Genomic DNA, 144,179 nt, shown 5'->3' with positions numbered 1-144,179 from the left:
GATAGAGGGACAGATAGGTAGATTGATAGATAGATAGATAAATAGATGATAGGTACAGAGAGAGAGAGATAGACTGAGAGATAGGTAGGTATAGATTTACATAGATAGATGATAGATCGATAGATAGAATATAAATTGAGAGTTAGATTATCTAGACACATATATATTTATATACATATATCTATCTCGATGTCTATAGTGTATTATCATGTGTATGTATAAGTATACACTGGCACAATGCATTCCCCCACCCACACAGACACATCCACACAGACACACCCACACAGACACAGCCACACACACACACACACACACACACACACACACTCTCACCGTTTCCATTTTTCATTTTAATTATTCACTTTTAAAACTTTATTTATTGCTTGAATGTTTGTTTGCTTGTTTCTCTAGTTTGCTGTTTGGTTGTTTTCCCAGCATGTTTTCTGGAGTGTTCTGAAGCCCTGATGGGACAATGCTGGAACAAAGCTTGCTTAAAGACCAAAGGAGCCCAAGGAAAATTTTGTGAGTTGATAAGAGAAGGGAACTCTGCACTTCGGACTGTTTCAGGACTAGAGGATTTAAAGCCTTCCTGGCCATGCAAGACCCCACCCTCCACACAGGGCCACGATGCTCATGGTTTGAGCGCTAGCAGGGCAAGGGCCAGGTAGGCTTGTTTCCCCTCCTAAGGCTTCTCTGCTGACTCCTTGCCACCCACGTTCAGAGATGAATCTGTCTCCAGGAACCCTTCTGGGAAAATGCCTTTGGAAAGCCAGGGACTCACCTTGAGTCAGAGCCTGAGGCTCGTGCATTGGATGCGATTGCCCGTCTGGTAAGATGTTCTCCGATGGCGGACGGCTCTGCCTTAGGCTTCTTCTTCGTTGGTTTTGGAACCAAACCTAAGTAGAAGGAGAAAAACCCTTGTCACTCAAATGCTTAGGGATAGATCTCAAGAGCTATCACAGTGATTCACAACAGAACAAACAGACAAGCCAAGGAATGGACAAACTGTAGACTCCATGTGCCCCCAGGGGAAGGATTTATCCCCCAAAGGGACTGAACTCGCCACAGATTATGGCTTTCACCTCGGAAGAACTGCACAGGATTCCAGAAAACACAATCCGCACGGAAGAAAATCAGCATTTCCCCTGCCATCCTCCCTCTGGAATCCAAAGACTAAAACCCGTGAGGCAGGAGACTGTGTTTCCTTTCCCAAAGTCAGTCTGAAGGAGCTTGCTAATATTCTCTCTCTCTCTCCTCCTCTCACTTTCCCTCATTTCCTCCCCCGACCCACTCTCTCTGATCATCTCTCTCTCTCTCTCTCCGTTTCTTTCTCCCTCTGGTTAGCTCTCTGACTCTCTTGACATTTTCCATTCTTGTCAAACCTGCCACGGTCCCTGTTGGCCTGGTAGTCTCACTCTCCGATTCTGTCCGTCTACCTGTTTCTGCCTGTTGCTCTTTTCCTTTCTCTCAGTCCCTGTCTCTGTCCCTGTGTCCATTTCTCTCTCTTGTTTCTCTCACTTGCTCCCTCTGAGTCTTTGTGCCTCCTTTTTGGCCATGCTCAGTGCCCGAGGAATGTTCCTCTGTTCTCCCTTGTAGCCCCATGGACAGCACCCTTTCCTAACACACCACACATAGGTGAGTGCTCTTGTCCAAAATTCACTGAACGCGGGCGACCTCCTGAAAACCCCATGCTGCCTGGAAGTGACTCCTTGCCAGGGAGCTCTTAGGAGCACAAGGTCCTGCCACTTCCAGGTCTGGAGGCCCTTAGGTACCCGATCCCCACCTTTGAAATCGGTGTCACTGTCTTCAACTGTGAAGCCACATGTTGCCTTGCTCGTTCCCCAAGAAACAAGTGCAGAGTTAGGTGTGGATGGAGTGGAGTGGAGTGGAGTGACGTGGAGAAGGGTAGGGTGCAGTGGAGTGAGGTCGGGTGAGGTCGGGTGAGGCTTGGGGATGACCGGGTGGCGGGGGGATGGGGTTTGGGGTAGTGAAGATGTGGCCATCGGGGTAGTTATGGTGTCGGTGAGAGTGTTGGCGTCTGTGTTTGCATTTTTAGGCATCTCTGATGGGGCTGGGTGGGCACTTTGTTGAACCTGCCAGTCAGTTCAGTAAGGGAAGCCTACGCGTCTTAGTGCCCCTTGAAAGGAGGCAGGCACTGTGCTCCTGCTCCTGCAGTTCTCCCCTTTCAGGACTCCTCTCCCGGCTGACCAGACAGGACGCCTTGAGCAACTTTAGTGTCTCGGAGGTGAGCCACAAAGGACCGGACTCCCTGGCACAAGCAGCCTCATGCACCCTCGTTCTCTGGGCTTGGATTCCTGATCACCCGTTGGCATAGGACCCAGGGCCACTCAGCACCCCCTGGCCCTATTCTCCCAAGGGACAGCCATTCCTTCTCGGGAGTGGAGTCCAGGCTTGCCTCAAGCACCCAGACCAGGAGCACAAAGGGGAGGAGACTGGGCCTCTCCCTAGCGTGCCCTCCACCATCAAGTGTCTGTAGCCAATGCATATTTGCTCGGAAGCCACGTACAAACCCTTCAGCACAGACGCTCATTAGAAGACCCCCCTTTTCCTTGATGCTGGCTGGCTTATCTTTGGGTCCCTCCCAACCCACGAGAGAAAAAGCCAGACTAAGCCTCGGCAGACAGCTTCCCGATCTGGAAGTGGGACTTCACACGGCTCGGCCCGGGGTGGGGGGCGTCCGGACACGGACCCCGAGAGAGGAGGAATTCAGAGACTGAGACTTACCTGAATTCTGCTTTCGGGAATGCCCAGGTCTCGGGCCAGGCTTTCTCGGGCCTTGATGCCAGGGTAGGGGTTCTGTTGAAAGAGGGCTTGCAGAGCGTCCTTCTGACTGAGCTTCAAAACCAGCCTCCTTCTCCGCTGTCCACTTGGGCGTGGGCCTGCCAAAGACAAGAGGGGGAAACGTCTGATATGGAATCCGTTCAGCTGCACCAACGGTGGTGCGGGGTGGTGACGGGTGGGGCCATGCCAGCCTGCCTTTTGTGTCCGGGAAGCCGGGGGGAGTAGACCCAAGTGCACAGATGAACGTCCCTTTCTATCTAACAGAAGCACACGCAAAGCCCTTCTGAAGGGGAGACCCTGGGCCTTCCATCTAGGCCAAGCAGCAGAGATGAGATGATTCATGCTCTTGGGATCTACCCCCCACTCAGCGGCAGCCCACAGAGCTACGAAGCAACCACCTGGGAAGGCCTAGGACAACAGGCTCACGTTCCAAATGGGTGGAAGATGTTCCCACCCAGGGGACGCGGCCGCCGGCTGCCAGCCGTGGAATGTCTGGATGGCCCCTGGCAGGATGGACCTCGAACTTTAGGCCAGCTAGAAGAGCCCGCCTTGCGGCTCCCCACACATCCATGGCACACCTGCTTGAACTTCCTGAAAATCAAGCCAAGCACGGCCACATGTGGGTAGGTGGTGTCGGATACCCACACTGCGGCCCTCGTGCCCCGACCCTGATTCTGACGGTGCCCGGGCTGGGACACCACAGAGGAGGAGCACCCCATCCTGGACGTCAACGTGTCATGTGGACTGGCTGCGTACATGCAATTCTTTCCCTGTGGAAAGCTTGGAGTGATGGAGCCCTGTCCTAGTGGACACTTGTTCTTTGTGATGCAGAGGAATAGGACTGTACTTGTTTCACACATTCTGTGGAAAGCCCGACGTGGTATCGGGCACGTCCCGGGCTTCGGGATGACTTGGACTTCCTGAAGTGGATTCAAACACTAGAACATCAGCCCTCCTGAGAAAGGAATTCCCCGCTAGCCACTGTCAGGTGCCAAACTAGGGTGTCAAGGTGTCTGCCTGGAAGGATGCAAGGCATGGCTTGTGCACCCCAAGTGACGCTTCCTTCACAAGCACCCTTTCTGCTTGCCAGCTCCAGTGAGATTTCTTCGGACAGAAGTCATGGAGCACACGGTAGCCTGGCCTTGGGGGTTTTCCCTTCAGAAAGCCCCACCCCCACATGTGCCCCCAGGCGCCCCTGCCCCCAGGCCCCACTCCCTACTTTGGAGTCGAGTGGGAGGCAATTCAAGGGCTTCTGGGATCAGTGCCTCCCAAGCCCTAGTGTTGAGTTTGCTGGCAAGGGAACCTATGCCCCTGCCGTGCTTCTTGGGAATTCTGCGTGTGGACTGTTTCCTGGGACAGCAGAGAAACGGACCCTTTCCCATGGAAGTCAAGCCGAGAGAGAGCTGCTAAACCACCATGAGAAAGAACCAACGACACCAACTCAAATGTCCAAACGTGGTCCACTAGAAATGCGCTGCTTGCAGTCGGAAGCCTTGGACAACGGATGCAGCTTTCTGTGCAGCTGCACATCAGGATTTGGGAGAGAGGAGCTGTGGGTGGGCCACAGGGCTACCGCTCCCATGTCCATTTCAACGGGGCCAAAGAGATCAATGAAAGGAAAAACAAACCTACCCAAGCCACACTCAATCATTTGGTCCAATGGCTTCCTTAAACAGAGCCCAGCCAAAGCCTTCCCTGCAGTCTCAGGGGGCCATTTCTCCCCTCGTCCACACCCCTGAGAGGGCAGGAAAAAATTTCAGATGAGCCAGCAGGAGAGCCCAGGTGCTGATGTCCACTTACCGTAGGACGTGCGTGAGTCATCCATGGCCGGAGAGACACCCGTCCGGCACAGAGGCTGCTGGCCAAATGCTGAGTTCCCGGGAGCACGGGCCTTATCAAGGGATCGGGCACGCCCCGCCCCTATTTATGGAAATCGCTGCCTCGGGATCCCAGCCCCCCCTTCCACCTTGAGAACGTTGAAGTCTTCCCATTTCCCATGTTTCCACGTTAGGGGACTTGGACTAAAAGGCCAATCCAGAGGCCAGCAAGGACCTTTATTTGGAAGCCTGGCATCCTCCGTTCCCCGGGCTGAATGGACTCCAGGGCTCTCTGGTTTTCCCACGTTTTCCCGTTCCACACAGTGTTTGCTCTCCCTGGCGTTCCCCGGCCCTGGGTTCGTGGTGACAAGGCTTGGCCCCTCTGTTCTTTCCAGTGTGGAGGGCCTAGCTTCCCGGTGTCTACTTCCCACTTCCCTCGGCATCTCCTGGACCTCATTGCATTCCAGGCCTGAGGCATTTCCTTGACTGGAGGCTGAGGTCCCGCTCATTCCAATAGGAAGGCTGAATGCGCCGACGGACACAGGATTCGACACACGGGTCATGCTCTTTGGTCACAAACTTTGGAAGCTTTTCCAGCTGTCATGTGAAGCCCGCCCCCTTCCTCACGGGCCAGGGAGTGCCAGAAGAAAGGGGCAGACCCCACTACCACACTAGGTGGGCCACATGAGGCGGCTTCGACGTGCGAGGCTTGTCCTGGGCGAATCCAACATGGCTAGTTGCCCCTCCTGTCTGCCAGCATCTTCAAAGCCTTTCCAGGGAGGCCTGATTAGGGTCCGGTCCCCTAAAGTCCATCGAGGCCAAAACGTGGCAGCTACACCTGGCTACGTCCAAGCAATTCTCTTGGCAAGCCTGTCTCCCTGGGAAGCCAGGCCGAGTGCACCTTGCAACAGTGGGTGGGGGAGGGGAGAAGAGGGAGAGTGGTTGGGGAAGAGCGGGAGGGGGAGGGGAGCGGGGAGCGGGGAGCAGCCCTCACTCGCCTGGGGCCATCTCCCAGGTCAACCCAGGTCAGAAGCTCTCCAGCAGCCCCAAGGACGCATGCCCAACGGCATCGGGTGCTCCGCCGTCGGGAATCCGGCCCACGCAAACGGACGGAATGCATTCCTAAGTGAACTTCCCAGCCGAAGCCGCCCAAGGGGAAGCAAGGCCAAATCGTTTGATGGTGAAAAGACATGGAACCAGGCTATCTGTAGACGATCATTCCTTCTCTGGACGGCGCGAGTCCGGGAAAGTCAGGCAAGAAACCAGAGCTGAAAAGGAGGGCCCGGCACCAGCACTTGGGAGAAGAGACAGACAACTCAAATCACGTTGGGGAGTGCAACGGTAGCCCCGCCTCAGCCAAGATGGACCCAGTAGGACAGAGATGGGAAGCGAGGGTGTGTTTTCAAAAATCGAATACCTGGGGAGGAGGAGAGGGAAGGGAGGGGGATTGGGAGGGGGAAGGGGAGGGGTGGGGTGTGGGGGAGGGGAGCGGGAAGGGGGAGGGGAGGGGGAGTCGAGGACAAGCAGGAGGAGGAGGAGGAAGAGAAGGAGAAGGGGAATTCCAAAGCTGCCTAGAGAATGGTGGCAGAGCTGTGCTAGGAAGGAATATTTGGCTGCAACATACAAACCCATCTGACATTTGAGCTGAGCCTAGGCCCTAGACCCTTGAAACATGGAAACCCCAAACACCTAATGGGCCGTCTTTAGTGTACTCTTTTGCCACCCTTGTTCATGAGACTCAGCCATGTGCACTGAGATGGAGACTGCGAGCTTCTTCAGCAACAATTGGGGATGAGTCTAATTCTACCAGCACTTGGTTCAAACGATGCTTGTGTGTTTGTGTGGGTGTGTGTGCGCTGTAAGTGTTTGTGGCCAAGAGACCATAAGAAAGGGAGAGAGAGAGAGAGAGAGAGAACAAGAGAGAGGCAGAAGGAGACACGTGAGAGAGGGAGGTAGGGATGGAGGGCGTGAGGGGGAGAGAGAGATTGATTGCCTGCCTGATATCCCCAGCACCTTGGTTAATTGGAGCCCTGCTGAGAATAATCTGTCTATAATCTGGGAACCAAGAAAAGTGCTAGGAGAGTTGTGCAACGGTGCTCCCCTGTACTGGCCCTAATGGAAGCTCTCTTGCTCCCACAATCCCAGTGATGGTGGTTCATTGTTGTAGGGATTCCAAGAGAATCTAGCCTGAAAGCAGAAGCTGGGTTCTTATCAAGGGCCACCGACCCCCTTCCCATTCAGTCCCAGGCAAACGGGGACACGGTGAATCTCTGAGGAGTGGCATGGATGCTGGGGCACAGACTACAAGGGGACCAAAACAGAGCCAAAGACTTTGCGTTGAGATCAAAGCCAGCTTTATTGGATCAAGGAAATGTCAGAGAGAACCCGCAAATCGACCTCTAAGGCAAGAGGACTTGGGCCATCCTCTTGCTGGTTGGCATGCTAGCATCCCTTCCGACATCAGGGAGGATGCCCCTGCTAGTGCCCGTGCGTCCTGAGAGCGCCCGGGGAGCACGGCAGGGCTGAGGGAGGCCACGCAGTGGCGCCGGCAGTCTGGGCGCCTTGCCCTGGCTGCCGAGCCCTAGGAGTGTGGCTGGTTCCTCGCCCTTTGTTCTCAGCCGTGGCTCGGCATCCCAGGGAAAGAGGCCTGAATTGGGCTCGACCAAAGGCTTTCCTGAGGCCCTGGTGAGCTTGGCAGCATGTCCAGGAGGGCCTGGAATTCGTCATCACTGAGGGGTTCTTCCAGGGTTGGCCAGAGTCCCTCTTCCGGGGTGCCGTCGCTCAGGAAAGGTTGTGCCTTTTCCAGAAGGCTGGCGTCTGACAAGAGTTCATCTAAGAGGCTCCCTGAGCCTGTGGCGCCTGAGGGCTGGGGCTGCGGGTGGAGCGGAGGAGACGGGAGTTGATCCGATGGGGCCTGCTGCTGCCACAGGTGTGTCTCGGCCTGTTCGGGCTGCAGAACTGCCGCGTGGGGGCTGCATGGCTGAGCCGGATGCTGCCCGGTCTGTGGAGGACCGCTGCGGGGGACAGGCTGAGGGGGTGCTGCCGCGCCAGGGTGCAGGCTGTGGTGCGGGCAGGGCCCTCCGTGGGCAGAGGGCGTGAGTGCCGCGTGCACGGGTGCAAGACCCCCTCCTGGACTCGGCCCTGCTGTGGTGCCGCTTGGGTCTGTTCCCAGATGTGGAGGGTTCTCAACTCCCTGCCAAGCCGGGGTGGGCTGGAGCACCAGGAGCATCAGTGGCTGGCCCACCCAGCCACCAGGGGGAGCACAAGGCACAAAGAAGCTGGGGGACAGAGGAGGGGCTGCCGCGGCAAGGGACCGGAAGCTGTCCAGTGGATCAGTTGGAGGCAATTGATGAGCGCCGTGGTGGATGTTGGGCGGGGGCCTTTGGTCCGATGGGACAGTCGGGGCTGGTCTGGCATCGGGGTCTTCTGCCCGGGCCTTGGCAGGCGCCCCACTGCTCTGCTCCGGGTGCCGAGCTCTCCGGTTCTGAAACCATATCTAGGCAAGATGAGAGAAAGGGAGACAGGTTCATGAGGAGCAAGATCTTCCAAGTCGCCTTGCAACCGCCATGCCAGCACCCCTGGTCTGACAGGCTCCGGGCAAAAACACTGCCTTCGGCTAGGCCTTGACCCGGGGTGATGTGACCTTTGCCGGTCCCCAGGTCCTTGCAAAATGAGGGGCAAACTCAGGGCCACACTGGAAGCCTGGCTTCCATGAGAGATCCCTCGCCGACTGGCTAGAATGTCGGGACCCCTCCCAGGCTGTCCGGCACCTCCTCTGCCCCGTCCCCTTCAGGAAATGGATGCCTTCAGGTCAGGCACCGGAGTGAATGCCTCTGGGGAGACTTACCCACCCCATCCCTCTCCCCAACCCCCCAATGACCCACCCACACCTCCAAAACCATCTGAAGTGCCTACGTATAGCCAGCACCAGCGCGGGAGGAAAACGGCCCTCCCGCCTTGGGACAAACCCTCTTCCACCTGCTGAGACCTTACCTGGATCCGAGGTTCGGGAAGTCCCGTTTGACGAGCCAATTCTTCCCTGGTTGCAATGCCAGGAAAGCGGTCCCTCTCAAAGGCTTGCACGAGGATCCTTGTTTGAGAGGGTGAGATGAATGTGCGCTTTCTCCCGGCCTCCTTTGGGCGGCGATCTAAAGGAGCGCAAACAAAGAAGAGAGGACAATGAAGCCCACTTCACATTCAGGGCACACAAAATCTGCCGTATGTAGGAAATGGCACATCAGAAAGATAGGTAGGTAGATAGAGAGATAGAGGGACAGATAGGTAGATTGATAGATAGATAGATAAATAGATGATAGGTACAGAGAGAGAGAGATAGACTGAGAGATAGGTAGGTATAGATTTACATAGATAGATGATAGATCGATAGATAGAATATAAATTGAGAGTTAGATTATCTAGACACATATATATTTATATACATATATCTATCTCGATGTCTATAGTGTATTATCATGTGTATGTATAAGTATACACTGGCACAATGCATTCCCCCACCCACACAGACACATCCACACAGACACACCCACACAGACACAGCCACACACACACACACACACACACACACACTCTCACCGTTTCCATTTTTCATTTTAATTATTCACTTTTAAAACTTTATTTATTGCTTGAATGTTTGTTTGCTTGTTTCTCTAGTTTGCTGTTTGGTTGTTTTCCCAGCATGTTTTCTGGAGTGTTCTGAAGCCCTGATGGGACAATGCTGGAACAAAGCTTGCTTAAAGACCAAAGGAGCCCAAGGAAAATTTTGTGAGTTGATAAGAGAAGGGAACTCTGCACTTCGGACTGTTTCAGGACTAGAGGATTTAAAGCCTTCCTGGCCATGCAAGACCCCACCCTCCACACAGGGCCACGATGCTCATGGTTTGAGCGCTAGCAGGGCAAGGGCCAGGTAGGCTTGTTTCCCCTCCTAAGGCTTCTCTGCTGACTCCTTGCCACCCACGTTCAGAGATGAATCTGTCTCCAGGAACCCTTCTGGGAAAATGCCTTTGGAAAGCCAGGGACTCACCTTGAGTCAGAGCCTGAGGCTCGTGCATTGGATGCGATTGCCCGTCTGGTAAGATGTTCTCCGATGGCGGACGGCTCTGCCTTAGGCTTCTTCTTCGTTGGTTTTGGAACCAAACCTAAGTAGAAGGAGAAAAACCCTTGTCACTCAAATGCTTAGGGATAGATCTCAAGAGCTATCACAGTGATTCACAACAGAACAAACAGACAAGCCAAGGAATGGACAAACTGTAGACTCCATGTGCCCCCAGGGGAAGGATTTATCCCCCAAAGGGACTGAACTCGCCACAGATTATGGCTTTCACCTCGGAAGAACTGCACAGGATTCCAGAAAACACAATCCGCACGGAAGAAAATCAGCATTTCCCCTGCCATCCTCCCTCTGGAATCCAAAGACTAAAACCCGTGAGGCAGGAGACTGTGTTTCCTTTCCCAAAGTCAGTCTGAAGGAGCTTGCTAATATTCTCTCTCTCTCTCCTCCTCTCACTTTCCCTCATTTCCTCCCCCGACCCACTCTCTCTGATCATCTCTCTCTCTCTCTCTCCGTTTCTTTCTCCCTCTGGTTAGCTCTCTGACTCTCTTGACATTTTCCATTCTTGTCAAACCTGCCACGGTCCCTGTTGGCCTGGTAGTCTCACTCTCCGATTCTGTCCGTCTACCTGTTTCTGCCTGTTGCTCTTTTCCTTTCTCTCAGTCCCTGTCTCTGTCCCTGTGTCCATTTCTCTCTCTTGTTTCTCTCACTTGCTCCCTCTGAGTCTTTGTGCCTCCTTTTTGGCCATGCTCAGTGCCCGAGGAATGTTCCTCTGTTCTCCCTTGTAGCCCCATGGACAGCACCCTTTCCTAACACACCACACATAGGTGAGTGCTCTTGTCCAAAATTCACTGAACGCGGGCGACCTCCTGAAAACCCCATGCTGCCTGGAAGTGACTCCTTGCCAGGGAGCTCTTAGGAGCACAAGGTCCTGCCACTTCCAGGTCTGGAGGCCCTTAGGTACCCGATCCCCACCTTTGAAATCGGTGTCACTGTCTTCAACTGTGAAGCCACATGTTGCCTTGCTCGTTCCCCAAGAAACAAGTGCAGAGTTAGGTGTGGATGGAGTGGAGTGGAGTGGAGTGACGTGGAGAAGGGTAGGGTGCAGTGGAGTGAGGTCGGGTGAGGTCGGGTGAGGCTTGGGGATGACCGGGTGGCGGGGGGATGGGGTTTGGGATAGTGAAGATGTGGCCATCGGGGTAGTTATGGTGTCGGTGAGAGTGTTGGCGTCTGTGTTTGCATTTTTAGGCATCTCTGATGGGGCTGGGTGGGCACTTTGTTGAACCTGCCAGTCAGTTCAGTAAGGGAAGCCTACGCGTCTTAGTGCCCCTTGAAAGGAGGCAGGCACTGTGCTCCTGCTCCTGCAGTTCTCCCCTTTCAGGACTCCTCTCCCGGCTGACCAGACAGGACGCCTTGAGCAACTTTAGTGTCTCGGAGGTGAGCCACAAAGGACCGGACTCCCTGGCACAAGCAGCCTCATGCACCCTCGTTCTCTGGGCTTGGATTCCTGATCACCCGTTGGCATAGGACCCAGGGCCACTCAGCACCCCCTGGCCCTATTCTCCCAAGGGACAGCCATTCCTTCTCGGGAGTGGAGTCCAGGCTTGCCTCAAGCACCCAGACCAGGAGCACAAAGGGGAGGAGACTGGGCCTCTCCCTAGCGTGCCCTCCACCATCAAGTGTCTGTAGCCAATGCATATTTGCTCGGAAGCCACGTACAAACCCTTCAGCACAGACGCTCATTAGAAGACCCCCCTTTTCCTTGATGCTGGCTGGCTTATCTTTGGGTCCCTCCCAACCCACGAGAGAAAAAGCCAGACTAAGCCTCGGCAGACAGCTTCCCGATCTGGAAGTGGGACTTCACACGGCTCGGCCCGGGGTGGGGGGCGTCCGGACACGGACCCCGAGAGAGGAGGAATTCAGAGACTGAGACTTACCTGAATTCTGCTTTCGGGAATGCCCAGGTCTCGGGCCAGGCTTTCTCGGGCCTTGATGCCAGGGTAGGGGTTCTGTTGAAAGAGGGCTTGCAGAGCGTCCTTCTGACTGAGCTTCAAAACCAGCCTCCTTCTCCGCTGTCCACTTGGGCGTGGGCCTGCCAAAGACAAGAGGGGGAAACGTCTGATATGGAATCCGTTCAGCTGCACCAACGGTGGTGCGGGGTGGTGACGGGTGGGGCCATGCCAGCCTGCCTTTTGTGTCCGGGAAGCCGGGGGGAGTAGACCCAAGTGCACAGATGAACGTCCCTTTCTATCTAACAGAAGCACACGCAAAGCCCTTCTGAAGGGGAGACCCTGGGCCTTCCATCTAGGCCAAGCAGCAGAGATGAGATGATTCATGCTCTTGGGATCTACCCCCCACTCAGCGGCAGCCCACAGAGCTACGAAGCAACCACCTGGGAAGGCCTAGGACAACAGGCTCACGTTCCAAATGGGTGGAAGATGTTCCCACCCAGGGGACGCGGCCGCCGGCTGCCAGCCGTGGAATGTCTGGATGGCCCCTGGCAGGATGGACCTCGAACTTTAGGCCAGCTAGAAGAGCCCGCCTTGCGGCTCCCCACACATCCATGGCACACCTGCTTGAACTTCCTGAAAATCAAGCCAAGCACGGCCACATGTGGGTAGGTGGTGTCGGATACCCACACTGCGGCCCTCGTGCCCCGACCCTGATTCTGACGGTGCCCGGGCTGGGACACCACAGAGGAGGAGCACCCCATCCTGGACGTCAACGTGTCATGTGGACTGGCTGCGTACATGCAATTCTTTCCCTGTGGAAAGCTTGGAGTGATGGAGCCCTGTCCTAGTGGACACTTGTTCTTTGTGATGCAGAGGAATAGGACTGTACTTGTTTCACACATTCTGTGGAAAGCCCGACGTGGTATCGGGCACGTCCCGGGCTTCGGGATGACTTGGACTTCCTGAAGTGGATTCAAACACTAGAACATCAGCCCTCCTGAGAAAGGAATTCCCCGCTAGCCACTGTCAGGTGCCAAACTAGGGTGTCAAGGTGTCTGCCTGGAAGGATGCAAGGCATGGCTTGTGCACCCCAAGTGACGCTTCCTTCACAAGCACCCTTTCTGCTTGCCAGCTCCAGTGAGATTTCTTCGGACAGAAGTCATGGAGCACACGGTAGCCTGGCCTTGGGGGTTTTCCCTTCAGAAAGCCCCACCCCCACATGTGCCCCCAGGCGCCCCTGCCCCCAGGCCCCACTCCCTACTTTGGAGTCGAGTGGGAGGCAATTCAAGGGCTTCTGGGATCAGTGCCTCCCAAGCCCTAGTGTTGAGTTTGCTGGCAAGGGAACCTATGCCCCTGCCGTGCTTCTTGGGAATTCTGCGTGTGGACTGTTTCCTGGGACAGCAGAGAAACGGACCCTTTCCCATGGAAGTCAAGCCGAGAGAGAGCTGCTAAACCACCATGAGAAAGAACCAACGACACCAACTCAAATGTCCAAACGTGGTCCACTAGAAATGCGCTGCTTGCAGTCGGAAGCCTTGGACAACGGATGCAGCTTTCTGTGCAGCTGCACATCAGGATTTGGGAGAGAGGAGCTGTGGGTGGGCCACAGGGCTACCGCTCCCATGTCCATTTCAACGGGGCCAAAGAGATCAATGAAAGGAAAAACAAACCTACCCAAGCCACACTCAATCATTTGGTCCAATGGCTTCCTTAAACAGAGCCCAGCCAAAGCCTTCCCTGCAGTCTCAGGGGGCCATTTCTCCCCTCGTCCACACCCCTGAGAGGGCAGGAAAAAATTTCAGATGAGCCAGCAGGAGAGCCCAGGTGCTGATGTCCACTTACCGTAGGACGTGCGTGAGTCATCCATGGCCGGAGAGACACCCGTCCGGCACAGAGGCTGCTGGCCAAATGCTGAGTTCCCGGGAGCACGGGCCTTATCAAGGGATCGGGCACGCCCCGCCCCTATTTATGGAAATCGCTGCCTCGGGATCCCAGCCCCCCCTTCCACCTTGAGAACGTTGAAGTCTTCCCATTTCCCATGTTTCCACGTTAGGGGACTTGGACTAAAAGGCCAATCCAGAGGCCAGCAAGGACCTTTATTTGGAAGCCTGGCATCCTCCGTTCCCCGGGCTGAATGGACTCCAGGGCTCTCTGGTTTTCCCACGTTTTCCCGTTCCACACAGTGTTTGCTCTCCCTGGCGTTCCCCGGCCCTGGGTTCGTGGTGACAAGGCTTGGCCCCTCTGTTCTTTCCAGTGTGGAGGGCCTAGCTTCCCGGTGTCTACTTCCCACTTCCCTCGGCATCTCCTGGACCTCATTGCATTCCAGGCCTGAGGCATTTCCTTGACTGGAGGCTGAGGTCCCGCTCATTCCAATAGGAAGGCTGAATGCGCCGACGGACACAGGATTCGACACACGGGTCATGCTCTTTGGTCACAAACTTTGGAAGCTTTTCCAGCTGTCATGTGAAGCCCGCCCCCTTCCTCACGGGCCAGGGAGTGCCAGAAGAAAGGGGCAGACCCCACTACCACACTAGGTGGGCCACATGAGGCGGCTTCGACGTGCGAGGCTTGTCCTGGGCGAATCCAACATGGCTAGTTGCCCCTCCTGTCTGCCAGCATCTTCAAAGCCTTTCCAGGGAGGCCTGATTAGGGTCCGGTCCCCTAAAGTCCATCGAGGCCAAAACGTGGCAGCTACACCTGGCTACGTCCAAGCAATTCTCTTGGCAAGCCTGTCTCCCTGGGAAGCCAGGCCGAGTGCACCTTGCAACAGTGGGTGGGGGAGGGGAGAAGAGGGAGAGTGGTTGGGGAAGAGCGGGAGGGGGAGGGGAGCGGGGAGCGGGGAGCAGCCCTCACTCGCCTGGGGCCATCTCCCAGGTCAACCCAGGTCAGAAGCTCTCCAGCAGCCCCAAGGACGCATGCCCAACGGCATCGGGTGCTCCGCCGTCGGGAATCCGGCCCACGCAAACGGACGGAATGCATTCCTAAGTGAACTTCCCAGCCGAAGCCGCCCAAGGGGAAGCAAGGCCAAATCGTTTGATGGTGAAAAGACATGGAACCAGGCTATCTGTAGACGATCATTCCTTCTCTGGACGGCGCGAGTCCGGGAAAGTCAGGCAAGAAACCAGAGCTGAAAAGGAGGGCCCGGCACCAGCACTTGGGAGAAGAGACAGACAACTCAAATCACGTTGGGGAGTGCAACGGTAGCCCCGCCTCAGCCAAGATGGACCCAGTAGGACAGAGATGGGAAGCGAGGGTGTGTTTTCAAAAATCGAATACATGGGGAGGAGGAGAGGGAAGGGAGGGGGATTGGGAGGGGGAAGGGGAGGGGTGGGGTGTGGGGGAGGGGAGCGGGAAGGGGGAGGGGAGGGGGAGTCGAGGACAAGCAGGAGGAGGAGGAGGAAGAGAAGGAGAAGGGGAATTCCAAAGCTGCCTAGAGAATGGTGGCAGAGCTGTGCTAGGAAGGAATATTTGGCTGCAACATACAAACCCATCTGACATTTGAGCTGAGCCTAGGCCCTAGACCCTTGAAACATGGAAACCCCAAACACCTAATGGGCCGTCTTTAGTGTACTCTTTTGCCACCCTTGTTCATGAGACTCAGCCATGTGCACTGAGATGGAGACTGCGAGCTTCTTCAGCAACAATTGGGGATGAGTCTAATTCTACCAGCACTTGGTTCAAACGATGCTTGTGTGTTTGTGTGGGTGTGTGTGCGCTGTAAGTGTTTGTGGCCAAGAGACCATAAGAAAGGGAGAGAGAGAGAGAGAGAGAGAACAAGAGAGAGGCAGAAGGAGACACGTGAGAGAGGGAGGTAGGGATGGAGGGCGTGAGGGGGAGAGAGAGATTGATTGCCTGCCTGATATCCCCAGCACCTTGGTTAATTGGAGCCCTGCTGAGAATAATCTGTCTATAATCTGGGAACCAAGAAAAGTGCTAGGAGAGTTGTGCAACGGTGCTCCCCTGTACTGGCCCTAATGGAAGCTCTCTTGCTCCCACAATCCCAGTGATGGTGGTTCATTGTTGTAGGGATTCCAAGAGAATCTAGCCTGAAAGCAGAAGCTGGGTTCTTATCAAGGGCCACCGACCCCCTTCCCATTCAGTCCCAGGCAAACGGGGACACGGTGAATCTCTGAGGAGTGGCATGGATGCTGGGGCACAGACTACAAGGGGACCAAAACAGAGCCAAAGACTTTGCGTTGAGATCAAAGCCAGCTTTATTGGATCAAGGAAATGTCAGAGAGAACCCGCAAATCGACCTCTAAGGCAAGAGGACTTGGGCCATCCTCTTGCTGGTTGGCATGCTAGCATCCCTTCCGACATCAGGGAGGATGCCCCTGCTAGTGCCCGTGCGTCCTGAGAGCGCCCGGGGAGCACGGCAGGGCTGAGGGAGGCCACGCAGTGGCGCCGGCAGTCTGGGCGCCTTGCCCTGGCTGCCGAGCCCTAGGAGTGTGGCTGGTTCCTCGCCCTTTGTTCTCAGCCGTGGCTCGGCATCCCAGGGAAAGAGGCCTGAATTGGGCTCGACCAAAGGCTTTCCTGAGGCCCTGGTGAGCTTGGCAGCATGTCCAGGAGGGCCTGGAATTCGTCATCACTGAGGGGTTCTTCCAGGGTTGGCCAGAGTCCCTCTTCCGGGGTGCCGTCGCTCAGGAAAGGTTGTGCCTTTTCCAGAAGGCTGGCGTCTGACAAGAGTTCATCTAAGAGGCTCCCTGAGCCTGTGGCGCCTGAGGGCTGGGGCTGCGGGTGGAGCGGAGGAGACGGGAGTTGATCCGATGGGGCCTGCTGCTGCCACAGGTGTGTCTCGGCCTGTTCGGGCTGCAGAACTGCCGCGTGGGGGCTGCATGGCTGAGCCGGATGCTGCCCGGTCTGTGGAGGACCGCTGCGGGGGACAGGCTGAGGGGGTGCTGCCGCGCCAGGGTGCAGGCTGTGGTGCGGGCAGGGCCCTCCGTGGGCAGAGGGCGTGAGTGCCGCGTGCACGGGTGCAAGACCCCCTCCTGGACTCGGCCCTGCTGTGGTGCCGCTTGGGTCTGTTCCCAGATGTGGAGGGTTCTCAACTCCCTGCCAAGCCGGGGTGGGCTGGAGCACCAGGAGCATCAGTGGCTGGCCCACCCAGCCACCAGGGGGAGCACAAGGCACAAAGAAGCTGGGGGACAGAGGAGGGGCTGCCGCGGCAAGGGACCGGAAGCTGTCCAGTGGATCAGTTGGAGGCAATTGATGAGCGCCGTGGTGGATGTTGGGCGGGGGCCTTTGGTCCGATGGGACAGTCGGGGCTGGTCTGGCATCGGGGTCTTCTGCCCGGGCCTTGGCAGGCGCCCCACTGCTCTGCTCCGGGTGCCGAGCTCTCCGGTTCTGAAACCATATCTAGGCAAGATGAGAGAAAGGGAGACAGGTTCATGAGGAGCAAGATCTTCCAAGTCGCCTTGCAACCGCCATGCCAGCACCCCTGGTCTGACAGGCTCCGGGCAAAAACACTGCCTTCGGCTAGGCCTTGACCCGGGGTGATGTGACCTTTGCCGGTCCCCAGGTCCTTGCAAAATGAGGGGCAAACTCAGGGCCACACTGGAAGCCTGGCTTCCATGAGAGATCCCTCGCCGACTGGCTAGAATGTCGGGACCCCTCCCAGGCTGTCCGGCACCTCCTCTGCCCCGTCCCCTTCAGGAAATGGATGCCTTCAGGTCAGGCACCGGAGTGAATGCCTCTGGGGAGACTTACCCACCCCATCCCTCTCCCCAACCCCCCAATGACCCACCCACACCTCCAAAACCATCTGAAGTGCCTACGTATAGCCAGCACCAGCGCGGGAGGAAAACGGCCCTCCCGCCTTGGGACAAACCCTCTTCTACCTGCTGAGACCTTACCTGGATCCGAGGTTCGGGAAGTCCCGTTTGACGAGCCAATTCTTCTCTGGTTGCAATGCCAGGAAAGCGGTCCCTCTCAAAGGCTTGCACGAGGATCCTTGTTTGAGAGGGTGAGATGAATGTGCGCTTTCTCCCGGCCTCCTTTGGGCGGCGATCTAAAGGAGCGCAAACAAAGAAGAGAGGACAATGAAGCCCACTTCACATTCAGGGCACACAAAATCTGCCGTATGTAGGAAATGGCACATCAGAAAGATAGGTAGGTAGATAGAGAGATAGAGGGACAGATAGGTAGATTGATAGATAGATAGATAAATAGATGATAGGTACAGAGAGAGAGAGATAGACTGAGAGATAGGTAGGTATAGATTTACATAGATAGATGATAGATCGATAGATAGAATATAAATTGAGAGTTAGATTATCTAGACACATATATATTTATATACATATATCTATCTCGATGTCTATAGTGTATTATCATGTGTATGTATAAGTATACACTGGCACAATGCATTCCCCCACCCACACAGACACATCCACACAGACACACCCACACAGACACAGCCACACACACACACACACACACACACACACACTCTCACCGTTTCCATTTTTCATTTTAATTATTCACTTTTAAAACTTTATTTATTGCTTGAATGTTTGTTTGCTTGTTTCTCTAGTTTGCTGTTTGGTTGTTTTCCCAGCATGTTTTCTGGAGTGTTCTGAAGCCCTGATGGGACAATGCTGGAACAAAGCTTGCTTAAAGACCAAAGGAGCCCAAGGAAAATTTTGTGAGTTGATAAGAGAAGGGAACTCTGCACTTCGGACTGTTTCAGGACTAGAGGATTTAAAGCCTTCCTGGCCATGCAAGACCCCACCCTCCACACAGGGCCACGATGCTCATGGTTTGAGCGCTAGCAGGGCAAGGGCCAGGTAGGCTTGTTTCCCCTCCTAAGGCTTCTCTGCTGACTCCTTGCCACCCACGTTCAGAGATGAATCTGTCTCCAGGAACCCTTCTGGGAAAATGCCTTTGGAAAGCCAGGGACTCACCTTGAGTCAGAGCCTGAGGCTCGTGCATTGGATGCGATTGCCCGTCTGGTAAGATGTTCTCCGATGGCGGACGGCTCTGCCTTAGGCTTCTTCTTCGTTGGTTTTGGAACCAAACCTAAGTAGAAGGAGAAAAACCCTTGTCACTCAAATGCTTAGGGATAGATCTCAAGAGCTATCACAGTGATTCACAACAGAACAAACAGACAAGCCAAGGAATGGACAAACTGTAGACTCCATGTGCCCCCAGGGGAAGGATTTATCCCCCAAAGGGACTGAACTCGCCACAGATTATGGCTTTCACCTCGGAAGAACTGCACAGGATTCCAGAAAACACAATCCGCACGGAAGAAAATCAGCATTTCCCCTGCCATCCTCCCTCTGGAATCCAAAGACTAAAACCCGTGAGGCAGGAGACTGTGTTTCCTTTCCCAAAGTCAGTCTGAAGGAGCTTGCTAATATTCTCTCTCTCTCTCCTCCTCTCACTTTCCCTCATTTCCTCCCCCGACCCACTCTCTCTGATCATCTCTCTCTCTCTCTCTCCGTTTCTTTCTCCCTCTGGTTAGCTCTCTGACTCTCTTGACATTTTCCATTCTTGTCAAACCTGCCACGGTCCCTGTTGGCCTGGTAGTCTCACTCTCCGATTCTGTCCGTCTACCTGTTTCTGCCTGTTGCTCTTTTCCTTTCTCTCAGTCCCTGTCTCTGTCCCTGTGTCCATTTCTCTCTCTTGTTTCTCTCACTTGCTCCCTCTGAGTCTTTGTGCCTCCTTTTTGGCCATGCTCAGTGCCCGAGGAATGTTCCTCTGTTCTCCCTTGTAGCCCCATGGACAGCACCCTTTCCTAACACACCACACATAGGTGAGTGCTCTTGTCCAAAATTCACTGAACGCGGGCGACCTCCTGAAAACCCCATGCTGCCTGGAAGTGACTCCTTGCCAGGGAGCTCTTAGGAGCACAAGGTCCTGCCACTTCCAGGTCTGGAGGCCCTTAGGTACCCGATCCCCACCTTTGAAATCGGTGTCACTGTCTTCAACTGTGAAGCCACATGTTGCCTTGCTCGTTCCCCAAGAAACAAGTGCAGAGTTAGGTGTGGATGGAGTGGAGTGGAGTGGAGTGACGTGGAGAAGGGTAGGGTGCAGTGGAGTGAGGTCGGGTGAGGTCGGGTGAGGCTTGGGGATGACCGGGTGGCGGGGGGATGGGGTTTGGGATAGTGAAGATGTGGCCATCGGGGTAGTTATGGTGTCGGTGAGAGTGTTGGCGTCTGTGTTTGCATTTTTAGGCATCTCTGATGGGGCTGGGTGGGCACTTTGTTGAACCTGCCAGTCAGTTCAGTAAGGGAAGCCTACGCGTCTTAGTGCCCCTTGAAAGGAGGCAGGCACTGTGCTCCTGCTCCTGCAGTTCTCCCCTTTCAGGACTCCTCTCCCGGCTGACCAGACAGGACGCCTTGAGCAACTTTAGTGTCTCGGAGGTGAGCCACAAAGGACCGGACTCCCTGGCACAAGCAGCCTCATGCACCCTCGTTCTCTGGGCTTGGATTCCTGATCACCCGTTGGCATAGGACCCAGGGCCACTCAGCACCCCCTGGCCCTATTCTCCCAAGGGACAGCCATTCCTTCTCGGGAGTGGAGTCCAGGCTTGCCTCAAGCACCCAGACCAGGAGCACAAAGGGGAGGAGACTGGGCCTCTCCCTAGCGTGCCCTCCACCATCAAGTGTCTGTAGCCAATGCATATTTGCTCGGAAGCCACGTACAAACCCTTCAGCACAGACGCTCATTAGAAGACCCCCCTTTTCCTTGATGCTGGCTGGCTTATCTTTGGGTCCCTCCCAACCCACGAGAGAAAAAGCCAGACTAAGCCTCGGCAGACAGCTTCCCGATCTGGAAGTGGGACTTCACACGGCTCGGCCCGGGGTGGGGGGCGTCCGGACACGGACCCCGAGAGAGGAGGAATTCAGAGACTGAGACTTACCTGAATTCTGCTTTCGGGAATGCCCAGGTCTCGGGCCAGGCTTTCTCGGGCCTTGATGCCAGGGTAGGGGTTCTGTTGAAAGAGGGCTTGCAGAGCGTCCTTCTGACTGAGCTTCAAAACCAGCCTCCTTCTCCGCTGTCCACTTGGGCGTGGGCCTGCCAAAGACAAGAGGGGGAAACGTCTGATATGGAATCCGTTCAGCTGCACCAACGGTGGTGCGGGGTGGTGACGGGTGGGGCCATGCCAGCCTGCCTTTTGTGTCCGGGAAGCCGGGGGGAGTAGACCCAAGTGCACAGATGAACGTCCCTTTCTATCTAACAGAAGCACACGCAAAGCCCTTCTGAAGGGGAGACCCTGGGCCTTCCATCTAGGCCAAGCAGCAGAGATGAGATGATTCATGCTCTTGGGATCTACCCCCCACTCAGCGGCAGCCCACAGAGCTACGAAGCAACCACCTGGGAAGGCCTAGGACAACAGGCTCACGTTCCAAATGGGTGGAAGATGTTCCCACCCAGGGGACGCGGCCGCCGGCTGCCAGCCGTGGAATGTCTGGATGGCCCCTGGCAGGATGGACCTCGAACTTTAGGCCAGCTAGAAGAGCCCGCCTTGCGGCTCCCCACACATCCATGGCACACCTGCTTGAACTTCCTGAAAATCAAGCCAAGCACGGCCACATGTGGGTAGGTGGTGTCGGATACCCACACTGCGGCCCTCGTGCCCCGACCCTGATTCTGACGGTGCCCGGGCTGGGACACCACAGAGGAGGAGCACCCCATCCTGGACGTCAACGTGTCATGTGGACTGGCTGCGTACATGCAATTCTTTCCCTGTGGAAAGCTTGGAGTGATGGAGCCCTGTCCTAGTGGACACTTGTTCTTTGTGATGCAGAGGAATAGGACTGTACTTGTTTCACACATTCTGTGGAAAGCCCGACGTGGTATCGGGCACGTCCCGGGCTTCGGGATGACTTGGACTTCCTGAAGTGGATTCAAACACTAGAACATCAGCCCTCCTGAGAAAGGAATTCCCCGCTAGCCACTGTCAGGTGCCAAACTAGGGTGTCAAGGTGTCTGCCTGGAAGGATGCAAGGCATGGCTTGTGCACCCCAAGTGACGCTTCCTTCACAAGCACCCTTTCTGCTTGCCAGCTCCAGTGAGATTTCTTCGGACAGAAGTCATGGAGCACACGGTAGCCTGGCCTTGGGGGTTTTCCCTTCAGAAAGCCCCACCCCCACATGTGCCCCCAGGCGCCCCTGCCCCCAGGCCCCACTCCCTACTTTGGAGTCGAGTGGGAGGCAATTCAAGGGCTTCTGGGATCAGTGCCTCCCAAGCCCTAGTGTTGAGTTTGCTGGCAAGGGAACCTATGCCCCTGCCGTGCTTCTTGGGAATTCTGCGTGTGGACTGTTTCCTGGGACAGCAGAGAAACGGACCCTTTCCCATGGAAGTCAAGCCGAGAGAGAGCTGCTAAACCACCATGAGAAAGAACCAACGACACCAACTCAAATGTCCAAACGTGGTCCACTAGAAATGCGCTGCTTGCAGTCGGAAGCCTTGGACAACGGATGCAGCTTTCTGTGCAGCTGCACATCAGGATTTGGGAGAGAGGAGCTGTGGGTGGGCCACAGGGCTACCGCTCCCATGTCCATTTCAACGGGGCCAAAGAGATCAATGAAAGGAAAAACAAACCTACCCAAGCCACACTCAATCATTTGGTCCAATGGCTTCCTTAAACAGAGCCCAGCCAAAGCCTTCCCTGCAGTCTCAGGGGGCCATTTCTCCCCTCGTCCACACCCCTGAGAGGGCAGGAAAAAATTTCAGATGAGCCAGCAGGAGAGCCCAGGTGCTGATGTCCACTTACCGTAGGACGTGCGTGAGTCATCCATGGCCGGAGAGACACCCGTCCGGCACAGAGGCTGCTGGCCAAATGCTGAGTTCCCGGGAGCACGGGCCTTATCAAGGGATCGGGCACGCCCCGCCCCTATTTATGGAAATCGCTGCCTCGGGATCCCAGCCCCCCCTTCCACCTTGAGAACGTTGAAGTCTTCCCATTTCCCATGTTTCCACGTTAGGGGACTTGGACTAAAAGGCCAATCCAGAGGCCAGCAAGGACCTTTATTTGGAAGCCTGGCATCCTCCGTTCCCCGGGCTGAATGGACTCCAGGGCTCTCTGGTTTTCCCACGTTTTCCCGTTCCACACAGTGTTTGCTCTCCCTGGCGTTCCCCGGCCCTGGGTTCGTGGTGACAAGGCTTGGCCCCTCTGTTCTTTCCAGTGTGGAGGGCCTAGCTTCCCGGTGTCTACTTCCCACTTCCCTCGGCATCTCCTGGACCTCATTGCATTCCAGGCCTGAGGCATTTCCTTGACTGGAGGCTGAGGTCCCGCTCATTCCAATAGGAAGGCTGAATGCGCCGACGGACACAGGATTCGACACACGGGTCATGCTCTTTGGTCACAAACTTTGGAAGCTTTTCCAGCTGTCATGTGAAGCCCGCCCCCTTCCTCACGGGCCAGGGAGTGCCAGAAGAAAGGGGCAGACCCCACTACCACACTAGGTGGGCCACATGAGGCGGCTTCGACGTGCGAGGCTTGTCCTGGGCGAATCCAACATGGCTAGTTGCCCCTCCTGTCTGCCAGCATCTTCAAAGCCTTTCCAGGGAGGCCTGATTAGGGTCCGGTCCCCTAAAGTCCATCGAGGCCAAAACGTGGCAGCTACACCTGGCTACGTCCAAGCAATTCTCTTGGCAAGCCTGTCTCCCTGGGAAGCCAGGCCGAGTGCACCTTGCAACAGTGGGTGGGGGAGGGGAGAAGAGGGAGAGTGGTTGGGGAAGAGCGGGAGGGGGAGGGGAGCGGGGAGCAGCCCTCACTCGCCTGGGGCCATCTCCCAGGTCAACCCAGGTCAGAAGCTCTCCAGCAGCCCCAAGGACGCATGCCCAACGGCATCGGGTGCTCCGCCGTCGGGAATCCGGCCCACGCAAACGGACGGAATGCATTCCTAAGTGAACTTCCCAGCCGAAGCCGCCCAAGGGGAAGCAAGGCCAAATCGTTTGATGGTGAAAAGACATGGAACCAGGCTATCTGTAGACGATCATTCCTTCTCTGGACGGCGCGAGTCCGGGAAAGTCAGGCAAGAAACCAGAGCTGAAAAGGAGGGCCCGGCACCAGCACTTGGGAGAAGAGACAGACAACTCAAATCACGTTGGGGAGTGCAACGGTAGCCCCGCCTCAGCCAAGATGGACCCAGTAGGACAGAGATGGGAAGCGAGGGTGTGTTTTCAAAAATCGAATACCTGGGGAGGAGGAGAGGGAAGGGAGGGGGATTGGGAGGGGGAAGGGGAGGGGTGGGGTGTGGGGGAGGGGAGCGGGAAGGGGGAGGGGAGGGGGAGTCGAGGACAAGCAGGAGGAGGAGGAGGAAGAGAAGGAGAAGGGGAATTCCAAAGCTGCCTAGAGAATGGTGGCAGAGCTGTGCTAGGAAGGAATATTTGGCTGCAACATACAAACCCATCTGACATTTGAGCTGAGCCTAGGCCCTAGACCCTTGAAACATGGAAACCCCAAACACCTAATGGGCCGTCTTTAGTGTACTCTTTTGCCACCCTTGTTCATGAGACTCAGCCATGTGCACTGAGATGGAGACTGCGAGCTTCTTCAGCAACAATTGGGGATGAGTCTAATTCTACCAGCACTTGGTTCAAACGATGCTTGTGTGTTTGTGTGGGTGTGTGTGCGCTGTAAGTGTTTGTGGCCAAGAGACCATAAGAAAGGGAGAGAGAGAGAGAGAGAGAGAACAAGAGAGAGGCAGAAGGAGACACGTGAGAGAGGGAGGTAGGGATGGAGGGCGTGAGGGGGAGAGAGAGATTGATTGCCTGCCTGATATCCCCAGCACCTTGGTTAATTGGAGCCCTGCTGAGAATAATCTGTCTATAATCTGGGAACCAAGAAAAGTGCTAGGAGAGTTGTGCAACGGTGCTCCCCTGTACTGGCCCTAATGGAAGCTCTCTTGCTCCCACAATCCCAGTGATGGTGGTTCATTGTTGTAGGGATTCCAAGAGAATCTAGCCTGAAAGCAGAAGCTGGGTTCTTATCAAGGGCCACCGACCCCCTTCCCATTCAGTCCCAGGCAAACGGGGACACGGTGAATCTCTGAGGAGTGGCATGGATGCTGGGGCACAGACTACAAGGGGACCAAAACAGAGCCAAAGACTTTGCGTTGAGATCAAAGCCAGCTTTATTGGATCAAGGAAATGTCAGAGAGAACCCGCAAATCGACCTCTAAGGCAAGAGGACTTGGGCCAACCTCTTGCTGGTTGGCATGCTAGCATCCCTTCCGACATCAGGGAGGATGCCCCTGCTAGTGCCCGTGCGTCCTGAGAGCGCCCGGGGAGCACGGCAGGGCTGAGGGAGGCCACGCAGTGGCGCCGGCAGTCTGGGCGCCTTGCCCTGGCTGCCGAGCCCTAGGAGTGTGGCTGGTTCCTCGCCCTTTGTTCTCAGCCGTGGCTCGGCATCCCAGGGAAAGAGGCCTGAATTGGGCTCGACCAAAGGCTTTCCTGAGGCCCTGGTGAGCTTGGCAGCATGTCCAGGAGGGCCTGGAATTCGTCATCACTGAGGGGTTCTTCCAGGGTTGGCCAGAGTCCCTCTTCCGGGGTGCCGTCGCTCAGGAAAGGTTGTGCCTTTTCCAGAAGGCTGGCGTCTGACAAGAGTTCATCTAAGAGGCTCCCTGAGCCTGTGGCGCCTGAGGGCTGGGGCTGCGGGTGGAGCGGAGGAGACGGGAGTTGATCCGATGGGGCCTGCTGCTGCCACAGGTGTGTCTCGGCCTGTTCGGGCTGCAGAACTGCCGCGTGGGGGCTGCATGGCTGAGCCGGATGCTGCCCGGTCTGTGGAGGACCGCTGCGGGGGACAGGCTGAGGGGGTGCTGCCGCGCCAGGGTGCAGGCTGTGGTGCGGGCAGGGCCCTCCGTGGGCAGAGGGCGTGAGTGCCGCGTGCACGGGTGCAAGACCCCCTCCTGGACTCGGCCCTGCTGTGGTGCCGCTTGGGTCTGTTCCCAGATGTGGAGGGTTCTCAACTCCCTGCCAAGCCGGGGTGGGCTGGAGCACCAGGAGCATCAGTGGCTGGCCCACCCAGCCACCAGGGGGAGCACAAGGCACAAAGAAGCTGGAGGACTGAGAAGGGGCTGCCGTGGCTAGGGACCGGAAGCTGTCCAGTGGATCAGATGGAGGCAAGTGATGAGCCCTCTTGTGGATGCTTGGCAGGGGCTTTTTGTCGGATGGGACAGTCGGGGCTGGTCTGGCATCGGGGTCTTCTACCCGTGCCTTGGCAGTCGCCCCTCTACTGTGCTCTAGGTGCCGAGCTCTCTGGTTCTGAGTCCATATCTAGGCAAGATGAGAGAAGGGATAGAGGTCCATCAGAAGCAAGGTCTTCCAAGTCATTTGCAATCCCCATGTCTGCACCCCAGATGTGAGATTCTCTGGAAAGTCACTGCAATCTTCTAGGATTTGACCTCTGGTTATGTGACCTTTGACGTTCCCTAGGTCGTTGAGATTTAGGGTCAAATCAGTGCCACCCAGGACCACTGGTGTCCAAGGGTTTCATCATTGACTGGGTAGTTTCGGGTCCCCTCAATGGCTCTCCGCACATTCTCTGCCCCGTTCTCTTCATTAAATGGCTGCCTTCAGCTCATGCACCTGATTGAATTCGTATAGTGAAACTTAAACGCACCATTCCACTCTGCAATCCCCTCAATGACACACTCAGAAAACCAAAACTTTCATAAGTGCCTGAAAATGTGAACTCCGACACTGGAAAAGGCGCACTGTCCAGGAGGGAAGCAGGGGTGGGATCCAGGCCAGGTGCACGAAGGATCCGAGCATGTGAGGTGGGGTGAAGGGGAAAGGCTGGAGAGGTGTTCCAGAACACGCTGTGATGAAGATTAGGCAGTTTGGGAGGGGACAGGGGGATTCGGGGACACAGCAGTTTTCTGCTTCTCTGCTGGGCTCCTGTCCCTAATTGATGGCTCATCTGAACGTTAGAGCCAGTCAATTCCCCTGCCCTTACACCATGGGGTCTCGTCCAGCCCCCATCGAGGGTGACTGAGGCATACACACTCCTCAGCCTGGAACCCGGCTCCTACCCAGTCCTGGGGAACACGGACATCTCAGCCCATGCTATCCCTGCTGGGCGAGCTGTTCTTGTGAAAATTGGTCATGTTTGGAAGGAAGAACTCTCTTAGGCTAGAATACAAATTGGGTTGCTGACAGTTCACACACTTGTCTTGGCCCTGAGCGCGCAGCCCCGCCCCCTGGCGAAAGGAGCCAACCCGAGTGCACGCAACCCGGCCCCGCCCATTTGCCCTCCTCGGCCACGCCCCTGCACCGGGCGCAGTCCCGCCCCTTGATCAGGCAGGCTGGCAGGCAGGCAGGAGGCAGTCATACCCAGCGGACCGGGGCTTTTCTGAGCGCCGCTGTCCCTCCTCAGCCTGACAGCGGCGGCGTCTGCACAGGCAACGGCGCGGTCCGTTTAGGAGCCGCAGCTTGAGCCGAGCGGCGGCCGCGGAGGGGCCAGCCCAGAGCGTTGGCGGCGCCGGTGGCGTCCGCGTCGGTTTCCATGGAGGCGGCAGCGGCGGTTGCGGTGGTTGCGGCGGCGGCGGCGGCGGCGGCGAAGGCGACGGTGATGGCGGCGGAGGGGGACACGGTCTCAGACATGGTCCGCGGGCAGGCGTGCGACGTGGGGCCGCCCTACAGTAACCTCTGGTACTTCGGGGAAGGATCCTGAGGCATGATGTCCTGATTGTCCGCACCCCGTGTGCCGGCCGTGCACCCCCGCGCAGCTTCACACCCGACCTAGGCGTTCGCAGCCGCGGCCTTGGCCTAGGACCCTCGACCCTGATTCCAGCTCAGACCCCGACCCCCGCCAAGCCTCCCCGTCTTCTGCGCGCCAGGAACTGGGGCAGGGCCTGGCCGCTCTTGCTGGGGCTTTGCTCCCGCAGCTTACAGGTGGGCCCTGGCTCAGCGCAGGGATTCGGGGAGGGGCTCAGGGCGTGGGGGCCGCGCCCCGGTGGGGCCCTTCGTGACCCCCAGGAAGGGAACTTGTGCCCCCGCCCCAGGGTGCACCCCTTGCGTCCTTCCCTTGACCACCCCGACTGAAGCCGCCAATTCCTTCAGATGTTCAAGATGGTTGCGCCCATCTTCAGGAAGTAGGTTGGCAGGGGCATGTGTGCAGAAACCCGGGATCATCGTCTCATTTCGGCCCCTCGCTTGTGTTTCCCGCTGACTGCTTATCTTCAGCATCTTCTGAGGTTCCAGTGGTGCTCTCCTGAGTAAGCATCCTTGAAAGCATGAATTGGCAGCAGTGTTGGTGTGGAAAGTTTCAAACCTGAAGTTCCTAAATGGATTCTGCTATGGTACTGTTCGCAGTTCAGGAAAGGTATGTCAGCAACGCTGTCTTGATTTCTTCAAGAGTCATTTGGTTTTCGACCTCAGTTGACGCTCCCCCCGCCACTGCCCCGCTTTGAGCCCGACTTAACTTTCCTATCAGCAGATAGGCATCTGGATGTCTTAGCACAAAGACTGCGGGCTTTTCCTTCGAATTCTTGAGAGCTCAGTGTGTATGCAGCCCAGATGGATTTTTTGGAGAAGCAAGTACAGGCTCCCAGGGCTGGCTTGAATCCCTCAGAAGAGTCCGTGGAATCGGGGTGACGGTATTGTTATTGATTTGTTGTTTTAAGTAGAACCAAGCACCTGTCGTCTTTTGTGCTCACAGAGATTTGTGGATTTGGAGGCTCCCTTCCACAACAGCCTTCATGGGAGTGTGTCTCTTGTGTTGAATGAAGGCAGCAAACCATTTGTGAACACTGCATGTCAGATACTGTGCCTGGTAAGTTATCTCATGTTACCTGAACTTCCACCTGCAGAGAGGAAAGGGCAGAGACAGCTGTCTTTCAGATGAGAAGCTTTTGCAAAGTCTAGCCAGTATTTATCCTCATCCAAATACTCAGACTTGAGATTGGAGCTTGAGATCCTCTTTCGGTTGCTGTAGCTCTTTTCATTGCTCCCTGTTTTCCTTAATTAGTGTTGGCAATAATTTTAGAATTGTAGCCTATTTTACCCTTATAAGCAAGTTGATTTCAGTAGTGTATTCAAATTCAAATGTTCAAAATTTTAGGAATGCATAGTGGTAATGTTTTACCATGTTTGATAGATAAGTACGAAGAGAATATATTATGTGTGAGAAAAACTTTTTGAATATTTCCTTCCAGTTTGTGTAACCTTTTGTTAATGAATATCCGGACTTGAAAACCATTCTAAGTGAAAGAAGACAAGCATTGATGATCACATATTCTATGAATCCATTGAATTGGAATTCAAGAATATGCAAATCTCAATTTCATAGACATGAAATCCATCCCAGTTCACAGGTTAGTGGCTGTCCGTTTTCTCTCTGTCCTATTTTTGCGTACAACATCTTCTTTATATGAATATGACCTTCATACTGGTCATATTGCTTAATATGCCATGCATTCATTCTTTATGTATGGCATGTAAGAGTGTATCAGAAACTATTTATCCCTTCTTATAATAATAGACATTTGGGTTAGTACATTTTCCGTTAGTATGAATTCACATTTTGAACATTTATACATGCATCTTTTTTGTAATAATCTGTTGTTTTAACATGTGTGAAGAATATTTGCTAGCAGTGATACTGGGTCATTGTGTCTTAAATAGACCTTAACTGCCTTTTGAGTATTTCCTTTTTTATTACCTTGGTTTCTCTTTGGTTTTTGTGACTCCATTGTGTGCTTTTGGTCTGTGGTCACCCTGATTCTCAAATACATTAACCCATTTCTCTCTCTGTTGTCTTTAAACAGATTATTATATAATCTCAAACACTTCCTGAAAAGAATGCAAACAAATTCCTATATCCTGGCTACCCTCTCCCAACCTTAATGATTTTGATGCTGTGTTTTACAACTTTATGTGTATTCTTTTGCAAATTCTTGCCGTTATTGCCTTTCCAATGATGGTTTTCTCATTTCTAGATCATCCTGCTTCTTTTCTCATCAGGGTCTAAAATTCTCAATCTTTCTTGCAGGGTAAGTCTCTTATTGCAAGATTCTTTCCGTGTTTGCGTGTCTGTGAAACTTCTGATCTCTCTGGTTATTGTAAAGAATTGTCTTGTGGCATAGGTTATGCTAGATTGCACGTTGTTCTCATTCATGGATTTGTCTCTCTCTGTGAACTCCCTTCTTGGCCTGCGACATTTGTGTTGAGAAATCTGCTGAAAGCCTGATGGAGGTTCTCTTGTGATTGACTTGTTTTAATTTTGGTGCACTTAGAATTGTTTCTTTATCATGAAATTAGGTCCTTTTCATGACAACATGTCTTGTTTTAGGTCTCTTTGTGTTTATCTTGTTTGGATCCCACTCTGTTTCCTTTATTGGGAGAGCTGATTCTTTCTTCAGTTTGGGAAATTTTAGTCAGATTCCTTCAGTTCCCTTTTCCAAATCTTTTTCTCTTTTTTTTTTTTATCTGGGGTCCCTTTGATTCATAGAATGGCATACTTCTTATTATCTCAGGTTTGAAATACATGGCTTCCATTGGTTTTCACTTGCTTCTGTATGTCATGTTCAGATTGTGTGATTTCCCTTATCCTGTCTTTGTTTTTTTAGCCTTTTTCTATTGATTCATAATCATTTTACAATATCCTGTGAAATTCTAGTGTAGAGCATAATTTTCAGTTATACGTGAACATACATACATTCATTGTCACATTTGTTTTCTCTGTGAGCTACCGTAAGACCTTGTATATATTTCCCTGTGCTATACAGTATATAATCTTGCTTATCTATTCTACAATTCTGAAATCCCAGTCTATGTTTTCCCATCCCCCACCTCCTTGGGAACCACAAGTTTATATTCTATGTCTGTGAGTGTATTTCTATTTTGTATTTATGCTTTGTTTGTTTGTTTGTTTTTTTGTTTGTTTAGATTCCACATATGAGCGATCTCATATGGTATTTTTATTTGTCTTTCTGGCTTACTTCACTTAGAATGACATTCTCCAGGAGCGTCCATGTTGCTGGAAATGGCATTATGTTGTCGGTTTTTAAGGCTGAGTAGTATTCCATTGTATATAAATACCAGTTCTTCATCCAGTCATCTATTGATGGACATTTAGGCTGTTTCCATGTCTTGGCTATTTTAAATAATGCTGCTATGAACATTGGGGTGCAGGTGTCCTCCTGAAGTAGGTTTACTTCTGGATATATGCCCAGGAGTGGGGATCCTTGGTCATATGGTAAGTCTATTGCTAGTCTTTTGAGGATTCTCCATACTGTTTTCCACAGTGGCTGCACCAAACTGCATTCCCACAACCAGTGTAGGAGGGTTCCGTTTTCCCCACAGCCTCTCCAGCATTTGTCATTTGTGGAAGTTTGAATGATGGCCATTCTGCCTGATGTGAGTTGATACCTGATTGTAATTTTTATTCACATTTCTCTGATAATTAGTGATATTGAGCATTTTTTCATGATCATTGATCATTTGTATGTGTTCCTTGGAGAATTGCTTGTTTAGGACTTTTGCCCACTTTTGGATTGGATTGCTTGTTTTTTTCTTATTAATTCATATGAGTTGCTTCTATATTCTGGAGATCAAGCCTTTGTCGGTTTCATTTGGAAAAATTTTCTCCCGTTTTGTAGGTTGTCGTTTCGTTTTCGTTATGATTTTCTTTGCTGTGCAGAAGCTTGTAAGTTTCATTAGGTCCCATTTGTTTATTCTTGCTTTTATTTGTTTTGCTTGAGTAGAGTGCTGTAGGAGAACAGTTTTGAGATGTATGTCAGATAACGTTTTGCCTATATTTTCTTCTAGGTGTTTTATTGTGTGTTGTCTTATGTTTAAGTCTTTGATCCATTTTGAATTTGTTTCTGTGTATAGTGTGAGGGACTGTTTTAGCTTCATTTATTTACAGGCTGCTGTCCAGTATTCCCAACACCATTTGCTGAAGAGACTGTCTTTATTCCATTGTCTATTCTTGCCTCCTTTGTTGAAGATTAGTTGACCAAAATTTTATGGGATCATTTCTGAGCTCTTTATTCTTTTTCATTGGTCCATATGTGTGATTTTGTACGAATACCATGATGTTTTGATGCCTGTAACTCTATAGGATTGTCTGAAGTCTGGGAGGGTTCTTCCTCCATCCTCTTACTTTTTCTTAAGTAATACTTTGGAAATTCTTGGTCTTCTATGGTTTCATATAAATTTGATTATGATTTGTTCTACTTCTATGAACTATGTCCTAGGTAATTTGATAGGGATTGCATTAAATGTGTAGGTTGCCCTCTGTAGTTCAGGTCTGGGAGTGGGGCTCAGCACCCCATGGCAAGGGCATGGAGCAGGGGCCAGCCACCTTCCACAGAGGTACAAGGCTGTCAGGGTCTGAGGGCCACAGGAGGATGGGGAGCGAGTCTGGGCACTGCACAAGCAGGAGGACTCCAGAAGTGCAGGCTGTGCAGGGGCTCTGGTTTCTGGGAGGGGGCGGGGTTGAGGGCGCAGTGGTGAGCGGCACTGCAGAAAGGTGATCGCCAGCCGAGGCTGCTGGGTGGCTTAGGCACAACCTTCTGGGCCTGTGGCTGGGACAGGCGCCACAGGCTAGTCTCATGAAGCCTATACTGCCTAGCTCTGGCCCATGCCAGAAATTGCAGGAAAACTCTTCCTCCCGCCGTGTTCCCCCAGGACTTTCTCAGCTTAACATGGTACTCACTTTAGAAGAGAAATACTTAAAGAAATTGCATTGTTTGTTGAATGGTCCCTGGGGAGCTAGGAGGCGTTAATTTGCTAAGTGGCAGAGTTTGGCTTAGCAGCGCAAGAACGATGCTTTGGCAAAACAGGGCCACACCACTGCGGTCAGGCGGCCAGTGCCCTCATTTCCTCCACTCAGTGTTTTATTTCTCTGCCCACACATTGGTACATCTTCAGAGTGCCCTTCTGATCTGTGAGAATGTAATCTTCCCTCAGATCAGTTCTGAGTAGACTCAGCATGTTTAAGGGAGAGCAGGAGCTGTAGTTTGGCTGTGTGGGGATTTACACTGGGATCGTGGGAGACCTGGAATTTTCCCCTCAGTACTACCGAGCCCTGGGTATCCCTCAGCCTGGCAGTCACTGAACGGAAGTGCTGTTTTTCAGAAATCTGCAGAATGAAGCCAGGGAAAGGGAAGGGAAGAGAAACATATGTGCTCACCCGTTTACCTGTCCCTGGCTTAGATGTCCCAACACCTACCTGTCAGGTGGCTAAGGTGACTTGGTCCTTCTCCATGAGGATAATTCAGCTGAATTTGGGGAGACACAGACAGCAATCAAGGGTAGAAGGATCAAGGGTTGGAAAACCTTGTGATAACTTATAAGAGCCTCCACCAGGAGCATATAGACAGGGCCTGCCTGTGCTGCTGAACTCGAGGTAGAGGCCCACGGGGGTTGGCGGGCATGGCACCTGTCCACATAGTGGTTGTGCCACATCCTGTGGACCGTGTAAACCATGCAGAGTGGCATCTATTTCTCCCATCAGACATTATGACCGTACTTGCTTGGAAGTGCCTCTGGCTGACTGACGGTCAGAAGGGAAGAAGAGATGACAGTGATGAGGATAGACAGAGAAAGGAAAGAGTAGGGGAAGTCAGAGCATTGATTCTTTTATTTTTAATTACTTTTTTTTTTGTTTTTATTTATTGGTTTTTTTTGGGGGGGTAGATAATGAGGTTTATTTATTTATTTTTCGATGGAGGGACTGGGGATTGAACCCAGGACCTCGTGCATGCTTAGCATGTGCTGTACCCCTGAGCTGTACCCTGCCCCCTAGAGCATTTAAACAGCTGGGAAATATGAAGGCCGAGTTACTCTATCAGAAGTGGAGGAATTAAGGAAGCATTTTAGTTATTCAGCTTATTCTTAGGAATGTTACCCCAGTGACCCTACCAATCTCATATCCTTTGCATCAATTTATTTCATAACTCCTTTTGCTGATATTAACACTCTACACTATTATTCATTTTTTAAACTTAATTTTAATTATTCATTTTTTAATCTGGTGTTTTGGAATGTACATAGCAGTCCTAGGAGAGGCAGTGGCACGATGCCAATAAAAGAAAACCTTTTCTGAGATACTGTTTTCTCTATAATAGTAACATAAGAGTTATGAGTCCTATACTCTGAAATTCAAGCTGCCCTTTGGGGGAAGATTTCCTAAAATACGCACATAAAAACAGAACTTCATAATAAAGCTGTGGCAATATTGTGATCTGTAATAAACTGCCAAAATAATGATTTGAAAATGTGACTTTGATACACATTGTATGTAACTTTGATACACATTGGTAACACACAACTGGTACAAAACCTTCATTTTCACAGAAAGGGATACTAACCACGTTTGGTGGTTAAATTCTGCAGATTTTGTATATAGTACCTCACCTCCTCTTAGTGCCTTAGGGATTCAAGAGGGCTTTGCTCCTCAAAATGTACGTGCCTCTTGGTCTAACCAGCTCCTCTCACCTCCTTCCTCTGAATCTGTCTCCAATTTTTATGACACCCTGCTTCATCCCTAAGCTTAGCAAGCAGTGCCCCAAACAGTAGCGGTGAGAGAAGTAATGAAATGTCAGTGGGTTTGCCAGCAAGGCTGTCCCTTAGGTTCCCATATGACACAGTGCAGACTTGAGAACTGGACAGCCTGGGTTTGATCCTGGCTCTCCACGTAACTGTCTGAATTTGGGCAAGTACCTTAGTCTTTATGAGCTTCTATTTTCTTATCTGAAATGTGGGAGCTGATGGTAATAATGGTACAGTTCTTGCCTCATAGGGTTGTTATGAGGATTAGAAAGATAGATGGATAGATGTAGATGGATGGATGGATGGATGGATGATGGATAGATGATAGATTAGATAGATGGGTGGATGATAGATTGATTAGATAGACAGACAGACTGACAGATGATGGGTGCTAGAGACAGGTAGACAGACAGACAGACAGGTAGATGGATGACCCACTATAGCAATTGCACCTGGATTATAGCAGAGATTCAATAAAGATTAATTGCTATTATGCCGGGAGCAATGGCCTCATTCCTTAGGAAAATTCTTCTTCCCCTCCTCTGCTCTGAGTGAGTCCCATGCTTGAGAGACCTTGTCTCCCGGGCCATGTTTGCTCTGGCCGGAGTTGGCGCTTGTCCCCAGGCTGGTCAGTCCTAGCACTCCTGCTCCAGTTGGCAGAAGTGATAGGAGCGTTTCCTTCATTCAAGCTGCTCTAATTAGAATTCATCCCTGGGGATGCGGACTCAGTGGGGACTCAGTAAACGGATGAAGCCGTGAGGTGAAAGGCTCGGGGCGCTGTGTGGTCATGCTTGTAGCCAGAAGGAGGTCGGTCTGAGAGGATGAGGCTGGCCCCTGGAGGGAATGTGACAGGGAGTCTGGCCACGTGCAGCCCTCGATTCCATTCTCCCGGAGACCACGCTGCAGCTTGCTGCTTCCCGTGGACGGATTCCTCCCTTTGCCTGACCTTGCTGGGTTCCTTCTACTTGTCTCTTAGTTCAGGTTGCTCCTAAAAGCACACCCTGAGACAAAGATTCAGGAGCAAGTGCTTTATTTTGGAGGGGATCCTAGGGAACAGGGTAGGGGAGTGGGGACGTGAGACAGGGAAGGGAAGGCAGCTGGCAGAGATCTCTCCGGGTGAGCTGCACTGGAGCGCCAACCTGCGGCCAGTTTTAATGCATCACTCAGTGAACCCACCTATTAGGAGAGAGTGGGGTGATTATATGACAGCTCATAACCCCTCCCTGGTGAAGGGCTGTTCCTGGGGTACATGAATTTACTGATACCTCAGGCCAGTCTCACTGCAGGCAGAGAAGGTCCAAGGGGTCAAAGAAAATCCTCAGGCAAAAATGCAAATGGCTGGAATTCAGGCCAGAGTGCTCTGAAGAAGTAAGAGTATGGGCTGTGGGCAGGACACCTGCAGCATCTGCATCGACTGACAGGGTAAAAAGCTCTGATCGGGTGCAGTACAGTCACCCTGACAGCGTGGCCTGATCCTCTTCTGTTCTGTGAATTTTTTTATTTCTTTTTCTGGAGATGCTGGGGATTGAACCTGGGATGTTGTGCATGTTAGGCGTGTGCTCTACCACTGAGCTGTACCCACCCCTACAGAATACACAGTTTAGTGTGACTTTATACTCAGAGAAAGGCCCTTGTATAATGATGTAATTGAGGTATTGTATTCCGTGAAAGCATCATAATTGTATAGTTATGTGCTTGAATTTTAAAAGCTGGTGATATTTGGCTGGAATACAAATACAAAATGTGGAATGTCAACTATAGGCCAGCTATTTTTTTTAAACATCAGTAGAGAAAAAGCAAATAGCAGTTAATGAACCATGAGAAATTTCAAGGCTGTTCTATGTGAATTTGTCTTTGTGATTCAAAGTAGGCAGTGCTTAATAATCCTTTGATGGCTATAGCATCATAACTGGGTGAGCTTTATCCATTTCTTTTTTTTTAAATTGAAGTATAGTTGATTTATATTGATATATTATTTTCAGGTGTACAACATAGTGATTCAGTATTTTTATAGATTACACTCCATTGAAACTTACTATAAGGTATTTGCTATATTCCCTGTGTGGTGTATTGCATATTTATATATTTACTTATTTTATACCAGCAGTTTGTACCTATTAATCACCTAGCCGTATCTTTCCCCTTCTCTGACCCCTCTCACCACTGGTGAAAACTAGTTTGTTCTGTACCTGTGAATCTGTCTCTGCTTTGTTATATTCATTTTTAAAATTTTTTCTAGATTTCACATATAGGTGAAGACATACAGTATCTATTTTTCTCTGTCTCACTTGTTTGATTAAGCATAATACCCTTCAGGTGAATCACGTTGTTACAAATGGCGGATTTTCATTTTTATGGCAGAGTAATATTCCATTATATATATATATATATATATATATGTGTATGTGTATATATATATACACACACACACATATATACTTACACCATATGTTTATCCATTCATCTGTTGATGGACACTTATGTTCCTTTTATATCTTGTCTTTGGAAATAAGGCTGCTGTGAACACCGGGGTGCATGTAGTTCTTCAAATACAAATTTTCATTTTCTTCTGGTATAAACCCAAGTGGGCTTGTGCTGGATCATATTGTAGTTCTATTTTTAACTTTTTGAGGAACCTCCATCATACTTTCCATAGTGGTCATAACAACTTACCTTCCCACCAGGTACTAGGGCTCCCTTTTCTCCACATCTTTGCCAACATGTATTATTTTTTGTCTTGTTGACAATAGCCATTCTAACAAGTTTGAGGGGATTTCTCATTGTGGACTTGGTGTGCATTTCCCTAAAGATTAGAGATGTTGAGCATCCTTTTTCATATGCCTGTTGGCCATCTGTGTGCCTTTTTTTGAAAAATACCTGTTCTGATCTTCTGCTCATGTTTTGATTGGGTTGTTTGTTTTGTTGATACTGCTAAATGAGCTCTTTATGTATTTTGATATCAAGCCCTTATCAGACATGTCATTTGCAAACATATTCTCTCATTCCGTAGGTTGTCTTTTCAATTTGTTGAGTATTTCCTTCACTGTGTGAAAGCTTTTAGGTTTAATTAGGTCTGATTTGTTTACTTTTTTCTTACTGTTTCTCTAGCCTGAGGTGACAAATTTAAAAAATATTGCTTAGACTTATGTCAAAGAGGATACTGCCTATGTTTTCTTCTAGGAATATTATGGTTTCTGGTCTTACATTTAGGTCTTTAATCTATTTTTTGTTTATTTTTGTATATAGTGTAAAAAAATGTTCTAATTTTATTCTTTCACACCTAACCAGTTTTCCCAGCACCACTTATTGAAGAGAATTTCCCCCATTGTGTATTCTTGCCTCCTTTGTCATAGATTAATTGCCCATACATACATAGGTTTATTTCTGGGCTCTCTGCTCTGTTCCATCGATCTGTGTGTCTGTTTTTGTGCCAGTACCATATTGTTTTGATTACTGTAGCTTTGTAGTATAGTGTGAAGTTAGCACTTGTCATACCTCCAGCTTTGTTCTTTTTTCACAAGATTGTTTTGGCTTTTTGGGTTCTTTTGTGGTTCCATGCAAATTTTAGGATTATTTGTTCTAGTTCTATGAAAAATGTCATTGGTATTTTGATGGGTATTACACTTAATCTGTAGATTGCTTTGGATAGAATGAACGTTTAAAAAATGTTAATTCTTCCAATCCATGAACATGTGATCTCTTTCCATTTATTTGGTTCAGATTCCTTCATCAGTTTCCTTTAGTTTTCAGAGTGTGAATCTTTCATCTCCTTGGTTAAGTTTATTCCTGGTATTTTAATCTTTTTGATGCAATTGTAAATGGCAATATTTGTTTATTTTCTCTTTATACTAGTTCCTTATTAGTTAGTGTTATTAATAGTTCTGTGTATAGAAAAGCAACAGATTTCTGTCTATTAATCTTTTATCCTGCAATTTCAGTGAATTCATTTATTAGCTCTAATAGTTTTCTGCTGGAGACTTCATAGTTTGCTAGGTATAATACCATTTTATCTGAAAATTGTGACAGTTTTCCTTCTTCCCTTCCAACTGGGATGCCTTTTATTTCCTTTTCTTTTCTATTTGCTGTAGCTAGGGCATCCAATATTATGCTAAATAGAAATGGTGAGAGTGGGCATACTTGTCTTGATTCAGTTTTTCACCATTATGCTTGATGTTAGCTGTGGGTTCTTCCTAAATGGCTTTTATTATGTTGTGGTATGTTCTCTCTATCTCAATTTTGTTCAGAGTTTTTATCATAAATAAGTGTTAAATTTTTTTCAGATGCTTTTTCTGCATCTGGTGAGATGATTATGTGATTTTTACTCCTTCAGTTTGTTAATATGGTGTGTAACACTGATTGATTTGTAGATGTTGAACCATCCTTCCATCCCTGCTCTAAATCATGTCAGATCATGGTGAATGTCCTTCTTTATGTTGTGTTGAATTCTATTTGCTAATATTTTGTTGAGGATCATTGTATCTTTATTAATCAGAGATATTGGTTGTAATTTTTTTTTGTAGTGTCTGTATGGTTTTTGTGTCAGGCTAATGGTGGCCTTGTAGAATGAATTTGGGTATGTTCCCTCCTCTTAAGATTTTTTGAATAGTTTGAGAGGATAGGTATTAACTCTTCTTTATATGTTTGTAGAATAACCCTGTGAAGCTTTTGGTCCTGGACTTTTGTTTGGTGGGAGACTTTTTAAATTACAAATTTAATTTCACTACTAGTGATTGATCTTGTTCAGATTGTCTGTTTTTCCCTGATTCAATCTTGGAAGGCTGTAAGTTCCTAGAAATTTTTCCATTTATTCTTGTTGTCCAGTTTGTAGGCATATAACTGATCATAATATTCTTTTATAATTTCTTTTTAATCTCTGTGGTTTTGGCTGCCATTTCTCCTCTTTCATTTCTTATTTTCTTTATTTGGGTCCTTGCTCTTTTGTTCTTAATGAGCATGGCTAAAGGCTTATGAATTTTGTTTGTCTCTTAAAACAATTAGCCCTTTGTTTCTTATTTGGATTTTTTTGTCTCAATTTTGTTTCCATTTTGATCTTTTTAAGTCCTTTCTTTTGCTGACTTTGGACTTAGTTTGTTCTTCTTTTGCTAAGATTAGACTGTTAATACTTGAAATTTTTCTTATTTCTTGATGTAGGCCTGTATTGTTATAGACTTCCCTCTGAGAACTGCTTTTGTTGCTTCCCAGAGATGTTGGAAAGTTGTGTTTTTATTTTCATTTGTTTCATTTGTTTTCTTATTTTCTCTTTGAATTCTTCATTGACCCATTGTATTTTGGTTTCTGGTTTTTTTCAGAAGCACGTTGTTTAGTCACCACATGCTTGTTTTTCCTACTTTCCTCCTGTAATTGATTTCTAGTTTCATATCACTGTGGTTAGAAAAATGCTTGACATGATTTCCAAACACTTAAATTTGTTGAGGCTTGTTCTGCAGGCTAGCATGTTATCTATCCTGGAGCACATTCTGTGTGCACTTGAAAAGAATGTGTATTCTGCCTTTTTTGGGTGCAGTGTCCTGTGGATACATATTAAGTCCAGCTGATCTAATGTGTTATGTAAGGCCAGTGTTTCCTTACTGACTTTCTGTCTGGATGATCTGTCCCTTGACATAAGTGGGGTGTTAAAGTCCCCTGCTATTAATGTATTAGTGTTGTTTTCTCCCTTAATGTCCATTAGCGCTTGCTTACTACATTTAGGTGCTCCTGTACTAGGTGCGTACATGTTATGCATGTTCTGTTCTCTTCTTGTGTTGATCCTTTCTCATTATGTAATGCCCTTCTTTGTCCTTTATTACAGACTTTAAAAAAATTTTTAAAGTCTCCTTTGTCTGATATGAGTATTGCTGCACAGCTTTTTTTTGTTTCCATTTGCATGGAATATCTTCTTTCATCCTCTGTCTTTCACTCTGCATGTGTCTTTAGCTCTGAAGTGAGTTTCTTGTAGGCATCATATAAAGGTCTTGTTTTTTATTCAATCAACCATCCTATGTACTTGGATTGGATCATTTAGTCCAAGTGATTATTGATAATTATGTACTTATTCCCATTTTGTTAATCATCTTCTGATGTTTCTGTAGTTCTTCTCTTTTTTCGTCTTCTCTTAGTCTCTTACGTTGTATTTTGATAACTTTCATTAGTTAAGTTTCTATTCTTTCCTCTCTGTTTGTGTTTCTATTGTAGGTTTTGATTTGTGGTTACCATGGAGTTCATTTTTATTGACCTGTAAACTACATCTACTTATTTTAAACTGATAGTCACTTAAAATCAAACACAGTCTAAAAGCTCTACATTTTGTAGTCCGCCTCCTAAAATTTGTATTTTTCATGTCATATTTAAAATCATCATGTCTATCACTTAATTATTTATTGTAGTTATATTTTGATTTTACACTTTTTGTCTTTAAACATTTTAACCTATGTATTAGGTTATTTAATAGTTGATCCACAGCCTTTACCAGTGGGATTTTTCCCTTCTTATACTTTATTCATTCTTACTGTATCCTTTTCTTTTTCACTTAAAGAATATCCATTAATATTTCTCATAAGGTCTGTTTAGTAGTCATGAACTCTTCTTGGTTTTGTCTGAGAACCTCTATCTCTCCTTCAGTTGTGCATAACAGCTTTGCTGGGTAGAGTATTCAACTTTGCAGGGCTTTCCACCCTTTCAGCATTTTAAACATATCATGCCGCCCTCTTCTGGCCTGCGATGTGTCTGCAGAAAAATCAGCTGACAATCTTATGGGGATTCCCTGTAACTGACTCTTTGTTTTCCTCTTGCTGCCTTTAGAAGTCTCTCTTTATCTTTAACTTCTGCCGTTTCAGTTATGGGATTTCCGGGGGTGGGTCTCTTTGTGTTTGCTTGTTTGGGACCCTCTGTGCTTCCTGGATGTCTGTTTCCTTCTTCAGCATCAGGAAGTTTTCAGCCATCATTTCATCAAATACATTTACGACCCTTTTCTCTCCTCTTCTTCTGGGGTCCCTATAATTTGAATGTTGGTATGCACAATGTCCTAGAGGTCCCTTAAACTATTCTCCATTTTAAAAATTTGTTGGTTGTTTTGTTTTGTTTTTGCTGTTGTGATAGGGTGGTTTCCATTACTGTACCTCCCACATCACTGACACGTTCTCCCGTGTCACCTAATCTGCGGTTAATTCCCTCCACGGTATTTTTCATTTCAGTTATTTTATTCTTTAGCTCTGTTGGGTCCCTTTTTCCATTTCCCAGTTCCTTCTTAAAGTTCTCACTGTGTTCATTTATTCTTTCCCAAGTTCAGTTAGCATTCTCTTACCTTTGCTTTGAACTCTTTATCAGGTAAACTATTTATCTGGGTCATTAGGATTTTTTTTTCAGGGTGTATCCTTGTTATTTCTTTTGAAAAATATTCTCCTCTTCTCATTTTGTTTACCTTTCTCTGTCTCTCTGAATTTAGGAGAAACAGTTACCTGCTCTGGTCTTGCAGGCGTGCCTTGTGTGGGAACATCCCTGTGCAACTGCGTGTGCTCAGGGGCCTTGGTGGGAGCTGGATCTGACAGCAGCACTGGCTGCATCTTCTCCCAAGTGTGCTGGTGGACGCCACCCTGGTGGGAGGTAGGGGTGGAGCTGGAGGGGCCAGAGACAGGCCCAGGGCCAAGCTGGGGCTTCTCTGCTCAGTGGCTGTCACTGCCCTGTCAAAGGAGGGATCAGGGTCACAGGGGCTGGAGCAGGAGCCCTGAGGGAGCTGGGTTCCTTCCAGGGGTGCTGGCAGTCTCCACCTCGGGGGGGGTGTGGGCTCAGGGCTTGAGGCCTGGGGGCTGCACTTCTGTGCTGGTGTCACTGTGTCCCCGGTGTGCTCGCGCGGCTAGAGGCTGGTCGTGACGGGAGGGGCAGCGTCGCGCTGCCGAGCTGACTTTGCTCCCTCCCACGGGTGAGCAGTGAAACGCGCTGGCAGTGGTGCCTGCGCCCTGGGCAGAGGCAGGGCTGGAGTCCAAGCCGGCTCCATCCCCTCCAGGTGTGCACGCTGTCGTGTGCAGTGGCCGCCTCTGCCTCAGTGGGGAGCAGCCCGGAGCCGGAGGGGCTGGGGCAGGAGCCCGGTGGGTCCGGGGGGGGATGCAGCAGTCCCGACAGGCCGGCTGGAGCCCCCGGCAGTTCTCAGCCTGCTGCCTCCACACTGCGGCTGGGAGAGAGCCGGTCCGGGCCCTTCAGGAGCAGAGTCTCAGTTTCTTACAGCCCCCTGGTGAGCCTCACTGGGTTTCACACCGGCTGAGGGGTCTCTCTTCCCGGTGTCGGTCCCCAAGTCTGGGGTGCCCAGTGCGGAGCCTGTACCCCTCGCTCCCCAAGGAGACGCTGAGCCTGTGATATCCCCTCCTCTTCTGTGTGCGTGTCCCGACCAGGTCCCTTCCCCTTCCTTCCAGACTCCGTGTGGACCTTTCTTCACAGCCCCAGCTGCAGGGGAGCTGTTCTGCGGGTCCCCAGGCTGATGTCACTGAGAGTCCCTCTGTGTAGATGTAGTTTGGATGTGTTTGTGAGGGGAGGGGAGCCAGTTTCCTCTGAATCCTTTGTCTCGATCCCACCTCCCATTATCCATTTGTTTAATTACCCAGGCTCCTCAGTGTGTTTATATTTAATGGGTCCCCATTATTGGCTGCTTAATAGAATCCAGAAAGAATTAGAATTAGAGAAGCCTCAAATAGACCATGTAATGTGTGCCCTTTCTTGAAGCCAAGAACTGGTAAGTGCTTATCTCTTTTATTTTTCACCATCTTCATGACAGGTTAAGGGGAAAACAGCCTTTGAGGATGGTGGTTTATAATTTCTTTTCTTTTTGTGACTGAAAATTTCTATACCCAGAAAGACAAAAGCCAAAGTGTTCTTATGCCAAGTTGAATTTTTTTCTTATGACTTGAAATTCTTTTCGGGTTTTAGTGGCCGTGCGACACACCTAGTTAGTACTTACCATTTAATAATTTAATAATTCTTCATATAGTGAAAGATTCTTTTCAGTCTTTTCTTCTTAATTTGTTTCCAATTTATTCATACTTATAACCCTTTTAATCAGACATACAGATGTTCCACGAAAGAATCTGTTCATTCAAAACTTCCATGTCTAGGAAGGTTGTATGAGTTAATCTGATAAGGAGGAATCTCAGTTCCTTTTTTATAGTGCAGTCTCAGTGTAGCATTTTTGATTCAAATATATATTTTTCCTTCAAGACTGATGAAGCATGTAAAATTCTAGATGCCCTTCCAAGGATTTTCCTGTCTTCCTTCTTTTCTCTTCCTCCTTCCTGTGACTCCCCTGCACTCAAACCATGGGGTTCCCTACATCACTTGGGCTTCAGGCAATGTAGAAAGAATTTGGTTGAAAGTAAATTGGCTGTGGTGATAATATGATCAAAATAAAGGAATTACTATGAATGAAACTTTTTCTTCACTGATTTTTAAAAAATTTACTGGTAATTTTCAGGAATTTTTACATTGGTTTTTGTTTGTATAAACATTTTAACATATTTAAATTTTTTTCCTTTTGTTCCCCTGTTTATTTGGTATTTTATTTAATTCATTCTCAGCTATTGTAGCTATTTTACAGTAAAATGGGGCTGCTTAAGTTGTTTAGGTAAATAATAGTAAGTGGTGGTACAGTAATTGTTGAACTAGAAGCATATCTCCAGTATGGTAAATAAAAAATTAGTTACTATACATATATATATATATATATATATATATATATATATATACACACACACACACACATACACACACATATATGTAATGACCCTATTCGAAATAGAATATCTGAAAAAATTGTCAAATCTGGCAGGCTTCGTGGACTAAAAATTAACTAGAGATTCAAGGATGGTGAATAGAGATAAACAAAAAAACCACAACAAAACCCCTTATCTTGGAAGATTTCAAAAGTTCTGTGTTGTTTTGCTTTTTTTTTTTTAATTGAAGTATAGTCTATTTACAATGTGTTAGTTTCTGGTGTACAATGTAGTGATTCCGTTATACATATATATGTATATGTATATATTCCTTTTCATATTCTTTTTAAAAAACTTACTGATTAAAGTTTTCTTCTATTGTTTCTTTATTACAAAAGCAGTGTGTTCTGTTACCTGAAATAAACTGCCAGATATTTCTGCATCAAAGATGAGTTTATTCTGGATCAGCACAGAATTACACTTTTGGGTCCACAAGCATGGTGGGTCACGTGCTAGTCCCAGCATACCAAGGGAAGGAGAAGGCTTTTACAGAGCAGAAAGGGAGGTGGGAGGGCTGCGGTATATAGAGCCCAGGGCTTTTCATGGGCTGAGTCCTTGCCTGGAAGGAGAAGTCTTTCTTCCTCCTGTTGGGCTCTGCTGTCCTCACAGGGTGTGAGAGCTCCCCCTTGTGATCGCTCAGCTCTATTTAATTATGGTTTCTGTATATTAATTTTTACATTATTCCCTTTTGATCAAAGTACCATTGTGGTACTGAAAGTACCACTAATTGAGTCAGGTTTTCTAGTTTCACTTTTTTTTTTTTTTGGCCCTCAAAGTCAGGAAGGACTTTTCCTAGGTGTGATTTCTCATGTCAGAGGGAAAGTACACAGATCGGAAACTCATTAAGGTCACATTCGAGTAACAAGGAGGGGCAGGAAGGAGAACTTGCAGCCATCTTTTAGTCTAAAGCCCGTATGTCATCAAGACCACGGACACTGGAGATAATCTGATACATGGTGATTTTCAGTATCCTCTGTGTATGCTTTTGTTATATGAGTAAAATTACTGTATTTCCTTAGCTATGGTATCACTTAGTGATGTATATTTTCAAGTTTTGTACTGTCGACTAAAAAAAGACGCACAACCTGAAAGTTGACAAATATGTTTTATTTGGCAGACAAAAGCTGAGGACTTTAGCCCAAGAGACAACCTCTAAGACAGCTCTGAGGAACTGCTCCAAAGAGTTAAGGGGGAGTCAGTGTCTGTGGGGGTTTTTGCGGCAAAGACCAGGTAGTGGGGACATCAAAAGATGACTGTTAATTAAAGGAAACCAGACACCTCAAATTAAGGAATTCAGTGCTTTTCTAGGTATAGGAGGATGAAAGAGTCTGGGCTCATTGAAATCATTCCTTTGACATGCACCGTAGCTGTCTAGGGCTAGTGTCCTGTTCTTTCCCATCCTGCCTCCCCTCGGGGAGCACTGTTGGGGGTGGTGCAGTGGCTGAGGGCTTGGCAGTGGCAACCTGTTTGCCTCCATCCCTCAGGGCAAGGATAGTGGTTGATGACTTGATGACCACAGCATCCTTTGTTTGCTGATGTGGCTGCAACATCTTTCATTCATAATTAACACATTTTGATGGAATCCAGTGTTTATCATGACTCCCTCTGCTGCCCCTCGGTGGGGTACAGCAGGGCAAGCCCGGTGAAGGACACAGGTCGTTGAAGGGGCGTCGAGAGATTAGTGAAGTGGGGGATCAGTGTGTGCGGAGGCTTATGTAGAGGTGTTTGAGTAAGGTTTGAGTTAACAGCAAGAGTTTGGACTCCAACTTCTACACCAGCGACTCTGCTGCCTGCTTCCCTGAGAAACTAGGAGCCATTGTGGCGGCACTTCCACAAGCTTTGCTTCCATGTCTTCCCAGCTCCCTGTGCTCCAGGAGAAGGGGGTGCGAGAGGATGGTCACGCCCCAAGTCTTGGGCGAGTCCCTGGGACAGGCCGCCGAGTGAGGGTCCTTGGCTTCGTCCAGGAAAGAATTCAAGAGCGGGCCACAGGAGAGTGAAAGTAGCTTTATTCAGGGAGAGGCACACTCCGTACACAGAGTGTGGGCTGTCTCAGAAGGCCAGCGAGGCCGCCCCCGTGTATGGGGTTGTTAGTTTTCATGGGCTGGATAATTTCATGGGCTGACACGTGGGAGGATTAGTCCAACTATTTGGGGGAAAGGGTGGGTGGATTTCCAGGAATTGGGCCACCGCCCATCTTTTGGCCTTCAGGCACCCTCGGAACTGTCATGGCACCTGTGGGAGTGTCATTTAGCATGTTAATGTACTACAGTGAGTGTCTAATGAGGCTCAAGGTCACTCAGAGTCAAATCTTCCACCATCTTGGGCCCGGTTGGTTCTGGCCAGTGTTCGTCGTGTCCTCAATGGCTGTGTTGTTCCTTTAGTGATCCTGCCCTGCCCCCTTCCCCCGTCCCACCTGCACCCTTGGCCCTGCATGACGTGCGCTCCTGCAGTCCTCATGGAGGCCAGTCCCCTGCTGTGTCTCCATGTCCTGCAGGCCAACCCTCTTCACGCTGCATCACTAGTTTCTCCACCTCCACTGACTCATGCCTGTGCATCAGCCAGCATACTGCCATTTTTCCCTATCTTAAAAAACAAGCACACTCAACATTCTTCTCTTTCTTTTCCAGCTACTAACCCACTTTTCTCTGTACTTTCATAACAAAACTGTCTGGAAGAGAGGACTTGGCACATAGTAGGTGCTCAGGAAACAGTTGCTCAGTGACGGAACATGTGAAGGCAATTAAGGGAGGAAGGCTTCTGTGATAATCCAGGGGTGGGCTGATATGAGCCTCACATTAACGAGAATAAAAGAGAAAGGGGCTGTGGAGGGGAAGGGGGTATACGGAAAATCTCCATAAATTCCTCTCAGTGTTGCTGTAAACTTAAAGGGCTCTAAAAAATGAATAAGTCTTCAAAATGTGAGAAGTAGTCTATAAACTTTAAAGGAAAACTTAAATTCTTGGTGACTTCTTTCACATACAGCTGACCCTTGAACAACACGTGTTTGAGCTGTGTGAGTCCACTTACAGTCAGGTTTTATTCACTCCATGCATACCCCAGTACTGCCCACCTGGTTGGCTGAGCCCAAGTGTGCGGACCTGCAGGTACTGAGAACTGACTATAAATTAAATACAGATTTTGGACTGTGCAGAGGGCTTTACTCCTAAGCCCTGTGTTGTTCAAGGGACACCAGTATGAGTAACATAGGAGAGGAAGTAGCCTGTAATTGTAATTGTTGGGACCATGGATGGATATACTTAATAGAAGTGATTCGTTGTCTTTCTTCAGATATTTTAATTTTCAATCTATCACGTATCTTTTCTTCTAAGAATAAGAGACTCTGTCATCTGAGTATTATGTCTCCTTGTTGACAGGGTAATTGTCTAAGATTTCTGCCTGAGGGTTGATGAGTAATACTAGGCTTGAGTAGAACTTGTTCATGTTCACTTTGATTTCTAATTACAATGGCAAGTTGTCTGAGGGCTAGAAAGAGGCGACCCCGAGTATAAGCTTTTGTAGAGGAGAACTCCAGTGCTATGGTGGCCCCAGCAGCAGCTCACAAAACAGCGTGAGCTCCCCCCAGGCCCTAAGCATCACAGATGACCTGGACACGAGGCACACTTTGCAGGAATCCCCTCAGTAGGTAGGTTGTTTTTCCAGCCCTCCCTTCTTGTTCTTTCTTTTTAATTTGGAACCATATTTTATTTGATTTGGGGTGCTTCCTCAAACAGCTGTGGAGTGGGCATTTGTCATATTTTTGGCTGTCCTGAAGACCTTTGAACGCCTTTTCTGTATTTGGGGAGCTTCCTACTTTTTGAATGTCCTCTCGTTAAAGAAGGCACCAGAAAGAAAAGTGTTCTTTTAGCTGCCCTTGCAGCTGTACCAGGTGGCTACCATGTGGCCTCAGCAAGACTTGGATCTGCAGGTGGTGAATGGGAGAGAACATGCGCTGGGCGGAGTCCAGTTTGGAGGCAGGGCAAGGGCGGTGGTGGAAGATGGTGGTATTGGCGTCCTGGTGTCTGCTGTCCAGTGTCAGTGGTGAAGGCTGTGCCGGGGAGACATTCTCACTGAAAAGCCCCCAAGGCTGGTTCTTGGGTCCTCCCAGAAACCCTGTGAGTCCCCTAACGGCATTTAGTAAGTGCCTTTTCTGCGTAAATGAGCTTCCATGCCTCTGTGGCATAAGGTGCAGTACTAATAGATTTTAATTTCAAAAAGAACAAAAGAAAAGAAGATGCATCAGGAATACACACATTCTCCGACTCCCTCCTCCCCAACCCCAGTGGGAGGGAGATGCAGAAATGCTGGTGGCTCTCTCTGTATTTATTGCTAATTTTAACAAGTAGCGTTTTCTGAGCACAAGGCATTCTCTGGCATAATAACTTCAGCAGTTGTATGAGAAGGACTGTCGTTGTCCCATCTGTTAGATGGGACAGAAGGAAGTTAAATACCTAGTCTTATCCTGAGTTCCACAGAAAATGGAGCACAAATGCTAGCCCTTTTTTGGGAGGTGGTGGTCCCAGGGCATTGAGAGTGAGATGAATTGAGAAACAAGGAAGGGAAGGGAGGTCACAATACAGTGTGGTGTGATGCCAAGCTGGCCACAGCTTCAGTAGAAACCACCAGTTACTTGGTCAAGGGGCATGTCTCTGGGTGGATCTTAAGGCACATGTGTGCATTAGAAGAATCCATTGGGGGAAATAAGGAGGGAGAATTCATCTCTGTTTCTCATTGGTCAGAGTTTGTCCGTAGGCCCTAACTTCTCCATACTTCCGGGTTGTGTTCCCCACCCCTCCTGGTAGTGTTATGGGGCAGGGTCACCTATGGCCAGAGTCACCCTGTAGAGCAGGTGGCCTCCAACTGGGTGCAGAAGCTGCTGGAGCTTTCATCAAGGCTACCAAGAGGAAATCCAGAATTCACCCGGGGGAGCCAGACAGCTGTCCTTGTTAGGAAACGGGGCTCTCTACTGGATAAGCTGGGGGGTGTCCAGGAGGCAGGTGGACCAGGACAGATCAGGAATGGACATGCAGGTACATCCCTCTCATCTCTATCTCCATCACCATACGGTATTTTCCCCGCTCGTCTATGTCTGTGTCTCTGTTTCCTCTTCTCATTAAGACACTAGTCATCTGGATTAGGGCCCACCTCAATCAAGTATGAACTCATCTTAACCCGATTACATCTGCAAAGACCCTATCTCCAAATGAGGTCACATTCATAGGTATCAGGATTAAGGACTTCAACCCACAGCAGCATCTCCATAACATTCGGGTTGTTTTTGAGGCAGTAAGGCTGTCATGCCCAATAAGCAACCCAAATATGTTGTGGGAGCCCCGGGGGAGAGAGGCTCATGGGCATCTAGGCGGGACTGGCTGTGAAGCAGACAAGTACTGAGCTAGACCTTGAGGGGCCACAGCACTTCAGGGGCAGACTCAGTGGGAGCAAGCCCTGGAGAGGTTTGGGAGGAGCAGGCAAAGAGGAGGGAGAAGAAAGAGAGCCAAGGGAAACTAGAGTCAGACAAGACATGAGAAAGTGTCCGAGGAGGAGCACAGTGCTTTTCCTAGGTCACAGCATCCTGTATGCAGAAGGGCCAAGCATTGAGAATTGTCGCTTCCATGGGATGATTTCATGACTCAATGGAAAGGACCAAAGGACACCCCTTAGATCTGCAGATAGGCAGTGATTACCAGGAGTGGTTTTGGGGGAATAGTAAGGGCTTTGGGGTTGGGGGGGAGGTGACAAGCAGTCACAGGTAGAACCAGCAACAGCTCATGGAGAAGTGTGCTGTGAACTGTGAGAATGAGGGTGGTGGTGAGAGGCCAGCAGAGCTGAGGATGCTGGTGTCCAGAGCAGAAGAAGCCACTGATGGGGAGAGGTAAAGAGGGGAGAGAGGGCATGTATCTGTGGAACAAGTGAGAAATCAAGACCCCTGCTTCAACAAAGTGCCTTCGTTCTGTTGTCGTCTGAACAGTGAGGGGGCTTTTACACATTATTTAATATGAAGAGAGTTTTAGAATATTTTTGAAAACTATTGAATTAGATATTCCAGCTCTTTTAAAAAATCTGTTATTAGCTGTAGCTCTACACAGAGTAATTTATAGGAAAAGATTGAATAAACACATTCAGAGAATCCAGATTTATTTAAAGTCATGTTTTCAAAAGGACATCGAGAGGAATAACGATTATAGCTGTAATTTATTTGCATTTCAGTTCCTAACTATCCCTTATAATTTGGATACATCTAAATTTCGCCTTTAAATATTGACTTGCATTAGAAAAAGTTTCTCAGCACTGGCCTAGTAAAAACACTTGTTTAGGGTTTTTACACCAAAATGAGATTTTTAATACTGGTTTGTTTTTTCAAGCTCTCTGCATAAGTAAATTTACTGATCATGATAGATTTTTGAAAAAATACATGTGCTGTTTATCATTATGAAATAAATTCATGACGGTTGGAAGAATTTGAAAAGTATATAAATGTATCACGAATTTAGAATCATGTTATTCTGCCACCTATCCCTAAGCATTATTTTGGTTTTTTTTAATTCTTTTTTACTGTGAAATATTTCATTAGTTAATAAACATCCATTTATACACACTGGTTTCAATATATTCTAGCTATATTATATCTACTTAGGAAAAATGTTTTGAAGAAGTTATGCTATGTATTCATTCAATTGAAGACCCCTCCCCATTGTATTTCCTCTTCCTCCCCAGAGGTGATCACTACCCTGAAGTTGACATATACCCTTTCTGTCTGGGTTTTCATGCTTCTGTAATGTGCGTAACCATTCATTAACATTATGCAGAAGTGTCACCAGCAGTTGAACGGTCTGCCTCAGCCAGACCCTCACAAGGTGGTCTCAGCCCAGGCTCTGGCGGGTGGCCCCGCCAAGGCCTCCGGGCACCGATCGGAGGCACCTGGTCTGGGAGCGCAGCTGTGACTGTGCACGTGGCTGACTGGGGTTGACAGGGAAGCCAAGTTCGTTACTGCAACTCCCTCCGGGACCTGTGGGATACTGGCAGAGTGCGACGTCTGGTGTGGGGAGGGCAGGTTCCTCCCAGGAGATGTGCCAGGCAAAGCCTGTGGTTGGACCCGAAAGATCACACACAGGATTTGGCCCGGAGCTGTATCCCTTAATATGGCAACTCTGTGTTCAACTTTTTAAGAACTGCCTAACTGTTTTCCAATAGGCTGCACCATTTTACATTCCCATCAGCAGTGTATGAGGATTCCAATCTCTCATCTTTTTTTTTAAACAACTTTATTCTGGTATGATTCCTGTACAGTAAACTACACATATTTCAGATGTACAGCTTGATGAATTTTGATAGATGTCTACACCTATGAAACCATCGCCACAATCAAGATAGTTAACATTTCCATCACTCCTCGAGAGGTGTTTATGCAGTTCATTGTTATTTGTGGCTTAAAATAAAATTGCTTAGTTGTGCTGCTCAACTCACCTAGTCTGAGAGTATTCAAAGACACTTTTTAGTATGTTATTTGAATTAGTGAGCCAGAGTTGTTTTTTTTTTTTTTTTGCGTCTCCAACTATAGCTTGAAAGTGGAAATTTTTCCCGTGCTGACTTCTTCCTTTTTCACTGTTCATGACCATCATCATTTTCCCGCAGCCCCAAGGTGCTGAAGAGTGAGCTGTATGGGGAGAAGGCGGACATCTGGGCAGCAGGCTGCATCCTTTATCAGATGGTGACTCTGAGCCCTCCCTTCTACAGCACCAACATGCTCTCCCTGCATACAAAGTTAAGCAAACTTGGGAGGCAGGCAGGATCTCATGTTGCCAAATCTACCATTCCTTTTCTTCTCAGATAGAACCTTTGTGATTTGAATGCAACTGTCGATGAAAAGAGGTATAAATTTATTAGCCGCTTGACCCAGTTTATTTTTTGTTTCTTCCAAATCTGCATCTTGTGCTGTGGCCCACATTCCCCTATAATTGTCTTCAATTTATCCTAGAAAATTATCAAAATAAATATACCACTTCGCTTTTATTCTTAATTGTGTTTTGGACTACCCTCAACCCAGCATATTATATTATCCTGCACATCATTATGAACGTGAGGTTAACTTTAAGTCAGCTTGAAAAATACAATTTTTTGCTCAGAAACTTTCAATTTATATGAATTTTTCTGTTTTGTTTCTGATGAAAATGTGTGCACGAGGTTATGATGCTTGTTGAGTAACTCTAGTTTTGTGGCCAAGGACCACCCCCTAGAGGCACCGTAGGTCCTTTACGTCCGTCACTCTCCTCTGTATGGCAGATCGTGGAGGCAGTGTATGAACCAGTGCCAGAAGGCGTCTACTCTGAAAAGGTGACCACCACCATCACCAGGTAATTTTGTCTCACAACCGCGAACCTGTCGGGATTACCAAGAAATACCTCACAAAATCACTATGTAAATATTTACAAAGAGGAAGGGATCCCAAAGAACCCAAGCCTAGAAAAACGTTTGTGCATCACCAATCACGGGGACCATTTGGAAGTCACCCAAGTGTCCAAAAAGACGTAGGACATTGACTTGACATACTGCGACCATTAGATAGATGATTCAGAAGACTTTGTATCAGCCTGTGAAACAAGTGTGATCTGAAGCTTAGGAAAACAAACAAAGACAAAAATAGGTGTAGATGTGAAAAAAGGCTGGGCAAGAACACTGGAAACTAAAAAAGGCCACATCAGATGATAACATTACAAACATTTTTTTATTCCTATTTTTAAGTTGGTAATATTCTATTTTGAAGTTGATAATGTTATATAATAATTTCTCAAAGAAAGTCAGAAAGAAGTGCTCCAGCTAGCCCGGTAGGAGGAGTGCAATGAAAGTCCTTATCCCTTTGGAGTCTCAAAGTTCGGTCCCCACAGGGCTTGTCCCAGCTGACCTCTCCCGTGCTCTCTGCCCCCTCCGCCCCATCCACAGGGAGCCCCTGTGCGTCTCAGCAAGCATCCTCCATCTGGCCCGTCTCTCCTCCCTTTCCCCTCCACCCCATTCTCTTCCCTCTGATACACGTGTGGCAGAGACACTCTCTTCCTCTGGGTCGCTGCTGAGATTGGAGCTCTGTGTTACCGGGGCGCCTTGAGGCCCCCCAGCCTCCCAGCACTTGCCCGCTTTGCAGAGTTCATGGACCCCACCACCCCTAACATAATACTTGTGCCTGCGGCCTTGTTTCTTTGTTGTCTCTCTTCCCCACCAAAAGGAAAACTCCACAAAAGTAGGGGCTTTTTAAGCTAACTTTACAGCTGTTCAGTGCCCAGAGTGATGCCCAGTGCAAAGCAGACGCTTAACAATTGGCTGGTTGTATGCATGAGTGACCTTTACCTGCCTGACTGTTACTTCTGGACCATCTTCTGTACTTAAGTTGGCCCCAGAGTATTACTCCGCCCCATCAAGACGAGTCAGATCCTTATTATTGTAATAGAAATCCGAGGGTCGCCTCAGATAGAATCTTCATCCGTCCCCTGGCCAGTTACTTTCAGACTCAGTTCTGTGTCTGTCCTCACTCAGCGCCGTCTCTGATGGAATGGAATAGACACGCTGCCATGGCTGCACCCCTTCCCTCTGGCTTCCCCTCCCAGCCCATTGTTCAGGCATAATGGATACTCCTCATATGTTCGTAGGATTGTATCTTGAATCCTTCCTCGCTCAGCACGACGCTGCCCTATGTCCTAAGCACCTCAGGCCCAGCAGTGGCTGAGTTTCACTAACTGTGGACTCTGAGCAAAGAGTCTGACTATTTTCTCTCCACCTGTTTCCTCATCTGATAAAGTGGAGATCACAGCAGTACCAGCCTCATCAGGCTGGTGTGGTGATTATACAAAGTAACACGTGCAAATCACTTAGCACGGAGCGTGGCCACGGAGAATCTGGAGCCATGCTGGCAGTTCTAATTTTTAATGTCCTGGCCAGTGAGCTCACATCCCTTTCTAAATCATCTGAATTCCATGTTTACCAGATCTGCCCTGTTGCTAATGAATCCAGACAAACTTTTTTAAACTGTTCGTCTCCTGTTCTCTGCTATTTGCTTTCTGGGAAATGCCTTAAAAATTCAGGAAGTCTCCAGAGATGTCAAGACAGGAGAACCAAACTGACTCATTGAAGCTCTCCTTTTCTTAGGTATTTGAGTGCCACGAAGACTAGGGGACAATAGTATGGAGAAAAAGTACAGAGACCTTGTTCTGACCTTGTGGCACTGGGCAGACAGGGCCATCACTTGCTCCTGATCATCCCCTTGGCTGTTGGTATCCACACCTCTTAGCAGAGTCAGCATTAGATCCCAGCATTATCATGAAATGCTTAAGAACTGTAGTAGGTTCTAGAATCAAGTGGATTCTAATCCCCTCATCCACTCACCTTAAACTTCCTGAGCCCCACTCTTCCCATCTGTCATGTGTGGGTAGCAGTAGTAACCACTCACGGGCTTGCTTTGAAGCCAGAATAGGATCGGGCTTCTGATGCTCTTAGCACGGTACCCAGCACGTAGTAACTCCTCCATAAAATTAGGTATTGGCATTATTAATAATATTATTTATGGAATGAAGCATATAAAAATTAAGATGTATTTGATGAAGGATGGTAAAGGGGGAAATGAGATTACAGAAGGACTTGGTGTAGTCTGGGGATCGGGGAAAGTTTCTCTGAAGAAAGGGCATATAATCTGAGACCCAGACATTCACTAACTCTCACTGAGCAGAGCGGAGTAAGCACTTCACAGATCCGTGTCTCTGAAGGCTTTCCTCAGTGGGACAGCTTGTTGGTCTGAAGAACTGGAAGAAATTGGAGATGCAGCACATCAAGCAAAGGAGAAAACAGACAGCGAGTGGGTCTGGGAGGCTGCCAGGGGCCAGGGTTGACTAGCTGCTGTAGGCCACGTCGAGGGCTTGAATTTTTATCTCCAGCACTAAGGAGTGGACTGAAGGGCTATTAACGGGTTGAGACATAGTGAAGATTTCTTCTTCAGCAAGGACCATCCTGGCTGAACTCTAGGGAATAGAGCAAGGGATGTGAGAAGGGAGGGAAAAGCAGGTCCACCTGTGCTGAGTGGTGATGGCGGCTTTGACTGGACTGGTGGTGGTGTTGATGGAGAGAAGTGGGGTTGTTTCGCTGTGCGTTGAAAGTTGAGTCAACAAGTGTTGGAGTACCGTTATACAAGGATGACAAAATACTTCAGTTAACTGGGAAAATGGAATGACACTGAGAATATGAAAACACCTGGATTTGTGATGTGGAACTTCAGCAAATGGCACCAAGCCCATGGAGTGGAAGTTCTGGGTAGGCCAGGGTTAGCTCACCGTTAGGAAGTGTGTGTCAGAATTAGAGGTTCCATAGTGGAGCAGGCTGCCGGGTGGGTGGTGAGTCCCCTGTCAACCAGGCTGTTTAAGAGGATGGACGATCACCAGTAGGGGACAATGCAGTAAATGTTTTGAGTATACTTCTAATTCAAAATATTAGGATGCCCATAATTAGTAGGAACTCAGCCTGAAATTTTATGACTGACTACAAATTCAGATTGCAGCATGCAGCCTGTAACAGATACAGTGTTCACTGAAAATTGTTCAAGACTCAGTGCATGGGTTCATATCCCAAATTTTATCTTTAGAAAATTTGACATACAACCAAAACCCATTGTGAGTTGCATGCAGTTACATATTCCAATTGCTTTGGATTTGTAGTCTTTAAAAATTAAATTTAAAGAGAACTAGGGAACAAAGTCAATTTCCCATTTTCTTAGTTTCTAAGCAGGCTTTTAAATTGGGAGAATTACTTGGTAGCCCAGAAGAGTCTGGGGCAGAAAATACGTTTTTTGTTGCTCTACCCAACAACAGCATTGCTGTTTCTGCCTTCCAGTCCACTGTTAAGAGAGTGTTTACTTTTTAAAAAGGAAGAACATTTCCTTTTATGCACAAAATATCCCAGTTGCCTAAGTTTTCTCTTTCTACACCTGGTTGCATAAGCCGTCTGGCGCTTTGTGCCAAAGGCAATCATAATGACATGGCAGTGAATGCCTTCAGCTTGTTCTAAGGACACGTGGATCTTTACATTTTCACCATCCCTTCAACTCTTTGTTTCTTAGAACATGAAATGTTTACAGTTGAACGTTATTTCCACCTGGTCTCTCACCACAGAGTGGAGACAAAGTGGGTAGGATGAGTGCAACATCCCAGATTTGTTTTTAGAATGTGACATTTTATTTGATTAGAGCATCATTAAAGCATTCGGTTGCTCCTCAGAATTCCTCTGAAATATCCAAGCAGGGAGGCATTTCAGAACAATGAGGCTGAACTGGACCTTCCAGTAGGAGATGCCCCTGAGATTCCAAAACGCTGTGCCCAAATATTTTAGATTAGGGACAGGTAAATTCTTAGATGCTCACTCATCGGTTCATTCATTTGTTCATTAATTCATTCACTTGCTGAATACCCATCAAGACCCAGACTCCATTTTACATGCTGGGGGGTCCACGGTGAAGTAGACAGGCCCCTCCTCTCCAGAAGTTTCCAGTTTCTGGTGGTGAAACAGACTGAACTATACAATGATTGTAGTAGTTTTAAGGACTTAAATATACACAGACAATGGGACCGTGAAAGGGGGACAGTAAGTCTGTCTGAAGATGGTCCAAGAAGCCTTCCTGATGAGGTTTGGAAGAGAGGGATGAGCAGATATGGCAAGTCTTTTGTGAAAGAATAGATACAGTCAGCAAAACGCAAATTTAAGCAGAGGCGGGCACACAGGAAGGTGCTAGGCTTGTCGGCAAAGGACGTGGAGGAGCTTTCGGTGTGTTGCTGGTAGGGAGAAGTGGGGCTCAGGCTGTGGAAGGAGGTAAGACCAGCTGAAGAGGGGCTGGGATGGCATGCCAGGAATTTTCCTTTTGTCCTCTTGGGCCCTGAGGGGCTGCTGAGGAGTTCTGAGTAGAGGAGTATGGTGGTCAGTTTTGGAGTATTCAGTTTACAGTATGAGTCAGAGGTGGACAAGAGACATGTTTGTCATCTAGCAGACGGTGTCAGTGGTCCAAACAGGTGATGATGAAATGGGCCATAGCTGTGGGATCAGAGGGAAGGACCCGGATCCCAGAAACACTGAGGAGGCAGAAGCGACCGAAGCTGGTGTGGGTTCAGCGAGGGAGGGGATGGAAGAGAAAGGAAGTTGTGTATTTTCTTTTTAACTTATTGAGCGTTTACAGCGTGCCAGCACTTTACAGAGATGGCTTCATTTCATCACCATACCAGCTTGATGTGGTAGACACTACGATTATCCCATTTTGCTGATAGGCTGTCTGAGACATAGAAGCTAAAGCTTCCCCAAGATCAGAGTGAATAAAGGGGAGCTGAGATTTAACCCCCAGCTCTCTGACTCAGAGCCTGCAGGCCTAACTGTGAGCTAACCTGCATCTCCTGGGTGGCGCCTTTTCCAACGCCAGTGACTACAAACACAGGAAGGGAGTGACTTTGGGTGAGGAGATGACTGAATGCCAGAACAGAGGTCGTTCCGGTTCCCATTTACCATAGTATGTAACTGCATAATGTGTAATACTAGGTTACATTTCCTTTTTTATTAAAAAAAAAAAGTTCAGATGATAATTCAACTGATATGACCATGAATCAGTTTAAATACTCATGGACTAAGTCTTGAGAATATCTGCACTGATGAAGGCTTACATGCTGGGCTTTTTGCTCACATGGTATTCATGAGCAACACTTGGGCAGCCAAGCATTTTTATCAGTTTTGTTCTCCTTTTTTTTTTTTATCAGCTTTAATCTCTTTTGCCCATAAGTGAAGGTAGATGAGGAACCTGATTTAATTCAAAAGTGAAGTTCAACACTTAACTTATCTTGAGATTATGAGCAAAAAATTAAGAAGCTTGAATACTCGAAATTCTTAGTAGGATTGTCTTTGAATGTGTGAATATGTGGGAAGTGAAGTCTGATGGGGGAGGAACTTACACGTTGGGGGCTTGAACCCTAGCTCATGTGTGGTCTGGCCAGCTCCCTGCACTCGGCTTAGACTCTCAGCCATCTGCTCACAGCCCTCTGGGCCTCCGCCTGGCCTCCAGCTCCATCTCCCTCTCCCTGTCCCATCGCTGCTGCCCTCTGCCCAGTGTGGGCATTGGATGTGTCAGCACGGGAGGACTGTGCCAGTTGCTTCCTGTTGGCATGAAGGTTGCAATCTCGTCGGGGTCTCTTGTCTACCAGCAGTTCGAATGCTGGACTGTGGGAAGGGTGATTGACTTCTCCACTCCATCCTGGGGCCCAACAGTTTACCTTATGCACCCCCGAATTATGTAGCTGCCTCTGTCTCCTCAGTCTCTTGCCTTGTTTTCTATATAATAAATGCAGAGACTGAACTTTGTTAGGTAAGAATTCAGCAGAGGCATAAGTGCCTGTGATAACCGTCATGCAAGCCCACCTTCTTGGAACCTCAGAACAAGTAGCATGAAGATAAAGCACGGAATGATGAAGTAATGACTTGAATTCAGCAAGGCAGCAGGTTACAAGGTTAACGTACAAAAATCAGTTGCATTTCTTTATATTAATGATGAATCAACACAAAAAAGAAAGTAAAGAAACAATCCCCTTTAAAATAGCACCCAAAGTAATAAAATATCTAGGAATAAATCTAACCAAGGAGGTGAAAGAATTATACACAGAAAACTATAAACCATTGATGAAAGAAATTAAAGAAGACTTAAAAAAATGGAAGGATATCTCATGCTGCTGAATTGGAAGACTCAGTATTGTTAAAATGGTCACCCTGTCCAAGGCATTCTACAGATTTAATGCAATCCCTATCAAATTACCCAGGGCATATTTCACAGAACTAGAACAAATCATAATAAAATTTATATGGAACTACCAAGGACCTAGAATTGCCAAAGCATTACTGAAGAGAAAGAAAGAGGCTGGAGGAGTAACTCTCCCAGATTTCAGACAATACTTTAGAGCTACAGTCATCAAGACAGCATGGTATTGGTACAAAACCAGACATACGGACCAATGGAACAGAATAGAGAGCCCAGAAATGAACCCAAAAACTTTTGGTCAACTAATCTTCAATAAAGGAGACAAGAATATACAATGGAATAAAGACAGTCTCTTCAGCAAATTGTGTTGGAAAAACTGGACAGCAGCTTGTAAATCAATGAGGCTAGAACACCCCCTTACACCATATACAAAAATCAACTCAAAATGGATCAAAGACTTAACCATAAGACAAGATAAAATAAACCTCCTTGAAGAAAATATAGGCAAAATATTATCTGACATACGTCTCAAAAATGTTCTCCTAGAACAGTCTACTCAAGCAATAGAAAAAAAAGCAAGAATAAATAAATGGGACCCAATGAAATTTACAAGCTCCTGGACAGCAAAGGAAACCATAAGCAAAAAAAAAAACAACCTACAGAATGGGAGAAAATTTTTGCAAATGATGAAACCAACAAAGGCTTGATCTCCAGAATATATAAACAGCTCATATGACTTAATAAGAAAAAAATAAACAACCCAATCCAAAAATGGGCAGAAGACCTAAACAAGCAATTCTCCAAGGAAGTAGTACAAATGCTCATAGGCACATGAAAAAATGCTCAGTATCACTAATTATCAGAGAAATGCAAATCAAAACTTCAATGAGGTATCACCTCACACCAGTCAGAATGGCCATCATTCAAAAGTCCACAAATGACAAATGCTGGAGAGGCTGTGGAGAAAGGGGAACCCTCCTACACTGCTGGTGGGAATGCAGTTTGGTGCAGCCACTATGGAAAACAGTGTGGAGATTCCTCAAAAGACTAGGAATAGACTTACCATATGACCCAGGAATCTCGCTCCTGGGCTTATATACAGAAGGAACCCTACTTCAAAATGACACCTGCACCCCAGTGTTCATAGTAGCACTATTTACAATAGCCAAGACATGGAAACAGCCAAAATGTCCATTGACAGAGGACTGGATAAAGAAGAGGTGGTATATTTATATAGTGGAATGCTATTCAGACAAAAAATGACAATGTAACGCCACTTGCAGGAACATGGATGCTCCAGGAGACTGTCATTTAAGTGAAGTAAGCCAGAAAGAGAAAGAAAAATACCACATGAGTCTCTCATATGTGGAACCTTAAAAAACAAAAAACATAAATGCAAAACAGAAAGAGACTAAGACATAGAATTCAAACTTGTGGTTGCCAAGGGGGCAGGGGGTAGGAAAGGACAGACTGGGATTTCAAAATTTGTAGATACTGACAGGCATCTGTAGAACAGATAAACAAGATTATGCTGCATTACACAGGGAAACATATACAAGATCTTGTGGTAGCTCACAGCAAAAAGAAATAGTGACAATTAATATATGTATGTTCATGTATAACTGAAAAATTGTGCTCTACACTGGAATTTGACACAACATTGTAAAATGACTATAAATCAATAAAAAATGTTTAAAAATTTGATTAGAACGGGCGCATTTTACTCACGGTTAATCAACTCAAGAAAGGAGAGAGATATCAAGGTGACAGATTCGGAGGACACTGGCTCCCCTCCCCTCACGAATACATCCCGACTACAACTACACAGAGGGACTCTCACTGACATCAGCCTGGGGACCCGCAGAACAGCTCCCCTGCAGCTGGGGCTGTGAAGAAAGCTTCACACGGATTCTGGCAGAAAGGGGGAAGGGACCTGGTCGGGACCCACACGCAGAAGAGGAGGAGACATCACAGGCTCAGTGTCTCCTTGGGGAGTGAGGGGTCGAGGCTCCGCACTGGGCACCCCAGCCCTGGGGGCCGACACCGGGAAGAGAGACCCCTCAGCCGGTGTAAAAACCAGTGAGGCTCACCAGGGGGCTGTAAGAAACTGAGACTCTGCTCCTGAAGGGCCCGGACCGGCTCTCTCCCAGCCGCAGTGTGGAGGCAGCAGGCAGAGAACTGGCGAGGGCTCCGGCCGGCCCGTCGGGACTGCTGCATCTCCCCCCGGCCCCCACCGGGCTCCTGCCCCAGCCCCTCAGGCTCCGGCGCTGCTCCCCACTGAGGCAGAGGTGGCCACTGCCCACGACAGCGTGCACGCCTGGAGGGGACGGAGCCGGGTGGACCCCAGCCCTGCCTCTGACCAGGGCGCAGGCACCACTGCCAGCGCGTGTCACTGCTCACACGTGGGAGGGAGCAAAGTCAGCTCGGCAGCGCGACGCTGCCCCTCCCGTCACGCCCAGCCTCTAGCCGCGCGAGCACACCGGGGACACAGTGACACCAGCACAGAAGTGCAGCCCCCGGGCCTCGGGCCCTCAGCCAACACCCCCACCAAGGTGGAGACCGCCAGCACCCCTGGAAGAAACCCAGCTCCCTCAGGGCTCCTGCTCCACCCCTGCGGCCCTGATCCCTCCTCTGACAGGGCAGTGACAGCCACTGAGCAGAGAAGCCCCAGCTTGGCCCTGGCCCTGGCTCTGGCCCCTCCGGCTCCAACCCTACCTCCCACCAGGGTGGTGGCCACCAGCACACGTGGGAGAAGATGCGGCCGGTGCTGCTGTCAGATCCAGCTCCTGCCAAGGCCCCTGAGCATACACAGTTCCCACACAAGGCATGCCTGCAAGACCAGAGCAGGTAACTGTTTCTCCTAAATTCAGAGAGACAGAGAAATGTAAACAAAATGAGAAGAGGAGAATATGTTTCAAAAGAAATAACAAGGATACATCCTGAAAAAAAATCCTAATGACCCAGATAAATCATTTACCTGATAAAGAGTTGAAAGCAATGGTAAGAAAATGCTAACTGAACTTGGGAAAAGAATAAATGAACACAGTGAGAACTTTAAGAAGGAATTGGGAAATAGAAAAAAGGACCCAACAGAGCTAAAGAATAAAATAACTGAAATGAAAAATACCGTGGAGGGAATTAACCACAGATTAGGTGACAACGGGAGAACGTATCAGTGATGTGGGAGGTACAGTAATGGAAACCACCCTATCACAACAGCAAAAACAAAACAAAACAACCAACAAACTTTTAAAAAGGAGAGTAGTTTAAGGGACCTCTAGGACATCGTGCATACCAACATTCAAATTACAGGGATCCCAGAAGAAGAGGAGAGAAAAGGGTCGAAAATGTATTTGATATGATGGCTGAAAACTTCCTGATGCTGAAGAAGGAAACAGACATCCAGGAAGCACAGAGGGTCCCAAACAAGCAAACACAAAGAGACCCACACCCGGACATCCCATAATTGAAACGGCAGAAGTTAAAGATAAAGAGAGACTTCTAAAGGCAGCAAGAGGAAATCAAAGAGTCAATTATAGGGAATCCCCATAAGATTGTCAGCTGATTTTTCTGCAGAATCATTGCAGGCCAAAAGAGGGCGGCATGATATGTTTAAAATGCTGAAAGGGGGAAAAAACCCTACAAAGTTGAATACTCTACCCAGCAAGGCTGTTATGCACAACTGAAGGAGAGATAGAGGTTCTCAGACAAAAGCTAAAAGAGTTCGTGACTACTAAACAGACCTTACAAAAAGTATTAAAGGATCTTCTTTAAGTGGAAAAGAAAAGGTACAGTAAGGAAGAAATTATAAGAAGGGGAAAATCCCACTGGTAAAGGCTGTAGATCAAATGCAGAAAAGCTTTTGAAAAATTCAGCACCCATTCATATTAAATAATCTAAAGAAGAATGATTTATAGAGGGTGCATATCTCAACATAATACAGGTGATTTATAATAAACCCACAGCTAACATCATATACAATGGTGGAAAACTGAAAACTTTTCCTCTAAAATCAGGTACAAGGATCTGCACCTTCTACATTTCTACTTAACATAGCATTGGAAGTCCTAGCCACAGCATTCAGACAAGAAAAAGAAATAAAAGGAATCTATATCAGAAAGGAAAAAGTAAAATTGTCACTATTTGCAGATGACATGACACTGTACTTAGAAAACCCTGAAATCTCCACCAAAAGACTATTAGAACCAATAGCTTGCTATTGAGTTGCTAATAGTTGCTTTCAGTTATAGTTGCTATTTGCATCTTGGCTTCAGGTCAGATCAAATTACATATACATATATACATAACTATATATAAACAAGCACACATAATTGTATCCAATGAGAACAAATGCAGAGCATCTGTTAGGAAACCATAATGGAGCCACATAGATAATGCAGCGCCTGCCCATGGCTCTGTTACCATGGAGACACGTGCACACTCGCACCTGATTTGCAGAGCAAGAGGACCGGGCGCTTCTCGTTACGTGGGCTGTAGTGATGTGTAGCTCCAGAGATCCGTCCGCGTTTGCATTTCTGGATTTCTGAAGTAAGCACTTTGTGGTGGTTGTTTCAGAAAAACATGCCACGCCTAGAATTTGAAATTAAATCAGCGAGAAACAACTGTTTGCATTCTCCATCTTTCCTTTGCTCCACCCTCTTTAAATTGTTAACCCGAATAATTTCAAAGTGCATCCAGTGAAGAAATGAACATTAAAACTCTGAAATCTCCAAAAAGTTGAATACACGGGAATCTGTTGCTTTTCTATACACAGCAAATACTAATGAACTATCAGAAAAAGAATGTAAGAAAACGATGCTCTTTACAATTGCATCAGAAAGAGTCAAATAGCTAGGAATAATCTCAGCCATCGAAAAGAATGAAATTTTGCCATTAGCACGCACGAGGATGGACCTGGACCTGTAATGCTTAGTGACATAAGTCAGAGAAAGACAAATACTGTATGTTATCACTTATAGGTAGAATTTAAAAAGTAAAATGAAGGAATATAATAAAATAGGACAGACTCACAGATACAGTGAACAAACTAGTGGTTACCAGTGGGTAGAGGGGTGAAGAGGTACGGACTGTAAATATGTGTATACAAATATACAAGAATGTATTGTACAGCACGTGGACTATAGCTGATACTTTGTAATAACTTTACATGGAATATAATCTATAAAAAAATCACTATGTTGTATACCTGAAGCTATTTTAACATCGTAAATCATCTATCACTTAAAATAAAAGAAAAAAGAAAATTAAAAAAACCCTCAAATAAATAAAAGAAAGAATAATAAGGAAAATTATAAATTAGAGTGTTATTTTTACTTCTGTTACTGATAGTAATTTTGTGTAGTAATTCCTGTGCATTGCCTGGAGACATCGTTATAGGTGAAAGTTGTGTTATCTATGGGTTGCTAAATCAAATAGAAGGTGTGAAAATTAGATCTTTTTCTCCAAGTCCAAATAAGTTAAAATTTATTGAGAAGTACACATGATTCAGTGAAATTAGAGCTTTTGATTTTTTAAATATAGACTAAATAGTACAGTGAGTGCCAGAAGGGTTTAAATTATGCTAAGCAGTGATCTTGATAACTGGCTCCCCGGGCATCTGGAGTAGCCTTCTGCTGGGGGTTGGCTGTGACGGGAGCAGTCCTCACTTTAGTGGGCTGATTGGTGTTTCCTACCTCCAAAATCTGAGAAAGTTTCGGCATGCAGTGTGTCAGATTAGCTGCTTTAAAAAGAGCACTCCACACACCTTAAACCACCAAGTAACTGGGTTGAATTTTGTCTTTATGAAGTCGTGTTTTGTAAGACTCACTCATCAAGACGTGTTGACATTACTCCCGCACAGCTGGGAAAGTCACTAAACTGTGACGCCCCACCCCACCCCACCACCAGAATCCTTCCTTCCTTGTGGTGCATCACGTGTGATGTTATTGGGACCCCTGTTTGTTTCACTGGCCAGCGAGGCTATGTGGTTTTGGAAAAGAGCCACTTACCCAGGAAAAGCAGACCCCGCCCACCCCTCCTGAGACCGAGGAGCAGCTTCCTGTGTGGCCTCTGACCCTTGCCCACCAGCCCCCCTGCAAGGAGAACAGTGCTGTCCCCTTCTCCTTCCCAGACTTTCCAGATGTCTTCTGAGAAGTCTCAGACTGAACACTGTGCTCGAGGTCTGTCTCACCCCAGGTTCTCTTGGGTGCAGACGCCGTGGTGGACACACAGCGGCATTTAACCTTGGCCCTCCACACCCCGCGGCCTGGTCCTGACTGTGATTAGCTTATGTTCTCTTAGATGCCTCACGCTGGATGCAGAAGCCCGCCCAGATATTGTAGAAGTCAGCTCCATGATAGCCGATGTCATGATGAAATATTTCGACAGTTTGTCCACATCCCAGCTGGCCTTGGAGAAGAAGCTGGAATGGGAACGGAGGCGCACACAGCGGTATTTTATGGAAGCCAACCGGAACGCCGTCACCTGTCAGCGTGAGCCTGCCTTGCTGTCTCACGTAAGTGACCACCTTTCACTCTCTTCAGGATGCTTTCTGCTACACTCTCTGAGGCCTATCATGCTTGTGCTAAGGAAGATTCGTCTTAAGTTAGAAAAATATTCATTGCTACATATAATATTTCACCATTATATAGTTATATATTTGCATATATTTTGATACCTTAAAATAAGTCACTATCATTGATGTTCCAAAGGTGTAATGCATAATTTGTTGTAAATTATAAAACCAGAGTTATCAAAAAGATCTCTTACAAATTCTTCGTTTATAATCTTTGTATAAATAGCAGAGACTGCTTATAATTAACTTCTTCAGCAATCTGGAAATATGGATGAAAATGCTGTATGTTGATTTAGAGAAGGAAATCGTATTTGTCTTAAAATGTTTTTTATTAGTCTATGTAATTGCTTTCATTAGTCTTGGTGATGGTAATAATTTTGCCATGGTATAAATCAGAATGTGCGCTGTTATTTGCCTTGCCAGTAACCTTTAAATTATTTACATACATAAGTTTATTTCTGAGTGTTGTTTGAAAAGGGATGCCAGAGCTACAAATACCCAGATGGGCAAGTGGTGGTGCCGGTGACCCCCTTGTTGGTGTCCCTTTTCTTCCTTCCTCTGTGCCTTTGTTCTGTCATGACCCATAATCCATCCTTCGCTCATGCTCTGGGGTCCCCGAAAGTAGGGGTTTAGTAAGGGACCCTTCAACCTGTAAGTGTTCTTTAATACCCTCCTGGAGGTGGGCCCAGCGCAGTAGGGTCATAAGGCATCCTTGATCAGGATACCTGGTCATCCAATTCTTTTCCAGAGTCCAAAGGACCTGCTGTGCCTCAGCTGGGAAAATGAAGTGACAAATCGGTCTCAAGGAAGAGTCAGTTTTGGTTTCTCAAATAACACCATTTCCAGCAAACTCTTCTGTTTTTTTTTCCCACAAGAAGGAAAGCACTACTGTTTGATGGGTTTCTCTTTCCATACTTGGTATCCAGAAGTTAAACTTCCATTGCTGGTTTCTTTTTTATGGATTTTATTTTATTTTTAAATTTTTCTTAGTACAGCCATGCCTTTCATTTTCACTTTTCATGTTTTTATATAATTGAGGTATAGTTGATTTACAATATTATATTGGTTTCAGGTGTACAACTTAGTGATTTGGTATTTTTATAGATTGTGGTCCATTTAAAGTTGTTATAAAATCCTGGCTGTAGTCTCTGTCCTGTACATTACATTCTTGTGTCTTGCTCAAATTATACCTAGTAGTTTGTGCCGTCTAATTCCCCACCCTATCTTGCCCCTCCTTCTTCTGTCTCCCCATTGGAAACCACTGGTTTGTTCTCTATATTTGTGAGTCTGTTTCTATTTATTATATTCATTTGTTTGTTTAATTTTTTGAGATTCCACATGTAAGTGATAACATACAATACTTGTCTTTCTCTGTCTGAGTCACTTCACTAAGCATAATACCCCCGGGTCCATCCATGTGGTTGCAAATGGCAGGATTTCATTCTTTGCTCATGGCTGAGTAGTATTTCATTGTGTATATATACCACCTCTTCTTTACAATTCTGCTTATGTTATCCTCTAGGAGTTTTATGGATTCCAGTGTTAGATTTATATCTTTCATCCATTTTGATTTTATTTTTGTATATGATGTGGGAAAATGTTCTAGTCTCATTGTTTTTTGACATGGAGCTGTCCTGTATTTCCAGCACCACTTATTGAAGACAGTATCTTTTTCCCTTTGTTGTAGAGTAATTGACAATAAGTGCATGGGTTTATTTCCTTGCTCGATTCTGTTCCATTAATGTATGTGTCTGTTTTTGTGGCAAAACATAATGTTTTGTTGACTGTAGTTTTTCATTATAGCCTGAAGGAAACATGAGTGCTCTGACCTTCTTTCTCAAGGTTGCGTTAGCTATTTGAGGTCTTTTGTGTTTCCATACAAACTTCAGAATTATCTCTTCTGCCTCTGTGACAAATGCCGTTGGTATTTTGATAGGGATTGCATTGCATGTGTAGACTGCCTTAGTTGGTATGGTCATTTTCACAATATTAATTCTTCCAATCCATGAATGCCGTATATTTGTCCATTGTTTTGTGTCCTCTTCAATTTTTGTTTATTATTTTGTTATTTTATTTTAGTGAAGAGAGGAGGTAATTAGGTTTATTTATTTTTATAAGAGGGGCTGAGAACTGAACCCAAGACGGCATCCATGCTAAGCATGTCCTCTACCACTGAGTTACACCCTCCCCTCTCTTCAATTCTTTTCATCAGTATCTTATAGTTTTCCAAGTACAGGTTTTTTGCCCTCTTAATTAGATTTATTCCTAGGTATTCTATTCTTTTTGATGGATGGTAAATGGATTTTATTTCTTAATTTCTCCTTCTGAAAGTTTGTTCTTAATGTACAGAAATGTAACAGATTTTTGAATATTAATTTTGCATCCTGAAACTTTACTGAATTCATTGATGAGTTATAGTAGTCTTTTGGTGGCATCTTTATGATTTTCTATTTTTAATATCATATGCAAATAGTGAGTTTTACTTCTTTCTTTCTAATTTGGATTTCTTATATTTCTTTTTGTGATCAGTGTGGCTAGGACTTCCAACATTATGTTGGATAAAAAGGATAAGATTGGGCATTCTTCTCTTGCTCCTGATCCAAGAGGAGATGCTTTTAGCTTTTCACTGTTCAGTAGGATGTGAACTGTGGGTATATCATATATGGTCTTTATTTTGATGAAGTATGTTCCCTCTTATACCCACTTTCTGAAGGTTTTTTTATTATAAATATATGTTTTTAATATACGTTTATTGAAGTATAGTCAGTTTGCAATGTTGTGTCAATTTCTGGTGTACAACACAATCCTTCAGTCATACAGGAACATACATATATTCCTTTTCATATTCTTTTTAATCTTAAGTTACTACAAGATATTGAATATAGTTCCCTATGCTATATGGTATAAACTTGTTGTTTATCTATTTTGTATAATACTAGATAGTATTTGCAAATCTCAAACTCCCAATTTACCCCTTTCTACCCTCTTTACTCCCTGGTAACTATGTTTATTTTCTGTCAGTGAGTCTGTTTCTGTTTTATAAATAGGTTTGTTTGTCTTTTTTTTTTTTAGATTCCACATATAAGTGATATCATATGATATTTTCTGTTCTCTTTCTGGCTTACTTCACTTAGAATGACATCCTTCAGGAACATCCATGTTGCTGCAAATAGCATATTCATTATTTTTTATGGCTGATTAATATTCCATTGTATAAATATACCACATCTTCTTTATCCAGTCCTCTGTCAATGGACATTTAGGTTGTTTCCATGTCTTGACTACTGTAAATAGTGCTTCTATGAACATTGGAGTCCATGAACCTTTTTGAATTAAGTTTCCCTCTGGATACAAGCCCAGGAGTGTGATTCCTGGGTCATATGGTAAGTCTATTCCTAGTATTTTCAGGAATCTCCATACTGATTTCCACAGTGGTTGCAGCAAACTGTGTTCCCACCAGCAGTGTAGGAGGGTTCCCCTTTCTCACAGCCTCTCCAGCATTTATCATTTGTGGACTTTTGAATGATGGGCATTCTGACTGGTGTGAGGTGATACATCATTGTACTTTTGTTCTGCATTTCTCTGATAATTAGCAATATTGAGCATTTTTCATCTGCCTATTGGCCATTTGTATGTCTTCATTGGAAAATTGTTTGTTTAGGTCTTCTGCCCATTTTTGGACTGGGTTGTTCACTTTTTTATTATTAAGATGCGTGAGCTATTTATATATTCAGGAAATTAAGCCCTTGTCAGTCTCATCTTTTGCAAATATTTTCTCCCATTCCATAGGTTGTCTTTTTGTTTCACTTATGATTTCCTTCGCTGTGCAAAAGCTTATACATTTAATTAGGTCCCATTTGTTTATATTTGCCTTTATTTCTATTGCTTGAGTTGACGGCCCTAGGAGAACATTGCTGAGATTTGTGTCCAATAATGTTTTGCTTGTATTTTCTTCTAAGAGGTTTATATTATCTTGTCTTATATTTAGGTCTTTAAGCCATTTTGAGTTTATTTTTGTGTATGGTGTGAGGGAGTATTCTAATTTCTTGATGTGCATGCTGCTGTCCAGTTTTCCCAACACCATTTGCTGAAGAGACTGTCTTTATTCCATTGTATGTTCTTGCCTCCTTTGTCGAAGATTAGTTGACCAAATTTTGTGGGCTCATTTCTGGGCTCTCTATTCTGTTCCATTGGTCTATATGTCTGTTTTTATACCAATACCATGCTGTCTTGATGACTGTAGCTCTGTAGTATTGTCTGAAGTCTGGGAGAGTTATTCCTCCAGCCTCTTTCTTTTTCTTCAGTAATGCTTTGGCAATTCTAGGTCTTTGATGGTTCCATATAAATTTTATTATGCTTTGTTCTAGTTCTGTGAAATGTATCCTGGGTAATTTGATAGGGATTGCATTAAATCTGTAGATTGCCTTGGGCAGTGTGACCATTTTAACAATATTGATGCTTCCAATCCAAGAGCATGGGATGTCTTTCCATTTCTTTAAGTCATCTTTAATTTTCTTAGTCAGTGTTTTGTAGTTCTCCACGTATAAATCTTTCACTTCCTTGGCCAGGTTTATTCCTAAGTATTTATTTTTGGGGATGTACTTTTAAAAGGGATTGTTACTTTACTTTCTGTTCCTGCTATTTCTTTGTTAGTGTAAAGAGATATAGCTGATTTCTCTATGTTGATGTTGCTTCCTTCTAACTTGCTGAATACTTTATCAGCTCTAGTAGTTTCTGTGTGGAGCCTTTAGGGTTTTTTATATATATAGTATCATGTCATCTGCATGTAATGACAGTTTTACCTCTTCTCTTCTAATTTGGATCCCTTTTATTTCTTTTTCTTGTCTAATTGCTATGGCTAGGACTCTAGTACTATATTGAATATAAGTGATGAGAATGGGCATCCTTGTCCCTTTCCAGATTTTAGTGGGAAGTCTTTCAGCTTTTCACCTTTGAGTATTATGCTTGCTATAGGTTTTTAATAAATAGGTTTTATTATGTTGAGATACGTTCCCTCTATACCCACTTTGATAAGAGTTTTTATCATAAATGGATGTTGAATTTTATCAAATGCTTTTTCTGCGTCTATTGAGATGATCGTGTGATTTTTGTCCTATCTTTTGTTGATGTGGTGTATCACATTGATTGATTTGCATATGTTGAACCATCCTTGTATCTCTGAGATGAACCCAACTTCATAATGATGTATAATTTTTTTGTGTGTTTTTGGATTCTGTTTGCTAATATTTGTTGAGGATTTTCCCCTTTCATTTCTTAATTTGTTTTTTGATTTCTCTTTCTCTTTTCTTCTTGGTGAACATGGCCAGAGGTTTTTTATTTTGTTTAGTCTTTAAAAAAACCAGCTCTTGATTTGATTGATTTTTTTTATTTTCTATTTTATTTATTTCCTCTCTGATCTTTATTATTTCTTTCCTTTTACTAGCTTTAGGTTTTATTTGTTCTTCTTTTTGTAATTGTTTTAGGTGGTAGGTTAGGTTGGTTATTTGATTTTTTTCTGGTTTTTTAAGGAAGGCTTGTATCACTGTTAACTTCCCTCTTAGGGCTGCTTTTGCTGCATCTCATAGATCTTATGTGGTTGTGTTTTCGTTGTCATTTGTTTTAAGGGATTTTTAAATTTCCTCTTTGATTTTGTTGTTGACCCATTTGTTTTTTAGTAGCATGTTGTTTAGTCCAGGCAACTGTTTTTTTTCTCACTCTAGTTGTTTTCTAATCTCATGTAGTTGTGATCAGAAAAGATACTTGATGTAATTTCTGTCCTCTTAAATTTGTTGAGGCTTGTTTTGTGACCTAGTGTTTGTTCTAGTCTAAAGAATGTTCCATGTGCACTTGAAAAGCATGTGTGTTCTGGCTTTTTCTTTTTCAAATGTAATATCCTGTAAATATCAATTAGTCTAAATGATCTGTTGTGTCATTTAGTATTCCATTGTGTTATTGGTTTTCTGTCTGGAAGATCTGTCCAGTGATGTTGGTGGGGTACTAAAGTCTCCTACTATTACTGTATTCACCTCAGTTTCTCCCTTTATGTCTGTTAGTATTTGCTTTATATATATAGCTTCTCCTATATTGGGTGCATATATGTTAATGAGTGTAATATCCTCATCTTGTTGTTCCTTTATCATTAGCTAGTGTCCATCCTTATCTTTCTTTATACCCTTTGTTTTAAAGTCTGTTATGTTTGATACAAGCATTGCTACCCCTGCTTTCTTTTCATTTCCATTTACATGACTTATCTTTTTCCATCCCCTCATTTTCAATCTGTTGACTTTCACCCTAAACTGAGTGTCTTGTAAGCAGTATATTTTATATATTTTTTGTATTGAAGTATATAAGAGCAGCATATTGTAGGCTCTTATTTTATTATCCATCTCCTACCCTTTGCCTTTTGATTGGAACATTTAGTTCATTGACCTTAAAAGTGGTTATTGATAGATACGTATTTATTGCCATTTTAAACCATGTTTTCCTGTTGGTTTTATATTTCTCCTTTGTTTCTTATTCTTTTGTGGTTTGATGTTTTTCATATTATACTTGAGTTCTCTTCTTTTGGGTTTTTGTGACTCTATTATATGGTTTTGGTTTGTGGTTACCATGTTTTTCATATATGTTAACCCATTACTATATATACTTGGTTTAGACTGGTCATCATGTAAGCTCAAATACGTTATTAAAAAAAAAAGAAAAAAATCTGCATTTTATTATTCACCTCATCCACATTTTGTGATTTGATGTTCTCTTTTACATCTTCATGTTTATCTTTTTGCTGTTCATGGTAGTTATCATTTGCTTTTCTAGTTACAGTTTTCTTTTCTATAGATTCTTGCTTCTTTTCTACTCAGAGAAGACTTTCCAATATTTATTTTAGGATAGGTTTAGTATTGTTCTATTTCAAATTTTAGGTGTCTGAGAAATTATCTGTCTCCCCTATTCTAAATATTCACCTTTCTGGGCATGGTATCCTAGGTTGTAGGTTTTTCTGTCAGGACTTTGGATGTACCTTGCCACTCCCTTATGGCCTGTAACATTTCTGTAGAGAAATCAGCTGATAGCCTTATAGGAGGGGATCCCTTGTAGCTAACTCTTTGTTTTCCTCTTGCTGCCTTTGAATCATCTCTTTAGCTTTGACTTTTGCCATTTAAATTTTAATATGCCTTATTTCTCTTTGGGTTCAACTTGCTTGAGAAATTCTCCACTTCCTGTACCTGGATATCTGTTTCCTTCTAAAGTGTCAGAAAGTTTTCAGTCATAATTCTTTCAAATACGTTTTGACCCCCTTTTCTCTTCTCCTTCTCGGGCCTCTGTCATGCATAGATTGGCATGCTTTATATTTTCCCATGGGTCTCTTATATTGCCTTCATCTTTTTTCATTCTTTCTGCTGCAGTCAGTGTCCTGCCCCTCCCTTTGTGTGTACTTGTTAACTGTGGGGCTCTTTATGGCAGATGCAGGCTCCCTTTCATACTCTGTCAGTTGTGGCCTGTACCACACTCCAGCCCCTTCAGGCTGTCTCCACCCAGCCAACCCCACTTCTCTCCCTGGAGTCTTTCCTCTGAAGCCCAGGTCAGCACCTAGCCACCACACACTAGTGGACATGTGTCTTAGGCTGGAGAATGAGCAAGATGGCACACATCCTCTGTGCTGGGCCCCCTGTTCTGTCTGCTGCATATCAAGGACTGCTCTCTCCTCCGAGCCTCTGAAGTTCCCTTCTGTCCCAGCTAGTCTCCCGACTGGTGAATAGGCTTCCAAAGGTGAGGGAACCTTCCCTCTTCCATAGCTCCCTCCCAGGGGCACAGGTCCCATCCTGATTCTTTTTTTTTTTTTTGTCCCACCCAGTTACATGGTGATCTGTCTCATAGGAGAAGTTTTGATTGTATGAGATATTCTGTCAGGGTTAAGCATTCTGTGAGCACTGTATTCCACAAGTAGAAGTGTTTTTTGATGTATTTGTGGGTGGAGATGAGTTCCACATCCTTCTAGTCTGTCACCCTGATCCAACCGCCCCTTCTTTATACCTTTAGTTGTAGAACATATTTTCTTCTGGATTCCAGTCTTTCTCACCACCAGTCGCTCTGTAAGTGCTTGGCATTGTTGTATGCCTGAGGGAGGAGGTGAGCTCAGCACCTTTCTACTCTTGCATCTTGGCCAACTACCTCCAGAATTGTTCTGCACATCTATTCCTTAGTGCTACAGTTTCTTTCACCAGACAGCGCAGACCTTTGCTACTAAACACTTTGCCACACCCATTCTTTTTTGTCCAGTGGTAGCCCACTTTTTTTGTCATCATGGACTCCATGAACTTTATAGCATATGTGGTAGCCCACTTTTTTTGTCATCATGGACTCCATGAACTTTATAGCATATGTGTCAGTGGACCCACTGATGTGAATTCAGCAGCAATATTTGTAATGATACTTTAGTCCTTTTAAGATATATTCTAATGAGGTTTAGGTCCCACAGAAGAAAGAAAGAAGTGGGTATTAAAAACTGAATTTCTCTTTCAGGAAACATTTGAGAAGGCAAGCTTGAGTAGCAGCAGCAGTGGAGCAGGCAGCCTGAAAAGTGAGCTTTCAGAAAGCTCAGACCTGCCCCCTGAGGACTTCCAGGTCCCCTGTGGGAAGGACAAAGACAGGGCCTGTGACGGAATCTTGTCAGATGATACTTTCAACCTGGAAAATATTGACAAAGGTATTTCTAGTGAAAGGGTTACAGCATGAATGCACCCTTGACTCCCTTCTGTTTCAAGGTTCATTTACTTTTTATTTTTTATTAATGTGCAGATATATATTCAGAGCTCGATGATGAATTGGACATTTTGGATAACTCCAGCATCTCCAGTTCAAGCCCTTTGAAGGAATCTACATTCAGTAAGGCTTCTTTTTCTGTTTGTAGGGTTCCAGAAGGTAGTGGTTTGGGACTGGTACCCAGGAGTCAGGTAGTTGTCACCACACATATAACTGAGTGGTTTGCTTCCTAGGTGCAGTACACATTAATTAGGACATGTGTGTTTGTCACTCCGACAAAGCCCAGAGGCCAACAGCACTGTGGTCTTCCACTGCCTCCTGTCAAATGAATAGTTTCATTATTTCTTGCAGCAAATGCAGGTTCTAACTGGGGAGTGGAGATAACTTATTTCTAAACAGACTTAACAACCCAAGGAATAATGGAGGTGAGCTTCTATGAGTCTGTTGATTGGAGGTTAGAAACCTGGAGAAGAAATTCATCTTGGTGTAGACTGTTTCATACAACTTTATTTAAAGTAATGCAAAGGGATGTATTATACTTAAAACTCTAAAGTAAAATAAATGTTTTAATTGTGTAGAATTACAGGAATATGCTAGGTAAATTCAGTAAAAATGAACCTTTACTCTTAAATTGAAACAGTAAAGAAAATAGGCAAGATACATTTAAATAAAGTGTAAAGAATGTTCCTTATAGAAAGATAGGATTCATTTGACTCAACAAATCTCACCCAACAAATCTGAAACTGAAAGAAAAGACCAGCTAACATAGTTAATGGAGAGATAAGAATGATTCTTTTAAAGAGTAAGTTGATGGAATATTAAAGAGGATAAGTAGAAGTACTCTGAAATTGATTAAGTGTAAATAATCCCGTCTCATCAGTGACTATACTGCGAACATTTCGTAAAAGAAGGTTTAGGATGTTCTCTCTGAGCATCAGAATAAAAGCCTAAGGATTTTGTTTCATTCTTCATCCCTTTCCAAAATTAATTGGTTCATCAAAATGGAGAATAGATGTTCTGGGTTTTCTGGGACAGTCACGATTTCCAACACCCTGTTCTGTTTTCCTTATAAATTCCAGGCTGCTAAATGAAATATCTTGATTTCCAACTGGGAAAACATAAATATTTTGCAATAAGAATACTCATGCATTTAAACATATGTAGCAAGACCTGGAAACAATTAATCACTGACTGTTTTGAGATGAACTCAGGGTTGTCCATCCCCAGTAACAAGGACAAGGGGTCAGTGGGGAAGTGAGGAAGGGAAAGCTGGACACTTAATTTGCATGTGGTTACTTATCGCTGCTTGGCAAGGGATTTAGGATGATTCTGACATAAATACTTTATTGTACTAAGTTAGCTGATAATAGTGGAGTTTCTTTGTTTAGTACCTTTTCTTTAGGGATAGACCCTTAAAAAACCTGTCAAGTAAATAGTAATTTGCAACAGGATATTTCAGCTGATGCCTTCCTAAGGGAGGACAGTCTTCACAGTAGGTACAGTTGCTTAGAGATTTTTTAAACAAACAAAGGAGCGAATAAATGAAACATTTGCAGCAGGAAAATGTGAAGTTATTTTTATTTTCTTGTTTCAGGCACTTTAAAGAGAAGTTTCAGTGCTTCAGGAGGAGAAAGACAATTCCAGACAAGGTAAGTATATACACACTGAACTCCTGGAAATATTTTTATTTTTATTTTTTAAATTTTTGTTAAAACTTTATGTTATTGAGTTATAGTCAGTTTACAACGTTGTGTCAATTTCCAGTGTAGCGCACAATTTTCAGTTATACATGAACATACATATATTCATTGTCACGTACTTTTTCACCATGAGCTACTCCAAGATCTTGTATATATTTCCCTGTGCTGTACACTATAATCTTCTCTTGTTTATCTATTCTACATATACCTGTCAGTTTCTGCTTTTAGACTCTGCCGAGCATAGGTTTTGGTGGCTAGACTGATACCCGATAGCAGAGGCTACCATGGTTGTGCGGCCCTGGAGGCTGTTGGAGCCCACCCTCCCAGAGCTGACTCTACCATGAAGCATACTGGGAGGGATACTAAGCTGGGGCCTGGGGTTTGAACTGGCCCTGTGATCCTCAGCCCCTCAGTCAGTCTCGCTGAGCTCAGGGAGGAAGGGCAGTTGTGCTTCCTGAGATCACTGGGGCCCTGGCTCCTTACGTCTTGTTTTTCCGCATCCCCAGGGTGTAGGTCTCACGCTTATGGCAGATGTGTTAGAGGTGGACCGTGTCAAAGCCAAAACCCAGGTGGCAGGCAGTGGGATGTGGAAGTCGGGAAATGCCATTCCTTTAAGGGATGTGACCCAGATATCGTTCTCTTCCCTTCTGGTCACAGACCAGGACTTAGTCACGTGAACACATTTAGCTGCAAGGGAGAATGAGGACAGTTGGGGCATTCGGTTCTAAAAGATTTTTATTTTGCAGCAACTTAGCACTTTCTGCCACAGTTGTCTCTTGGGCTAAGGACTAAAATGAAACTCTCTGATCTGGCCTTTGGCAAGTCCCTGGTGACCTTCACAAGAGCAGTTCAGTGGCCTTAGGTGAGGTTGTTGGGAGCAGAAGCCTGACTGGGGTTTTTGTAAATTGCAGAGGCAGGGGTGAGGAACAAGTTGGAGAAGGTGAGGTGTGAGCTGGACCGTGACCTGGTGGCGAATGTTTGATGGGAAAGGCCTTCTAGAATCAGGATGACTGTGGGTGAGTGGCCTGAGGGGAGACTGAAGACGGAGGGGAACTGAGCAGCTGGAGCCGGAGAGCAGGCCTGGGAAGGCAGGAGGGACAACCCTTCATCTGTGTCTGAAGAAAGGGAGGCAAAGATAACACTCAGCTCAGGAGGCAAAGAAGAGGACGATTACGCTTGGTGGTTTCTATTTATTATGCGAAGTTCCAGGTCTGCTGCCGAGAGGATGATCTAGACTCAGGAGTTTGGTCAACTAGGAAGAGCCAGTACTGAGGTGGCAGGAGACTGAGCAGGGACAGGTGGAAGGGCTGCCCGCAGCTCCGGGTCTGCGGCACCAGTGCAGGCCGGGTCCGTGTCAGTGGTGGTGACAGCCCGCAGCCGTTGAGCCATGGGTGATGCTGGCCGAGGCAGTGGCTGAGGGCTGGTGACAAAAGGCTGAGGCTGTGGATCTGCTTTACCAGTGGGGCTTTGTGGGTGCAGCAGGTGACCCTGACTCGGGCTGACCTGTGTAACGGGCTTCGTTAGAAGGCCATGGGGGCTCACAGAATTAGGAACCCACAGAATCAACCTACCAAGGGGCAGGAGCCAGGTCGGCCCCAGAAGCCTGTGGAGGAGGCACTCCTGGAAGAATTGTGAAGGCTGTGATGTTGGGCCGAACGGGCTCCCAGCTCATTTGTTCCGTCTCTCTGTCACCTCTCTTAGGATCCAATGCAAGAGAGTCAGGTCGGCCTGGCTTGGATCAGGCCCTGTCACTGCTGTGGGGAAGGCCAAGTCCCTTCAGGTCCCTCTGGGGGCTGCATGGGTGCCGAGCAGTCCAGATGGGGCCACAATCAGTGCTGGGTTCGAGGGTGCTGGGAAGAGCATCATGGAAATGAACTTCAGGATGGAGAACCTGCCTGGCAAAGTCCCGAGGCCTTCAGTTAGGCGGCAAAGGAAGGCGCACGTGGAAAATCAATTCTGTTGAGTCAAAGATACCACCTCACTGATAACTTTATCTTTTCCAAGTGAAAGTCAGGAAGGGTTAGGGTGGAGCCATTTTATTTCCTAAATCTTTTCCAGTGTTGCTAGTAGCAAAATCCAAAAAATGTATCAGAATGTGAAATATACCAGGTACGTCATCAAGGAATCCCGTAGGAGCCCACAGTGTTCTTCAGTGGGCCAAGGTGTGGAGAAGCAGTGGTAAAGACAGAGAGCAGTGGGGAGAGAAACTGTCCAACCCCTCAAGGGAACCAAAATAAATGATGGTGGGGACGTGGGCCTGGGATAGAAGATCCCCCATCTCTGGGTCCCTATCCCTGACCCAGCAGCTCTGCTTCCAGTTGCTGCAGACAAGGATGCCACACACAGGAGCCCGGAACATGGGAGCTGTTGCTGGCTCAGCCCAGCATTTAAGGGGACAGGAGTGGGAGATGTGAGCTTGGCCATGGAGCTGGGGGTCTGATCGGCACCATGGAGTAGCTGTGTCCTCAACTCCGGCACCAGAGTTTCTGTACCTCGACCACGTTGTGAGTTCAGTAGACTTCTGTGAGCTGGTCTGTCTGCACGTGAGGAGGGTTCCATGTCCTCCCCTAAAAGAATTAACAAGTGCACTTTGGAATCTAACTATTCCCTTTTAAGTTTTGTGATTATTTATATTTTTTAGAACATCTTCAAAAGACTTTTTTCTGTATTATTGGATACTTTACTCAGTAATACAAAGTTGCTTAAGTACATAGAAAAGATAGAAAACAAGTATTTTAGTACAAAATAATTTATGACATATGGGTGCATTCCCCAGTTAAGAGAAATTTTTATTAAGCTGGAAATTTTCAGTCAGGTGAATTTAGGAATCTTAGCATTGCCAAATAATTCTAGTCCTTTTTACCTGAAAGGATGCATGGAAAGTTGTCTTATTTGCAACAGTTCAGTTGAACTCCAACCCTTCAAAAACAAAAGAAACAAATATAGTATGTATGTTAGAGTTTGAAATAGACTTTAAAAGGTCATCATTGTCTAAACATTTCTAGCAAATTGAATAAACTAGAATTAACAGAAAGCGGGAGTGTAATCTGAAGCTCACTGAAATGGGGACACTACACAGTGGGCTTTAACTTGGGTTAATGACCAAGTCAACAGGGGGAAATGGCCCCACTGTTGAGGCTGAAGAGTCAGAAGGCGTGTGCATATGTGAACCGGTGAATAGAATCTGAGCTAAAGCTGCGCCGTGTGTGGGCCAGTGTGACACCCATCACGGAGCACAGGCTGGTTTAAGGCATGCTATCGCCTCTCAGGGAACTCACAGTGTAGGAGAGACACAGGCAGACTTGATGAGAAAATACATGGCAAGAGATAGCCTACAATTCATACCAAATAAGAGGAGAAAAAGTGAGTAACTTTTTGACTTCCTTCCAGGTTACCCCCAGAGCGTCTATGAATTAAAAGGAGACCACTCCAACATACATTTATAATTCTTTAAAAGGCATTAAATAAGGCTGAAGTTATTTGCAACCTAATTTGTTTAGAATTATCCTGGGTTTCTTGGTTTATTGGTATGAAATGTAAACCCCTCCCGCACTGTATTTAAAAGCTAAGTGAAAAGTTAGAATCCGAAAGAATATGGCAGAGCTACAAAATATAATAAAGATAAATGGAAAATAAAGCCTGTGGATACTTTTGGCTATTTTGTGCCACATATTCAGTGGGAAATGAGTTATGATGAGACCCAAGAGGAGCCTCATTGGCCCCTAGGACAAGGGAGTTGGTCCCAATGCGAAGAAGCCACAGAGAGGAGCACAATTGATCTGGGCACAACTTCCAGGATTTAGAATTCAGTCTTGATTCAGGCTGAACAGTACAGAGAGAAAGTGTAAGCATATACGCTCAGCTTCGGTCATCTCAGATACCAGGAGCTAGATTTAAGCCAATTGCCTGCTAAAGAACCAAGGCACCTCCCTAGCCACTTGAGATAGACTCTCTTGAGCAAATGGACCAGGCAAATGGATACAACTTTAGCAGATGGAACTAGGAAGGGGAACTCCTGCCTCCTCCGGGAAGTACTGGATTCTCAAGGCTGATGAAAGAAAAATTGATATTGAACTGGAAGGCACCCTGTTGATGCGATCCAAGACATTGTCAGTTGGTAAAATTTTTTCAGGAATATAATTAATGGCAATGCCCGGAAAGAGGCTCCAGCTCTTAGAAGTCCATATTCCTTCTATGAACTATTTAGCAGAAGTCACTTGAAACCAGAAAATGATTTCTTTGGGCTCCTTTTCTTGCCAGCCTCCTCCCAGATCTCAACTCTTCGTCCCTAAATCTCCAAAAGTACTGGAAGCCATACGCAAAGCTGAGGTATCGAATCAGTGGCAAGTGCTGCATTCCTTGGCTCTGGAATTGCAGCCTTTCACTCATTCAAAGCAGAGTCTCCAATCTCCATGCCCAGGGATTCAGGTACTAAGTCTCCTGTACCAGGATGTCGTGTAGCAGCCATTCCCAGACCTGGAGATGTCAGTGTAGCTTTTCTAATAGTATATGTGTAGCCTGTGGAGAACTTCCAGGTCACCCACTTTTCCTGACAATAAACAGGTCATTCAGTATTCACTCAGGATAATTTGCTTTTAGTTATGCCTTTGGTTTGCGAGAACAGAGATTTGATTTTACATCTTTATTCTTCACATGTGATTGCAGAGTTGTAAATAGTGTCCCTTGGGATACTCCTACAGATTTTTAACAATTTGAGTTGTCACCAAGTAGCTGATTTAACTACAGTCACTCATACTCTCTCGAGGGCTAACTGGTTAGCACTCCTGAAGATACAGAACTGTAAGATAACTTCATCTCCCTTACATTTAAGTTCCATCCATTAAGTAACAAAAGGCAGATGAAAATTAACTTAATGGTATGCTTCTCATAATATTGCTTTTAATGAATGCACGCAGATCTTGTGATGGTCTTTTTGAATAAATTTTTTGAATGAGAATGGGAGAAATTACTTTGTTTCAACAGCTTCAAAGAGGTAAAATTCAAACAGAATAAACTGCGCTTATTTAAAGTGTGAAAATAGATGTTCTGAGTATGTACATCCTGTGAAATCACGATTAAGATAGTAAACATATCCATCCAACTGTGTCCTGGTGCCCATTTGTCCCCTTTGCTCCTGCTGCTCACCCCCCACCCCAGGCAATCACTGGTCTGCTTGCTGCACTGTGGATTGGTTTGTGATTTATAATTTAATATACATGGAATTATATAGTACATACTGTCATTTGTCTGGACATATTGCAGTCAGGGTGATTATTTCAAAATCTGTCTGTGTTGTTTTGTGTATCAACAGTTCATTCCTTTTCACTGTTAGGTATTAGTCCATTGTGTGGATATACTGTGGGTTGTTTATCAGTTCATCTGTTAATGGACATTTGAGTTCCAGTATTTGGCTATTACACATAAAGCTGCTATGAACGTTTGTGTTTGTATGGACATACACTTTTTTCCTTTGGGGTAAGTACCTATAAGTGAAATGGCTGGGTCGTATGTAGGTGTATGCTTAACTTTTTAAGAAACTCAAAGTATTTTCTAAAGTGGTTGTAGCATTTTTACATTCCCAGTTTGAGAGATTTGAACTCACATGTTGAAGTTAATTATAGTATTTGTGGAAATCATCTCTTATTTTGATATGTACATCTCCAAAATTGGAAGAAGTTAAGAAGGAAAATGGAATTGACTTTTCATGGTCAAAGTCTTAATGAGCACAAAATATTATCTATTTTACAATAATTATGTGGAATAAATATCCTTATTGTTAATGTTTACTTGATTTTTTATTTGCATATAGACAGAGTTAACCAAAAGCTGAGTTGATGTCTGTGTCATGAAAAAAGTGCTTAAAAGTTCAACAATTAGGACGGTCTTTGAAATTTACAACTTTAATCATTTTCAATGATCTAAATGGTGTAAAATTTCCTGCCTCAGTTTGCTGGGGGAAAATTACAAATGGGCTTGGTCTTTATCAGTTTCTGTCTGGGTTTTATAGTCTCACTTAGTTGATATATGTGTTGATAGTTCTAATTCAGTGTATCATAGCACTTTATTTCAATTTACAAGAAATTATCCTACAGAGTAAAATTTGGTAATACACACAGAGGCTGCAGCCTCTTTAATACATGCACTCAAGTCCCAGTAAGCTTTGGTCACTATATTATGATCCTCTTAAGAACATCAGTTGATTCATCAATTAGTGTTTATTACCATGTGCTGGCAGAAACCAGACTATGGCTGGCCCATCTTTGCATTCCCCAGGTCACAAATACTTGTCATTTAATGGATAAATGACTGTTATCTTAGTGTAAATTCTGTGTCTCTCTCTGTAATATGACTAAAACCTTACCTACTGGCTTAAACCTACAGCCTTTGCCATAGTCACAGATTAAGACCTTTTTAAAGATCCTGTTGCTCAGGCAATAAGATTTTTCCATGCATGTTTGCATCCTGTTGCCAAGGCAACAGTGTAGCACGGGCAGGCTGGTTTGAGACATGGAATAGTTGAGGTATCAGAGATGCCTGCAGTTCACAGCTTCTTTGGCAAATCAGGGTATGCATAACTGTATTCAAGGGTGAGTGCCTGACTCCAGGCTTTGTGTATAAAGATGACTGTGAACGTTTGTGTCCATCCAGTATCATACATGTGACTCGAAAGTCCTTGTGTAACCTCAGGACCTTGGGATCTGGTTTCTCGGTAGCAGAAGCCTTGCTTAATTTGAATTGCTGCTGTTCTCTCCCCTCAACTCCTTTTTCATAACCCAGATCTAGTTTCGTTTAAGTTGAGTAAATACTTGCCAGAATTGACCTGGCTTATCTGCCAATGTCACAATCAAGCAGTTTTACAACAACAATTTACTGTCAGTCAGACCGTTGTATTCCTTTTCTGTGACAGTTCTAAAATTCCCTGGCTTATTGCTTATTAGTTTCTAGCTGTCAGTGGAGGACAGGTGGAGAGCCACAGGAGTGCCATACCCCTTCCTGTAGTGGTACCAGCTCCATTAACATTTTAGATGGATAAGAGGCCCTTACTGAGCCGGAGAAGGCAACTCTCCATAGTGTCACTTCTTCACACGGGATGTGTATATGGGCATCACCACCTGAAAGAGACTCCTGCTCTAAAACACTAGTTAGCTCAGATGGTGCGGTTGCATCATCTTAATGTGTAAGCCACGTCTCTCATTTCATAAGGTTAAATGTCACTTCTTTTTATCAGTGTTAGTGTGTTGACTGCTTTACAAGATTGAATTAAATGATGTGCTGCACTCACAATGCATGTGAAAATATTTCCTTGGTTCGGAGAGATATTTGAAAGAATTTATGAGGTATCAAGTTCTAGATTCCATCTCCTTCATGACCAAGACTCCCCTGACAAGAAAATTATCCAGATAATCTACCTCCCATTGAAACAATCATTGCAAACTTGGTTATAAACATTACAAAGCTAGTACCTCCAATTGCCACCTTACATGGAGTGGTCTGGGGTGGGAGTCGTAGGCTAACACTCATAGTCAGGGCTTCAGTTTCTGGTGTGGCTTATGAATTCTGAATAAAGTCACACCAGGCCTGAAGAGAGTTGGAAGTGATGACCTTTCAGAATTTTTTTAACCATCCATTTCTCTGAAATTCTGTTTTATCAGTCTGAAGTGCTGTTGGTCAATGCCCATTTCAAAACTTTCAGAGGACACAAGCTTCATTATGATAAGCTTTTTCACCATAAAACGTTTCTGGAATGTCTTCTTTGTGTTAAGCCATTTCTATCTTTTCTAGCTTGCGTTGTCATGGAAACTACCCTCTACATCCGTAATGTTACATTGGACATACACATTCAATCTGGTCCAGTCTAGAGGCAGACTGTCCTCAGGCTATGCATAATTTCCATCTTTTGTCCACCCTTGTGGACCAAACAACTTTATAGTTAAAAGTTGTCCTTTCTGATTAAGAGTTTGATCTATTTTGAAATTACAGATTACTGTTTTCTTGTGATCTGTGATATAATTCCCAGAGATATGAACAGTTTTTCTGCTCGACCTGTGCAATCTTGTAACTTCCAAGATTATAGAAACTATTTCTTTTCAGCACCCCATCTCCAGTGTCTAGCACACTGCCTAAACACAGTGGGCGCTTACTAAATATTTTTGAATGAATGAATAAATGAATATGTGATAGTTATTTTTAAAGATTTCCTGAAGTTTCTTAAAGAGTAACTTAGAATTCTATGAAGGGGCAGCAAAGTTGAAAGCAACTCAGCCTAGCCAGAGAGGTCTATTTCACACATACCCAGTAGCACATTTTTTCTTAAACAAAGTATCTTTTTAACTGAAGTACACTTGATTTACAATATTGTGTTTGTTTCAGCTGTATGGCATAGTGACTCAGTATTTTTGTAGTTTGTAGTACTTCTCAAGTTATTGCAAGATAATATCTGTAATTCCCTGTGCTATACAATATGTCCTTATTGTTTATTTTATACATAGAGGTTTGTATCTCTTAATTCCATTCCCTTAATTTACCTCTCCCCCTTCCTTTTCCCCTTTGGTAACCACTAGTATGTTTTCCATGTGTGTGAGTCTGTTTCTGTTTTACATAAATGTTTATATTATATTTTAGATCCCACATAAAAGGATAGCATACAGTATTTGTCCCTCTGTATCTGACTTATTTCATTAAGCATAATATTTTCCACATCCATGCATGTTACTGCAAGTGGCACAATTTCATTCTTTTTTATGGCTGAATAATATTCATATATGTGAATACACACACACACACACACACACACACACCCCACACACACCCCATATCTTCTTTATCCATTCATCTGTTGATGGATTGCTTGGCTATTGTAAATAGTGTTCCTTTCAACATTGGGATGCATGTATCTTTTCAATGTTTTTTTTTTTTCTGGATACATACCCAAGAATGGAACTGTTGTATCACATGGTAGTTCTATTTTTAGCTTTTTGAGGAACCTCCATACTGTTTCCCATAGGGGCTGCACCAGCTCACATTCCTATAAACATTGATGAAGTCTCCCTTTTCTCCACATCCTGTCCAACATTTGTTATTTGTAGACTTTTTGATAATGGCCATTCTGATAGGTGCGAGGTTATATCTCATGGTGGTTTTGACTTGCATTTGTCTGATGATTAACAGTGTTGAGCATCTGTTCATGTGCCTGTTGGCCATCTGAATATCTCCTTAGGAAAAATGTCTATTCTGGTCTCTCCCTGTTTTTAATTGGGTTGTTTGTGCTTTTTAAAAAATGCTGAGTATTACGAGCTTTTTGGATATTTTGGATATTAACCCATTGTTGGTCATATCATTTGCAAATATTTTCTCCCATTTCATAGGCTCTCTTTTCATTTTGCCTGTCTGTGGTTTCCTTTGCTGGACAAAAGTGTTTAAGTTTGATTATGTTCCTTGTTTATTTTTACTTTTCTTTGTTTTGCCTTAGAAGACAGATCCAAAAAGATATTGCTACAATTTATGTCAAAGAGTATTCTGCCTATGTTCTCTCCTAGGAATTTTTTTGGTATCATGTCTTATATTTATGTCTTAAGTCACTTTGAGTTTATTTTTATGCATGGTCTGGGGGACTGTTCTGATTTCATTCTTTTACATGTAGCTGTCCAGTTTTCCCAGCACCACTCTTTTCTCAATTGTGGATTTATTTATGGGCTCTCTATTCTGTTCCATTGAGCTATATGTCTGTTTTTGTGCTAATTCCAGGCTGTTTTGATTACTGAAGTTTTGTAGTATTGTCTGGAGTCTAGAAAGATTATGAATCCAGCTTTCTTCTTTTTCCTCAGGATTGCATTGATAATTCTGGATCTTTTGTGATTCCACATATATTTTAGGTTTATTTGTTCTAGTTCCATGAAATACGTTCTGAGTATTTCAGTAGGGATCACAGTAAATATGTAGAATGCTTTGGGTAGTACAGCCCTTAGACAATATTAATTTTTCCAATCTAAGAACATAGGATATCTTTCCGTTTCTTTGTATCATCTTGCATTACCTTTATCAGTGCTTTATGGTTTTTAGCATATAGGTCTTTCACATCCTTGGTTAAGTTTATACCTAGCTATTTTATTCTATTTTATAATCTGGTGTGATTTTATTTTATTTTTATTGAAGTACAGTCAATTACAATGTGAATCTTTGGTGTACAGGACAATGTCCCAGTCATGCATATATGTACATATATTCATTTTAATTTTTTTCCATTAAGGGTTATTACAAGATATTGAACATAGTTCCCTGTGCTATACAAAAGAAACTTTTTTAAAGTCTATTTTTATATACAGTGGCTAGCATTTGTAAATCTCAAACCCTCAAATTTATCCCTTCCCACCCCCTTTCCCCAGTAACCATATTGTTTACTAAGTCTGCAAGTCTGTTTCTGTTTTGTAGATGAGTTTGTAGTGTCCTTTTTTCTCTTTTTTTGTTTAGATTCCACATATAAGTGATATCATACAGTATTTTTCTTTTCTCTTTCTGGCTTACTTCACTTAGAATGATGATCTCTAGGTCCATCCATGTTGCTGCAAATGGCATTATTTTATTCTTTTTTATTTCAGAGTAGTATTTCATTGCATAAATATACTACAACTTCTTTATCTGGTCATCTGTTGATGGACATTTAGGTTGTTCCATGTCTTGGCTATTGTAAACAGTGCTGCTGTGAACATTGGGTGCATGTGTCTTTTCAAATTAGAGTTCCCTCCAGATACATGCCCAGAAGTAGGATTGCTGGTTAATAGGGTAAGTCTATTTTCAGTTTTTTGAGGAATCTCCATACTAGCTTCCGTAATGGCTGCACCAAACTACATTCCCACCAGCAGTGAAGGGGGGCTCCCTTTTCTCCACAGCCTCTCCAGCATTTGTCATTTGTGGATTTTTGAATGATGGCTATTCTGACTAGTGTGAGGTGATACTTCATTGTAGTTTTGATTACATTTCTCTGATAATTAGCAATATTGAGCATTTTTTCACATGCCTATTGGCCCAGGATGTATTTTTAAGAGGCAAGTTATAGAGCAGTATTATTAACCTGATCACATTTGTTATTATTAGAAAAATCTTTTAAACTACATCTATATATTATACATATGATATGTGCTTATGTATGTCTGTGTGTGAATATACACACCACTCACACAAAAGGGGAAAGAGACAGAGACAGAAAGATCTGAAAGGATATATTCCAGTGCACTTCAAAGGGTTATCAGTGCTAATTATTGGAAATTAAGGTATTAGATTGGGAATGGAAAGTTTTTTTTAAATTATTGTTGTTTGGTTTGGGCTATAATCTTTATTTTCTCTTTTGTATTCTTTAAATTTGTTACAACTAGCATGCGTCACTTCTGTTTTTTTAAAAAGAAAAAAATATTCCGATATCTCCTTTGGGATTGCTGGATCATATGGTAGGTCTCTTTTTCAATTGTTAAGGAACCTCCATACTGCCCAAACCATGTCTTAACATCTACCTGTGTTCTGTGTACAGCTGTTTGCTTCTAACAGCTGCGTGACATTTCAGATGTGCATCCACCATATTTTAGGGGTCTGTTTCCCTGGCAGCAGGCATCTGAGCTGCCCCGACTCTTGGCTACATGAAAAAGAAATGCTGTAAATCAAAAACAAGATAACAGAGATGGAGAATGACTTTGGGCTTATTGGTAAAACTTGCTTACGGGCCTTTAGATGCTCTGAGTGTATTCAGATGCCGCACTTGAAATTATAAAACAAGTCTAAATGTGATTGTTTCTCTGAAAAACTTTGCATTTTCACCTAACAAATTCTAGTCCTGGCTCTGCTACTTTTTTTCACTCTGAAACATTCAAGGAAGGAGAAAAGAGCTTGTGGAGAAACAGAAGATTACACAGTGCCTTTGGACACGTGATGTACAACTAGAAACTGATTCTTGGTGAAATCAGCAGATTGTCATCCAGACATTATTTGGTGAAAACTTTTTGCCTGAATGAAGATGAATTCAGATTTTAACATGAAGGATTCTTTTTTTTTTAAGTTTGCAGAGCTTTGGGATTCATTTTCTGGAGATAAATTAACTTGATCAAGGATTCTGACATTAGCTATAGAATCTGGATACCCTAAAATTTGGGAGGTGTGGCTATGCAAATTATAGGGAATAAAATGTTCTCAAATACTAACATTTTACTTATGATGTACAATACTTTTTGGTCCGTGTATTGTATCAAGTACTTTTTTTTTAAAGAGAAAACTTGCATTTCATGCATTGTTGCTGCTTGATTTTAATTGACAGTAGCCATGAACTATGTCTGTTTTATGCAGAGATTGCACATTAAAAATAAAAGAAGTAGGAACAGGCAAAGGAAGTGTATTAGAAGCATTTTATATCAGGATGTGCAAGGCACATCATTAATATGCACACTGGTTTTATTTAAAAATAGTGTCATCAAAAAATATTTGGATTTTTTTTTTTGTGCAACTTGCTTTTGTTGGTTGTAGATCTTGGGCATTTTCAAAGTCATCACAGACAAGTTTGCCTCATTCTTTACCCGTCGATGGCTGTGCAGTCATTTGTTGAACCGTTGCCCAGTTTACGCCTTCATCTCTTCATTTGCTTTTGGGTCGAGTGCTTTGGTAACCGTAATTACACCATATATCTTTAATAGTCATGGTAGTGTTCCTGTAAACTAGATTGTCAACGTGAGATCACAGAGCCATGGCTGGTGGACATTTAATATGGTGATAGGGCCTGTCAGATCCCCTCCAAGAAGGCTGCTCCAGCCTCCTTTTCTCTAAGGGCAGAGTGCCTGTTTCTCACACATTTGCTGTCTCTCAACATTACCAGTCATTTTCATTTTTATCGATCCAACAGGATTTAACTGGTATCCAGAGGCTTCTGGCTGAAAATGGTAGTCTGATGATATGTGTCTAACTCTTCTCCCTTCCATTAAAATGACAGAAAAAATTTTTTAAAAAGAATTAAATTATAATGAGAACAAGTAAAGGTACTGTTGGTGGCCAGGACTTTTGCAGAAGATGTGGAAGGTAATGAACAGATGGCATTGCACTGATGGAGAGAGCTCACGTAGAAACCCCAGTCCAGAGCTCCCAGCCTGGAGTCAACACAGGGGCCAGGGCAGGTCACCGAGCAACCACCAGGTTGTTCACTGTATAGACAGGGTTTCTTCTTCTTTTTTTTTAATTGAAGTATAGTCAGTTACAATGTGTCAATTTCTGGTGTGCACAATGTCCCAGTCTCTCATGTACATACATATTTTCATTGTCATAGTTTTAGACGGGGCTTCTAACAGCCCAGCCCTGGAGCATCAGAGCAGCTTTGCCTTTGAGCTAAGGCAAAAGGACTTTCTTAAAGAAAGTGATTCATCTTGGGACAGATCCCAGTGAGACTCTGGGAGTCTCTGAGTGAGGTGGGAGGTGTGTGTAGGGCATCCTGATTTCCATGGTAAACACGATAAGGAAAACAAAGAGAAGGCAGGTGCCCGGGAAGGAAGTGTAACAGGTGATTCTGTCCCTGTGGTAGGACACATGCCTGCGGACACCCTCCCTCCTCCCCGGTCCGCCTGGAGCTTGCTCTCAGCCTTTTTCTCAAGGCACTGATGCCTGGGTAACAAACTCACACAGCCTTAAAGTAAAGCCACGCTGCCTCTCCTAAACCAAACATCCAGAATAGGAATGGACAAACGAGGTTTAGCAGATGCTTGACGAAAACCAGGAGAAAAAGCAGAAAGGGACCAAGATGAACAGAACTCATCTAAATTAAATAGAAATCATTCAAATAATGGAAAAAAGTTCAAATGAGTGTTCCCAGAGTGAAATAGAGTTTTCCTCCATAAAACAGGCAGGTGTTTCTGAAAATCAAAAAGATAGATGGCTGATACTAAAAAAAAAAAAAAAGTCGTGGTTACTATGTCTGGGAGTCTGTTTCTGTTTTGTAGATAAGTTCCTTTGTATCTTCTTTTTTCTTTTCTTTTGGATTCCACATACAAGTGTTATCATGTGGTATTTTTCTTTCTCTCTCTGGCTTACTTGCTGAGGGGAAAGCAGGTGGGAAGGGATAAATTGGGAGTGTGAGATTTGCAAATACTAGCTACTATATATAAGATAGATAAACAACGAGTTTACACTGTATAGCACAAGGAACTATATTCAATAGCTTGTAGTAACCTGTAATGAAAAAGAATATGAAAAGGAATCTATGTATGTATGTATGACTGAAATATGATGCTGCACACCAGAAACTGACACATTGTAACTGACTATATGTCAATTAAGGAAAAAAGTCATGCTTAGGTAATGGAGCTGAACCCATGCTGGTGCTTGGGACTAGAGCCCAGGAATCTCCCACTCTGACCAGTAAAGAAGACAGAGTTGGAAAATTGGGAACCAGAGCTAAGACAGGAGGTAGAGGGCTAGGCATCCAACACGATGCCAATGGGAGTTCCAGAAAGAATAAAAAGAAGCGAGGGCATAGCTGACAAATAATAGATGAAAATTTTCTTTAGCAGGAGAAATACAGATCTTTTGATGGAAAGGTTCCAGTAGGTGCCAAATAGAACGAAGGGGAAAAAAACCGTGCCAGCCCGGTGGACTGCTGTTGTCTGTTCAGCTCCTTTCCTTTCGGTAACAGGGAGCTCCTCTCCCGTATACCGAGCTGGCCCATTGCTGCTTCTTAGGGGAGCCACAGGTGCGAGATACCTGTATCTCCCCTTTCCAAGGTCTCCAGTGCGTGCAGATCCAGTGACCCTGAACCAAAAGGGGCCGCTTTTAAGGCCATCGTCAACCTGAGAAAATCCAACACACAGAGAAGACCAGCTCTGAGAAGAGGGAAGAGAAAGACCGAAGTTCATAACATCGTTTAAAGCATCCCCGTGGCCGTAGCTGATTTTGCACCGTTCCTCGGACTTCCTGTATGTTGCTCTCACCAAAGTCATGATAACAGAGTTAATGTATCCTAAGGGAATTCCCGTACTCCGAGGATAAAGGAAATATCCTAAAAGCTTCTAGAAGTAAATCTTTACCCACGTGGCAGAACTAGCGCGCTCTCCGGATTGGACGGTGGAGGGCAAGGGGGCGGGGTCTTTGTGACGCGGGGAGGGCGGGGCGAGGTGTTTGGGGCTAGAATTCTGTTCTCAGCCACCTTACCAATCAAGTCTGATGACAAAATAAAGATATTTTTGGATGCATAAAAATGTAGGAAGTTTATATAATAGGATGTATTTCTGCAGCATGAGCAAGGGTGAGTTAAGAAGCTAGAAAGAAGGTACGTGTCAGTAGGCGTGGGTGCCTGAGGCACCTCCACTTGGAAGGGGTGAATGTTACCCAGTCCTCATGTGTCACTCTTGTTGGTTCTAAAGCGAATGATACCTACACGTTTGGTTTTCTGTTCTTAGAATCAACCCAAATGGACAAAGCCCAGAAGACTAACTTAATAATCTAAAGGGAAAAGGTATTTGCTTTGCAATGCAGTCATTGCAGCCAGGGACACAGGGATGTGCTTTAAATCATTATGAAATAGATGTCACTCCTCTGAGTAAAGCCTGGTGGAGATGGCGTTTGATTAGAGCAACAAGAATGGGTCCACGTTACAAATAAGGCGAATGCAAGATTGGGGCACGGCAGTTGGGAACTTGGTTGTGTAGGACCTAAGACAGCATCCTTGGAAGAGAGTCCTCGGCAAGTCGCCTGGTGGGGACCACGTTTGCCTCCTAGAACATCCAGACCATGAGAGCATCCTCGCTTCCTCCCTCCTGGACCCTTCACTGCCCAGAACCGAATATGTCGTCTTGTTGTTGCGGTGGTTTTGATTAGAAGGCGCATAATGTAGTCACTTTTCTGGGAAGGATTACATGTGATAAAATGATGCCTTTTGAATGGCCGGGGCTTGTGTCTTCAGTATTTAAAGAGAGGAAGGGAGGGAGAAAGCGGAAACGTTCCACTTTTGTTTTCCCCATTTGACATCGGGGTGAAGGGGCTCATTTCCGAGAAGTGAGTCTAACACACAAAGTGCATCAGCCACAGCAGAGAAGAGAAACAAAAGGTGCTAATTGGTGATTAAAGGAGAGACGGTCAATATTTTCTGGCTCTGCGGCAAAAGCTTACATTCTCAAGAATCAACATTTCTCACGAGGTCCAGGGCAGAAAGAAAATGGGATAGTAAAGTTGTTTTAATCATCTAGAATATAGCTGGGGAGAAATAGACGTGGTTTTCAGCCTTGAGGTGTGCCGGCCTGACTCGACTGGCTCAAAAATGAAAAAAATGCAGCCTCAGTGCCGGGTTGTTCTTTCTGCACCACAGCAAATAACTTTCTCTAAATCATGCTTTTCTCCTCTGCAGCTAACATACAGCTGGTTTTGGTTTCTCTAACTTCAGATTACATGAGGTAGAGGAAATATGACGTCTCCAGGAGGTGAGGTGGACTTCATTGCAGGCTGGGGTGGGGTGAGGAGAAGGAGTGGCATCATCCTCACATGTGGAGCTGGAGATCAGAGCCGGGGTGCCCAGAGCAGGTGCTCGGTGTCCCCGAGTGCCTCCAGGGATGGCCTCGTGAAACCCACATGGGTGATGGTGGCATGGTGGGTTAGGGTTGCAGCAGATGAAGCAGTGGAGAATGTTTTAGAAATTGAAGTATTAAAAAAATAGAATGAACCAAAAACTTAACTTCTAGAAAGGAGTTCATGAAAAAGAAAAGGATGCTCCATGGAAGGATACGGGAAGGAAAATGGGAAGACGGGCCAGCCTTGTGTGGATGTGGACATCACTGGGGCCGGGGTGGTGAGGGGGCATCTGAGAGAAGACCTCCCCCCAGTGAACAAACAGATCAACAGGCATATTTGATTTCACACACAAGACTTGACATCTGTTGAGATAAGGGGGCCATCCCCAAATACTGGCTGATGTTGAGATGGTTTTTACTCTCTGCAGGGCACTGTGCTAAGCACTTCAGATGTGTCTTCTCATCTAATTCCCACGACAGTCTTATGAAGTAGGGGACCCTGTATGGATGAGGCTTTGCGAGGTGCAGCGACTTGCCTGTGATCTCACCGACAAGAAGCAGACTTGTGTTTTCAACAGCTCAGGCCACCAGAGTGACCTCACAGCGTGGGTAGCTTCGACAGCAGGTGTTTGTGTCTCCCAGTTCTGTAGCAAGGACGTCCAAGATCGAGGTGCCGGCACGATGGGTCCTGGTGGGGGCTTGCTTCCTGACTTGTTGACAGCTGCCTTCCCGCTGTCCTCACTGCCTTCTTCAGCATGAAGGGAGAACTCTGCCCTCCTCTTCTTTGGAAGGACACCAACCCCGTCATGGGGACCCCACCCTCATGATCGCACCTAAGCCTAATTACCTCCCAAAGGCCCCACCTCCAGGCATCACCACATCGCGGGTGGGTAGGACTTCAACACACAGTCTCTAGGGGAACACAAGCCAAGGCTTTGGACTTTGAACCCAGACCTTCTTAGCTTGGAGCCATGCTCTGAGCCACTCTGTTACTGTTACAGTGTTATTGTTGCTGCTGTTAGAATATTGTCAGTAATACTTTCCCTCCACAAGCAGGAATTTTACCGATGCAAGAAGTAAGAGAACCTGAAGGGCCTGCATTCCGTTTTTACTCCAGCAAAATAAACTAGTAATGTGCAAGTAAAATTAAAACAATACCTGAAATGTCTGAGAACTTACTGCATCTGGGTAATGTGCTTTACATGCATTATCTCATTTAATTATGTTTTCAGCCCTGGGTGGTCTTAAGCAGGTGAGTGAGCAGGGGTGTCAGTGTCAGGCAGCTTAGCTCCAGTCCCAGCTCGGCCATTTACTAGCTGGGTGTCCTTGGAAAGTCTTTTAATTTCACTGAACCTCAAGTTCCCCATCTCTAAACTGGCAATAAGAAAACCAGCTTCATTAAGAAGTGGAGAGGTGGGAATGGCTAATCAGAATAATATCTGGAACAGAGTAATTGCTCAAATGCTAGCTTTTTAAAATTTTTCCAGTCTACAGGTGAGAAAAGTGAAATTCAGCAAAGTCATATAATTTGCCAAGGGTGAGAGTTCTTCTGTAGCGAAGCTGGGATTCCAGTCTCCATATGTTTCAAGCTTCAGTCTTTTCTCTTCGGCTGTAATGCCATCCAAGGGATTGGCCTCGCAGATCCGTTTTCCAAAGATCATTCAGGATGCTGTCCCCTCTAATTTAAACTACAGCCCAGACTACCTTTGAACAGGTTGCCCGATATGCCTGAACATGTCAAGGTGAAGGCAGCGAATAAATTAGGAAATCAACGCCGTGGCAGGTAACCCATTTTTAAAGATCGAATTTAAAAGCACTTTGTCTTCAAAGGAAATCTGGATTAAGTGGAACTGCCCTGTTTGGCTCAAACATGGCCCATTTATCTGAAGAAGCATTTAGAATATTTTATTTCTAATGGTGGCTTGTTCATAAATGCGTTCCTTTAAAGAAGGGAGCAGGGCTTTTAGTTTATCTGACTTTGAAGTTAAAAAAAAAAAGATCCTATAATCCATGTCAAAGTGCAGAATAGCATGAAGAAGTAGGAACAGAGCGTGTCTTGACTTGTTATGTTTGGGGCATCTCTTTGTAAGGTAGGATTAAAAAGTGGTGTAATGAGCTCTTTATAGGTTCATGTGACCCTAGGCTTTTATTTTCTGCAATTTAAGAAAAAATGTTTTGGGAAACCATGGGCTATCAGAGACCATGAGTTGTGTAATTGTGCGCAGTTGGCTAAAAGGAAAAGGATCTGCTTTGTCTGGTGGCGGGGTTCAGTTTCCTGCCGCAAACCTGCTGGCCATCTCATCATGGGATGGCAATAATTTTGTGAATCTGTCGCCACCTGGGCCCCATCCTAACAGGCTCGGTGTGCTCACCTGTTCATACACTGCTAGTGGTTTCATCTCTGAGGTGTGGACTTACAAACACCCAACTCCGGGCACTGATGTATAAAACCAGAAAGTCAATCGATGAACGTACAGCGAGCCCCGCTTGCCAAAGGAGTAGACGCGTGTCACCAGCCCACCCCTTAGGTCCCTGGAGGCCCAGACAGCAGACTGTAGGCAGTGGGTTGCCCAGTGAAGCTGTCACCAGCCCAGATGAATGAGTTACATGATTTAAATATTCAGTGGCCTGAGGCCAAGACAGTTGGTTACATGAATTGCACAAAAGAGTGGGCCTGCCACCGGGATAAGATCCCTTAAATGGTGCTTGGGCGGGGGGCGCCTGGTGGGATTGCTCCCTGTGACCTCGGGCAGGTTACCCGTCTCACTGTGTTTCAGGTTTCCTGTAAGTGAAAATGGGTGGGGAGATGGCTCAGCAAAGTCCTTGGCTGGTGAGAAGCCATCATCGTCTGTACCGTCCGCTCCTCAGTCGCCCAGTGGGCTGCCTTCTTCACAGAGAAGTCATTCTGTATCTTTAAGGTGACTTTACACATCTCTGATTTTAAAAGTTTAACTCCCAGAGGAAAACATTGTCCTCGACTTCTAAGTTCTTGTAGGTTCCAAGTATAGAAAACAATGATAATGTTTTTTTTTTCTTTTTTAAAGGATGTCCATGGAGCCAAGGTAAACATCATTTTGGCTCTTTTGGTACCAATAAAACATGTAGCAATTGCCAGATGTCTGTAGAAAGGGCCCCGGTCTATGTAAACCATCTACTTAATGTCCAGAACAGTCAGGTATGCTCTGATGTTGTGGGTTCTTTCTTTTCCTTAAAGATTCAAAGAAAAATTGGGGAGGGGTGTTGGTAATTAAGTTTTTACTTGTTTATGTTTAGTGGAGGTGCTGCGGATTGAACCCAGGACCTTGCGCATGCTAAGCATGCGCTCTGCCGCTGAGCTATACCCTCCCCCTTTTCCCTAAATATTTGTATCCAGATAACAGTCATCACTTTTCTGGAGTTTCCCATCAAGAGGTTTCACTTTCCCAGGGAACAGAGGCCGGGCACCAGCTGGCTGTGCCCCCCACCAGAAGGGCTGCAGAGCATGGACCTGCAGGCGGGAAGCATCCGGCCTGAGTGCTGCAGGGACAGTTGACAGGTGGTCACCAACACCTGCTTGAGAACATCCCGCACGTGCAGCATGTCATTTAGTGGCCTCTTGGTTTGACTTTTCTTTTTCCGTGGCTTTAGCTCTTGATGAGAAAACAACCTTTGCGTGACTGTGTAAATCTCCCTGGTTTCCCTCTTGGCCTCTGACTGGGTACTGAGAAACCGTTATCCCCTGTTTGGGATCAGACATTGGCTGGGGAAGCGTGTGATCCAATCTCTTACCGGGAAAGGAAAGCCCTTCCCCACCGTATGTTGAGTCAGACTCGTAATTTAGTGTTTTATTTTGCACGTTTGGTGGCCATTTACTTGTTTTCATTCATATCGAAGCGTTAGGATTTCAAAGGAAATCATTTTCTTGTTATGAGCGTTGACTTCCCAGGGTTTCCCCTTGACATCCCTGTAACGTGTTATCCTGGATTAGTACAGAATCAGGCAGCGATGCCTTGGTATTAAATATCGCACCAGCTGTATTAAGTTTTTATGAGATGAAACGGAGCTGCAAGACATTATGTGTGGATTTGGAGAGAATTGTTTCTGACTGGTGAGTTATGATGACTGGGTTATTATCTATAGGAGTGGAATTGGGCTGATCGGATTAATGTATTTTTAGGCATATAAGCCTGAATCGTAAAGAGAAGAAATATGTTCTCATTGCGAGCAATTCTTTGTAGGTAATGGTGTAACTGTGTGAGTTTTTTAGGCGTTGAAATTGACTTCGGATGATAGGAAATGGCTTATATTCCTTGATTCCCTGGGATGCTAATATGCATACCTCTAAAAAAAAAAACAACAACGAGGTGTAATGGCCTTGCCAGGGCTGGCCGTGGCTCATGGGACACTCAGCGCCATCAAATCGTGGACTGCACTATGTGTGATCAGGAGCTGTCACCATATATTTCGCCCTCATCGGTTACAGAGAGGATCCGGGCCAGAGGTCACTCTCCACAGCAAAGTGGGCATTTAGTGCTTTTATTTGCACTAATGGTAAGTGATAGTTAATGAAAATCATTTATAAACCTTGTCCAAACTGGTGTTTCTCTACGGAAGACGGCGGCTGGCTGCCTCTTGGAAGGACTGTAATTGCAATATGGTTGATGCCGTGGGATGGTAGTTGCGCTTATGGCTTAATGAACTCTGTGTCCAGTAACTCATTTCCCTGGAGCCGGAGAACACACTGAGGGGACAGCACCCCCTCCCCCCACCCAGGAGAACGTCCCCCTCCCCACTTCCTCAAGTGCCTGGTAGTGATCACCTTGCACTTTGAAGGGAGATAGGACCACCTTTGAGCTGGTGAGCTCAGTCTGAGACTCATGTTTTTGGACCCTGGTTGACAGTCACCCTAATGACACTTAAGAGCCCTTTCAAGTATACCAGTTGTCTTAAAGGTCATTTCATCTTTACGTAGCAGCTTAGTTGAAATTTTATCCTTTGTATATAACTGGCATTCATCTTGAGGGGAAAAGATAAGAGTCACTGTGAGTTGATGAGCAATCATTTAGTTGGCATTTCTTCCTTTCCTCGGATTTCCATTTGACTCTTAAAAAGAAAATTTCCAGCCATATACCTCTTTCCCAGTAGTTACGGTAAAGTTTCTCCTGGTAAAATCCAGTGTGGGAAGTTTCTGGTTCCGTTTCATCCATCGACCGTTGGGTTCAGTCTTACTTTCCTTTCAATCATGGTTGTCTGAACAAGAGAACAGTGACCTGCTTAAAAGACTAGTAATAGAAAATGTTTCTGAAGACATTCAGTGGTCTGTAGAAATTATTTGGAATAATTTATATAGAACAGCTAATGGTAACTAACATTTATTGAAGTTTTTACTATATGCTAAACCTGGGACATTAGACATTAACTGCCTCATTTAATCTTTGCAAGAAAACTAAGTCTCGCCATTTTGCAGATGAGGGAAGTGGGAAAGAAAGCTTAAGTAACTCACCCAAAGCCAAAAGTTTCCTGGGGAAATGGAGTGGGACCCTATGGGGTCTTCCCAGTTCAGACCCTGTCCCCTCACCCCCATGTCCTCCACCTGCTACTTGTCTGCAGAAAAACTGCAGTCAAAGAGTAAGTTTAATGAGAGAAATGAGAAGATACAGAAACAAAAGGAAATAGTCAAGCAAAACAAAATTGTAAGAGTTTAGTCATTAAACAAAGTCAAGGACCTTTAGTTCTTCCTTGAGGGCTCTAGATCATATTCTGAGCCATGTCCTTTGAGCTGTCTCGTAGCTACTGAAACCCCAGCAGGTGGAAGACGTTGACTGAGGGTGACCCAACTGTAGCCATGACAGAAGCTGCCACAATTCTGAGGACTGGCCTCAAAGAAATCGGGACAAACCAACCCTGGAACTGGAGATTAACTGTATTTAAAACAACCAAGATGACACTCTTCAGACCACCACATGACTAATTTCACGTCAGAGATGACTGTACTGTTCTGTGTGTCACCCCCCGTCTGCCTGTGTCCCCCCAAAAGTCCCCTTTAAAAGTTCTTACCCACTGATTGGCAGCGGAGGGTTGGCCTCTGGACATGAGTCCACCCTCTCCCCCAGTCACTGGCCTCTGGAATAAAGCAAACTTTCCTTTCTACCAACACTGGCCTCTCACGTATTGGCTTTCGAGTGGCTGAACTGGAGCTCAGTGACACTAGTAGCCATGTGATAAAAAGTAAAAAGGAACAGGGAAAAATAGCTTTAAGAATGTATTTTATTTAACCTAATACATCCAAAAAATATTTCGATGTGTAATCAGTATCAATATTATTGAGATATTTTGCATTCTTTTGATTTTTTGTTGCTAATCCTTGAGCTCCGTGGGGCACTCGGCACACCTTGTGGCTCTCCTTTGAACTTGGCCACAGTTCAAGTGCTCCGTGGCCGTTTTGGATTCCCAGGTCTTAACCACGACCCCCTATATTAGTTCTGAAAGGATACATTGAGTTCACTCAAACTATACTCGGTTAAGAACTTGGTTTGAAAGAATCAGACAGAGGAGGAATTTCCAAACGTGGTGCCCTCTGTCTGCTGTCAGGGCGATTATGAAAGCTTGGATTTTGCATACAAAGGGCACGTCAGCATTAGGACTGACGCAGTCACGTCTGAGTGACACAGAATCTGAATATCTGTGTTACTAGATTGTCAGGTTCTGGGGATCAGCTGGTTTCTACCTTTCTGCCATTCATTCTGTCCTTCGTGTTTCAGCCACAGGGCAGACAAAGAACTCGAGAGGCAATAAGCCCCAAACCAAAGAACTTTTCAACTTCTCAGCATTTCTGGTAAGAGGAATGGGGTCCAGAAGCTTAAACACATGCCTGGGTGACTGGTTCAGGGACTTGCGCTGATGTTTATAGAGACGGACAGAGTTACCAGAGGCACAGAAACACAGGCTGAGCCCGGCTTCTTGTCTTCTTGCAGTGCTTGATGGCATATTTAATGAATTACATTTAATTTATAGAGTTTTTTTTTTCTCTTAAATAATCCACTTCATTCTCTTCAGTAACAGAGTATGAATCAGACCGAATGTCATCAGCCTATAACTGGTTCCATCTTTTTGGAGGATGTTCAAGATTCTTTTGAAACTCTCTGGGAAGTGATGACATCACTTGAAAGGGTTTGTAGAGCTGTAATTACTAGTTGATTAGGATGGTTGCAGTGTAGGAATCCCGCCTTGTGATGGGGACCACGACATGGGTGGTGGGGACTGGCTTCCTTGAAGCAAGGACAGCTGTCAGTAGAGTAGCATTTTGGGAAGAAGACAGGCACCAGGTTTGCTCCAGCCTCTCTTGGTTTTCTTATTAGTGACGTGGGAGCCTGGTCCCTGCTCCCTGGGGTTGTCATGGAGAACTGATGTGGACGTATGTAAAATCGTCTCGCTTTGTGCCTGGCGGGGAGGAGATAATTTGTAAATTGCAGCCGTCATCTTTACTGATAGAACTGAATGGCATATGTTTTGGAGTCGGTACTATTTTCTTGCCCCATCAAAATGTCACTATTTATAGTTTTATGTTAATGAACACTATCTTCTAGTACTCACGCTCGTGATCCTACTTAGTAGCTTGTGCTGCGAGAAACACAACAGTATCTTTCCCAGAAAAAATAATGACTTGAGAAGTTACCAGGACAAATTAAGATAAAGGAGATACCAATTAGTAGAATTATATGATAAAAAGTAGAACTTTTGATATCACAGGAGTGGGAAGATTGCTTAAAAAACCAAGCACATGTATATATTTTCCCGGCAAAATAGTATTAAAAGATATTTCCTCCCTCGCTTCCTTCTTTCCTTCCTTCTCTTTCTCCTCTTTTCCTTTCCTTCCCTTCCCTTTCCTTTTCTTCTATTCTTTCTTTTCTTCTTTCTTTCTTTTTTCTTCTTTCTTTCTTTCTCTCTTTCTCTCTCTCTCTCTTTCTTTCTTGGCCTTTTTTAAAAATCTTTTTCCCTTCCTTTCCTTCTTTCTCTTTCCTTCCTTCATTTCTCTTTCCTTCTCAGAAGGAAATAAGTTAAGTTGGTTGGAGATTTGTGCGTGAAGTTTTGTGACTATAAAAGTCACTCATCGATCAGGGTGATACATGTGGATTATGGCTGTGGGGATATTTTTATTCAAGAAATAAATTACTCTGAGGCACCACAGTCTGGATAATGGGTGCATAGACTGCAGATACTCCTAATGTTCATTGGTTTCTGTTATTGAGCTGTATCGTTCAACTCTCTGGAGTGGCTACCAGATACCTTGAACAGAATTATATGCATCTTACAGTAAGAGTCAAAGAACTACAAACATGGAGGTGCGGCTGGATACTCCATCAGTTAAGAGCCTTTTCTGTAAGCAGCAGACCCCAATTCTGTCCAAGTTAAGACATAAAAAGGGCATTTAGAGAAGGGACATGGAGTAGATGGCAGAAGGGACAGTGGACTGAAGCGTGATGCTTGGAGACAGGAGAGGAACAGTTACCTCCTGGCATCCAGCAGCAGGGTCGACCTCCCGTTTCATCATTTCCCATCTTGTGCTGCTTTGCTCAAGGTTGGAAGTTGCAGTCAAGTGTCCAGTGGCTGAAGCTTGGATTACATGACTGGCCCTTGGGATGGGTTGGAATGTGCCTGGCCTTGTCCTTCTACTGAGACTGAAGAGTATGGCTGGGTTCTCAGTAGCCGAACCAGCCAATCAGTAAGCGTCCACCATGGACGCAGTTTTCACTTAGGAACAACTGCTATTAACACCTGCTTCCCTTTGTCCCAGTTCTACTTTAGCTCTCAATAATCCCGATGTCCTCACTCACCTTGCTTCCTTTCTTGGACTCAGAAGTTCCTCGGTGGCATAGCCAACTGCCTTTGGTGTTTCAAGACTTTGACCTTCCTGTGGCATGCCACAATGTGATCAGCAGTTGAAAATTTCTCAGTGGAGTGATGCTGTTCCTCCTTCCAGCTTTCCTGTTCTCTACCTCTAATACACTGAAAAAGCAAGAAGAGAGATGAGAAAGAACAAGTTATAATGGGGAGGGGATAGCTCAGTGGTAGAGCGCGTGCTCAGCATGCATGAGGTCCTGGGTTCAACCCCCAGCACCACCATTAACAAAAATAATAATAATAAAAAACCCCACCAAATTACCAACCCAAAATAAAATTTTTAAAAAGTTAAAAAAACACTAAAAAAAAATAAGAAGAACAAATTATAGTTATTCCTTGTTATCTGCAGGGCATTGGTTGCAGGAACCTCTGAAGACATCAAAATCTGCGGATGCTCAAGTCTCCTGTATAATTGGTGTAGTATTTGCATAGAACTTACATACAGCCTTCTGGATAATTTAAATCATCTCTAGATTACTTATAATACTTCATACAATGTAAATGATAGGTAGATCGTTCTTGGTGACCAGCATATTCAAATTTTGCTTTTTGGAACTTTCTGGAATTTTTTAAAAATAATATTTTCAATCTGCAGTTGGTTGAACCCACAAATGTGGAGCCCACAGACATCGAGAGCCGACTGTATGCTGCAGTTTTAAGTCTACATCTGTAAAAACAAAACACAACGCTGCTCCCAATGGTCTTTGTACGCTGATAGTATTTTAGTCTAATGTCTCTTTTCTTATTTTTTTTGTGTTTCAAAATTACCTTTAACACACACGCACGCACACACAGACAGTGACAGAACTATAAAACTGTCACTGAGGTGATTTTTTTCTCTAGTGATGAAATCTGATCAGCGCCTTTGTAAGTCACTGCCTGTGGCTGCTGGTGTCATGATTGTGTGGTTGACGGACGCCGTGCAGAAACCGGCATGGTGTTTCCCACACATCCTTTTGAGTGGCTGCAAAGATAGTTTTGACATTTTAAGCCAGTGTCGATACACGTTATAATTGAGAGAGCGTTTTGCATAATGCTAGGCACATAATAGGAGGTCAGTAAATTCACATTATTGATTGATTGATTGATGTGGCACCTGTAGTGCATAATTATTCATCCTTCAAGACAATGATTGGGATCTAGTTGGTGACAGAAGATGTGAAATACTGTAGTGTGGTTAGAGTTGTTCCTTTGTTTCTTTTCCTCTGGACGAGGTTGCCATTTTTGGACTCGTTTAGCCACAGGTGCAGGTGTTGCTGGTGACTAGGTTCTTGTCCTGTTGCAGAAAGAATTCAGAGATGAGATACAGAGGTTAAGAAAGTAAAGTGAGGATTTATTAAGTGATGGGACACACTCGAGCTGAGCGGGCAGACTCAGGTGAGCAGCTGCCCTGAGTTTCTTTGGGAAGTTGGTTACATAGGCTGTAAAAATGAATGGGCAGAATATTCACTGCGGAGGGAAGGGTCTGAGGTCGCATTCCCTGATTTCCATCCCAACTCTACCTTCGTGAGGGGAGGAGGGATTTTTGTCCTTATTTAGTCTAGATCGGAAGTGTCATGGCGTCGGTGCATGATGGGTGCTTCTAATCTGCAAGACTAATTTTATGGAACCAAGTTCATAATGAGCAGACGGTTGCATCCCAGCGCTGGTGATTCCTGCCTTTTCCCACCTTTCTTTGTCTGCCTCCAGCTCGCTTGTCATCCCAAAATGTGTGACCGCTTGTCCGCCCAGCGGTTCCTGCTTTTCTTTCTCTGCCCAGGGACCTCTGGTGTTTATATGATGTAGGGTTTCCCGCATTTGGCTTGTGCACCTCCTTTCTGCCCAATTTCTGCCATTTGACCTGCGTCCCCCTTTCTCTGCTCACATCTGGCTATCTGCCTGCTCTAATGGGGGGGTTGGAGATCCTCAGATTAAGACTTTGAGGCACACTGTAAGAGACACCAGTTCTGGTACAGCATCAGGCCCACATGTAATCCAAGTAAAACAGGCCAAACCATAACCTGCGGTGGAAATTCCTAGCTGTGTCCCCAGACTTTTTTCAGTCACTTGTAGACCATGGCTGGGGTTTTGCAGTCCACCACCCATTTATCTTTCCTTGTGATTTTTCTTCAGATAACGCTTATTCTCATTTTCAGACATGACTGGGTGAATCCACATCTCCAGAAATAGGTCACTCATAGGTTTAGGCTAGGAAAGTTGAGCTGTTGATTATTGGGAACCTAACTTCATGGGGGTTGTTTTGAATCCTTGCCGACAAATGAACCCAGAAGACCTTCTCAGTTGCTGGTGATAGAAAACCCAGCACGACCAGCTCAAGAGAAATGAGTTCTATTGGCTGACATAGCTCAGCAGTTCTGGGGAAGGGCTGGCTTCAGGCTCGGCTGGCTCAGGGCTCAAATTAGCATTGAGTTTCTCCTTATTTCTTGTCTCTGCTTTTAGTGCAGTTGCTCTGTTCTCACAGAGCGTCTCCCTTTCTGGTCACAGATGGCTGCCAAACATGGCCCCGGGCCAGGTAGAAGGACTGAGAGTTTCCCTTTTTGAAAGTCCCCGCAGTCTTGCTGGCTCAGAATGGGGCCATGCTTCCTTCCATGGGTGACTCACTGGGACCACGAGGCACATCCAGTCTTAATTGGCTTGGATCTGGGTTATGTTGTGTCGTGCCTGGAGTCTGGGGTCGTATTCCCTTTCAAACTACCTCAGAGCACATTCCCATTGGCACGTCATCTATACGGTATCCTTTTTACTAGGACAGAGTACAGATAAATAACAGGGCATAAGAAAGCATTAATAGTGGCTCTTGAAATAGCATTGTAGGCAATTTAAACATTTTTTGTTGTTTTTCACTCTTCTTGTGATTTCTAACATTTTGAATGTCAGAGTGTAAAATGTTTAAAAGAAAAATGATCTTAATTGTCGTTGAACCTGTGTAGTAATTTTTTATTATCGCATTCCTCAAAAAAAGAATGTAAGATTTTTTCCTCTTACCTCTTCCTTTGCATTTTTTCTTAGAAAATCTCTCTCCCAAATCTGTTAAATATTTACCTATGCTCTAAGCCTTCTACATTATTTCTGCAACCCGTTAGGAATTTATCTGGACGTGTGGTATAAGGTGAGACTCTAGTTTGATTTTCTTTTTTCCGACTTAGCAAATTTTCAGGCAACATTGGTTGAACGTTTTATTTCTTCTCTGTTGATTTGGAAGGTTTACTGTCTTGTGCTTAAAAAAAAAAAGACATCCTTGCCAGATTTCTTGCAGGGAATTCTCTGTTGTTGACCTCGTATCAGCTAACCCCGCGTGGGGAATGGAGGAGCAGGCAAATGTGAAGATTTAGGAGAGCAGGAAAGAAGGAGCAAGCATTCCTGCTCGGAGAGCTGTATGATTTCTTGGAAGCAGCATCACTTCCAAAAACCAAAGCTCTGTAACCATGTGACAGTCCCTTTTTCCCTTTCCCCGGATCTCTCCTACGGCAACACCTGTTAATGTAGAAGAAGTTGGCTGATCAAACACTATTTCTAAGCACACTGGGATAATCGGTAAACAGCCCTGCCAAGTTCATATCTTGTCCCACATGGCAAACTTTACAGATCCAGAAATCTGAGGAAAATATTCATTACTATATGAAGTAGTCCATGTTGGTGCATAAACCAGACGTTTATTGGAAATGTGTTTTAATTGTCCAGACATTTACAGGGTACCTGTTTTAATTTTGCCCATCAAGTTTTATATTTCAAAGCATAATCCTCACCATTTTGAAACAGATTCTGATACAGTCTGAAAAGGAAAGATGTTAGTATAATACCGATATGAGAGCTTGTGAATGATTAAGAAGAAACTTTCCTAGCAACCCTCATAATGGTGATCCCTGAAAGAAAATTGCAATGAGCGTACGCCGGTGTTCAGGGAAAATTTTTAAAGGCTTGACTGTCTTTCAGTGAGTGTGTTAAAATCATGCATGCAAGCTTCCCTGAAGTTATTTCAATTTTTGAAGTTCCACTGAGGTCAGTAGGACTCTTGCTGGGGAAAGGTTGCATTTTTAAAGATAATGCTGAATATTTCAAAATTCCACAAGTCAAGAATTCTGTGATTTTTGCTAATAAAAGAGGTAGAATTGTGTGTACTCCAAATCCTATTGCGGTACCCTCATCCAGTCCACCTCCTAACTCAGTTTTCTTGAATTGTTTCTCATACGAATATCAGTGTTATTCCTTTTAAAAGACCCATTGCATTCAATGGCACGTCCCCGTCATCTTGTAGGAGATGAAATTTGCATGAATAGGCTCGAGTTTTCTCTCTTGAGATTCGAGGACTGAATGAGACCATCTGCAGAGATATGTTTAGCATCTATTTAGATGTTTTTAGAGTCGGTTTAATTGATAAACAAGACTCAAGCCTGTTGGTGAGCAAATTGGCTTCTCTTTTAGGGAACTGTGTTTCCCAAGCTCAAAAGCAAAATTCCCGATGCCAAATCTCCAAACTCTTAGGAAATGGTGTACTGAAAGTCGGTTGTCATGTTGCGTTTGAGTCTCTGTGATAAAATGTCTAACATGTGTGTCCAAAGCCAACATCCCACAGGAACTGCAAATGAAGAGGCCGTTTCTCATCTCAGACAGGATGCTGGGGTGAATTCCTGATCATGATCCATGTGGTGGTGAACCTGGAGTTGAGCCCATGATTAGGGCTGTTACAATTACTCTACAAATATTGCACCCTTCTTTGCTCTGGGGCGTGGTCATGCCGCCATGATTGTTACCTCCTTGTTCAATTTCCTTCTTGCTCATCTATTTCAAGCGGAAACACCCGGAACACTTTGGATTCTGCTAACTCTTTTTTTTTTTTTGGCACAAGGTGCTATATGCTTCTGAAAACAAGGCCACTGTGTTATAATTAATTGGAGATTATTTGTTATAAATACGTAATAAAAATCCAAATGCCACAAAATGCATGGCTGGGTCAACAATTATTTACTGTGTCTGTATCTCTGCTCCTCAATGGGAATGTTCATTTCTTTGTTTTTTTACCTTGTGAGCCAGAGCTGTCATAATTTCTGCAGCCTCAGTGTGGTACCCGGGACCTTTAAATACTTGTTGCTGGATGCGGGAAGATGAGTCTGAGCGCAGCTGAGAGATGGGACAGCATTGTGATGACGGGGTCCATCTTTGTGTGGAGGGGAGATGATAATGGGATCCTTCAAGTGGGAAGACGTCTTTCACACTTAGGATCTGTCATAGTTAACTTCGTGTTTAAAGCAGTCTAGTCCATTTATTTTTTATTTTTTATTTTTTAAATTGAAGTATAGTCAGTTACAACTTGTCAATTTCTGGTGTCCAGCCTCATGTCCCAGTCATGCATGTACATACATATATTCATTTTCATATTCTTTTCATTAAAGGTTATTACAAGATATTGAATATAGTTCCTTGTGCTAAAAAAATTGGTTTTTTAATCTATTTTTAGATATAGTGGTTAACATTTGCATATCTCAAACTCCCAAATTTATCTATTCCCACCTCTTTCCCCTAGTAATCATAAGTTTGTTTATTATGTCTGCAAGTCTGTTTCTGTTTTGTAGAGGAGTTTATTATTGTCCTCTTTTATCTTTTTATTTTAGATTCCACATATGTGTGACATCATATAGTATTTTTCCTTCTCTTTCTGGCTTACTTCACTTTGATGATCTCCAAGTCCATTCATGCTGCTGCAAATGGCATTATTTTATTCCTTTTTATGGCTGAGTAGTATTCCATTATATAAATATACCACAACTTCTTTATCCAGTCATCTGTCGATGGACATTTAGGTTGCTTCCATGTCTTGGCTATTGTAAATAGTGCAGCTATGAACACTGGGGTGCATATATCTTTTCAAATTATATTTTCTTCCAGATATATGCCCTGGAGTGGGATTGCTGGATCATAGGGTAAGTCTATTTTCAGTTTTTTGAGGACTCTCCATACTGTTTTCCATAATGGCTGCACCAATTTACATTCCCACCAGCAGCGTAGGAGGGCCCAATGGAAATACTTATATGAGAATGGTGTAATCTAATGTATGATTTAAAAAAAAAATCACAGGCAGTCATTTGAAGAAGGCCTAGTTTGGTGGCAACAGTGGACAAATACTGTGAGGGTGGTGGATGGGCAAGTCCCCATCCAGAAGGCCATGGCTGGGTGCTGTTCTGGTATCTCAACTGGGACTCTGGAGAAGTTACTGGGGTCAGGTCTGATTTGATGGAATGCAAGGACTGGGAGGGGAAACAGTGATGATTGGAATGAGGTTTCCTGAAGCCTTTGGTGCCTCTGGACTTGATTCTACACTGAGAGGACGTTGCATTTCTTTCCTTTACTTCTTTTGAGATAATGTTTCATTTTCTGCATTTTCATCCTCCTAAAGCTCCAAAAGCTATAATCTACCCTTTCCTCATACAGTGAAGAATTAAAGCTAGTTTTTTTTTTTAGGTGCAAATGATAGAACATTTAATTCAGACTGACTTATACAAAGCAGCTCATACAGCAGCCATTCCAGGAATCAGGGGCTTCAGACACAGCTTGATCCAGCATCTCAGACATTGTTCTCTATAATGTGACTCTCTCCACCCCTTGAATATGATTTCCTTCATTTGGAATTCAGGCAGACCTTTACCTTGAAAGGCTCCTGAAAAGCTAGTCTTTGGGTATATTTTTCTATCTGCTTTCTGTAAGAGCAGAATGCGGAAAAACTTTTGCGTTAGCATCAGCAGCTTGTAATTGTGCTTTGATTGCGCTGAGTGGTTTTGATTGTATTCTCTGTGCTCCTCTGAATTGTTCCTTTGGGTTTCTTGGTCGGGGGACTGTGGGTAACTTTTGTATTCCATTTTCAGTGTTTCAGCCGCATTCATTTACCACCCACACTTTATAAAAGCTGGTATTCATTCTCCCTGCCTTTACCTCCCCACCCCTAAACACACATACACACACACACCCTTAAAGTTGTTGCAAAATTGTACCCTTGCTGACGTCTTTGCGATCATTCCTACCATGCTGCAATTGCATTGCAGGGTGTTCAGAGTACTTTGTCACCTCCCTTCCTGCTTCTCTTCCATGCAACCTTGGGCATGTCTGTGCAAGAGATTTTACCCCTCCCTCAGTTGTCAGCCTCCTGCTGCTGGGATGAACAGTGTAAGCCCAGAAGTGATTCTTCTTAGACATCTGGGACTACTTGCCAAAACTCTTTGACCACCTGCCTTTCTGTGTTTCGGATTTTCTTTTCTCCCAGCTTCTGTATTGCACCTAGTTTTGCCTGATTCCCGTGGTATCTGTGCTAAGTTCTTTGGTAGGGGTGACACATAATTTAAGGCAGAACTAGAAGTATGAGACATTCATTTATTTAGCAAATGTTTATCGGCTGCCTAATATGTAGCGAGCCTCATGCTAGTGTGTGGAGGGTGTCTGCCTCAAGGTTCACGTGATGTCCTGGGGAATTTGAGCACCTAAGCCAGTAATTAGAATTCAGTGTGGCAAGTCAAAGAGAAAGAGGTGTTTATTTTGGAAGCAGTGAAGTGCCTTGGTTGAGAGCCCAGATACTGGAGCTGGACCGCCTTGGTTCAAATCACCAGTCATTCTCTCTGTGATTCTAGGCAAATTCCTAAAACTGTCTGTGCCTTCTTTTCCTTATCATGGGAAAGGAAGTGCTGTCGTGGGTAAGACAGTTCACAGAGCAAAACAGCTGGAGAATGCCTGGCATGTAGTAAGTAGCTAAATAACCAAGATCTGTTACTGTTAATATCCCTCATAATCCTCACAGGATTGAACTTTGAGGAGGATGGAACTTAATGTTGGGTTAGTTACTGCTTGAAACCTGGAGAATTTTTCAGAGCAGTTAAGAAGCAGCCAGTTTCTGGCTGGAGAGTCTACAGTATTGAACCCTTAAAGATACTTTCAAAATATTTCTCCCCTTGTGTTGAGTCATGCTTTAGACTCAAACCTGCTCTGTTGCAAGAAGAAGAAACGAATCTTTTCTGTTTACTCAGAAAGGAAACATTTTTCCTCTGGTTGGAGGAAACATTTTTCATTGTGTGATGCTGGACTCCAGTGCCTACCGCTTTGAAAATTAGCTGTGGGCTTTCTAAGGAAATAGGTGACTGCCCAAACTGGGTATATTGGCTTTAATTCCCATTGTTCAGTGTTGCACGTTCTTTTTTTTTTTTTTAATTGAAGTGCAGTCAGTTACAGTGTGTCAGTTTCTGGTCTATAACATGTTGTGCGTTCTAAGCAGAATATGCAGGTCAAAACTTCAGAAATTCCTGTAAGTCTGAAGTCTAGGAATAACCATCAGGTACCTCACAGTCAGCATCCTTCCCACCCACTGGTCAACCCCATCTTCCGAATGGTTTCTGAAATCATCACACCAGCTAAGCTCTTGTTGACATATCCTTTTCCCTGGCATCTTGAGTGACTGTGTCTGAGACCCCTTTGAGTCCTCATTAACTGGCACATATTAGTTGTTCAGTCATTGTTTGCTGGAGAAACATATGAATCAATGACTAATTGAGTGCCTGGGTCTGTCAGGAAATATGGTAGCTCATACCCACTCGAGGAACTTCACTTCTCTCCCATTTTCCTTTTTCTGCAACTGATTTGTAGACAAGAAACTACAATATTGCATCCCCCAGGGAGGACCACTGAGGACACTGGGGCAGTTTTGCTCAGATGCGCCCAGACAGGAAGACAGCTCGGCACTGAAATTTAGCCCATGCCCTGCTCACCAAGCGATGTGCTCTGGCAGGGGGCTCTGTGTGATCAGAGGGAGGGCTGCTTGCTCTCCCCGACGCATCAGCGCTGTCCTCCGGCCCAGCCAAGTGTCCGCAGGGCTTGTCTCCCCCAGGCTCCTTGCACTGACCGTTCTGCTGGGGGGGACAGCTTCATCCGATTTTATCTACAGAGACCCTTGGGTTTGCTAGTGGCTGTGGAAGTCAAATCAGGATTTTATTTTCAGATACTTTCAGATTTCTTTTAAGATATTGGACTCTTTTTTAAAGTATAATTTATTTTATTTTATTCTTTATTTTTATTTCATTAATTACAGTATAGTCAGTTACAATGTGTCAATTTCTGATGTATAGCATAATGTCCCAGTCATGCATACATATAGATACATTTGTTTTCATTTATTTTATAATATTTATAACTAGTATATATCCTAGATATATAAAATTTATATTTTATATTTTAAATTTATATTTTAATATGTATCTTATTTATATATTTTCTAAAACTAAAATGTATTGTTAATTATTTCTTATTTCTGGAGTTGCATTAATTTTTACTGTTTCTTTTAAATTGTATTAATCCTTGGAATATGTATGCTATTTATATTTGATATGTTTAGATATCAGCTTACCCCAAGCTAATTTATAGATTTAATACAATTCCAGTTAATAAGATAGTAGACTTTTTATGTCATAGTATTCTTTTTTCTTTTTTTCCCTTGTTCAGTTTTATTAGGTAGAATTATTACACTTTGACTACACATATACATTACATTGCATGTAAATACATGTATACAATATACTGCGCATTTTTTCAGTTTACATATATGTACTGATCATTGGTTCTAAGAACAGATTAGAGCTTTAGATTTTTAAACTTACATAGTTATCAAAGGAATAAAGCCAACCACAAAATAAGAATCAACCGAATGGCGTAATGCAGTCATTACGGACAGTCAGCTGTGCTTATGTGCATTCAAGAAATCAGTCATCTAAGTTATAAATAATAAGTAGTTCATTTGTGTCCTTATTTGTTTATTTTATTTTTTTAGGTTCCACATATAGTGATGTCACATGGCATTTTTCTTTCTCTTTCTGGCATCACTTAGAATGATGATCTCCAGGTCCATCATGTTGCTGCAAATCAGATCAGGATTTCATCACCCTGTTTTATGATTACCAAAAGCTGAAGGGGGAGAAAAAGAATAAATAAATCCCCTGTGTCATTAAGCCAATTGCCCTGAATAAGTACCTCTCATCGCATGAATACCAGCTTCCTCCTCTGTCCCGGCCCCGTGATGCACCCTGCTCTTCAGAGCAGTTTGCTGTTGTTGTCAAGCGGTTTCATAATCACATAGATACCTCATTACAATCCTTTCCTCTCCACCAGAACATTAGCTTTAGAAGTATCTCCAACTAATGTTGAATGTTTTAGCACCAGCCGTACGGAGGTGAGCTGGAAGGAATTTAGAAGTAAAGGTCTCACGTAGTCCTTAATTGCCCGCTCAGCTGAGATTTTTCCAAGTCATGCAACCCACTGAATCTGTTTTGAGAACTGCTAGTGATTAGAAAAAAAATGAAGAGTTTATAGAACACCCCTCCACCCCACCCCTGCCGCCCCTGCGCATCTCCTGTGGGGGCTCTGCTAATGACCAATGCCTGGGCTGGAGAATGGGCAGCTGCCAACCAGCCAGGCCCTTGGGGTGCTCATACTGGGATGTGAGGGGCCCAGAGATGAAGGAGAACCCAGCCCAGCCCTCCTGGGTGCCCGTGAGGCCCATGGCCGGCGGCTTCACATGGCTAACTTCATTCTCTCTTGGCTGGTGGTGGGATTTCCAAGACACTTTTTAATCCTCCCCCCAAAATGATTATAGGGTTCAAGTGGGCAAGTTTAATAAAAGAAGGAGGCTGATGTGATAAAAGGGTGTGGTGGAGAGGAGGTTGGACAGGTGAGCACTGGCTCTTAAAGGAAGTCAGTAGCCACCGCCCCCCCCAGGTGTTTCTAGACATTCCAGTGTTTTCACAGGAAATTGGCAAAGCAAACTGATCATGAAGTTTTAACTGTTGGCTCGAATTCTTTGGAAACAATAGGGGACCCATGAGGCACTTCTGCAGGGGGAGTCGGCCCTCCTGCTTACGGTTGGTGACTTCTGAATTAGTGGGGATGTCTGCAGAGCAAAGGCCTGGATCATCCTATTTTAGAAAGAGGCCCAGCAGGCCCTCCACCCACCTGGGCAGGTACACTCGTGGTGCTGGGAGGAAGCAAGAGGCTAAGGATCGCTGGATCTCCTCCTCATCTCGTAATGTTGCATTTAAATGCAATAAATCACTTCTCATCTCAGCCAGAGGAGCAACTGTCTTGCAGTGAATGAAGTTAACGTTTTATGCTCTCTTCCTGGCACAGGGTCCTTCCAAACTGCGGTGCCTAATTTTGTGTTCATAAACAGGAGTTCTTTTTCTTGGTCATCACTCATTGCCTAAACTCTGATCCCCTCCACACCTGCTCTACAGCTATTTCCGTGTGTCCTCTGGGCAGCCCCTCTGGTTGTCTGAGCTTCAGTTTCTCCATTTGTAAATTGAGGAAGACAGTCCTAACCATCTTCTGGGGTTCTTGCAATAATCAGAGAAGAGGCTATGCCATTAAAAAACATCTAAATGCTTTCCCCTAGTTTCTGCTTCCCCAAAGTGCTCCACTATTAGTATTTTATTAGCTGAAAATGTAGCATCAACTCCTTGTGCTCAGTAAGTCATTGAAAGTGTGAGAATGTACAATCCTCCACCCCCGAGGGGCATGAAGAGCTCTTCTCATTTTGAGTAACTAGCTTTCCCGATGTGTCATGTGGGAAACATGGGCATGATCCAGCCGGGCGTGTGGTACCCAGGGCTCCACACTGGGTGTCACCCGGGCCTGGCCTCTGCTGAGGGTCTCTCACACCTGCTTTTCAGCCTCCTCCTCACAGCATCGGCGAGGCATTTTCCATCCCATTTTCCAGAGGAGGAAACTGAAGTACAGAGAGGAGATGTTGACCTTGGCCCAGGTCACAATAGCAGTGGGGAAGAGCTTCACACCTGGGGGATGCTGCTCTGTGAGCAGAGGTCTGGGGGTGGAGGGGACAGTGAGAGCCTGGAGCTTGAGGAGAAAAGAAAAGCAGATCCGTTGCTGGCAGCAGCCACTCTGCCAAGCTGACTCAGGTCCCCAGCACATGTGTGAAAAGCGAAATACTCTGTTGCCTCCAGGGAGCCACCTCAGGGCTGCTCTGGAAGGTTGTGCAGGATGCACACCGCCCAAGCTAAGTGGAGGCTGACACCTAACTCGGGCTTCACGATAGACAGAGGCCCTTGCAGAACTGTGGTGGCCCCGAGAAGTGCCTTTTTCTCCCTCACACATGTCATTTTTTAGAGCCAGGGCCCTGGCCAGCCTGGTGTGGAACTCTTTCCATTTTTCATACAAGTCCCTCCCTCACAGCATTTAATGTGCTCTCCCTCTTCCCTTCCACACTCTTGAATCTTGCTGACTTTATGGGCTGTCTCCTTTGTGCAGATCCTTCTGACCCCTTGGTTCGCTGGGCAGCTCTATTTCATTTATTCACTCATCAACATACATGCATTGAACATTTACTAGGTGCCCAGGACTGTTTAGGTGTTGGAGTAAGAGTCAGGGTAAACTCAGAGGTGCATGAGGAAGTAGTCAAGAAGTTCAAGTATCGAGGGGAGGGTGTAGCTCATTGGTAGGGCACATGCTTAGCATGCACGAGGTCCTGGGTTCCATCCCCAGTACCTCCCTTAAAAAAAAAAACCTAATAATAAATAAATACATAGACCTAATGATCTCCCTCCACCAAAATAAAATAAAATAAAATAAAATAAAATAAAATAAAATAAAAAATAACATGGCTTGAAAAAGCTTTAAAAAAAAGTTCAAGTGTCAGAAAACAGGCATTGTAACAATAAAGCTGCGTGTTGAGTAAAGCTGGGTAAGTCCGAAGTGCTTTGCTTGTGTGGATTCATTTGAACCTTCCAGTAATCCCATGAGTGTTGGCATTCTTATCTTATATTAGATTGATCCCTATAAAATTGCTGTTGTGACTGATGTAGGTCACAACAGTGGTAGGTCAGCAGTTGAATAAGGTTCAGCCTAAGAGATGAGGCGCCTCTGTGCAATCACATGCCCAGAGATCCTCATGTCGCAGGTGATGGAGCCAAGATCAGAACCAGGCAGTCTGGCTCTGAGGTCCCCATGCTGCCCCGCCTGGCACTCAGCTGTCTGACAACTGTACATGCGTGCTCAGAGGAAGGGGCACTGCTCCCTCTGCGTGGAGGTTAGGGAAGGCCTGGCTAAGGTGGACCCGTGCTCTTCCTTCCCTTTAACTTTGTGGATGAACCGACGTTACAGGTTTATCAATGGTGGAACCTCGGTATTGCCTCACCTCCTGCATCACAGCACCTGGTCCAGGGCTTTGCTCTTAGGGAGGACTCCGTAAACAATTTTTGTTTGATTAGTACTTTTACTGTTAGCGTGTTGAAGTTTCCTGAGAGAGAAAAATGTGGAAAAAAAAGAGTACAGGGTCAAGGTTAAGAACGCAGGGTTTAGAGCTCAGTTTGTTATCGAAAACAAACAATCCAAGCAAACAATGGGCAGAAGACCTAAATAGACATTTCTTCAAAGAAGACATCAAGATGGCCAGCAGGCACATGAAAAAAATGCTCAGTATCACTAATTATTGGAGAAATACAAATCAAAACTACAATGAGGTATCACCTCATACCGGTCAGAATGGCCATCATCAAAAAGTCCGCAAACGATAAATGTTGGAGAGGGTGTGGAGAAAAGGGAATCCTCCTACACTGCTGGTGGGAATGTAAATTGGTGCAACCATTGGAAAATCCTATAGAAAACAATATGGAGATTCTTTAAAAATCTAAAAGTAGACTTACCATATGATCTAGCAATCCCACTCCTGGGTGTATATCTGGAGAAAATTGCAATTTGAAAAGATACATGCACCCCATTGTTTATAACAGCACTATGTTATAGCCTATATTATATATGTTATATAATAGCACATATGTTATATGTCTATAGCCAAGACGTGGAGGCAACCTAAGGTGATTGTATAAAGAAGATGTGGTGTACATAGATGCACAGTGGAATACCACTCAGCCATAAAAAGGAATTGAAATAATGCCATTTGCAGCAACATGGATGGACCTGGAGATTATCATAATAAGTGAAGTAAGTTAGAGAAAGATAAATATCACAAAATAGCACTTATGTATGGAATCTTAAAAATGGCACAAATGAACTTATTTACAAAACAGAAAGAGACATGCAGACACAGAAAACAAACTTATGGTTACCAAAGGGGAAAGTGAGGGTGGGATAAATTGGGAGTTTGGAATTTGCAGATACAAACTACTATATATAACATTTGTTTTATATATATATGTAAATATATTATATATATAAGTATAAATATATTATATATATAAATAAATAAACAGTACACATTTTCTTAAGAAAATTAACAAAACAATCGAATCTACAATAATATCAAAAAGAAGAAAATATTAAGGGATACATTTAACCAAGGCAGTGAAAGATCTGTACATTGAATATATAATGTTGATGGAAAAAAAAATGAGGAAGTCACAAACAAATGGAAAGATATCCCATGTTCCTAGTTTGGAAGAATTAATGTTGTTAAAATGTTCATACTACTCAAAGGAATTTTCAGATTCAATTCAACCTCTATCAAAATTGCAACTGAATTTTTCACAGAAATAGGAGAACACTCTTAAAATTCATATAGAACCACAGAAGACCCCAAAGAGCTAAAGTAACCTTGATCAAGAAGAACAAAGCTGGAAGCATGACACTTCCTGATTTTAAACTATATGAGAAAGCTACAGTAATCAAAACAGTGTGGTACTGTCATAAAAACAGACACATCAATGGAACAGAATCAAGGGCCCAGATATAAACCCATGCAAGTACAGCCTAATTTTCAGCAAAGGTGTGAAGAACTCATGATGAGAAAGGAATAGTTTCTTCAATAAGTAGTGTTGGAAAACTGAATATCCACGTGCAAAAGACTAAAATTGGACATTTACCTCCCACCACACACAAAAACCAGCTCAAAATGTGTTAAAGACTTAAGCTAGGATCTGAAACTGTTAAACTCCTAGAAGAAAACAGGGGAAAAGCTTCCTGACATTGGTCTTGGCAATGATTTTTTGGATTTGACAGCCAAATCCAACAGAAGCAAAAATAAAAAAGTGGGACTACATCAAACTGAAACGTTTCTGTTTGGCAATGAATCAATCAAGATGAAAAGGCAAGCTGTGAAATGGGAAAAGATATTTGCAAGGTATGTATCCGGCAACTTGTTAATATCTGAAATATAAAAGGAACTCTCACAATTAAATAGGAAAAGACCCCCAAAAAAGTAGGCAAAGATCTGAATAGACTTTTCCAAGGAGGGCATACAAATGGCCAACAGGCACAGGAAAGGGTGCTCAACATCACTAATCAAACACGAATCAAAACAGCAATGCAATATCACCTCACACTTGTTAGGGCGACCATCATTAAAAAGACAAGAAGTAACAAGCGCAAGGATAGAAAAACGGAATTCCTTGTGCACTGTTGGTGGGAATGTAAATTGGTCCAGCCATTATGGGAAACAGTATGGAGGTTCGTCAAAAAAAAAGAATAGAACTACCATGTGATCCAGCATCCCCACTTCTGGGTGTGTATCCAGAGGAAATAAAATCACTATCTTAGAGACCTGTCTACACTCGCATGTTTATTGAAGCATTATTCACAATAGCCAAGTTGTGGAAAGAGTCTAAGTGTCAGTCAAGTGATGAATGTATAAAGACGATGTGATACACATAGATGCTGGAATATTATTCAGCCTTACAAAAGGAGGAAACTGTGCATTAGTGACAACATGGATGAACCAGAAGGACATTATGCTAAGTGACATAAACCAGAAACACAGAAAGACAAATGCTGCATGATCTTACATGTGGAATCTTAGAGCAAAAAGAAAAGAAAGAAGAACGTCAACTTCACAGTGACAGAGAGTAGAATGGTGGCTCCCAGAGGCTGGGGCACAGAGGAAAGAGGAGTTTTTTTTTTCTTTAAAGAAGGGAGGAAAGTAGGAGGGTGGTTGCAGGGGCTGGGAGAGAGGAGTTCTTGTTGAACCGACACAGAGTTCCAGTTTTGCAAAATGAAAAGGGATCTGGAGATGGAAGGTGGTGATCATTGCACAGCAATATGAATGTACTCAATACCAGTGAAGTGTACACTTAAAAATGGTCATGATGCAAATCACTTTTCCTTCTTTCTGCTCTTTTTCAATTTCAGGCTCTTGTATCATGGGGTATATACTTTGGAGGTGTCATCCCAGCCCCTGCCCCTCCCTCCTCTTTAGGACTGTCCCCCATCTATGGGAACATCCACTGGAATAATATGAGATGAGAAGGACGAGGCTGCAGGAGAGGAGATGAGGAAATGTCATCCTGTACCTGAGGCTCCAGCTCCTGGCTAGCTCTTCACCCCTGGGGAGCGGCCCCAGTGTGAGACCCACCTATCACTATGAGTCTAGTAGTAACAGCCCTGGCTTGAAAGAGTTTTCCTCACTCGTGGCCAGAACCAATCAGAAAGACTGCTTCTTGCACTATTTACAATAGCCAAGAGATGGAAACAACCTAAATGTCCATCAACAGATGACTGAATAAAGAAGCTGTGGTATATTTATACAATGGAATACTACTCAGCCATAAAAAAGAATAAAATAATGCCATATGCAGCAACATGGATGGACTGGATAATGTCATTCTAAGTGAAGTAAGCCAGAAAGAGAAAGAAAAATACTGTATGATATCACTTATATGTGGAATCTGAAAAAAAGAAAGACAAATGAACTTGTTTCCAAAACACAAATAGACTCATAGACATAGAAAACAAACTTATGGTTACCAGGGGGAAAGGGGGTGGGAAGGGATAAATTGGGAGTTCAAGATTTGCAGATACTAACTAGTATACATGAAATAGATAACAGGTGTATACTGTACGGCACAGGGAACTATATTCAGTATCTTATAGTAACCTCTGGCGAAAAAGAGTATGAAAACGAATATATGTGTATATTCCTATATGACTGAAGGGTTGTGTTGGACACCAGAAATTGACTTAACAGTGTAAACTGACTATACTTCAAAAAAAAAAAAAAAGAGAGAGAGAGACTGCTTCTTCATCCTCAGTCCCTCCTTACATTTTATTTTAATATTTTCACTTTTTTTCTTACTGAAGCATAGTTAATGTACAATATTATATAAGGTTTGGATGTACCATGTAGTGATTCACAATTTTTAAAGGTTATGCCCCATTAATAGTTATTGTAAAATATTGACATATATTCCAATAGAGCCAACATGTCCTTAAAAAAGTGGTCACAATATTCAATTATAAGGAAAAAAAGAAAGAAGAAAAACGACAGCAAAGAGCTGGATGAACTTGAACATTGCCATGAGACTGAGAAGGGAATTAGACAGACAGTCACACAGATTTGTAGCCTGGAATGTATAAAGAGTCCTGAACCGAGCCCTGTGGACCTGAGCAGTTGTGAGCTGGCCTCAGGGAGTGTCCCCAAGCATCTGCACTCATCTCTGCTTCCAAAGAGGATTTGAGCTTTTCTGTCTTCAGGCTCTGCTCCTGTGGCCGCTCCTCCCACTCTGGTTCTTTCTTCTCCTCCAAAGGTGCCAGAACATCTAACCTCACTTCAAGACCATCTCAGCTGGCCAAGTTCTTGGTGGCATCCTGTTCCTTTGAATTCATACCGCTTCTGATCACACAGCCACAAGTCACATAATGTCCTGCCTGATGACAGCTTAACATTTTGCCATTTTGCCCTATAATGGACCTTTTGACCCCCAGGTGTCTGATGACCCTAATTACTGCAGTTTTCTTAAACAGAATAACCCTTCCGCCATCACGTCGTAACGATGCAGCAAAAAGCAGAGGACAAAACTGGTACTCGGTTAACTTTATATGAGTCAATTCATCTTTGTAAGAGTGTTTCATTCAAACCTTCATTTATGCAGGAAGAACAACTTTAATGTGTGGCATGCCTCAGCAGTGCTTTCAGAGAGAGAACTGGGGAGAAAACTCTTGCAATGCACAGCCTTCTTGCCTCGCTCAAACTTGGCTTTGGGGTTTCTACTTAGCATCTTCCTCTGCCAAACCTCTCCCGGTTCATCATTGCACAGGTCATCATCAATAAAGACCCATTCTTTCTCTGCTCTGTGTTGCCGGTAGGCTCGTATCCTGGACCGAACAGGTGCTGTGCGTGTCCTCTGTGCTGTTTTGGTCCTGCCTGTGTTTGAAGGATTTGCAGTAATGCCACGGGCTGTCGAATTTTGCTTCCTCTGGAGTCAAGTGACTATTATGCACGGGCAGGCAGGGAAGGAAAAGAATTTAATGGAAGCACCAAGGTTTTTGCAAAAGAAGCCAATTTCTGCTGCTATGTGTGAAAGGTGAGATGCTGCAGACGGTGTCGCCGGCGATGGGCTGTTTGCTTCGTACGTGATGAATGAAAATGCTGTTTGTTCTTGAAGAGGATAGAATTTGAAATGGCCCTGCTCTCACTTCATAATATTCTCGAGAGTGTGGCCACATTTTGGGGTGTCTTTTTTCTTTTCATCTTTGACATCCAGCTGGTATTTATGGTATTTATCCAGAGAGTGATGATGGAACTGTATTTGAAGAGCTGCACTGAATCATTCTCACCTGGTACTTGCCCTTCATCCTAAACAGAATGGATTTCAGGGCAGAGATCAGGTTGGGGAAGATATAATTTAATTCTGCCGTGGGTCAAGCAGAAAGGTTAAGTCCCTTTAAGTTCCTCATTCCATGGCAGAGCTTGCTGATGCTTCTGAGAAAGCAATTTTTCATACCAGATCCTTTTGTCTCTGTCCCACATTTTTTTATTTAATTACTTTCGTATACAGACACACTGAAAATCGGTTTTTCTGGCTGGTCTTTCTTCCTGTATCTTATAGGAAATGATCAGTGTTTCCGTCTTGTGAACTAAATTTAAAAATGGTATCGATTCTGGAGGGAGGGTGTAGCTCAAGTGGTAGAGTGCATGCTTGCATACTGGGTTCAAGCCCCAGTACCTGCTTTAAAAGTGAATAATAAAAAAAACATAATCACTCCCCCCAAAAAACCCCAAAATAAAATAACTGAACTTAAAAAAAGAGAATTGACCTTGTGAAATCTGGAGATGTGCGAGAAAGCTGCACTGCACATGAATCTGTTGAATTGAATGGAAATTCTGAGGGAGGAGGCCCAGGACCTCTGAATTAAGCATGACAAAACACACAGGATGAAACCGCAGGACAGGATGGTGGTGAGAGCACAGGGGGGAAGGGGAGAGGGACGCTTGGCGTGGGCACAGTGTTCCCAGTGTCCGTGAGCGGGCTGCCTCTGCCCCTCTGCAAGGCAGGCAGTGAAATCGGACAGATCACCCGCACATCCGTGAGTCTCCCTTTGATGGAGCCCACCTTGGTGGGACGTCCATTTCCCAGAGGAGGCTCTCTTGTGTTCTGTTGAAAATCAGCCTCCAGGAATCTCACGTGGGAATACTGTGGACAAAGGAGAAGCTTCTAGGGAGACGTTCTGAGGTCCTTTGTGCTGCGTACAGTCAGGGGGGGAAATTTACATGGATATTGACTGTGTATTAAGATCACTTTCGCCAGGAGGGGTGTAGCTCAGTGGTAGAGCACATGCTTAGCATGCACGCGGTCCTGGGTTCAATCCCTGGTTCCTCCACATAAATAAATGAATAAATGAGTAAGTAAATAAGTAAGCAAACTTAATTACCCCCTCCCCAAAAAAGAGCACTTTAAGTAGTGAAGACCTCCAGGACACTAGTCCCTGATCAGAACAAACATCAATTAAAAGTGATATTTCCCCAGAGAAAACAATCAGGAGGAACAAAGGTGCCAGAGTGGGTTTCTTTTTTTCCCCTTTTCATTTGGGAGGAAAGAATTGTGCTTTTGATTGATATCCACTGGGCTGTTCAGCAGAGCATATTTTTGATGTGATGAGTGTCCTGAATAGTAGTTTAAAATATTTGGGGGTGGCGCCTCGGGGCCCTTTTTCCAATCCCCATTTTATTCTTCCCCATATCGGGAACATGAGGATGGAAAATGACAACAGATTGTCTCCTTGCTCTGTTTTCCTGGAGTCTGAGTGCACCTGCTCCAGCTAGACCCTCTCTGCTCGTGGAGACTTCATCTTCATCTTCAGTAACAGGGCAGGAACTTTTTCTGTGAAAAGGAGGAAGAATGTGCTGTCCTGTAGAAGTTGGGACACATGGTGTGTCCAACGAATCTCTCTTTGCATCTTTGCTTTTGTATTCTTCTACGAGAGGAGTGTGTTTATACTAATACGAGATTGCTTTAGAGAAAAAAAAACCTCCATAATTCAGGTTAGCATACCGAACTGAAGAGATTTTCCCTTCTATTTACAAGTTGTCTTCTTTCCCATTTGTATTTGATTTTTGCAGGCACACATTTTGCCTTGGTGGCATTTGGCAGCCAGACACCGCACAAAGGAGATGGTCCTGAGGACTGTCAGATCGTGACAACTTAGTGGCATCTTGGCAATGTCTCCAGCTAATATCTATCCAGATCTGTAACCAGTGTAAATTCATCTGTGACTTAGAAAAGAAAAACAGAAAACACCGCCTTTATATAGTAGACCGCTAATTTCAGGCTTCATTTACACACAAGTAATGCTCCTCTGTTAAACAAATAATAAACAGCTTTCTACTTTACTCGGTTGTGGTTAAAAAATATTTGTCCTGTGAAAACCCAGGCAGTTAATATATTAGTGTTAAATTAGATAAAGACATTTAATAAAAAAGGAATGTGGGATAATAAAAGAGTCAGAATATATTATTGCTCAGCCCTGAATTGTGTTACCTTTTTCAGATATCACAATAGTGTTTCAGATCCTATAGTTTTTCATGGACAGAGTTACTAAACAGTGTGACATTGAAAGTGTGTTTGAATCCTTGAAGGCTGCATGGCCTCCTCTTTTCCTTTGGTTTCATTTTATTATCAGGAAACCTCAAGAATCATGAGTATTAATATTAATAAGTTGCTCTTTTGGAGATGTACCATTTGCTGGGGATTTTGCATTTATTATCTCTGATTGAATAATACCATTCCCACTGTACAGATTAGAAGACTGAGGCAAAAAAAAACTAAAAAGAGACTTATCATATGATCCAGCAATCCCATTCCTGGCCATATATCCAGAGGGAACTCTAATCCAAAAAGACACCTGCACCCCAGTGTTCATAGCAGCAGTATTTACAATAGCCAAGACATGGAAACAACCAAAGTGCCCATTGACAGATGACTGGATAAAGAAGATGTAGTATATTTATATAATGGAATACTACTCAGCCATAAAAAAGAATAAAATAATGCCATTTTCAGCAACGTAGATGGACCTAGAGATCGTCATTCTGAGTGAAGTAAGCCAGAAAGAGAAAGAAAATTGCCATATGATATCACTCATATGTGGAATTTAAAAAGAAAAAAAAAGGACCCTATGAACTCATCTATAAAACAGAAACAGATTCGCAGACATATAGTAAACAATCTTATGGTTACTGGGGAAAGGGTGTGGGAAGGGATACATTTGGGAGTTTGAGATTCACAAATATTTGCCACTATATATAAAAATAGATTTAAAAAAATTCTTCTGTATAGAACAGGGAACTATGTTCAATATCTTATAATCATCTTTAATGAAAAAGAATTATGAAAATGAATATACGTATGTATATACATGACTGGGACATTGTGCTATGCATCAGAAATGGACACATTGTAATTGTACTTCAATAAAAAAAGAAAACTGAGGCAGAGAATTTCAGAACTTGCCCAAGAGTATATCACTCATAGTGACAGGGAAGGGATATTTAAAGACCTTTCTGCTCAACCAAGTCACATGAGAATCTCCAGGAGCGGGGTCTGGGTGTTAATGTTTTTTAGAATATCCTCTTGGGAGGTCTGTCACAGAATTGTGGCTGGAAAATGCCACTCTTGCCCCATTTTGTCTTCTGTGAGAGCCAGTAGAGGAACCAACTCGGATGCTTGGTTTCTTTGGGGGGATAAAGAGAGGCCGACTTGGAAAAACAAAAGTCATCATTCTCAGTATCTTCAACTTCCTGTTTAACATTGCTTCCTTCTTTGTAAGTGGAAGAAAGGGTCTATTATGTGTGTAAATACGGGTGTGTATGTGTGGAGGGGGCAGCTACCACATGCATTTCTCTGGTATCCTTAAGAAAGGAAAGCTATTTAAAACGGCAGATGTGTTGGTGGAATATTTATTCGGAAAAGTCTGTGTAAAATGTTGAGCAAAGCTGTGTGTCCACGGATTAAAAGGAACAAGGACAAAGAATCAAAGAATGCAAATACAGAATGTAACATTGACTAAATTCATGTCTTTGCATGTGTGAAGTCTCTTTGAGTTCATTGCTTTATAAACCTAAAAAACAATTAAGGGCAAAAGTCACTGGATTTCACAACTGAAGGTTATACTTCCAGCTATTTGAACAGAGGTGGTAAAGCCACTTTGGGTGGCAGTGAGTGAGTGGCAGAGACTAAGAAGGGTTTTTCTTTCCTCATCTCCCATCTTGATCATTGGAAGTTTAAGTCAAATCTGATTGTCCAGGAAGCTGGTCAGTCTTCACCGGGTCACAGGTTATCAATAAAGGTGATTCCTTGTCTGCAATGATCAGGTCTCCCTTTGGTTTTCTTAGTAGTGGAAAATCCTTTCCCAATCTTCTCTGCTGCCCAGCAGAGGAGCCCTCAGAATGATGGTATTCACACCCTTGTGTAATATTCAACCGGGCTCCACTCCAGAGCCTGCCTGCAAATCACCATTCTCTCCACAAAATATGGTTTTGATCCTCACGGTTCTTTGCAGATCTTTGGGAAATTAACTATCTCACTGCAAGAGGAGGAAGCTACTGGTCTCAAATTGTCAGTAATGCCACTGGCACAGTTTGCTTGGAGGTGCTTCAGTGATATGATGGTCCTTCAAGCCACCAGGTAAAGCTAATAGAATTTACCATGATCATCAGCACAATTTGCATCATCTTCATTAACTGCTGGTTGCAGGGAGATTCTAAAGCTGGTAGTTGTTTTATTGCAGATTCTTTTTGTTCTCCAGTGGGAAAGGATTACTACTCATAGTTCGTTTGACCCTTACAAACAGTTGCCAAAAAAACAAGCACACACAGATTTTACTAGATGAACAGGATTTGTTCTCTGGCTTGGACTGGGGTGGAGTTTAGAAATGGTCGTAAACAGGGCTGGGGTTAGAGACCTGGTTAATCAGAGAGGTGTTAGGCTGAGGAGTTATAAGCCAATTTAAGGTCCCTCCACTTTGTGGACCAGACCATTCTTTAATTCTGTTAATTGCACAGTGAATGGAGATTTCAGTGTAATGATCAGTGCTACGTGGTCCCTTATTCACTGGTCAGGACAACACTCACGCAGTATTTTATGATCCTCCAAATTCTTTCCGCTTTCTTCCAAAGGTGGGTCTTTTCAATAATCCCAGGGGTCCAGGGACCTAAAGTTGGTGTGCTCCCTTAGTGATAGGGGACAGGAGGGGACAGAGGTGGTCTCATAGCCAGGATGCTAGGCAGCTGGCCAGCCTTCTGATGAACAAGGGAGAATGGGTGTCCTGGACCGTTTATGTTTTTTTACTTCTTTGGTGTCAGAGGTGTGGGCTCTTGGAAATCATTTTAACCTCTAGATAATCCAGTTGTGACTTTGAGGGATGTCCTTGTATGATTTTTTGGAGGGTGGGGTAGGGGTGGTGGGTATGAAGGAGAAAATTCTCCTCTAAACCATTTAGGGAGAAATAAAGACACAGCAGGTAAAATTCCAATACAAAAAATTTCCAGGAGGGTTTTGCAAATATTGTTTCTCCTTTCTCAAAGCAGGCATGCAGATCTAGCTAAGAAAAGACACCATAGTCTTTGGCCTTCCTCACTTAGGATAATTGTTGTAACATTGCTCCCCTGTGTTCCCATAGGAAGGAAAAAGCAATACTGGAAAACGCTAATGGGATTTCAGGCCCCACCGGCATCAGACGGGAATGCCCACTGTAGATGAGTTTACCTTTGGAAGAGATGAAGGAAAGGCTGGTATGATGGAGGAGGGAGGGTGGATGGACGAGAATAGGTGAATGCAAAAGTCTAAGAGACCCACGGGACCATCCCCAAGGCCCCTTGTCATGCATGGAGACTGTTCATCCTCCTTTTCCCCACGTTTCATGTTCTCTCGCAGGCATAGATCCCAAGAAATCTCATCAGAAACAGAACTTAAATTTGAAGCCAGGTTCACCTTTGAGGTCCCTGCGCCTGCTTTCCCATTTGCTTTCCACTGGGCTTACTTAGGCACCTAGAAAAATGCATTATTATTGTGGTGGGCCTGTTCTGTCTATATTTGCGTTTTCAGGAGGGCATGCCATTTGGAAAAGTTTTACTTAGTGAAGGGAAAAAAAAAAAGACAATGCTGTGTTTGAAGTAGTAGCCTTGCTTCAGTGACATTTAAAAGATGGATATTCATCATTGTGCATCCTTCCAGGCTAAGAAGCCAGCATATCTCGAGAAGATGAATGGATCCGAGTGGCTGGTTAATACATTATCTTGGTTTTGCTGCTGGCCAGCAAGGGGGAATTGTTATGATGGCCAGTAGGCTGTCCTGCCCTTGTTTTTAGGTTCATGTAAAGTATCCAATATGCGGAATGCTCATCATTTCTTGTGGTCCTTCAGTGCCTAGAGGAAGCTAAAAATAGATGCGGAGAATGAAGGTAACAGAACAGAACCCTGCATTTTCTAGCCTTTCCTCCTGGTTCTAAATCAGACATCTCTTTTCTGGTGCCCCAGGACGTAAGGAGTCCTGATGTCTTGTTTCTCACCCATGGGTGGGGTTCGCTGGGGGCTTGGAAACCGTGTACTCACGGCCTCCTTTCTGTAGCTTCCTCTCAGGTGGGAGCTTAGAGACTTGAAGACAGAACGGATTTGCAAGAGGCAAGTCTGTCATGAGGGCAGGACTTTGCATGATGACCATTTGTATCTGGTTGGACTGCAGGGCCAGAGACTTCAAGCTCGTCTGTCGTTTGCTTTCGGAAGTCGTGGAAGAAATGCGTGGCTGACAGGTTGGAACCACAGTGCCAATAAGGTGATTATTTGGCTGCTGTGCTTTAAAAACAATTTAAAGTTTGAGAAAGTACTTTAGAAGTAGATCAAAGTGTTAGGACCATTTTAAACATTCATTTCACCTCCTTGCCTAAGGCATGTTACAGATACAAATCAGGCAGAGAATATGTATCAGTTAGGATGTAATCTCTGAAAGTAACAGTGAAACCAGCTCAGAGCGGCTCAGACAACAGAGAGGATGTGTCAGTTACATAAGGTACAGCAGGCTTCAGGTGATACTTGATCCAGAAGCCAAGCCACCGTGTTGTTGGGACGCTGACTTCACTGCTGGTGACTCTCCTGACCTGCCTGCCCACCCTAGTGCTTCTGTGCCCTTTGGCCTGGATCCCTCACAGTCGCACATGGCTTATCAGACCCAGGCCCCTGTGCACTCCTGGCCCCGTCTAGTCAAAGGCGCCTGTGCTGTTTCTTCCTTCCTGGATCAGCCTGGGACTCATTCCGATCGGCCTGCTTGAGTGGCTTAGACCAGATCACAGCTCACCCCTGGAGGCAGGGATGGAACCAGCCTGTCCCCATGTCAATGGGGTGTCAGAAGGGGCTGAACAGATACTTTGGATGTGACCCAGTGTTCATGGTGGTGCCCCATGATGAGGGGCCTTGTGAGTTTCACAGGCCAAGGAGAGGGGTTTCCGAGTCCACCCCCATGAGTTCCTGTTTGGACTCACTTCTGATGATTGTTAACACATCATTGTCTATTCAATTCTTCACAACAGCCAGGGGAGCCAGATCCTCCCCTTGACAGCATGGTATTTCATTCATGGTATTTCATAGGCAATCATTCATTGTGTTTCTTTCATAACTGCAATAACTCTTGGTGAAGTTTAATCTGGTTTTATCTTATTTAATAGTCACTGGAAAGGAATAAGAGCGGACCCGCCATCCTCTGTGGTCTCCCTAAATCTGTTTTCATTGTTTTACTAACACTTTTAGTAGCTTCCCCTCCTGAGGTCACTCTAAGGGAAGCGCTTTTGTTTTCTGTGGTCCCTAGCTTACTGATCTGAGGCCAGTTTGGCCCACTTATCTGAAGTCATACTCCGAGTTGCAGGAGGGAGGTGGTGTTAATGGCCACAGCTCCAGAGTTGTTGGAGTTGGCCAACTGCAGCTCATGGGCCAGATCCAGCTTGCAGCCTGTTTTTTTGTAAATAAAAGTTTTATTGGAGCACAGCCACCTTCATTCATTTATACACTGTCCATGGCTGCTTTTACTGCCATGATTGGAGAGCTGAGTAGTTGTGGCAGGCACCATTTGGCCTGAAAGACCTAAAATGTTTACTATCGGGCCCTTCACAGAAAAAGGTTTTGGCCCTTGGATTGAATGAGCCCCATTTTTCACTTTAAAAACTGAAAGATTTTACATCTAGGTAGTACATCTGCTCTCCCCAAGGCTTTCTGGGTCTTTAAAAGTGATCAAAGGCTATTAGAGGGAGAAACACTCTGAAATGATTCATTTAGTTTTAGTTGTTTATTCCACAGATGGGAGACTGAATCTCAGAGGTGGCACATGACTCATGCAGCCTCCGCAACACTTCAGAGGTAGACCAGATGCCCTTTGTTTCCAACACCCAGGTTTGTGTGCTGGGAGAGAAGGTACACGTACTGCTTGCCAGCAGGGTTCTTCATGTGTAGAGTGAAAGTAACACTAGCACATGCCTCCTGGGGTCATTCTATGAGTGAGACATTCACTAATGGAGCACGTAGGGATAGCTCAGTGACGGTAGCTGCACCTGTCCTCACCATCACCATCATCATTGCCATCACCATCTTCATCAATATCAATCACCATCATCACCATCACCATCATTATCACCATCATCATCTTCATCACCATCAATCACCATCGTAGTCATCACCATCATCTTCATCACCATCACCATAATCATCATGATCATCACCATCAATCACCATCATCATCACCATCATCACCATCACTATCATCATCATCATTATCATCACCATCAATCACCATCATCATCACCATCATTATCATCATCACCATCATAGTCATCACCATCATCACCATTATCACCGCCATCACCATCATCACCATCATTCCCATCATTATCATCACCATCAGTCATCATCATCATCACCATTATCACCATCATTATCATCACCATCATCATCTTCAGCACCTCACCACCATCATCGTCACCATCATCATCACCACTATCACTGTCATCGTCACCACCATCACCACCGTCACCATCAGTCACCATCATTCCCATCATTATCACCACCATCATCACCACACCATCATCATCAGTAAGCCATATTAGTACTCATGTTTGCTTCTTTCTTGTCTGTCTTAGAGGAAGATGGGCCACCCTCCTCTCCAAGTCTAACTGCTTCAGTTGGGAATTGGATCCTTTCCTCTCATGCCCCCTCACAGACCTTATTCTGTCAATTACCCCATCTTTCCTGTATCTCCTGTTGCTTCCTTTCCACTGTTCCTTCACATCACTAACAAAATACTCATCTTAAATATCGTAATAAAGACATTGCCTTTAACTATAGCATTCTGACATGGTGTCACATTTCTCCCCTTCCCTTCATTGTCCCAGGGGCTCATGTTTCACTGTCTTTCCTCCTTCAAGCTCCATTACCAGCTCAACTCTTCTAAGATGGTCCTAGCTGAGGTCACAGACAAATCTGAGGGGCTGTGTTTACGTAGTCTCTGTCTGTCCCAATCTTACGTAGCATTAAAACTCTTGACACCATCCTTCATGGGAGTCTCTGTTTCCTTTGTTTTTGAACCATATTTTGCTTCTCTTCCCACTTCCCAAAAAATCTCTTTTCCAAATTATTCCTTCTCTGTCTACCTTGTATATAACATGTCTCCCAGGTTCTGTACTCAGAAGCGATCGTATACTTAGCCATGGCTTTAATAACTGTCCGTTAGCCTGGTAAATGTCTCTCTCTGAATGTAGCAGAATTCATAACCCACAGATCACCCCCAGCTGCTCCCTTACTTAATTCTTCCCCTTCATCCACACAATGTTCTAATACCTAATTATATTGAGCACTTGTAACAAACCAGGTTGTGGGCTGAGAGCTTTAGAAGCAGAATATCACTAAAAAATTTAATGAAAGTCCATACTTGTTTCATATTTCCTTGGCTTTTACCTTTTTCTGTTCCAGGTTTTCATCCAGGACACCATGTTACATGTATTAGCCATTTTTGCTTAGGCTTCTTTGAGCACTGGTGGGTTTTCAGCCCCTCCTTGTTTTGGATAACTGTGAAGTGTGCTGCTCAGATATTTTGCAGAGTGTCCATCAGCTGGTATTTGTGTGATGTTCTCCTTGTGATTAGATTGGCACTATGGGTTGCTGGCAGGAAGGCCACAGTGGTAGATACCAGTCTCATTACATTGAATCGAAGGTGCATGCTACCAGCCCGACATCATTGTTGGTGTTGACGTGCATCACCTGGCCAAGGTGGCGTTTGTCGGGATTCTGCACTCTAAAGTTACCCTTTCCCCTCGTCTTTCCATACTGTGCTCTTTGGAAGGAAGTCACCACATACCGAGTGAGTGGGGACATAGACTGTACATCCTGGTGGGCAGAATATCTACGTAAGTTATTTGAAATTCTTTTACAAAGGAGATTTCACTCTTATCTCCCATTTACTATTCCATCATTTAGTTATATCATTATGGACTCCTGGTTACTTATTTTAGGGGAGGGTGTTAATTAGGTTTATTTGTTTGTTTATTTATTAATTATTTCATGGCAGGACTGGGGATGGAACCCAGGACCTCGTGCATGCTAATCACGCACTCTACCCCTGAGCAATCCCCTCCCTCTTTGATCCACTTTCTTTTTTTTTTTTGAAATGGTTTTATTTTGTTTAATAACTGCAACAAAGTTGCTCTATCAAAACCCACGTTCTAGGGGGTTTCTTTTAAACACTCTAAGCTAACAGAGCAGGGACATATATGTGACATGTATCTACTACTACATTATTGTACAGAGTAGATTTACCACCATAAAAATTCCTCCATGTTTCATCCACTCAGCACACCCTTTCCAACCCCCCGAGTGACCACTGACCTCTTTACTGCTGTCCTTTGATTTTTCAGGAATATCTTATAGTTTAAATCATGCCACGTAGCCTTTTCAGACTGGCTTTTCATTTCCCAGTTAGCCGTATGCCTTTAAGATTCGTCTGTGACATTTCATGACTTGGTAGCTTTTAATTGCTTTATAATATGCCGTTGTGTGGATACACCGCAGTTTGTTTATTCATTCATCAGTTGAAGGACACCTTGGTTGCTTAGAATTGTTATCAATTCTGAACAAAGCTGCTATAAACATCTCTGTGCAGGTTTTCACACATATGGGCATGATTTTTCCAATCAGATAGGTAAATACCGGAAGCACAACTGGTCAGTCATATGATAAGGTTGTGTTTAACTTCGTAAGAAACTGACAAACGGTCCTTCAAAGTGGCTGTACCATTTTGCGTTCCCGCCAGCAAAGTATCCTCACCAACTATTAATAGTTAACAGTTTCCTGGATTTTAGTTACTCTGAATAGGTACCCAATGGTATCTTAATGCTGTTTTAATTTGCAATTCCCTAGTGACTTATGACCTAGAATATCTTGTCATACGCTCATTTACCAGCTGTATCTCTTCTTTGGTGAGGTCAGATCTTTTGCCCACTTTTTAAATTAGGTTTTTTTTTCATTGCTGAATTTTAAGAGTTCTTCATATATTTTGGATACAAGACCTTTAGCCGATATATATGTTTTATAGACATAATCTCTTGGTCTGTAGCTTGTCTTTGCAGAAAAATTCTCTTTGCAGAAAAATGTTTAGTTTCAATAAAGTCCAACTAAGCAATTTTTTTCTTTCATGGATCATGCTTTTATATTTTCTTCTAGAAGTTTTATAAGTTTGCATTTTACAGTTAGATCTGTGATCCATTTTGAATTAATTTTTGGAAAAGTGTAAGGTAAAAAAGTCTGTGTGTCTAGACTTTTTTTTTCTCATATGGACATGCATTTGTTTTAGAGTCATTTGTTGGAAAGACCACGCTTTCAACATGGAATAGTCTTTGCTCCTTTGCCAAAGATCAGCTGACTGTGTCTGTGTGGGTCTACTTCTGGGCTCTCTATTCTGTTCCACTGACCCTTGTGTCTGTATTTTAGCTAATACCACACTGTCTTGATTACCGTAGCTTTATAGAAAGCCTTGCAATTGGGTAGTGTGAGAGTTTTTCAGGCAGCTTGTCACCTTAAAAATAGATTTTTAGTAAAATGTTAGTGACATATTGTATACGTAGAGAAAAATGCTCCAGTGATAACGTAGAGCCTTGTGCATTTTTATAAAGTCAACATATTCAGGTTAGCAGCACCAAAATTGGGTATGAATATCACCAGCATCTTCAGAGCTTCCTCTGTGCTGTTTCCAGTTACTAACCCTCTGCCCAAGGATACTCATTATTCTGACTTCTAGTGACATTTATTACTGTAGCCTGTTTCTGTAGATTACGTAAATGGAGTCATGCCGTATGTGCTGTTTGGCGTCTAGCCTCCTTCCTCAATATTCGTGAGACCCATCCATCGCTTTGTGTATAGCTGTTGATTACTTGTGCTTGTCCCCATGTAAGTTTTTCACTGTCTGGACACCACAAATCCACCGACCCATTCTTCTGTGGCTGGAAAGTTGTATTAGCTTCAGTTTTTTTATTATTACCAATAGGAACACTATGAGATGCTCACATATATCATTCAGAGCCAATGCATACACATTACTCTTGGATGGATTCCTGGGAGTCAAGTTGCTGCAGCCCAGGACACAGGGACGTTCAACACTAACAGATACTGACATTCAGTTTTCAGAAATGATGCTGTCGGTTTATATTCCACCACCAGTGCGTGCGCGTCCTCGTTCACACAGCACACGTTATGATCCGCGTATCAGCTCTATGACATGTTTGCTTTTTAATTTTTATTTTAGATTTAAATAAATCTGAGTCTTAGACTAGATAAATGACTTGACCAAGGTCATGCAGTCTCAATTTACCTCCAAGGCACTCTGGCCTTACAGCTCATATACTTCTTTATTTTTTATTTTTATTATGTCTTTTATTGAGGTCAGCATTGTTTTATAATGTTACGTACATTTCATGTATCCAACATTATATTTCTGCTTCTGTGTGCTCACCATCTGAAACTCAGTTTCCATCTATTACCATACAGTGGACCCTCTTAACCTATTTCAACCCTCCCCGCAACCCACCCCCTTCCCCTCTGGTAACCAGTGCTCTGTTCTCTGTATCTACTTGTGTGTGTTTGTCTTGGTTTGTTCATTTACTTTGCTTTTGTTTGTTTGTTTTTCAGATCACACACACATACACACACACACACACACACACACACACACACACAGGAATACATGTATCTTTTTGAGCTAGTGTTTTAATAGTCTTCAGATAAATACCCCAAAGTGGGATTGCTGGATCATGTGGTATTTCTATTTTTAATTTTTTGAGGACTCTCCATACTGTTTTCCGTAATGGCCGCACCAATTTACGTTCCCACCAACAGTGCACAAGGCTTTCCTTTTCTCCGCAAATTTGTTATTTCTTGCCTTTTTGGTAAGTCATTCCAACAGGTGAGGTGGTATCTCACTGTGGTTTTGATTGGCGTTTCCCTGATGATTAGTGATGATGAGCATCTTGTCGTGTGCGTGTTGGTCGTCTGTGTGTCTTCTCTGGGAAAAAAAATGTCTGTTTAGTTCCTCTGCTCATTTTCTAACTGGATTTTTTGTTGTTGAGTCATATGACTTCTTTATATATTTTGGATATTAACCTTTTATCAGATTATGATTTCAAATATCCTCTCCCTGTCCCACTGGTAAGTTGTCTCTTTGTTTTGTTGAGGATTTCCTTTGCAGTGCAGAAGCATTTTAGTTTGCTATGGTCCCATTTGTTTATTTCTACTTTTGTTTCTTGTGCCTGAGGAGACAGATCCAGAAAGATTTTGCTAAGCCCTGTGTCGAAGAGTGTACTGCCTAATTTTTCTATGAGTTTTATGTTTTCAGGTCCTACATTCAAGTCCTTAGTCCATTTTGAGTTGATTTTTGTGTATGGTGTGAGACAGCGATCTAGTTTCATTCTTCTGCATGCGGCTGTCCAGTTCTCTGAACACTGTTTATTGAAGACACTACCCCTCTCCATCATATGTTCTTTGCTCTTTTGTTGTAAATTAATCATCCATATATGTGTGACTTTATTTGGGGACTCTCAATTCTGTCCATTGACCTATGTATCTGTCTTTCTGCCAGTACCACGCTGTTTTGATTACTGTGGTTTTGTAATGTATTTTGAAATGAAACCTCTAGCTTGGTTCTTCTTTCTCAGGATTGCTTTGGCTATTTGAAGTCTTTTGTGGGTCCATACAAATTTTAGAAATATATGCTCTAGTTCTTTTTAAAAATGTCCCTGTTATTTTGACAGGGATTTCATTGATTCTGTAGATTGCTTGAGTAGTAATGGTCATTTTAACAGTGTTAATTCTTCCTATCCATGAGTACGGCATATCTTTCCATCTGTTTGTGTCATCTTCAGTTTCTTTCATTACTGTCTTATAGTTTTCCAAATACAGGTCTTTCACTTCCTTGGTTAAATTTATTCCTAGGTATTTTGTGTGTGTGTGTGTAATTATAAATGGGATTGTTTTCTTAACTTCTTTTTCTGTTAGCCCATTGTTACCCTACAGAATTGCAACAGATCGCATGTTGATTTTGTACCCCATAACTTTATTGTATTCATTTATTTCTAATAGTTTTTTTGGTGGAGTCTTTAGGGTTTTCTATTTATAAAATTATGTTGTTTACAAATAGAGACAGATTTCCATCTTTCCAATTTGGACGCTTTTCATTTCTCTTTATTGCCTAATTGAGGGCTCATATACTTTTAGTCACTAGCCTTTCCTTCTTTCCTAGGTTAAGGATGTCATCAGATACAGATGGTCTTCTACTGTGAAACTTCCAAAGTTTATTTAGAGAAAGCTTTATGCCAGCTTTGTCTTGTTCTTTTTTATGGCTGAGTAGTATTCCATTGTATAAATATACCACAACTTCTTTATCCAGTCCTCTGTTGATGGACATTTAGGTTGCTTCCATGTCTTGGCTATTGTATATAGTGCTGCTGTGAACATTGGGGTGCATGTATCTTTTCACATTCGAGTTCCCTCTGGGTATATGCCCAGGAGTGGGATTGCTGGATCATAGGGTAAGGCACAGCTTTTTAGAGCTAGTCCCTTTATGTTGTTCTGAGCTAGTCTGGGAGTGAGAGATCTTGAGGTTATCCCTCTTTCTGTTCTCCCTCACCTGGTTGGACCCCAAGTCTTACTCAAAAATAACTCCTGAATGTGTACCCTCTCCCTTCTCTCCTTCCTGTGTCCCCATTGCCCTCTCTTCCATCGCACTCATCGCAGCTGGTGATTTATGTTCCTGCCTTGCACGTAAATCTGTTCTGAACTCCTCAGGGCAGAGTCTGAGGCATCCTCATCCTGTGTCCTGGGGTCTGACACAGAGCCTGACACTGCAAAGAATGAAGTCTCCTGGCAGAAGCCAAGCAGTTCAAGATGACCATTCTTTCTGGTGGTCACTTAAGCTCAAAGGATGCTGACCTGCCCTATTCACCCTGGATGGCACATGCCATGCTCTGACCTGTGTGGGAGAGCAGGGCTCAATATCACCCCAACCTCCAGCCCGAATGTGTGGCTTGTCTGTGCACCCATGCTCTTTTTCTGAAAGGTAGGAGGTGATCCAGGCTACAAGGTCATTTCTTTTTTCTAGAGTCATTGCCGCAGCAGTGCTGGTAGCAGACAGTAGGCATGACTGAACTGTCCCTGTACCTAGGTTCATATCGAACTGTTGGTAATTAAAGATCAGAACTGGGGTGGGTCAGTTTGCGATCAGGCAGCAGAACCACCAAGGTCAAATCTGTTCCTGGATGAGAGAGAGATTCTGGTTATTAGACCACTTGTTGTGGGCTAGGGGTTTAATTTGATTTTTTAAATTTTTAATTTTTTTCAAACTTATCTTTTTTACTTATTTTTATTTTTTTTATTTGGGGGGAATAATTAGGCATATTTATTTATTTTTAATTGAGGCGCTGGGGATTGAACCCAGGACCTTGTGCATGCTAGGCATGCGCTCTACCACTGAGCTACACCCTCCCCTCTAAGGCTTTGATTTTAATCGCATAATTTTATGCATTTGGAAGAGAGCAGATAAAGACATTAAGCGCGATAGCATTTAAAAAATAACTTCTTTTCCTGACCTTTCCTTCCTATCCCCTTCCCAGGGTTATGACTTTTCAAGGTTAGTATTGCTACTCCCTGTCCCCCGCCGTGTCCCTGTGTTGGCTCAGGAGCCAGTCATCTGTCGATGGACATTTAGGCTGTTTCCATCTCTTGGCTATTGTAAATAGTGCTACTGTGAATATTGGGGTGCAGGTGTCTTTTTAAATTTGGGTTCTTTCTTGACTTACGCCCAGGAGTGAAATTGTTGGGTCATATGGTAAGTCTATTCCTAGCCTTTTGAGGAATCTCCATACTGTTTTCCACAGTGGCTGCACCAAACTGCATTCCCACCAGCAGTGTAGGAGGGTTCCCCTTTCTCCACAGCCTCTCCAGCATTTGTCATTTGTGGATTTTTGAATGACGGCCATTCTGACTGGTGTGAGGTGATATCTCATTGAAGTTTTGATTTGCATTTCTCTGATAATTAGTGATATTGAGCATTTTTTCATGTGCTTTTTGATCATTTGTATGTCTTCCTTGGAGAATTGCTTGTTTAGGTCTTCTGCCCATTTTTGGATTGGGTTGTTTATGTTTTTTCTTATTGAGTCATATGAGCTGCTTATACATTCTGGAGATCAAGCCTTTGTCAGTTTCATTGTTTGCAAAAATTTTCTCCCATTCCATAGGTTGTTGTTTTGTTTTACTTATGGTTTCCTTTGCTGTGCAGAAGCTTGTAAGTTTCATTAGGTCCCATTTGTTTATTCTTACTTTTATTTCTGTTGCTTGAGTAGACAGTTCTAGGAGAACATTTTTGAGACGTATGTCAGATAATGTTTTGCCTATGTTTTCTTCTAGGAGGTTTATTGTATCTAGTCTTATGTTTAAGTTTTTGATCCATTTTGAGTTTATTTTTCTGTATGGTGTAAGGGATGTTTTAGCTTTATTGACTTACATGCAGCTGTCCAGTTTTCCCAACACCATGTGCTGAAGAGACTGTCTTTATTCCATTGTACGTTCTTGCCTCCTTTGTCGAAGATTAGTTGACCAAAGGTTTGTGGGTTCATTTCTGGGCTCTCTGTTCTGTTCCATTGGTCTTCATGTCTGTTTTTGTACCAATATCATGCTGTCTTGATGACTGCAGCTCTATAGTATTGTCTGAAGTCTGGGAGGGTTATTCCTGCAGCCTCTTTCTTTTTCTTCAGTAATGCTTTGGCAATTCTAGGTCTTTTGTGGTTCCATATAAATTGTATTATGATTTGTTCTAGTTTTGTGAAATATGTCCTGTAGATCACCTTGGAGGTGTGACCATTTTAACAATATTGATTCTTGCAATCCAGGAGCATGGGATATCTTTCCATTTTTTAAAGTCTTCTTTAATTTCCTTAATGAATGTTTTATAGTTCTCTTTGTATAAGTCTTTTACTTCCTTGGTTAGATTTGTTCCTAGGTATTTTATTAATTTGGGTGCTATTTTAAAGGGGATTGTTTCTTTACTTTTTTTCCTGTTGATTCATTGTCAGTGTAAAGAAATGCAACTGATTTTTGTACGTTAATCTGTAAACTGCTGCCTTGCTGAATTCTTCGATTATTTCTAGTAGTTCTTGTGTGGACCTTTTAGAGTTTTCTATATATAGTATCATGTCATCTGTATTTAGTGACAGTTTTACCTCTTCTTTTACAATTTGGATCCATTTTATTTCTTTTTTATTTCTATTTTTATTTCTCTGTCTTGCCTGATTGCTGTGGCTAGGATTTCCAGGAATATATTGAATAGGAGTGGTGATAGTGGGCAGCCTTGTCTTGTCCCAGATTTTAGTGGGAAGCTTTTGAGTTTTTCACCATTGAGAGCTATGCTGGCTGTAGGTTTGCCATATATAGCTTTTAGGTATTGAGATATGTTCCCTCAATATCCACTTTGGTGAGAATTTTTATCATAAATGAGTGTTGAATTTTATCAGAAGCTTTTCTGCATCTATTGAGATGATCATGTGGTTTTTGAACTTTCTCTTGTTGATGTAGTGTATCACATTGATTGATTTGTGTATGTTGAATCACCCTTTGGTGTTTGATTTAGGGAGGTGGCAACAGTAGGGAATTGTCAGATCAAAAAGGTGTCTTCAGGTACTTTTCCATGCCTTCTCCACTCTAACCTGTGACTTCCAACTACTTACTCCTCAAATCTAACTCATCCTGGCTGGGCCCTAATGTATACGAGTTCATTTCTCTTTCTTCCTGATAAGATTGGTCCCTGCCGTCTGATTTCTCTCTCTGATCAGTTGCATATTCAGACACGCTCACAGGCAGGCTTCTGATGTTGTGCTAACACAGATATGGGCTTCCTGGTCCATAGTATCAGGTCCTTCAGGACAAGGACCAAGATTAGCGTGTTTAGCATGGTTCTGGGCATGACACAAGAGCTGGAGCATCTCACAGAATGCATCTTTCTTTGTCAAGCCTGTTATTTGCAAACTTAATTCAATTCATATGTGCGACTAACATGTAATTGAGTTGTTTTATGAAAAATAATATCAATAAAATGAAAAAAACAGTGACATCAGTAGAACTAGCCTTTTGAAAGAGAACAGAGTAATATATTTGTTCTGGATTGTAGAATGAACAAGTGTAACATCAAGTCATGCAAGTTACGGTAAAATTTTAATTCTTATTTAGTCCCATGCATTGAGTACTGTGACTGACCCTCAGTAATGCTTCCTGGGAGTCACCTATGCATTGCTAGTGACTTGCTGATAATGATTTTCTCATTTTATGCAGCTTCCTCCAGCTCTGCACCACAATTTGAAAAGAAGGGTTATAGAGAGATTCAAGAAAAACCTCTTCAGCCAGCAGATAAAACCTTGCAACTTGAAATCTGAAATTAAAAAGGTATGGTGCTCTACATACAGGAATTCTTTTTGGCTACCAAACAAAAACACATTGTTGGAATTAATTTGTCTGCCTCCTGAGCTTTCGTCATCTACTTAAGCTCTGCCCACTATGAAAGGGCATTGTCCATTGTTGTCTTAGTCCATTTGGGCTGCTATAGTAAAAATACCATAAGATGATGTGTTTATAAACAGCAGAAATTTATTGCTCATGGTTCTGGAAGCTGGAAGCCCAAGATCAGGGTGCCGGCATGGTCAGATCTGGCGTGGACCCGCTTCCGGGCTGCAGACTGCTGACTTCTTGCTGTGTCCTTACATGGGAGAGGAGGCAAGGGAGCTCTCCCAGGGCTCCTTTTACGGGCATTTTAAAAAATAAGAACACTTATATAAGGACTTTATCCTTCTGGCCCAATTTACCTCCCAAAGGGCCCACCTCCCAATACCATCACCTCAGGGTTAGGTTTTAACATACAACTCCGTGGGGGACACAGACATTCAGACTGTAGCATCACTTGAGATAGTAAATCAAGGCTATGCCTTTGCCTCTAATTTTCTGACCTTCATTTCTGAAGCCATCAGTCTCAGAAGAGTAATAGAAAGTTGTTTCAATATTATTGCATGTTTTCCTAAAAAATGTTATTAAATATATCTAAGTGTGTATCTATATATACATTTAATATAAAATATATATAATTTAATATCTCATACACACACACACACACACACACACACACACACACTAGATAGTTCTAGTCCAATTTTTATTAGGATACTCTTCAACAGACCCCTAAGTTGAGCTTTGCAACTTGGAACAAGTCAGCTAACATCTGAGGCCATGATTTTTCTCAGCTATAAGGATGGAATGAACCATTTCTAAGGTTCTTTCCATAATCGACATTCTGCAGTCTCCTAGACTGTGGGTGCTGGTAGGGGTATTTCTATTCTTAAATAAGGAAACCAAATCACCAGCAGGTTAAGCCAACCAGGCAGAAGGAGAATTGCTTATCTCTGGTTAGCACATCTTGGTGACAGAAGCCCCTTTGTCCTGTTTGGCAGCTGTAGGGACACAGGATCATCTTTGCTTTCAACCTGGCTGAGAGGCAGATTCAGTTACCCTCTGTAGGGTGCTCTGCCCCCTTGTCTGATATTTTAAGCTCGTGGTGGTTCACGCCCTTACGAAACCATACGATCAGGGAGGCAGGCCTTGCCTCCTGTGAGCTAAAGAAAGCTTCCATTTAGTGTATTAACCAGTTCCTCCACTGAAACTTTGTTTCCGCATCAAGAATTAATCTCCCCTTTCTCTATGCATTTTCACTCTTATTGTTGTTTTAAGTAGCTCATCATTCAAACAGACTTGCATTATTACGGTTTCTCCAAAGGCAGTGAGTGTGTCTTGTTCATCTTTGATTCCCCAGGGTCATACCCAGTGCCTGGTAGGTGCCTGATGGTTAATATTGTTGAGTATCAAATAGGTTCTAGGTTGGTGTACCTGCACGCTGTCTAACATGGCCTATGTTGGTTCTATTCTTTGTTGCTATGTATGTATTGATACATTTATATACTTCTGCCTGAGAAGAAAGAACCCACCTTGTCCCTAGTCTGAAAGCTAAATGAGGCGTTTGTGACCTGTTTTTCCCCCTTTGTGATGTAATCTTTAGCAGCGGGTTTTGTTCAGAAATGGCTTTTTCATCCACTGTGCCATCACAGAGGAGGGGCCCATTAGCTTTGACTTGAACAGCCGTCCCACACCATGGCCGTGGAAGCAGTGGTGACAATACACGAAGTGCTCTCAGTTTCCACCTCCCCCTCTGAAGCTCCCCCTGAAATCCAGTGACTCCGCACCTGCAGTCTGAAGGTATTTTCGTGGGATGACTGTGCCTTACTTATGAACCACCTGAGACCTGGGGTATACAGATGAGCCAAAATATGGACGAGCCCTTTTCTGAAAAATGAAGCTCTTTATTTTTTGACTCACCTGATGTGTCTTCGGTCCAGCCTGCTCAACCTTGGCTAGAATTGCAGGAGAAATAAAGCATCTGAGTAAATGGATAGGTGTCTCTGAGGACCAGGATTTTCAGCATGGGAGAGAAAAGCAGCAGAGACAAAATAGAAGGTATTAATTCAAATTAGAATTGGAAAGATCAGTATGAATGAGTATGAATTCATGATAAATCTTATCTTTTAAAAAATGCTCATATTTCCAAAAATTTCACTGTTTGTTTAGAAACTAAGCAATCAGCAGTGTGGTCCCTCTGCCCCCACAGCTTTGGAAATACAGCCACTGGCAGCTCTAGAGCAGAAACTGAATGAGACTAGGCTGGAATATCTTAACATCATATGGTACAGGGCAGGGATGCTGTCCATGGCTCCCAAGGGTGTGTCAGAGGACTCAGAAGCCCACTGCTCTCTGTTGGATAATTAGAGCATCAAAGAGAATGATATCCACAGTGGATCAAAGGCACCAACTAATGTTTAAATCTTCATGGTAGTGGGAAAAAAAAAAGAAAATCACTTACTGGTTACCTTTGAAAGACAGTGAGTAACCAACACCTTATTTCAAAAATTGTTTACAGAAGGAAAGAATCAAACATTTATTCTGCCTTTCCCTTGTGAATTCTGTCTCAGGGTAACTAAATTGATGAGAGGGAATTCTCTCATTACAGAACTCCCTCAGCTAATAAGTAACGAAGGTGTAAAAACACTGTCATTTTGCAGCCCCTTTAAAGAAGTGATGGGTGTAGACATGAGCCTTCTTGGCCACTGACTTCATGGAAGAGGGACAGCCGGGCATCCCATGCTTCCTCATGGGTGTGCGTAGCACCATCTGTGAAGTTTACCATAAAGTAAACTCTTGAACCTGCATCTGATGAGCCGCTAAGATTTAATTATTAGAAAATAGTGAGTGTAAATACTGACATTTGTGTAACAAAATGGCCTCAAAAGCCTAATAAAACCTAATAGAAAGGAGCTGTAGGTTAGAAGAAATGAAAAAAAAAAAAAAGGTAATACTTTGTGACTTAATGTGTTAACATAATTCAGTGAAAGAGGACAAGGAAAACCTAAAGAAAGAAAGATCAGAGGCCTGGCGAGTGAAGTGTGATGAGAAAAGTGCTGAAACTTTTCTCACTTCTGACACCTAATCTCATTCATTTTGGCTTAATTTCCTTCCGAGTCCTGCCTCAGTTGATTAGCTTCGAACTCGTTTATGTAGTTGTCCCACAGCAAAGATAACCTTATTTTATGATATGAAAAGAAGATACAGTTTGGGGAATTTAATGAGGATTACATTTGTAGTTTCTTATTGTTTTCTTCTATTTAGTTTTTTGCCCAGAAAGTAACTGTGTTCTCAGTTGACCAATAAGGTGGTAAAATTGTTCAATATTTGCTCCACATCAGTGTGTTTGGGGAGGGGGAGGGTAGTGACAGTGATAGAGCTTTTTCTCTTTAAGAGCGACTTGTTTAGTTCAAAAGTACACACAACCATTTGCCCTTTGGAACTGTAGGTGTTTGTTCAGAGCAGAAGAGCCCTTTTATATCAGTTCAGAAGGAGGATCGTACACATTCTTCCAAGCAGAGCATAATGCCAAAGAGAGCAGGTATCCCTCAACTCAATATTCATGAGCCAAGAGAGGGCCCCACGGTGCTGGTCTGGGACTGGTGATCCACCTCGTGACATCAGCCGGCCGGAGAGGCCACTGCTCAGAAAGCTTCTGTTGTATCACCCAGATTTCCACCTGCTGGGTGAACATTTACTTGCTATGGTATGCTACTGGTATGCTACTGGTATGGTATGCTACTGGTATGGTATGCTACTGGTATGTCCAGGCTTGAACTCACCATCTTCCTCCTTTCTTTGCATCAAATATCACTGGCAGCATCCTTTTTCCTTCTGCTGGGTCTTCAAACCATGCGGTCACCTCCAGATGTTCCACTTTATCTCTTGCATCTCCTACCTCATTAACACTGAGGAGTCTTCATTGTGCACGTGGTTTTGCTTGGCCTTTGATATTATAGCCCTGGTGCTGCCACTTAGAAGTGAATTACTTTACATCTCAGATTCCTCACCTGTAAAATGGGCATAATGCCTTCCTTACAGGGTAGTTGTAAGAACCAAATAGAACATCAAATGTATCTAGAATGCAGTAAGCAACAACTAGTGGATGTAGGTGCTCCTGTTATTAAGTAAGAATATTTGAACTTCAGTAGCCATTCCTTCCTACTGGTTACCACCTAGTCTGAAGTCTTGGTACCCTTCTGTTGCTGATTTCCTGTTTTTTTTTTTAAAAACAACTTTTATTGTGGTATGGTTCCTATACAGTAAACTACACACATTTCAGATGTACACTTTGATGGATTTTGATAGATGTCTGCACCCATGAAACTACTGCCACACTCAAGATAGCTAACATATCCAGCACTCCTCAAGAGGTGCAATTTTCAAAATCCCAATTTATCCCTTCCCACCCCCTTTAACCCCTGGTAACTGTAAATTTGTTCTCTATGTCTGTGAGTCTGTTTCTGTTTTGTAGATAAGTTCATTCATGTACTTTTTTTTTTTAGGTTCTATATTTAAGTGATATCATGTAGCATTTTTCTTTCTCTTTCTGGCCTCATTTAGAATGACATACTCCAGGTCCATCTATGTTGCTGCAAATGGCATTATTTGTGTTTTTTATGGCTACATAGTTTTCTGTTGTATAAATATACCACAGCTTCTTTATCCAGTCATCTGTCTATGGACATTGGTGTTGTTTCCATGTCTTGGCTATTGTAAATAGTGGTGCTGTGAACATTGGGGTGCACGTGTCTTTTTGAATTCTATTTTCCTCCAGATATATGCCCAGGAGTGGAATTAATGCATCATATGGTAGGTCTATTCCTAGTGTTTTGAGGAATCTCCATACTGTTTTCCACAGTGGCTGCACCAAACCACATTCCCACCAGCAGTGAAGGAGCATTCCCTTTTCTCCACACCCTCTCCAGCATTTGTCATTTGTGAACTTTTGAACGATGGCCATTCTGACCAGTGTGAGGTGATACATCATCATAGTTTTGATTTGCATTTCTCTAACAATTGGTGATGCTGAGCATCTTTTCATGTGCTTGTCGGCCATCTGGATGTCTTCTCCAGTCAGTTTTGCCAGACTTTGGCAGTGTTCTTAATCACTTGCTTCCAGTTTCCTGCCTCCCCATCTGACTCCGGGTCCAGCTGCCTCGGCCTCTGCTCTCTGCAGGTGCCTCCTCATGATCTGTCTGCATTCACCCCACGGCCCCAGCCCCATTCAGACTGTTATGTGTATATTGCATCCAGAGTGATCCTTTTAAAACACAATGTGGTCGTGTCTCTCTCTCTCTCTCTCTCTCTCTCTCTCTCTCTCTCTCTCTCTCTCTATCTCACACACACACATGCACACACACAGAGACACACACACACGCACACACACAGACACACACACACACACACACACACACACACACACACTGTTCATGGGTCTGAGTATAAAATGCCAAAATTCTCACCATGATGTTCATGTCTTGTTTGGTCCAAGCCTGGACCCCTCTCCCCACCCTCACCTTGTACCACTCTCGCCCTTTGCTGTCTCCTAACCAGCCACAGGGCCCACCTACCATGCTGCTTCCTCCCCAGCCTGCTCATGCTCTTTCTTCTACCCGTGATGTTCAGCCCACTCCATCATTTACTCACTCTTGTCTCTCAGTAGAAGCATTATTTCAGGAAAACCATCCCTGTCTCAGTTAGGTCTGTCTGACCTCCTAGAACCACCGGCCTGGCCTTCAGTGCATTCAGCTCTGTTGCAGTTTTACATATATCCAGGCAGGTATTTCACAGACACATTTTTCCCTAATTAGGAAGTCAGCTCCAAGAATACGGTTTTTGGCCACCATTGGTGGTTTTCGTAGCTTGGATCTGTGCATGGGAACA

General features: G+C 44.4%; 1 protein-coding gene across 1 annotated transcript; it reads left to right on the top strand.

Moving 5' to 3' along the window:
• The first annotated feature begins 49,614 nt into the window (after positions 1-49,614).
• LOC140686628 (serine/threonine-protein kinase Nek10-like) lies at positions 49,615-105,739 on the top strand. Its single transcript, XM_072940834.1, has 8 exons — positions 49,615-49,718; positions 51,479-51,606; positions 52,125-52,197; positions 64,899-65,112; positions 73,690-73,873; positions 73,966-74,052; positions 75,524-75,578; positions 105,603-105,739. Exons 1-8 carry the CDS (start codon positions 49,615-49,617, stop codon positions 105,613-105,615), a joined length of 858 nt encoding a protein of 285 aa, XP_072796935.1. The 3' UTR covers positions 105,616-105,739.
• Positions 105,740-144,179: the final 38,440 nt, after the last annotated feature.

Source organism: Vicugna pacos, chromosome 17 (assembly GCF_048564905.1).
Source record: "Vicugna pacos chromosome 17, VicPac4, whole genome shotgun sequence".
Taxonomy (NCBI): domain Eukaryota; kingdom Metazoa; phylum Chordata; class Mammalia; order Artiodactyla; family Camelidae; genus Vicugna; species Vicugna pacos.
The sequence above is the reverse complement of the archived record's forward strand: the minus strand, read 5'-3'. Positions and strand labels throughout refer to the sequence as shown.

Excerpts from the sequence above, each read along its gene's own strand:
- LOC140686628 (XM_072940834.1), top strand. The coding sequence starts at position 49,615 with ATGGAGAAGTGTGCTGTGAACTGTGAGAATGAGGGTGGTGGTGAGAGG. Across the intron at positions 52,198-64,898 it reads GTGACCACCACCATCACCAG|ATGCCTCACGCTGGATGCAG; the intron begins GTAATTTTGTCT and ends ATGTTCTCTTAG. Across the intron at positions 65,113-73,689 it reads AGCCTGCCTTGCTGTCTCAC|GAAACATTTGAGAAGGCAAG; the intron begins GTAAGTGACCAC and ends TTTCTCTTTCAG.